Below are 126,522 nucleotides of genomic sequence, written 5' to 3'. Positions count from 1 at the left end.
AGAATAATCTTTGCTGATGGGGTTGTTCTTCCTCCCCTAAATATCAGCTCTGGGTGGGGAAATGGGCCACCCACAAGAGCTGAAGGGTGAGTAGACAAGGAATTAATAATGGAGTGGTGGCAATAGACAGCACTGTTACATTGAAGAAAAGAAATAGCAAAGTATGCAAACACATAGCAATATTGTAAAAAAGCTCACTCAGTTGTGTCAGACTCTTTGTGACCCCATGGACTGTAGCCCTCCAGGTTCCTCTGTCCATGGAATTCTCCAGGCAAGAATACTGGAGTGGGTTGCCATTTCCTCCTCCAGGGGATCTTCCCAATCCAGGGATCAAACCTGCAGCTCCTGCTTTGGCAGGTGAATTCTTTACCTCTGCACCACCTGCGAAGTCCCAGCAACATAAAGGATAATAGCAAATTTAGGAGATCATGAGTAGCACGTTATGGTGGCAGCTGCAAGTGTGAGTGTATGTGTGTGTGTGTGTGTGAGAGAGAGAGAGAGAGAAAGAGAACAGTGATGGAAAACGAGATTGAAAAGTCAGTTTTGGGCTAACTAGTGATAGGTCTTAAATGATTTCCTTCAGACTTTATGCTTCATCTTGTTGAAAGCGAGACATCATCAAAGTGTTAAATAGAAAAGACATGTGATAAATTGTGCCTTTTAGGATGGTTCTGAATGCAGTTTGGGATATTTTTATGGGGGATTAAAGCAGGAGGTTGAATGACCATTTGAGAAATGACTGTGGTCAGTGAGGTAAGAAGTGATGAGACACTAAATTAGGATGATAGCAATTGAACTAGAGAGGCAGGTTATACATTGAAAGGAATGATAAGCAATAAAACTGGAAGAATTTGGAGATCCTTCCTTATGTAGGAAGGATAAAAAAGAAGAGCCAAGGGTCAAGGGTATCTCCAGTTTTAGTATGGGTACCTAAGGGGCTAGTGGCTACTAGCCATTATGTGGAACACAGGGAGGGGATATAATGCAATTTGAGTGTGGTACAATATGTATTCTATATATACTGAGAGTGTGATGCTTGCAGAATATCTGGGGTAGGGGGAGGAGATGTAAATCTAGGCATAGAGTCCAGAAAAGATTTTGAAGTTAGAGACTGGTAGGAGTTAGTTGAAACCAAGAGAGCTGATGAAATAATTGTAGCTTTTGACCCAGCTGTTAGCTGTCATTTGGGTCATATGGGAACCCTTGAATACTAGAAAGAACACTTTTTGCCAGAAGGTAGAAACAACCCCCAAGATCCCAGAACCACAACCATCCAAATTCTCCAGCCATCTACTTGGCAGAAACTGAACAACTGCCTCCATGGAGAAAACATATTTTGTCTCGTAAATCCAATTTTCTTTGCCTGAAATAGTTTAGATACAAAAACTATATGATACCTGACATATGGTTGGTTTAGGAATTTTTGTTTTCCACAGTGATTTGATCAGATTTGCATATAATCCACTTGATCACTTTACCACCATCCATTGTAAATTTAGTTAATATTTAACCAAAGTCTAAAGAAGTTTATATAAACAAATTATATGGGCTATGGATATGAACTTGGAAACAGATGCATAGATTCCTTCTGAAGTTTTCTCTTTTAGGGTTCCTTTAGTTCATTCTCTCTCTCCTGGGGAAATCAGCTCAATTTTATAATTCAATGTGAAATTCCTCTATGGTTTGTCTTGCCTGTATGAATGTCAGGGAGTGCAAAAGTGTCAGACTGACCCTTGCAAAGTGGTCTCTGTGGTGTTCATCAAGACCCAATGAGTCATCTTGGTCAGTTTGATTTTTCTGGGTTCTTTTAGATATATTCATTCTTTCATTTCCCAAGGTTTGACACTTCATAAAGCAAGCAGAATTTGACGTGTCTTAAACCTTCGTTTGTCTAATGCATCTAAAATCACCCTTTGTTGGGTGAAAAAGATCAGTGTGCTTTCCCTTTAATTGCAAAATAATACTGGCGGCAGGCGCAGTTGGTGAGATTTCTTTTTTTGTGAATAATAGCCTTTAAAATCGCGAAAGTAATACATAATTAAGGTGTTCAAACTATAGAAAACATTAAGGTTAAAAAAAATGAGGGGCTGCCCATGAGCATGGAAGCTTGAGCATCATTTTATCCATGTACTGCTGCTGCTGCTAAGTCGCTTCAGTCGTGTCCGACTCTATGCGACCCCATAGACGGCAGCCCACCACGTTGTACTAGCTACCAGTAAAGGCATGGATAACATTTATAAAGAGTTTGCTCATGGTTTTCTCCCTTACATTTATGTAATAAAATATCTAAGTGATTGTTCCTTATTAGCATTTATGGATCTACTCCATTCTCTTTAAAACCTACATAGTAGTATGTAGTGTGAAAGTAAAAGTGTCACTCCCTCAGTCATGTCCAACTCTTTGAACTCTACAGTCGCTAGATAGTTGGCATTTATGTGTTTATTTCTATAGAGGCATAGTTGCGTGTATATGTGTGTGCTCAGTTTTGTCCGACTCTGCAACCCCATGGATTGTAGCCCACCAGATTCCTCCGCCCATAGAGATTCCCAGGCATGAATACTGCAGCAGGTTGCCATTCCCTTCTCCAGGTGATCTTCCCTACCCGGAGATCAAACTCACGTCTCCTGCATTGGCAGACAGATTCTTTACCACCAGTGCCACTTGGGAAGCCCATTATGTAGTATATATGTTCCCTAATTTAATAATAACCCTATTAACGGGCACTCTGCTGCTGTTATAGAAAATCCTACTCTGAACAGACTTGTGTATATATTTTTGCACACATTTATCTGCAGGATACATTCTTAGAAGTTGACTTTGCTGGTCAAATGATAAATGTATTTTTAATTCTGACTGATACTGCCAAATTGTCTTCCAAAGGTGTTGTACCAATTTGTGTCCTCACCAGCAATGAAAAAGATGCCTCTTCCCTTAATCCCTTCTAATAGAGCATTCAATAAATTTTTTTTTGTAATCTTCACCAAACTGTTCATTGAAAAACAGTATCTTGTAGTTTAGTCTGCATTTGAAAAATGGTATTTCACTGTGGCTTGATTTGCATTCTCTTTTTAAAAAAATTTTATGTATTTATTTTTTGGCTCTGCTGACTCTCCATTGCTACTCAGATTTTTCTCTAGTTGTGGGGAGCAGGGCCTACTTTTGAGCTGTAATGAGCGGGCTTCTCGTTGCAGTGACTTCTCTTATTGCAAAGCACAGGCTTTAGGACGTGAGATTCAGTAGCTGTGGCATGTGGGCTTAGCAGTTGCAGCTCGCAGGTTCTAGAGCACAGACTCAAGAGTTGTGGTGCGTGGGCATTGTTGCTCCATGGCCTGTGGGATCTTCTTGGACCAGGGATCCAACTTGCATCTGCTGCATTGGCAGGCAGATTCTTTACCACTGAGCCACCTGGGAAGCCTGATTTGCATTTTCTTAATAATATCTTCTGCGGTGAACCATATACTTAACATCTTTTGTTCATTTTTCCAAAGGTTTTTTTTTTTTTTTTGCTTTTGCTTATTTGTGAGAGCTGTTTGCTCATTAAGAAAACTAATGCTTTGTTATATTTGTTGCAAAAATATTTACCCAGTTTTTTGTTCAACCTTTAAACTCACTACAGTATATTTATGATATAAAATGTTTAATTTTGCAAGTTGAAATATATGTATCATCTATGGTTGCTTAGTTTTATATCTTGCTTTGAAAACATCCTCACCATTACAATTATAAAAACATAGTTGTTTTTTATTTTTAATGTTTAATTCTTTTATCCATCTGGAAATGTTTTAGATATAAGGACTGAGGTAGGAATCCAATTTAATATTATTCAAACCTTAAACCTCTTATAATAGTCTATCACTATTTATGATTTATCTTTTATCAAAGTCTTTATGTATTTCAGTTTATTTCTTGACCTTGTTCTGTTTCATTTTTCTTCTTGACAGAATCAGGTTATCTTGCTTACTTTAATAAGTCTAATGAAAGCACACTCTCTAATTTTTTTCCCCCGTTTAGTATTTTCCAGCTATTATTTCATGCTCGTTTAATCATAATATCTTTAGAATCAATTTGTGTAGTTATTAGAATTAAAATCTTGATTTATTCTGGAGATTATATTAAATTTATAGGTCAATTTAGGAGAAATTGATACTTCCTAAAATATCAAGACTTCTTACCATTCCCCAATAGAATATATATTTCTATTTGTTAAATTATTTGTTGAGGGTCCTCAAAGTCATTTTAAAATTTTCTTCACATGAATCTGGTACATTTCTTATTCAGTTTATTCCTATGTAGTTAATGATTCTTGTTCATATTATAATGGAAATCTCTTCTTCAAATTTATGTTCTATGTGATGTTTGTATATAAAAAAGCTATTGATTATTGTATAATTTCAGATTATTTGTAATAGTTTCTTAGATTTTTTTGTGCTTTTCTTGGCTATTCAGGACACAATCATCTATAAGTAAATGGTCAATTTGGCTCTTCCATTCTGATTTCTCTACCTGTCATTTCTCTTCTCTGAGTGCACTGACACCCTTCTCCATAAAAGAAGGTATTAGTGATGTATTGATGATACCTTTTGCCATTTAGAAGTTTAAATCTTTACATAGGAAAATCTGTCATTCTTTTCTCTCATAGCTTCTGGGGTTTCTAACTTGCCTTGGAAGGTATTTCCCACTCCCCCAATGCTAAAGATACATTCCATATTTTCTTCTAATATTTTAGAGTTTTCACTTTTACACTTAGATCTTCAGTCCATCTGGAATTTATTTCTATATATTGCATGAGATAAAAAATTAACTTTATTTTTTCCAGATGGTTTGCAGAATTTCCCAACATCATTTATAAAATTGGTCAATCTTTCCTCTCTAGTTTGAAATGCCACTTTCATCACATTCTAAATAAGTCAGTTTTCTTTTTAAGCCAGAGCTTAAAAACTAAATGAAATGAATTACAGTAGAGAACAAAGATAGGAAATGGAGGCAAAAAAACAGACATTGATAGAGTTCTACACAAACTATTTAATGTATACAATACAATACAAATGTCATTCATAGCAAAATAGTATAAATATAAATAAGTCAGAGCAAATATTCTTATAAAATATTCCAGTAAGAAAGATTCAGAGGATGGACACCCATGAAATATAAGTGTGCAAGAGTTATTTAAACATTGTTTACAGTTACTCCCATCATATGAATAATTTAAAGCCTCAAAACTATAAACATCCTCAAGCTGCCTAGTTTAACTTCAAATCAGATGTTACTGAGAGAGGATCAGAATGTATATTAAGTAAAAAAACAAAGCCTAAAATTAGAGAAAAAGAAAGTAATGGTCTCTTCTGTTTTTAGATTTCTAGATGGTATGGCTTTTCATTGACATATCTAAAGCTCTAGATGTATGTCAGTGTGTATGTCATACATATATGTAGAATGAAGGTGGAACAGTGGTTCTGTGCCATCCTTTCTTTTAACAGAAGAGTTAGTTAAGAGTCATTGAGATCAACTGCTGAAGATAACAAGAATCAGTGTGAACTCTGAAACCTTGGTGGAAATCCCAAAATATGTGCACTAAAATGCATGTCTTCCCAAGGCTATGAAATAACAAGTTAACAATTACTATTAGGATACTGAATCCTTGGCCACATCCTTTTAGTCTTCAAAAGCCTGAAGTGCTCCTACCCTTCACTTTGTTAGTGGAACTACAACAGAGCTAACTGATGCATTTGTGTAACAATCTTCACTTTGGAAGATTAGAAAGAATATTATTGGCCAACAAAAATTTCCATTTCCTCATGTTATCTGTTCCAGCTTAAATAAAAATTAACAGAGTAGTCAAAAGAGAAAGACAGTTCTCTAATCTTGCAGTGGCAAGTCATGTCCTCTAGGAAGTAAAGAAAGTCCAGAAGATGATCGTGAGGCATGTTTCTACACAGCGTCACTGTGTTTTCTCAGAAATGAAATGGTAGGTTTTTAGGAAGGACATTCAATTGAGTTCATCAAGCAAGTAAATAGCAACAACAGTAATAATAACAACAGCACCAACAACCACAAATAAGCCACTTTGTTCAGTGGTGAGGATACGGATGTTTTGTGTCTGTGAGGGGTTGGTAGAGAGGTATGGCCTGTATTGCATTAGAGGAATGATATAAGTCAGTTATGTTGTACAGATAAAGCAGAAGCCAGTCCCAGAATGTCAGCCTCTGGGAAGTAACTGCTGTCCAGGGCACTTTACAGCAAATACTATAAATGTTTTTAATAGTATGAAAAACATCCATAATACTATAAATGGATGTTTTCAAACATTACAATATTTAGCAAACTACAATAAAAACATGCAATTAACTAAGTTAAGTTTTAAGTTTTCATCAAGGGTCCTAGGCATACAACCTGGACTTAGGTTTTATTTTTCAATAAACTAAATGAATATAGATTTTCTTGACTATGAAAAAAGGTCCAAGAGAGTGGCCATTCTGGCAGTCAGGTTAACAGATGTTTCCCTTAATAGGTTTTCCTGGAAAATCTTGCAGAGCATCTGTCTCTTTTGCCACCACTACTTATTGAGACAGCTTCCCAGGTGGCGCTAGTGGTAAAGAACTTGCCTGCCAAAGCAGGAGACAGGAGGTATGGATTCAATCCCTGGGTCAGGAAGATCCCCTGGAAAAGGAAATGGCAACCCACTCCAGTATTCTTGCCTGTAGAATCCCACGGATAGTGGAGCCTGGTGGGCTACAGTTTGTAGGGTTGCACAAAGTTGGATATGACTGAAGTGACTTAGCATGCACGTACTTGCTAAGATTGTCTTGGGTGCTCTTTGCTTTCCTGGCAGTGGGATAAAGCTAGACTTGACTTTCTTCTCCCCAGGCCTTTGGAGGACTGTTAATTACAAAATACTTAAATACTAAAAACTCATTCACTGAGCCAAGCCAAGTCTCAGATTCAAAATCATTTTAAAAATATCTGCACAACAACCACACTTCTTCATACTTGATCTATTTTTAGAGGCCCAATATTTGTTTTGCTGGAACATAAGACAGTCAACATAAAAAAAAAAAAAAAAAAAACAGATCCTGCTAAGTGTCTTTATAAATAGAAGTTATTAGTTTGTGTTCAATTACTAAGCATTTTAAATAACATGCCCTTAAAAGTTGTCAAGTTCTTTATATAAATACAATTTCCTGATGTTAACTTTTCATAAAATTATTATGGAAAATTATAAATGTACTCTATTATTTTCATGTGTAATTTTGCAGTCATATTGTTAAAATTAAAAACATGAGGAAGAAAAGAAACAGAAACATTATCAAGCACCGAAGAAACTGTTAACTGAAAAATATTAATTTTTCTGTATAAAAAGTTTGTCTATGCAACTCTTAAACAGGTTGAACAGATATCATGTCACACAGATTTATAGATAGAATTTGTCCCAATTGGGTGTCCCTAGGTCATATCCAATTTAAAGTCACACCCTGCCTTATCTTTAATGTCCCTTTCAATTCCTGAGCATAATAACAAGGTGGAATTATGCTTTGAACCCTAAAGGAATAGTTTTCAAGTTGTTTGTCTTATATAATTATTGCTATAAAGCCAGGTAAGTTTTCACACTGTATCTTTAAAAGCAAAAATCATTTTAAAAGGTTCTGAATCGCCTCCAACTGGAACGTAGGGAGGCATATGAAAGGAAAATACAGCTATTTCAGTACTGGGGAAATGCAGTCATAATGCAGGGAAGAAAAGCGAATTTCCTGATTTCCACACTGCTGTGGCATTATCTGACCCCCGTCACTCATCAAGGGCTGTCGGTGGTGAGGAGGGCTAATGCAAGCCTCCATCACCACCATCTTCCCAAGACCAAAGGCCGGCTCCAGCAGTGGCAGTTCAGAGGCGCTCCCAGGACTGCAAGCGGACACCAGCGACTGTGGTAACATTTAAAGGGCCTGAAATACCTTTATTCACTGCTTCAGTGCTTTCTTGCATCAACCCACATAATTCGAGTTGGCAATACAGAAAATGGTAAAGTGGAGTTAAGGGAAATCCTGACGAAGACTGCAAATCGTGTTCAGAGTGGAAATTGTGACTCTGTCAGCATTACCAGTATTTCCTGCCCCACAACCAGTAGATCTGTAACCAAAATGGCTTGCTGTGAATTTTGCAGCACCCAAGCCAAAGCAATAACATTTCCATAAGAGCATATGCACCGTGACAGAAGACCACAGCAGCCCAGAAAAATGATTTTCCTGGTAAGGTCCATGCAGCGATGAATAGGGCTCTTGATGCTATGGTAGCTGGGCAGAGATTTTCACTGTTTCCAGCCCACAGTGAGGTAATTTTAAAGGCACTTTTCCCTTCATTTGTTCTACATTCACTGAATGTACGTTTTTTGATGTCAGAGGGACACTGCAGAAAAGATCAGATGAGATACTCTGACAATAGAGCCAAAGTTCAAAGATGCTCTATTTTCAGGTAACAGCCGCGACGGTTTGTCTGCATTAAATCTCTTGAGGGCATGTCACTCTAACCCTGTCCACAGCTTTTCAAATAGTTCAAAACAAACAAATCTCTTAGTCGTTGAACAACTCTAACATCTGATACCATCACACAAAAGTTGTAGCGATAGCTACTAATCAAAGTTCTTTTCATTCCGTTGAAAAAAGAAAATTCCTCAGCTTTGGTTTAAGATCACTTTTTATGTTGTTCTTTTGAAAATTATTATATGCCAAGGCTAAAATAAAAAAAGAGAAGATTCTGTCTGAAAGATGAACCAGAAAGTCAAGCTGTCTAGCTGCACGCTGCTGTCGGCGACTAACTACGCTACGGGGTGGGAGTCGTCGGAGGCGACCCGCAAGGCCTGCAACGGAATAGCCAAGGCCTCCATGGAACTGCCTGGCCAGGCCCCAGGTGAGACCCCGCTCGCCCCAGGTACATCCGGGCATCCGTGCTCTCCTTTCCGGCGTTCTGGCCGACTTCGCAAGGAAGCGCGTACGTCCAAGGCCAACACCACCAGGCGGTAGAACTGCAGCACCACCACCAGGAAATTCTTGGCAGCAAAGAACACCAGCATCTGGTTGATCACTTCGAAATAGGTCATGAGTATGAGCCGCACAACAAGGAAGGGACCATCTTGTATGAAGATGCTGATTCCGATGTTCCACAGGTCGGCGCTGTATTGGCAGAAGAATCGGCTGGAGAACCCCCTCGTTGTCATGGACACGGGGCACACGACATTCTGTACTGAAAACACACGACAGGCCAATTAACGCAGGCCTCTGAAATGCATGAGAGAATGGAGTGGGTAAAGGCCATCAAACACTGGGGCGACGCTAGTCCACGATTGGGAGTGAGCCTGTAATTTCATTCTGCTGGGCAGGGGCATAGAAACAGCTGAAACCACCCTGCCATTGGACATCCTTCATCATTTTATATTCAAAATGGATCATCTGGTTTAAGTCCAATCAAACACGTGAAAGTAAACCAGCCTCTAATTTCTATGCATGTAAAAAAAAATTCAGCTCACCTTCAAGTCCTCACACTGGGGAAGCACCATTAACTAGCTAGATAGGGAAGAACAGAAGACAGCGCCCTGTCTGTCTTTCAAGTCTGCAGCATAGGGAGGCAGCAGGGTGGCAGGGTGCTCTGGGCCTCGAGTCAGGGAGTCTGGCTGCCTCTTCTGCTTCCTTACTTTCTAACAGCAAGATGCTGGTCAAGTTACTTAGGCTGCCTGGGCCTCAGTTTCCTCCTTTGAAAACTGCACAACAGTGATACCTTTGAGGAGAGGGGCCCCTATTCCCTGACTCTTTTGGTTTCCATTAGACTAACACCCTGGCAACTCTCCTTTCTCCCTGTCTGTCTTTCCCTTAAGATAATGTATGAGTTACCTGGCTGCTAAATTTGGGAGATGAACCAGGGTATACATGGCCAAGATCCTTCTGCATCCTTTCTTTAGTACCTACCTATTTACTGGCTGACTCACTCGGGCCTCTATGTAAATTGTCTTGTGAAAATTCAAGTGCTTCTTCAAATTCAAACTTAAGTCATGTTAAACACATTTCTCTAATGGTGGTGGGGAAAAAGCCCAAATAACTGCCATTGTTATTTTATTTTGTCTAATTCCTTATGGTTTTGTTTCACAGTTTACAAGAAAGACTGGATATAATTACTGATTTTCCAGTTGAACAAAAGGAGGTCCAATCAACAATGCAACCTTTTTTGTTTTAATTTTTTTAATGTAAATTTAATCCAGGGTCAAGGGCAGAAAATAATCCTTTTATAATAATACAGCCTTCCACGTGGAGTTTTCAAACAAAGAATGCCTTCGTCTATTGGAGCCTGCAAATATTATGAAGCTGCTTTGATATGGGTGCACATAATGTACTGTTTGTTGGAAAATACAATAGTGATTTAGCCAGAAGTAACATTTGGTCTTTGTTTTTCAGACAGCTGCATAACATTATCACCCATGAAAGTTTACAAAATTTCTTTCTTAAATAAAAATTTTCTAAGTGAGGCTATAAACCACAAGATATGGGAGGGTGAGGACGAGCAGAGGGAATGACAAAAGAAAAACCAAGATAAGATCAATAATAGCCTTTCCTAAGATGTTAGGGTCAGGAAGTGTCTCCTAGAGGATCTCCTAAGAGTATCATTCAACATCTAAACTGATGGTGCCTAATATTCTGGCAGAGGACACCAGCTGATCAATGGGTATAGAGCACGTGTGTGTGTGTGTGTGTGTGTGTGTGTCTGTGTGTATTTATTTGCATACATTTGTTTGCAGTTATTAACTCGTAATTAGGTTCTGAGCATTTCCAGAAAGCCACAGCCATGCTTTCCATCTATTCTGTTGACAGTTTTGTTTTGCAAAAGTGGATGCTAAGGTCTAAAATAACTCTGAAACCTCTGTGCCTATAGGAGTGGACCAAAAAAGGATGCAGAAAAATTAAATATCCTTGTACAAAGATTCATTCTACCCCTGAGGTCATCAGGTAGGGTACCATAAGAGAGGAATCAGACTTGAGGAAAATATAACTATTCAATCCAAGAACTTATTCAGAGTGAAGTGGCATCCAGGAGAATTGCCACATCAAAATTCTAGGGCTCCTAGAATTTATAGGCTCACTCCAGGTCAATGCAGTCCAATAAAACCATCTGTATTAATAAAAAAACACACATTCTATATCTGTGCTGACAACACAGCCATGTATGACCACTGAGCAGGCTAGTGTGACTGAGGAACTGAACTTTTAATTTGATTTAATTTTAATAACTTTAAATAGCCACATGTGGCTAGTGGGTACTGTACTGGATAACGTAGCACTAGATCATCAGTATGACATGCCTGAGAAACAGTTTGCTTCTGGCAAAGTCTTAGGGGGGTTATGTCTTTATTAAAATAAGTCCAGTGGGAGTATAAGACCCATTACTGAGGAAAAAATCCAGTTTTCCATGTGGCCCTGAAACTGCTCTTATTCCTTTTGAAGTTCTAATACAAACATCTGACCAAAGAATGAAAACGACCCCTTAAAAATATCATATGCCAGTAACTATGCTAATAAGCACAATTGTTACAAACTACATCTTATTTTTGTCACCACAAGAACACTCAACCCTCACTACAACAATCATCAACCCTATTTCATGGATGAAAAATGGACGCTCCTAACTAATTTGCAGAAGTGACGGAACCACCGTATGAAATGGACATAAGTCTGTGCTCTTATCTTCTCAACTATCTCAGGCTCACCAGGTACCCGGAGGGAACGTTCTGGCTGCCCTCCTGAGTTTCAACCCACTTTTCCTCTAAACTGAGCTGGAACTAACACTGAGATATCAAAGTGATAAAAAAAAAATGATAGTCCTCTCAAATGACTCCTTAGCTTCACTACAGTTTCATAATCAAGAGCTGTTATTTTCTGTTTCTCTGAGCAAACATCAGATACTTACCTGCCAGGTCAAGTGGAAATTGTAGCATGCTCCAGGTCCATATAACAAGGATGGAATAGACCAGGGCAGGACTATTCCTGGAATGTAGACAAGATTTTAAATTAGCGATGAAAAATATGATCACATGCAGAAAAATATTTCCTCTTTTTTCTCCTTGGTTATCACCAAGATATTTGTGAAAAATCCATGCATGATTAAAATGAAATAATGAAAAAGAAGTTTTAAAAAATATGAAACTTAAAACCCAACTTCCACATGTGCCAACATCTATGTGAATCATGGCAAAACCTCTCGGTCCCATATTGCTGTATTTCGTTTTACAGAATCACAGAAGCATTACAGGACAAAAGTTAGATATTAACCTGAAAGTTCAGTGGGCTTATTTCAAGAAATTTCAAGGAGAGAAAGTGAAAATTGTCCCAGGTTCCCAAAACTCTAACTTAAAAATCCCTCTCAAAAGGGCTGGATAAGGCTCAACAATTAAGAGCTTAGCACGTAAAAGAAACTCCATCCTCAGCTGGAGAAAAAGTGGGAAGATAAATCCAATAATCAAAGATTTACAGTGGACACTAGGATGTAAATCATTTCAGTCACAATTGAACATGTTTCAGTTGTGAATCAAGGAATATGACTGTTTCATTCACTGTTGGATTCCCAGTGCCTACAACAGTGCCTGGAAAATAACAGTCACTCAGCAAATATTTATGGAAGGAATTGTTGCATGTACAAAAGGATCCATACCTGGAAAATGTACAGATGTCATAGACCTAGGAGAATGGTCTCAAAGACTAAAGTCAGAAAGAAAAGTTACAAAAACATAAAGGATATGAAAGAAGAATCAAAGTCACTCTTTTACAGCAAAAACCCAAAGGAAGTTATCAATTTGAGGTTAGTGGTGTAATAATAGATTTTGTTGCCAACTTCTCTGTCAAGAGGGATTTCCAGAATGGAGAGGGATAGAAAAACATCAGGGAAGAGTAATTGAAACCAAACTCAATGAGGTGATTGTAAGGGATGTTTTTAAATGCTCCAAGTATTGAAGTTCTGAAAAACTAGATCTCAAAACTCTGAGAGAATTTGTAAATGAGATTTCTAAGCCATCATTATCTGTCCTGGCAGTTAATGGTGCAGACAAGGTTGGTGACAAAAAAATGAGGTCTTAACTTTCAAAAGGAAGCAAAAGTATATCTTGAACTATAAAGGCACATTTACTATTCATCCCTGGTTAGATTATAAAACTGGTTATTTGAAAGATTTCTGAGAGCCTGTATTGAAGAGAACAGTAATTACAAGGAATCACCACAGCTTTCCTGAGAACAAAAGCACTCATGTAAGATTATTTTTCTCTCTCTCTCTCTCCTTTTCTTTAAAAATTGAGTTGGGATTACTAAGCAGGTAATGTTATATAAATTAATAATAGACATTTGGATTTAAACAAGGCTCATGAAAAAGCCTCCCATGGTGTTTTTATTAGCAAGATGAAGAAATGTTCTGGGTGTGAGTACAGTTACGTGGATTCCTAACTGCGTAAATGACTCCCCAAAGGAAGCTCTCTACTGGGTCGCTGCAGGCTCTGCTTTTGATTCTGTTCCACTTCATATTTCATCCCTGAGTTGGTTGCTGATGCTGATGGAAGGCTTCTCCTATGCACATATGACATTGGAGGTTGGATTGGAAACCAATACCCCAGAAGACACAACCAGGATCCCCAAAGATCTTGACAGGATGTAACTGGATGACCTTCAATAGAAGAGAAGAGGTGGCACTTCATAGCAGCCATTCAAAAGGCTCAAGGATTTTCCCTTCCTATTATCTAATTATGAGTCCACAGTGTGACATAATTTTTTATTTTCCAAAATTAAATGCAATCATAGATCACTTCCCAAAAAGTATAAGTCAAGAATTTTAAATGAAAATGCCTGGGGAATATGGTCTATAATTTTCCCTTTGCAGTGTCAATGTCTATATTTAGCAGAACTTCAATAAGTGCCTGGATTTTTAAAAAATCTTACCTGCAGTTTCTGAGCTCATACTATGTGCCAGGGAGTTTTCTAAGTATTTAACTCTGCAGTCACACTTAATCCTCATACCAGCTCAACAAATGGGTACACTTATGATCTCATACTATGTGCCAGGGAGTTTTCTAAGTATTTAACTCTGCAGTCACACTTAATCCTCATACCAGCTCAACAAATGGGTACACTTATGATCCCTATTTGGCCAGTGATTTCAGCATCCACTCTTTTAACCTTTATGTGATAGTATTTCCACGAAGAAAATGGAAAGTTTTAGCCCTGCTCTGTTCTATAGTATTCAGAGTATATCTGAAATATTATGTGCTGCCTTCATGTTTTAGGAGGAACATTTAAAACGTCTTTGACCCAAAGGAGAGAGTCTAGGATGGTGAGAGAGCTCAGAGCCATGTTAGACATGGCATAGTTCATGAAACTAAAAACCGGACACTATTCCTTAAAAACTGAAAGGGTTATCATCTGGAAAATGAATTAAACTTATTTCTTGTGACTTCAGAGAACCAATTCAGGTTCAAAGGTTTAGCTGCACCTATAAGAATCCAAATTTCATCACAATAGAGGAAAGTACTTTCTTATAACATTAACTCAAAATAGAATGAGTTGCCCCTGGGGTTAGTATATTCTCTATTAGTGAAAATGTTCAAAGAAAGTCTGGACAAAAACTTATTGAGAACATTTTGGAGAGGATTTTGCAAGAGATGTAAAATAGATTTCTCCATAGATGGTCACTTTTGAAGTTTCTTCTCATCTCAGACTTCAATAATTCTACCAAAAACCTCATGTGCAATTTTGTCTGCAAGGCAGCAGAAAGAAATGGCAAGGCATGAACTCTGGTGCTGGGTTGCCAGAATTCAAACATCAGCTCTAACCCTCACCAGAAAGGCAGGACGTGGGCCTCCAATCCCAGACTAATCATTTACCAGCCACATGAATATGGACAAATAATTTAACACCTATGTGCCTTAGTTTGGTGGTTTAGTTGCTAAGTCAAGTCGTGTCTGACTATTTGCAACCCCATAGACTGTAACTTGCCAGGCTACTCTGTCCTTGGGATTCTCCAGGCTGGAATATTGGAGTGGGTTGCCATTTCCTTCTCCAAGGGATCTCCTGCTTTAGTTCACCCACTTTCAATGACAATAATAATAGCTACTGGATTTTATTTGATAGTTGTATTACATGTTGTCTGAATATGTTAAACATATAAAAAAAGCTCTCAGAACAGAACATGATACAGACTAAGCACGGTTGAGTGCTACAAGTTTTATATATATATATATATATGTATATATATATATATATACACACACACATATATATGTATATATATATATTACTAGGTAACCTTGAGACTGTCACAACTTCTCTTGACTACCACTGCTAAGCTTATAAAATCCTGATATTGATAGTCTCTATTTAATGGTGTTGTTGTAAAGACTAAATAACTTATCACAACCAAAACCCTTAAAGCAGTGCTTGGAACACTGCAAGAGATAAATATTATCCACCACCCTTGGAAGGAAAGTTATGACCAACCTAGATAGCATATTAAAAAGTAGAGATATTACTTTGCCAACAATGGTCCATCTGATCAAGGCTATGGTTTTTCCAGTGGTCATGTATGGATGTGAGAGTTGGACTGTGAAGAAAGCTGAGTGCCAAAAAATTGATGCTTTTGAACTATGGTGTTGGAGAAGACTCTTGAGAGTCCCTTTGACTGCAAGGCGATCCAACCAGTCCATCCTGAAGGAGATCCAACCAGTCCATCCTGAAGGAGATCAGCCCTCGGTATTCATTGGAACGACTGATGCTGAAGCTGAAACTCCAGTACTTTGGCCACCTCATGCGAAGAGCTGACTCATTGGAAAAGACCCTGATGCTGGGAGGGATTGGGGGCAGGAGGAGAAGGGGATGACAGAGGATGAGATGGCTGGATGTCATCACTGACTCGATGGACATGAGTTTGAGTAAACTCCGGGAGTTGGTGATGGACAGGGAGGCCTGGCGTGCTGCAATTCATGGGGTCGCAAAGAGTCGGACACGACTGAGCGACTGAACTGAACTGAACTATTAGTAATAGTAATAGCATTTTTATTTGGGGAACATACTTCTTAAACACTTTCTTTGTGTTTTAATTTCATTATTATACAAAATAGGGATAAATAATAAACTGACTTTGACCCTAAATAAGATTCTAACTCTATGATACTGAATATACATCTTTTGCAAGTATTCTCTGAGAACATGCAATATGGGAGAATGTGGGTACTGACAAACATATTAGTAAAGCTTTCAAACGTAAATATTGAAAAGATGACCAGAAAATCTTTGGAGCAAATTTGCAGTATGAATTCAGGCAGTAAAAGTTACTCAGGAAGGTTAAACGCTTAAATATAATTAAATAACTAAGCTTAAATGGCAAACACTCCAAATTTATGAAGGAATTTTGGAATGAATTTATCCAACATTGTCTCTATTGTGTAATTGTCTCCCCCACTTGTCTTGCCCCATTTTCTCATGTGTAATCTATCTTCATAAATGTCAGCTGAGAAGCATGTGAGCAGACAATGGACTCTATTCATAGAGAGACAAAAGATCTTTTGAAGTATAATTATAGATGTGAGTATTACTTCCCTACTTGGAAAACTTGGTAAGATAAAAGACTGACATTTGGTAGATCAGTGCACTAAAACTATTGAGTGAAAAGCTAAAAATAATGTCATACACTGCTAGTTTTTTTAATTTTTAAGTTTATTGATTTACAATGTTGTGTTCATTGCTGCTGGACAGTAAAATGACTCAGCTATACATATATATATATATATATATATGTTCTTTTTTATATTCCTTTCCATATGGTTTATCCCAGGACATTGAATGTAGTTCCCCGTGCTATACAGTAGGACCAGTTGTCTCTCCATTCTATATGTAATAGTTTGCATCTACTGACCCCAGACTCCAACTTCCATCACTTCTCCACCCCACTTCTTGGCAATGATGTTTGTTCTCTATGTTCGTGAGTCTGTTTCTGCTTTGTAGGTAGGTTCATTTGTGTCATACTTTAGATTCCACATATAAGTGGTGTCATATGATACGTCTTTTCTGACTTACTTCATTTAGTATAATAATCTCTAGTTGCATCCATGTTGCTGAAAATGACATTATTTCATTCATCTTTAATGATTGAGTAATATCCAATGTATACATGTACCACATCTTTTTTATTCATTCAACTGTCAATAGATATTTTGGTCATTTCCCTGTCTTGGCTATTGTAAATAATGCGGCTATGAAAGTAGGAGTGCATTGTATCTTTTGAATTATAATTTTGTCTGGATGCATGCCCAGGACTGAGATTGCTGGATCATGCTGTGCTGTGCTGTGCTCAGTCACTCAGTCATGTCTGATTCTTTGTGATCCCGTGGACTGTTGCCACAAGGCTCCTCTGTCCATGGAGATTCTCCAGGCAGGAATACTGGAGTGGGTTGCCATGCCTTCCTCCAGGTTGCTGGATCATAGGGTAATCCTGTTTTTAATTTTCCGAGGATCCTCCATACTGTTTTCCATAGTGGCTGCACCAATTTACATTCCCACCACAGTGTAGGAGGGTTTCCTTTTCTCCATACCCTCTCCAGCATTTGTTATTTTAGACTTTTTAATGATGGCCATTCTGACCACTGTGAGATGATACTTCTTTGTAGCTTTGATTTGCATTCTCCAATAATTAGCGATGCTGAGCATCTTTTCATGTGCCTATTGGCCATCTGTATGTCTTCTTTGGAGAAATGTTTATTTAGGTCTTCTGCTCATTTTTTTTTTAAATCTTTTTTTGTTGTTGTTGTTGAGTTGTGTGAGCCGTTTGTATACTTCGGAAATTAAACCCAACTGGTCACATTGTTTGCAGATCTTTTCTCCCATTCCATAGGTTGTCATTTCATTTTGTTTATGGCTTCCTTTGCTATAAAAAAGCTTGTAAGCTTGATTAGCTCCCATTTGTTTATTTTTGTCTTTATTTCTATTGCCTTGGGAGACTGACCTAAGAAAACATTGGTATGATTTATGTTGCAGAGCATTTTGCCAATGTTCTCTTCTAGGAGTTTTATCGTGTCTTGTCTTATAGTTGTCTTTATATATATATATTTTTTGAGTTCATTTATTATGCACGTGTAAGGGTGTGTTTTCATGCATTGCTAATTTGCTTAACTATGTCTTTTTGGAAGTGTAAATTCTTCCATAAATAACAGATAATCAGTGGATAGACTTGCTCTAGTCTTTTAAAAAGCATCCAACAAGCTCTTCAGAGGAGGGGAAAAATTAAGGGGAGAGAGAGAGAAGGAACGAAAGGAAATGAAGTATTAATCTAACCTGGAAGAAATGTTTCACCAAGCAAAAAGAGCTAAATTAAAAGAACACACAGTGTGAACATAGAAAAACTCTCCTTTGTTTGGTCAAATATTCATAATGAAGTTGCAATAAGGCTACAGGAACATTTTACCAAATGTGTTTTTTCTTTTCAACAAATGATCTATGTTCAAAAAAATACTGCACAGAGTGATCTCCAAAGGTGTAAATAACCACTTAACTGGTGCTGGCAAGTATATGGAAATTCAGACTTGTTAAAATGTTGGAGGGTGACTGTAGCAGAATGAAATGGTCAGCAAACCCTATCCCCGGCAAACATATATAACAATGGAAAAATTATCAAAAACAACCACTTCAGATCTCCGGAAATAAACCAAAGGCAAATAATAAATTGAGCAATTTATTCATGAAAAGCTGGTAGAACTTTAGTTAAGAAGAGTGAGCATCTAAGACACTCTTGCCCATGGGATATTCCCTTATCCCTCCAGCTTTGTATGTAAAGGAAAAATTGTATCAGACAATTAAATAAGAAATGAAGACTTAACTGAAGGCCATTACAGTAAGGGAGAGAGACTGAGTTCACCCCCATTGAAACAGAAGGCAGAAAAGTTTTTAAACAGAGGGGTAAACTAGTGGAAAAGTATTAGAGGACATTAAAGAGGGAAATTGGTCAATGTGATTAGGCCATCTGTATTTGCTTATTGGCACTGATCTAAGTTAGGTTCCTATCATCCCAAAGAGTCTAGGAGACAGAAGTGCTATCTTTCTTGATGATCAAATTTCAAAGGGATAGCTCTTACATCATTAAGAAAGATATTCCTGGGTCATATTATGAAACTGGAAAGAGGCTGAGAAAAGACTTGCATCTCAAAAGGATGGAGGAAGAATTTGCAGACCCAAGTTTTCTAAAATAAATGCTTTAAGGAAAGGAAAATCAGTGGCCTATATTCAGGAATAAACCTTTTTAAAGTTTAGTCAAGATGAGGGAAATGTTAAGACTGTCTTGGTCAAATGGAGTAGTGGTTTTTACAACAGGGAGAGCTTGGCAATGAAAACCAGAAGCTCCTTGTAATCAGAGTATACTGACTTGATTTGGAGTGGAGTGTGAAATCCCATGGTAAAAGGTGTGGTCAGTGAAGGTAATAAATTTGGTTGGAAATGAATGGAGAAGTCCAAAACTTTGCTACTTTACTTTACTTAGGTTGCAATCCCACTTGGGGTGAGTGGTTGACTAACTTCAATTTAATGGAGAAATTCCAAAAACAAGAGAGCCAGAGAAGGGCTAGGTAACATCTCCATGTATGCCAGACATATGCAGAGATGATCCAAGAAGGGTCAGTAAAGATTTGAAACTAGATAAATATGAAAACTTTGATGTGCTTTCCAGTTCATACAAAGATCCATTTGTTCATGGAAGGTGGAAATAAAAAAGGCTCAAGATGTTTGATCACAATCGCTGCTCAAATCATTGACTGTGCAGTAATAGGTGTGACTTTAATAGCCATGCTAAAGACAAAAGCAAGAAATAAAAAGAAACAAAACAAGATCAAGCAGAGACATCAGTGCCTATAATCCAAGGGAAGATAGAATCCTCAGAATAAATTCAAGCAGTTTACTGAGACAACAAAAACAAGAAGATGCCTGAGGCATATGGGGAAGCCTGAGGATAATATATTGTAGCACAATATAAAATGTCTAGTTTTTAGCCAAAAAAGTAAGAGACCTGCAAAGAAACAGGAATGTGTGACTCAGCTCAGGAGAAAACAACAACAATCAATCAATCAATCACTAGAAACTAACTCTAATGGGGTCCAGATGTTGGGTTTAGCAGATAAAGACATCAGAGCAACTATAATAAATATCCTCAAACAATGAAAGAAAACTATGTTCCATAAACTAAAGAAATATATGATGACAATGATTCAGCAAATAAATAACTGAACTATGAAATATAAACTAAAAAGAGACTTAAATAGAAATTCTGGAGTTGAAGATATGGGAACTGAATGAAAATTTCACTAGGTGAACTCTGCAATTTGACTCTACATATATATTGGAGATGGTAGACAAATCAGTGATCCGAAAGATGAATCAGTGAAAACTATCCAGTCTAAAGACAAGAGAGTAAAACAGATAGATAGGAGAAAATGAATAGAGTCTCGGAGACCTACAGAATGCAATTAAGCATATCTATTTGTGATAGAAGTCCCAGAAAGAAGAAGAGACAATGGAGGAGAAAACGTGAAGAAAGTATGGCTGAAAATTCCTCTGTTTGAGGAAAAATTTACATATCCTAGATCAAAAGATCACAATAAACTCTGGAAAATTTTGAAAGAGATGGAAATACCATACCACCTGACCTGCCTCTTGAGAAACCTGTATGCAGGTCAGGAAGCAATAGTTAGAACTGGACATGGGACAACAGACTGGTTCCAAATAGGAAAAGGAGTACGTCAAGGCTGTATATTATCACCCTGCTTATTTAACTTATATTCAGAGAACATCATGAGAAATGCTGGGCTGAATGAAGCACAAGTTGGAATCAAGATTGCCAGGAGAAATATCAATAACCTCAGATATGCAGATGATATCACCCTTATGGCAGAAAGTGAAGAACTAAAGAGCACCTTGATGAAAGTGAAAGAGGAGAGTGAAAAAGTTGGCTTAAAGCTCAACATTCAGAAAACTAAGATCATGGCATTTGGTCCCGTCACTTCATGGCAAATAGATGGGGAAAGAGTGGAAACAGTGGCTGACTTTATTTTGGGGGGCTCCGAAATCACTGTGGATGGTGATTGCAGCCATGAAATTAAAAGAAGCTTACTCCTTGGAAGGAAAGTTATGACCAACCTAGACAGCATATTAAAAAGTAGAGACATTAGTAAGGCCCGTCTAGTCAAGGCTATGGTTTCTCCAGTAATCATGTATGGATGTGAGAGTTGGACTATAAAGAAAGTTGAGCACTGAAGTATTGGAAGCTGAACTCCAATACTTTGGCCACCTGATGTGAAGAGCTGACTCAGTTGAAAAAACCCTGATGCTGGGCAAGACTGAGGGCAGGAGGAGAAGGGGACAACAGAGGATGAGATGGTTGAATGTCATCACCGACTCAATGGACATGAGTTTGAGTAAACTCCGGGAGTTGGTGACGGACAGGGAGGCCTGGTGTGCTGCAGTTCATGGGGTTGCAAAGAGTTGGACACGACTGAGCGACTGAACTGAACTGAACTGAGATCAACAGAGTCGTAGGAAGATTAAAGACAAAGATATCCAAACCTAGACACATCACAGTCAAACTTTCAAAACTCAAAGTGAAAAAGCAAACTCTTGAAAACAGCAAAAAAAAAAAAAAAAAGACCAGGTGCAGGGTAACAACAAAACAATGACTAACGTCTCATTAGAAATAATGAAGGTCACTAGAAAGTGGAATGATACATATAAAATGCTAAAGTAAAAACTATTGGCCAAGAATTCTGTATACAACGAAACTATTTTCAAACATGAAGAAAAAATACATACATTTCTGCCAAAGACAAGAAGAATTTGTTGCTAACAGATTTGCCTTAGACGAAACAATAAAGGATGTCTTTCAGGTTGAAAGAAAATGACACTGAAAGTAATTCAACTCCACAAGAAGGAATGAAGAACATCTTCAAATATGTGGATAAATATAAGTGAATTATATATATATAATCATATCTTAATTTCTTTAAAAATTAATCTATATAATAGTAATGATAAAACTGTACTGTTTGGTTTGTAACATATAAAGATGTGACTTATATATAACAATAATAGTAAAAAAGAAGGGGAAGAAATGGAACTATTAGAATGTGAAGATTTAAATATATACATTGTCTTCCCTACTTACATCAATACAAAAATCAATAGAGGAACTAAAATTGTTCATTGAATATATTTTTAAAGCAGTAAATAACATAAGAATAAAATGGAAATGAGACGTAGAGAAAAATGAATTGCGAAATGGCAGATATAAATACAACCACATCAGTAATTACACTAAATATTAATGGATTAAACACCTTGTAAAAGCTTAGAAGGTGTCCCCCCAAATTCGTATCTACCTAGACTTCAGAATCTTACTTGGAGGTAGGGATTTTGCAGATGTAATCAAAATAAGATGAGGTCATAATAGATTAGCATGGTTCCTAATCCAATGACTGGTTTCCCTAGAAAAAAGAGGAAAAATTGGAGACACAGACAGACACAGTGGAAAGAATGCCATGTGAAGACAGAGGCCAGAATACAAGTTTCTGTTAGATTAAGCCACCCAGTTTGTGGTATTTTGTTATGGCAGCCCTGGGAAATTAATATACACTCCAATTAAAAGACAAAGATTGTCTAACTGAGAGGAAAATGCAAGCTCCAAGTGGTATATAAAGAACACAGTTTAGATACATAAACATACAGAGTTTGAAAAAAAATTCCATGTCAGTAGTCATAAAATAGAGTGCCTAGATTCATGAGAGACAAAATAGACTTTCAGACAAGAAATATTACTAGAGAAAAAGAGTGACATGTCATTATGAAAAACAATTACTACATCAGGAAGAACTTTTAAAAAATTGCACATCTTAAAACAGGACCTCAAAATACATGAAGCAAAAACTGACAATACTGAAAAAAGAAACAGACAATTTAACAATTAGAGTTGAAGATTTCAGTGCCTCACTCAATAATTAATAGAACAACTAGGCAGAAAATCAGTAAGGATATAGGAGACCTGAAGAACTGTATCAGCCAATTTGACATTATTTAAATTTATAAAACACTCAACCAAGCAACATGTTCTTTTCAAGCACATATGGAATATTCTCCAGGATAGGTTGTATGTTAGGCCACAAGATAAGTCTCAGTATCTTAAAAGACTTAATTTTGTATATTCTCAGACTACAGCAGAATTAAAATTAAAAAAAGCAGGAAGAAATTTAGGCAGTCCCCATACAGAAATCAAATAGCTTTGCTTCTAAACAATTCAGAGGAGAGCTCTGAATTGTTGAGCTCTCAAAGGAGAACTCACAGGAGAAATTGGAAAATAATTTAAATTGTATTAAACAAAAAAAGATAACATATCAAAGCTTATGAGACACAGATAAACTGGTGCTTAGAGGGAAATTTATAACTTTGAATACCATACTAGAAAGGAGGAAAGAGTTCAAATCAACAAGCTTCCATCTTAAGAAACTAGAAAAGAGAAGTGCAAATTAAATCCAAAGCAAGCAGAAGAAAGGAAAAATTAAACATCAGAACACAAACCAGTGAAATAGAAAACAGAATAATAATAGGAAAAAAATCAGTGAAATCAAAAATTAGTTATTTTAAAAGACTGAGGAAACTGAGAAGTCTAAGAAAAAATAGAGAAGACACAAACAACCAACTCAGAATGAAAAGGGCAGGACCATAATAAGTGACTCTACAGGAATTGACACAAGTAGAAAGGAATAACAGTATGTTCAGCTTCATATGAAAAATAAACTTATATAAAATGGAAGAAATCCTAAAATGTAAAATATAATAAAACTTGACCCAAGAGGAAACAGAATAACAGAGGAGGCTTATAAGAAATAATGATATTGAATTGGTAATAAATACCTTCCCACAGAGAAAAACATAGGCTTAGACAGCTTCTTAAGTGAATTCTATAAAATATTTAAAGAAGAAATAACACCAATCTTATACAGAGTCTTTCAGAAAATAAAGAAGGAGTGATCCTTGAGATATTCATTGAGGGAGTATTACCCTGATACCAAAGCCAGGAAAAATGCCATTTGAAAATATTACTAAAAGACAGTGTGTTTTATGAATGTAGATGTAAAATGATTAACAAAGTGTTAGCAAACTAAACGGAGAAGGCAATGGCACCCCACTCCAGTACTCTTGCCTGGAAAATCCCATGGACGGAGGAGCCTGGTAGGCTGCAGTCCATGGGGTCACTAAGAGTCAGACACGACTGAGTGACTTCACTTTCACTTTTCACTTTCATGCGTTGGAGAAGGAAATGGCAACCCACTCCAGTGTTCTTGCCTGGATTATCCCAGGGACGGGGGAGCCTGGTGGGCTGCCGTCTATGGGGTCGCACAGAGTTGGACATGAGTGAAGCAACTTATGAGCAGTAGCAGCAGCAGCAAACCAAATTCAACAGCTACAGAAAGGATTCTACACCATAACCAACCGTGATATTTATCGTAGGAAGCCAAGGTTGATTTACCATCTGAAAATTAGTTAATGCAATATACTATATTAATAGACTAAAGAACAGCCACCACATAACGATCATAAGAAAAACAGGAACATATTTGACAAAATTAAATGTCCATAGAAAGAAAGGAGAGAGAAAGAAAACGAGAGAGAGAGAGAACAGAAGAAATAAAGAACTCTCAGTAACCTAGATAGGGATTTCCTCTAACTGATCAAGGGCATCTAATAAAAATATCTGTGCAAAACCTACAGCTGGCAACATCCTTAAGTGAAAACCAGAATGCTTATCCTTTGAGATTTAAAAGTTCATTCCTATTTATTTATTTATTTTGGCCATGCCTCATGGCATGTGGAATCTTAGTTCCCCAACCAGGGATCAAACCTGCACCCCCTGCAGTGGAACCATGGTCTTAAGAACTGGACCACCAGGGAAGTCCCCACTCATACTTCTGTTCAACGCTGTATGAGAAATTTTAGCTGCAGCAATAATGCAAGAAAAAGAAATAAAAGGCATATAAATTAGTAACAATCAAAACTATCTTTGCTTTCAAATGATATTCTCTTATATGTAAAAAGCCCTAAGGAATCTACAAGACTAATAAGCATGATTGATGGGTACAAGATTACTACACAGAAGTCAACTGTATTTCTATGTAGTGGTAATAAAAATGTGAAAATGATATTAAGAAATTAAGAAAAAAATTCTATCTGAAAGAAAAAATACTTAGGAATAAATTTAGGCAAAGTGGTGTAAGACCTATATATGTTGAAAATTATGAAACATTGCTAAAAGAAATCAAGGAAAATCTGAATAAATGATGACATAGTTAACATTCATGGGTTGGAAGACTTAATATTATAAAGATGCCACTTCTTCATAAACAGATAGTAGTCATGGTGTTAGTTGCTTTGTCATGTCCAACTCTGTGATGCCTTAGACCGTAGCTTACCAGGTTCCTCTGTTCATGGAATTCTCCAGGCAAGAATACTGGAGTAGGTAGCCATTCTATTCTCCAGGGGATCTTCCCAATCCAGGGATTGAATCTGGGTCTTTTGTATTGCAGGCAGATTCTTTACTGTTGGAGCTACCAGTGAAGCCTGAGGCTTAGATTTAATACAATCCTTATTAAAACTCCAGCAGGATTTTTTTTTTTTTTAGAATTTGACAAGCTAATAATAAAACTTATAGGAAATTGCAAAGCACCTAGAAAAATCAGAACAATTTTTTGAAAGAAGAATGTTAGAGAACTTAAGAGTATCTAGTTTCAGAACTGATCATAAAATGTCAGTAATCACAGTAATGTGGTACTGGCATAAGGACAGACACACAGAGCAGATAGACATACAATAGAAAGTCCTGGAAAACTTACATATGTGGTCAATTGATTTTTGACAAAGAGTGCCAAGTCATTTTAATAGGGAAAGGATAATGTTTTCAACAAATGGTGCTGAGACAGTTGGTCCCAGCTGGGACAAAAATTAGAGCTGGGACAATGCCAAAACATAAAATGAAACAAGACAAACTATGAACTTAGACTCTTACCTCAAGATACACAAAAATTAAGTAAAAATATTAGAGAAAAATATTTCTAATTTTTGGTGAGGAAAATATTCCTTAGAATCTATGATTCCCAAAGCCCTACATAGAAGAAAAAATTGATAAATAGGATTTTATCAAAATTAAAAAAAAATTGTTCTTCAAATGACAGCATTAAAAAATAAAAAATTATATACTGGGAAAAATATTTACAATTATGTATCTAATAACAGACTTGTAACCAGAATATATAGACAACTCAATAAAAATTTAATCCAGTGAAACATGGGCAAAAATTTGAACAGATGCTTCACCAAGGAAGATATATGAAAAGCTAATCAGCACATGAAAGATACTCCACTTCATTAATCATTTAGAAAATGCAAATTAAAACCACAATACAATACTACTATGAGCCCACTAGAATCGTTATAATCATAAACACTGAAAAAAATGTGTTGGTGAAGATGTTGAGAAAATGGAACTCTCACACCTTGCTGGTGGGAGTGTTTTTACATAGGTATAGCCACTTTGGGGGGCATCCCTGGTGGCTCAGTGGAAAAGAATCCATCTGCCAATGCGGGAGATGCGAGTTCAATCCCTGGGATTGGGAAGATCCCCTGGAGAAGGAAATGGCAACCCATTCCAGTTTTCTTGCCTGGGAAATCCCATGGACAGAGGAGACTGGTGGGCTAGTTCCAGGGGATTGCAAAGAGTTGGACACAACTTAGCAACTAAACAAAACAATAACAAATAGCCATTTTGCAAAACAGTTTGGCAGTTTCTTAAAAAGTTAAACGTGTACTTAACATAAAACTGAGTCATTCTATTCCTAGGTATCTATACAAGAGAAATGAAAACATGCATTCAAAGGCTTGTAACTGACTGTTCATAGCAATATCATTTTCAATAGCAAGAAAACTGACTACAGAATGGATAAATAAAATGTGGTATACAGAACAGACTTTTGAACTTTGTGGGAGAAGGTGAGGGTGGGATATTTCAAAAGAACAGCATGTATACTATCTATGGTGAAACAGATCACCAGCCCAGGTGGGATGCATGAGACAAGTGCTCGGGCCTGGTGCACTGGGAAGACCCAGAGGAATCGGGTGGAGAGGGAGGTGGGAGGGGGGATCAGGATGGGGAATACGTGTAAATCTATGGCTGATTCATATCAATGTATGACAAAACCCACTGAAATGTTGTGAAGTAATTAGCCTCCAACTAATAAAAAAAAAAGAAAAAAAAATGTGGTATATGCATAGGATACTAGTCAGCTATTAGAACAGAGCCTGACAACCCATACATGCAACAATGGGAATGAACCACTGAAACATTATTCTATGTGGAAAAGCCAGACACAAAGACCATACACTTTATGATCCCATTTACATGAAATTTCTAGAAAAGGAATTTCTATAGCGATATAAAGCATATCAGTGGTTGCCTAGAGTTGACAGTGGGAGTGAGAACTGACTGCAAACAGACACAAGGAGTATGGATTCTGGTGATAGTTACACAAGTCTATAAATTTCAAATTATCACTAAACTATAGAATTACAATAGATGCATTTTGTGTTGTATAAAGTGAAGTTCTTATAAAAAACTTGTAATATCTCATGAGTCCATGCAAATTCATAAGAATCAGAAAGATGAACTTTGTGTAGGTATGTGGAAGGAAACTGATTTAGGTTAAAAAAAAAAAACAAAAAAAACCTGGATTTGAGGTATTACCCAGGATGCAGGAAAGAGAGGTAGACATCACTGTGATGTAGACATCATTGCAGGTTTTCTCCTAAACCTGTCAGCTCAAATTACAGACTAAAATAAAAAAGAAAAGAAAATGTTGTAATAATAAGTGATGCTAAGTAGGTTATAATGAAGTAACCCTCTTTTCTATATTACATGGAAACATCCTTTACACGTATATTAAATTTATGCTTTGTGATTGTCTTTTTGAGGCCAAAGGGGAAAGCTATGCTGCAGTGAGAGAGTTTAAGTCTTTCCTCTGAAAACATGGAAACCTGCAGTGTTTATTCCTACAGTATGGGACCTGAGATGAAGTCAGAACTTTGGAGATGGGCCTTAGGTGGGAATAAAAACTCTCAGTTCTTTCTGGCCCTTGATTTTGCAGGCTTTGGGTTGTGATGGAGATATGCAGGAGTGCAGTGGAAACCAGAGAAGGTCTCTGACACAATGCAATTACATTAAAAATAAAATGATTTCAAAAAAAAATAAATAAATAAAAATAAAAATAAAATGATTTCAAGGGTGAAACAGATCACCAGCCCAGGTGGGATGCATGAGACAAGTGCTCAGGGCTGGTGCTCTGGGAAGACCCAGAGGGATCGGGTGGAGAGGGAGGTGGGAGGGGGGATCGGGATGGGGAATACATGTAAATCCATGGCTGATTCATGTCAATGTATGGCAAAAACCACTACAATATTGTAAAGTAATTAGCCTCCAACTAATAAAAATAAATGGGAAAAAAAATTAAAAAAAAAATAAAATGATTTCATTTGAGATCATGAAACCCAAAAAGAAACTGAAAAACAATAACCTGAGCAGAGGTGAGTCAGTTGTATTCTCAGGACAGGTGTAAGTTTAGAATGAGTAAAAAGATTTATAAAACACTCAGATGAATGTGCAGGTGGGAGAAGAAAATGCTGAATTGAAATTACCTGGCTGAGGAGAGTATTGTGCATCCTTTGGTTCATCACTTGCTCCGTATTAGCTCCCCAGTCTCCAGCAGCACACTTTTGGCCCACACTACATAATCAGTCAAGGGTTGGTGAATGAATGATCTCTCATGACTTTCAGAGTGTTTTTTTAACTGCCTTGGACAATTGACATTTTAGTCATTAACTTATTTAATATTCAACATCTATTGGCAAACTGACCTATAAAATGCCTCTTGCTGTCACTTGTGGATGGGCCTAAAACATTGAGCATTAAGACAGTCCCACATCTTTATGAGGGGCTCATCTCATAAAGATGTGAGAAACATCAGATGAGTCCCTCAAAACTTATTCCTCTCTGAACCCTCCCAACCACTTCTACCTCATATCCCTTGCATCTCACTAGATATTTGGCATTTATGTGTTTATTTCTATATAGGTATAGCTGTGTGTGTGTGTGTGTGTGTGTGCTCAGTCGTGTTTGACCCTCTGCAACCTCATGAACTGTAGCCTGCCAGGTTCCTCTGTCCATGGGATTTTCCAGGCAGGAATACTGGAGTGGGTTGCCCCTTCCTCCTGTGGGTATCTTTCCAACCCAGAGATCGAACCTGTGTCTCTTGCATCTCCTGCATTGGCAGGTGGATTCTTTACCACTGTGCCACCTGGGAAGCCCCATAGGTATAGTCAGTTGTGTGGTGCCTGTAGTTACTTGTTGTTTTTATATTCTTGGTCATGATTTTTTTCTAATGTTTTTCTTGTAACCTCACTGTATTATAAATATTCTAATGTGTCTGAAGATATGTTACACAATGTAAAGCACTGGCCACATGTAAGGTATTAAAGCTGCAAAGCTAAAATCAACATTTGGGGGACTTCTCTCGTGGTCCTCGCTCACAATGCAGGGGGCCTGGTTCAATCACCAGTCAGGGAACTAGATCCCATACGCTGCAACTAACACCCTGCACAGCAAATTAAGTAAATATTCTTTAAAAAATAAAATCGTCATTTTGAGGACAATGGATCAACTTAGACTAGATTCTTTTTAAAATTCTATATCTACTTAAGATATGAGAAAACAGTATAAATGGAACAGGAAATGATCATATAAAGGTAACCTATGATAATGATACACTTTGTACTATAACTGGGATATTAAGTTTACTCAGTAGGTTAGTGTATTTCGTTCAGCTTTATGTTTCATTATTTGAGAAACAGCATAAAGTAAACGGTAGCATTAAAAGCCAGCCTCATTGCAATTTATTTTTATAGCATAGTGCATAACAACCTGAGCTGAAAGTACATTCAGGCACTGAGACTTAAATCCCTAAAGGTAAGAAAGTAGTTCCATAAACAGATGTGATCATGGATTCTGGGTTTATTTGCTTGTGGCAAAAATAAAAGTACCAACTCAATAAGTTTTAATTTATAGGCATCTACACCAGATAGCCTTTGGGCACTTCGAACAAAACTGATTAAAATAAAATTTAGGAAAATAAAACCTAATCTGCCCCATTCTCCATTCACACCAGGGAATATAAATTCCTCAGTCAGCTAGGGGAGAGAGTCCTCTATGCCTCCTCTCTGTACTTTCCTGGAATGGTAGCTCTGCTCTGCAAGAGACACTGAAGATTGCCTGCATTCCTGGACACTTGAGAATGTGAAAGAGGAGCCAGGGACGGTTTTCAGGTAACCATGGCTTCACCTAACCTGGGGTCATGCAAACAGGCAGAGCTTCTCTGTTCTTACCCATGGAAAATATTATCTGCCTTTTTTCTGTAGCAGCAACGTCCTTTACATATTCAGTCAGACATGACTGAGTGACACACACACAACTTTCTCTACATATTCATACACAACTTCTGTACATATACATAGCACATATATACGGTACATACATACACACACACACATATATGTATATGCATGTGTGCAGGCTGGATCCCTTCAGTCATGTGCAACTCTTTACAACCCGATGGACTATAGCCCGCCAGGCTCCTCTGTCCATGGGATTCTCCAGGCAAGAAGACTGGAGTGGGTTGCTGTGTCCTTCTCCAGGGGATCTTCCCCATCAAATGATCGAACGGGCATCTGTTACGTCTCCTGCATTGGCAGGCGGGTTCTTTACCACTAGAGCCATATAGGAAACCCAGATATGTGTATACATGTGTGTGTGTGTGTGTGTGTGTGTGCACGTTGGGGTACTGGTACCTAATATATACCTGAAAAGCAACAAATTCTATGATTCTACCACTGGACATATGATATACTGAAAAAGCTTTATTAATGCAAAATATAAATAATAGAACAAAAAAGCAGGTGTGTGGACCTGACCTTGAAAAGGTCTTTTCATTGCAGGGCCTACTTACCTCACATTTTCTTCTTCCAGGGTCTCACTTGTGAATTCCAATATGTCAGCAGCTGTCCCCACAAACATAAGGAGAAGTTGAGAGAGTTGATCCCGAGTGATCCCACTTCCAATGGGGAGAAGCCATCTTCCAATTATTAGCATTAGAAGGAATGTCTGATGGAGTCCCAAAGTCCAGACTTTCTCACATACTGTAGATAAGTTATTTACAAAAACTTTGGCCTGTTAAACAGAAATGTTATGCAGACAGAGGGATTATGAACTAGAACCTTAGAGAGGCCTTTTTCACCATGGTTTTCAATGAAAAGTCAGCTTTTGTGGAAGAGCATTTCCAGAAAATGATTCTTCATTTACTAAAGAAAGTAAAAGTCTTTTTAGCTGAACAATCTTTTAAAAAAGTAAAAACGCTAATGTCTCTTTAAAATGGGGCAGCCTTATAACTGAAAGTAATTTAAATGTTTTACTTACTAGTGAGGTTGTACTTATGATATTTTAAAGGCTAATTTTGCAACTTTTCACAGACAATTTCTTGTATTATTTCATCAGTCTCTGTAATAAGTATAATATATAGAAACATTTTTTAAATTCCATATTAAAATTTTTTAATTCCTATATTTTTCTTTATAGATTTCAAATTTGAATTTACTGGTAATGTTTTCATCATGGTACAGATCTTCTCCTTTGATTTTTATTACTTTAAAACACTATCAAAGGGGAAAATATATGATGTTTATTACCTAAAAGAAAGAGAATAATTATAAGGTTATTTTTATTCTGAACATTTAATATATTATTAAAAATCTATAAGCAAGCAACCAAATTTCTTCTGCACTTATTCTTGGACTCTGGAGAAAATTTCCATCCCATTCATGTATTCCAAATACTATCTCTTGCCCACTTAACATCTAGTGTGCAATATCTTATTGGCGTTATAGGCTATGATCTTCTAAAGACTACAGGGGTGTAGATCTCCAGTGGATGGACAGTGATTCCAACTGACTTATACAAGTGACTTAACTATATTTCTACAAATTTATTTACCCCTCATGATCATGTGTTGAGGTCAAATGTAAAGGTGATGGGAGAGAAAAATATGTCAGTGTGCTAACCTGATTGAAGCCATGCAAGAAGATCAATACTCTTTCATTTGCACATTTCACTATATGTCTTCTATGACTCTTCCCATTGCTGTTGTTTAGTCACTAAGTCATGTCTGATGCTCTTGCGACTCCATAGGCTGTAGTCCTCCAGCCTCCTTGGTCCATGGGATTTTCCAGGCAAGAATACTGTAGTGGGTTACCATTTTTTCCTCCAGGGCATCTTCCCCACCCAGAGATCAAATCCATGGCTCCTGGATTGGCAGGAGGACTCTTTACCACTGAGCCACCAGGGAAATACTCATGAGTCCTTCCAAACATCTTATTTAATTCTTACAGGATGCGTGTTGTAGTAGTTGCTGTTTAGTTGCTAAATCATGTCTGACTCTTTCACAACCCCATGGAATGTAGACCACCAGGTTCATCTGTCCATGGAATTTCCTAAGCAAGAATATTGGAGTGGGTTGCCATTTCCTTCTCCAGGGGATGTTCCTGACCCAGGGATTGAAACCATGTCTCCTGCTTGGCACCCCTCTTTACTACTGAGCCACCTAGGACATAGGAATGTATGTTAGCAGGGTAAATATTAATGTTTTCAATTACCAGATGATAAACTGAGAGACAGTGAGATTGATTTGTTCAAAGTGACATGGATAAGCTGTGATTGAAGGTTGAATTAGAACCCAAAGCTAGCTCTGTTAAGCTCAATAGAATCAATAGCCTATCTTACTATTGAAAATATGGTTCAGTGAAAGGAGCCTTGGTCGTGAGTTTCTCATAGACCATAGTTAGTTTGCCAAATATCAAACACGGGAAGAACAAAGAAGAGCTTCTATTTCGGCTGAAAACCTTCCCTAAAGTTAATATAAGAATCTAAAAATATAAAGGGCAGAGGAGATCAAGAAGGCAGAGGAGTAAGTGGACAGTACATCTCTCTCCATGGCTACATCAGGAATACACCTTCAGACACAGAAGTGCATGCAGAACACCAGCTGAGAGTGGACAGGAGTACCTGACCAGAGGAAAAGAATATTAGAACCACGCAAAACTCTGTAGGATGAAGGAACTAGGGGGAGAAATAGGAGTGTTAATAGGACTGGACCTGCCCTCGGCGGGTGGGGGAACTGAAGCAGGGGTCATCCAATCCCCACATTGGGGCAATCATCTGAGTCAGAGGAGAAACATTTAAGGCTGAGAGTGAAACAGCTGATCTGTGGCAGCCTAAATGGAAAGAGAATCAGAGAGTCCTTGCTGCAGCCATACATACCCCAGGAATGTATACATACCAGACAGGAATGCTGGTCCCCTCAAATGCACAGCAGTTGGGAGCTGGAGTTTAGGGATTGTGGAGCAATCCCAGGGCAATGGCTGCTGTTGACTGAGAAAGACAGAGTGAGGGGATGTGAGGTAGGAGATCATGGTGGGAAATGCCGGTAGAGGAAAGCCAGGCAGCCATGTAAGCAAGGCGATGCTGCTGAGTCATGCATAGTGGGTGGAGCCATCACCATAGCCTCTTTCTCCCCACAAGCCAGCATCCGCAGCTGCTCAATAGAGAGGCTGGCCCATTCTAAAGCCTAGTGCACTGAACTACAGAGTAGGACACTAGGCAAGAGAGCCTTCTAAGTACCTCAATGAGTGGAGCTACAGAGAAAGACTGGCCAAAGAGGCCTTCTGATCGCCAGCTACAAGAAGCTCGAAAAAAGACTGATAGGGCCATAACTCCTGTGGTGGAGGCAGTTCATGTTCCTGCACACTTGGAGCTGCCAGGATCCCCACAAGACAAGCAGTGGTGCCACCTTCACACTCATCTCTCATTGGGGCAGAGCTTCCACAGGCAAAACAAAGTCTTGTGTCTATGCACGCAGGTTCACTTTGGTAGTGTCTGACTCTTTGCAACCCTGTAGACTGTGGCCTGCCAGGCTTCTCTGTCAGGGCGAGGGGGGGTGGTCTCCAGGCAAGAATACTGGAGCCTATTGGCCAATACTGGTTGCCATACCTTTCTAGAGCACTATATTTCCTGCTGCCCTAGCAGCCAAAATCCCTGAGTACCTGGTGCTGCCAGAACCCCTCTAACCCAAGCAGCTGCACCACCTCCACACCTAGCCCTCAAAGGGGCAAACACGAGTCCCCCAGGGCAGGCTCAGGAGCAAACCTCAGAGGATGACCCACATGTAGAGGTGGAAATAAAACCACAATCAAAACCCAGGGGCAGTGTGGCTAAGGAAGAAAACCCAAAACCTTCCCACCGGCTGTACAAGTTGCAGATTAAATCCACACGATCAACTAGGCAGACGGTGTGCCTGTGGAATATATAAAAGGTCGTTGAGAGCTCCCACAAAAGAAAACGCACTAGTTCTGATAGCTGTGAACATTGGAGGCAAGAACACACAGGAGTAGGACCAGGGCGGAATCTGAGCTGCCCCCACAGTAGGTCCAGAGATCAGCAAGCACGGTGCTGGAAGGCATTCTAGGGAGGTAAGGTGGACTGTGTCTCCCAGGGAGGGAAAGGACTCTGACAGGAGTGACTCAAGAAAAACATTATTCTTATTTTTTGACTTGTTCTGTAGATGCGTTTAGATCTTTTCCCTTTTCCCCCTCTGTTGTAGTTGCCAATTTTACTGGCACTATGAAATCCAATTAAGCTTTTGAGCTTTTTTTTTTCCCTCAGTCACATTTTTTATTGTTGATATAAACCTCTGCCTAACACTGGGCTTTTGCAGATCTGTGGAGTTTTCCTTTTTCATTTTTCTTTTCCTTTTTTAATTTTAATTTTTAGTTTTTTAAACTTATTATTTTTTCTACATTTATTCTTTTGTTGGCTTTTCCTACTGTTCTTTTCCCCTTGCAGTTAATCTTTAACAAATATAAATCTTCCTTGTCTACCTCTGTCTAACTTTGCATATCTATTCTTTCATTCTTTTCTTTCTCTCCTTTCCTCTCAACATATTTGTTAGTTTTATTTTCATTGCTTTATTCCGCAGTCGACACCTTGCTTTAGCTTTGTTTTCCAGTTTGTGCTTTAGTTAGTTTTGTTCTGGTAGATATAATTTTTGGTTTCCTTAGTTTTCCAGGTCAATCTATTATACTTTATTTTTTGCTGGACTGTTTTGATTTTGCTTATGGGTATATATGTATATGTGTATATTGTATATGTGTCATATATTTTATTGTTGTTATAAACCTCTGCCTCTACATGGGGCTTTTGCAGTTCTGAGGAGTTTCCTTTTTTCCCCTCTATTTTCTCTCTTCCATTCTCTTTTCTTCCTTTTCTCTTTTTTATAATTGTAAATTTTAATTTTTAAAAAAGTATATTTTTTCTATATATTCATTTGCCTTTCTTACTGTTCTCTTCCCCTTGCAGTTAATCTTTAATTTATATAAATCTTCTCCATCTATGTCTATTTAAATTTACATATCTATTCTTTCATTTTTTTTTTTCATTCTTTTCCTCTCAACATATTTGTTAGTTTTGCTTCCATTGCTTTATTCCCCACTTGGCACCTTGCTTTAGTTTTGCTTTCCAGTTTGTGCTTTAGTTAGTTTTGTTCTTAACTGGTAAATATAATTTTTTATTTCCTTTGTTTGCTGGGTCAATCTACTGTATTTTATTTTTATTGGACTGCTTTGACTTTTCTCATGGGTGTATTTGTATATTCCATTATTTTAATTATTATTTGCCTGATTTTGTAATTACCATTTGTCTGGGGTTCATCTCTGGTTTCTCATTTTTGGATATTTGTTTTAATCTTACTTAATGCCATTACAAACCACTTGTGGAATCTTCGTTCCTGACCAGAGATCAAACTCTGAGCCTTTGGAGTGGGAGCACTGATTCCAAGACCCTAGACTACCAGAGAACTAACCCTAGGGAGTATCAAATAGTGAGAACTCACACAAATGAAACCACTTAAATACAAGACCCAGAATCACCCAACCACCAGTAGCACCCTGTGCAGAATGCCTCATCTAAACAACAAAAAAAAACAAAAATACAAACCCAATAATCAGCAGGCAGGAGTACCACCTCACTCAGCCTTGCCCATCAGAGGAAAGTCAAACATAAACTCAACACAAATCTCACCCTATATGAAGCTTACACAAACCACTGGACCAACCTTAGGAGAGCAGAAACCAAAAGGAAGATAGAATCCAAGTTTCTTCAAGGAAAGAATTCAACTTTCCTTGAAGCCTGGGAAAAGGAGACCTCAAACAATAAGTTTAAAAAAAAAATTATGAAAAGGCAGAGAAATACTACATAAATGAAGGAAAAAACTAGAAACACAAAGTCCTAATAAATGAAGAGGAAACAGGCAAACTACCTTAAAAAGAATTCGGAATACTGATAATAAAGATGATCAAAAACCTTAAAACAAAATGGAGAAAATGGAAGAATCCATTAACAAAGACCTAGAAGAATTAAAGAAAAAATATACAGAGGCAAACTACACAATTACTTAAATTAAAAATACTCTAGAAGGAATCAATAGCAGAATATCTGAAGCAGAAGAATGAACCAGTGAGCTGGAATATAAAATGATGGAAATAACTTCTGAAGAGCAGAATAAAGTAAAAGGAATGAAAAGAACTGAGGATAGTCTCAGAGACCTCTGGGACAATACCAAACACACCAACATTCAAATTATAGGGGTCCCAGAAGAAGAGAAAAAGAAAGGGTATGAGAAAATTTTTGAAGAGATTATAACTGAAAATTTACCCAACATGGAAAAGGAAATAGCCAAGAGGCACAAAGAGTCCCATACAGGATAAACCCAAGGAGAAGCATGCCAAGACACATACTAATCAAACTAACAAAGACTAAACACAAAGAGAGAATGTTAAAAGCAGCAAGGGAGAAGCAACCAGTAACATACAAGGGAAAGCCCATATGCTTAACGGCTGATCTTTCAGCAGAAATTTAAACTGGAGCCCATTATACAGAGTGAAGTAAGCCAGAAAGAAAAACACCAATACAGTATACTAACATATATATATATATATATATATGGAATTTAGAAAGATGGTAAAATAACCCTATATGCAAGACAGAAAAAGAGTCATAGATGTATAGAACAGATTTTTGGACTCTGTGGGAGAAGGCAAGGGGGGATGATCTGAGAGAATAGCATTGAAACATGTATATTATCAATTGTGAAACAGATCGCCAGTCCAGGTTTGATGCATGAGACAAGTGCTCAGGGCTGGGGTACTAGGATGACCCAGAGGGATGGGATGGGGAGGGAGGTGGGGGGGGGGATGTTCAGGATGGGGAACACATGTAAATCCATGGCTGATTTATATCAATGTATGGCAAAAACCACTACAATATTGTAAAGTAATTAGCCTCCAACTAATATAAATAAATAAATTTTAAAAATTAAAAATTAAAAAAAAAATTCTGCAGGTCAGAAGGGAATGGCAGGATATATTTAAAGCACTGAAAGGGAAAAATCTACAACCAAGCTTACTGTACCCAGCAAGGATCTCATTCAAAATTGATGGAGAAATAAAAAGCTTTTCAGACAAGCAAAAGTTAAGAGAATTCAGTACCAGGAAACTAGCTTTACAACAAATGTTAGATGGAATTATATAGTCAAGAAATACAAGAGAAGAAAACAGATCTACAAAATCAACCCCAAAGAATTAAGAAAATGGCAACAGGAACATGTATAACAATAATTACTTTAAATGTAAATGGGTTAAATGCTCCAAGCAAAAGACACAGACTGGCTGAATGGATACAAATCAAGACCCACATATATTCTGTCTACAAGTGTCAGGAAGCATTTAACAAGAGGCTTCCTGTGTGCTGTTTTGGATCTGTCAGGAACCCTCTGGCCCTTATTGATTCCTGAATATTCAGGAATTAAGAGGAGAGGCACGCCTTTCCCAGGGCTGAGGAATCCAGGCATTTCTCATTACAGTGATAAGTACCCTTTTCCTTTTTATAAGCCAAATGGTAAAAGGTGATTGTTTGCAACTCTCTCTTTGATAGGGATCATCTTATGTTTTGTAAGTCTGGAATTTTAATCTTTGTCTTTGCTGAGAATAACCACCTTGTAAGACAGTATATATGCCCACGCCATGTTGATTAAAACACCTTTGCTCCATCAGAGCTTTGGTCCCCATGTCTTTCTTTCTTTCTGTTCCTTCTTTCTGTCTTTCTCTCTCTCTCTCTCTATTTCTGGCTAATTCCTTGGAGCGTGGAGGCCCACTGAGCTCACTTTCTTGCCCAGGCTTCTAAGACCCTCTCGAGAAGGCACACTGTGCCTTCACCCACTCGAGAGGGCGCCTGGTGCCTACGTGCAGCAGCGCGAGCCCTAAGAACAGGGCTCTATTGGCTTTCCATGTAAACCAGGGGATGTCAGCCTCTTTCTCTCTCTCTTACTCTCTGGGCCACCAGGTTCCGGTCCATTAAAGGACCAACAAGTGCTATCAGCCTCTTTCTCTCTCTTACTTTCTTATCATCAACTCCGGACGACCAGGTTCCGGTCCATTAAAGGACCAACATACAAGAAACCCACATCAGACCTAAGGACACATATAGACTGAAAGTGAGAGGATGGAAAAATATATTCCATGCAAATGGGAAGCAAAGGAAAGCTGGAGTAGTGATCCTCATATCAGACAAAATAGACCTTAGAATAAAGATTACAAGCTACAAGGAAGGACACTACAGAGTGATCAAAGGATCAATCCAAGAGGAAGACAGAACAATTGTAAATATCTATGCACCCAACATAGGAGCACCTTAATACATAAGACAAACACTAACAGACATTAAAGAAAAAATTGACAGTAACACAATAATAGTAGGAGATTTTAACATCCCACTCACACCAATGGACAGATCATCAACACAGAAAATGAATAAGGAAACACAAGTCGTAAATGATACATTAGATGAGATGAGTCTCATTGATATCTTCAAGACAGTCCATCAAAATGCAGAATGCCTTCTCAAGTGCACATGGAACATTCTCCAGGATAGACCACATCTTGAGTCACAAATCAAACCTCAGTTATTTAAAAAAATTGAAATTGTATCAAGCATCTTCTCCAACCACAGTGCTATGAAGCTAGATATCAGTTACAAGAAAAAAGCTGTAAGAAACACAAACACATGGAGATTAAACAACACATTAATAAATAATGAACAGGTTACAGAAGAAATCAAAAGGCAAATAAAAAAATTTCTAGAAACAAATTACAATAAAACATCACAACTCAAAACCTATGGGATGCAGCAAAATCAGTTCTAAGAGGGAAGTTTATAGCAATAAAATCCTACCTCAAGAAACAAGAAAAACATTGAATAGACAACCTAACTTTACATCTAAAACAACTGGAAAAAGAAGAAGAACAACAACAAAAGAACACAAAACCCAAAATTAGTAGAAGGAAAGAAATGATAAACATCTGAGCAGAAATAAATGAAAAATAAAGAAAGAAACAATAACAAAGGTTAATTAAACTTAAAGATGGTTCTTTGAGAAGATAAAATTGACAAATCTTTAGCCAGACTCATCAAGAAGAAAAGAGAGAAGAATCAAATCAACAAAATTAGAAATGAAAAAGGAGAGGTTACAACAGATAATGCAGAAATACAAAGGATTATAAGAGACTATTATGAACAACTACATGGCAATAAGATGGATAACCTGGAAGAAATGGACAGAGTATTAGAAAAGTTCAATCTTCCAAGACTGAACCAGGAAGAAAGAGAAATTATGAACAACCCAATTGCAAGTACTGAAATGGAAGCTTTGATAAAAAATCTGCCAAAAAAACAAAAGCCCGGGACCAGATGGCTTCACAGGAGAATTCTATCAAATATTTAGAGAAGAGCTAATGCCTATCCTTGAGGAAAGAACACTTCCAAACTCATTCTACGAGGCCACCATCACCCTGATACCAAAACCAGATAAAGATAACACACAAAAAAAGAAAACTATAGGCCAATATCACTGATGAATGTAGATGCAAAAATCCTTAACAAAATTTTAGCAAACAGAATTCAGCAACACATCAGAAAGCTCATACACTATGATCAAATGGGTTTATTCCAGGGATGCAAGAATTCTTCAATATACAGAAGTCAATCAATGTGATACACCATATTAACAAATTGAAAGATAAAAATCATATGATCATCTCAGTAGATGCAGAAAAAGCCTCTGACAAAATTCAGCACCCACTTATGATTAAAATGCTTCAAAAAATGGGCATAGAAGGAGCCTACCTCAACATAGTAAAGGCCATATATGATAAGCCTACAGCAAACATTATTCTCAATGGTGAAAAACTGAAAGCATTCCCCCTAAGATCAGGAACAAGACAAGGGTGTCCACTTCTGCCACTATTATTCAACATAGTTCTGGGAAGTCCTAGCTACAGCAACCAGAGAAGAAAAAGAAATAAAAGGAATACAGATCACAAAGAAGAAGTAAAGCTCTCACTGTTTGCAGATGACATGATACTGTACATGGAAAGCCCTAAAGACAATAGCAGAAAATTACTAGAGCTAATCAGTGAATTTAGTAAAGTTGGGTGATACAAAATTAATACACAGAAATCACTTGCATTTCTGTATACTAACTGAAAAATCAGAAAGAGAAATTAAGGAATCAATTCCATTCACCACTGCACCAAAAAGAATAAAATATCTAGGAATAAACTTACCTAAGGAGGCAAAAGAACTGTACACAGAAAATTATAAGACACTAATGAAAGTCAAAGATGACGTAAACAGATGGAGAGATATTTCATGTTCCTGAGTAGGAAGAATCAATATTGTGAAAATGACTATACTACCAAATGCAATCTACAGATTCAATGTGATCCTTATCAAATTACCCATGGCGTTTTTCACAGAACTAAAACAAAAAATTTCACAGTTCATATGGAAACATAAAAGACCCCAAATAGCCAAAGCAGTCTTGAGAAAGAAGAATGGAGCTGGATGAATCAACCTTCCTGACTTCAGGTTATACTACAAAGCTACAGTCATCAAGACAATACAGTCCTGGCACAAAAACAGAAATATAGACCAATGAGAGAAGATAGAAAGCCCAGAAATAAACCCATGTACTTATGGGTACCTTATTTTTGACAAAGGAGGCAAGAATATACAATGGGGCAAAGACAGCCTCTTCAATAAATGGTGCTGGGAAAATTGGACAGCTGCCTGTAAAACAATGAAATTAGTACACTTCCTAACACCATACAGAAAGATAAACTCAAAATGGATTAAAGACCTAAATGCAAGACCAGAAACTATAAAACTCTTAGAGGAAAACACAGGAAGAACACTCGATGACATAAATCAAAGCAAGATCCTCTATGACCCACCTCCTAGAGTAACAGAAATAAAAACTAAAGTAGACAAGTGGGACCTGATTAAACTTGAAAGCTTTTGCACAGCAAAGGAAACTATAAGCAATGTGAAAAGACAACCTTTGGAATGGGAATAAATAATAGCAAATGAAACAACTGACAAAGGATTAATTTCCAAAATATACAAGAAGCCCATACAACTCAATACCAGAAAAACAAACAACCCAAGCAAAAAGTGGGAAAAAGACCTAAGCAGACATTTCTCCAAAGAAGACATACAGATGGCTAACAAACACATGAAAAGATGCTCAACATCCCTCATTATTAGAGAAATGCAAATCAAAACCACAATGAAATATCACCTCACACCAGTCAGAATGGCCATCATCAAAAAGTCTACAAACAATAAATGCTGGAGAGGATGTGGAGAAAAGGGAATGCTCCTGTATTGTTGGTGGGAATGTAAACTGATACAGCCACTATGGAAGACGGTATGGAGATTCCTTAGAAAACTAGGAATAAAGCCACCATATGACCCAGCAATCTCACTCCTAGGCATATACCCTGAGGAAGGCAAAATTGAAAAAGACACATGTTCATTGCAGCACTGTTTACAGTAGCTAGAACATGGAGGCAACCAAGATGTCCATGGACAGATAAAGAAGTTGTGGTACATATACACAATGGAATATTATTCAGCCATAAAAGGAACACATTTGAGTCAGTTGTAATGAGGTGGATGAACCTAGAACCTATTATACAGAGTGAAGTGAGTCAGAAGGAGAAAGATAAATATTGTATTCTAATGCATATATATAGAATCTAGAAAAATGATACTGAAGAGTTTATTTACAGTACAGCAATGGAGAAACAGACATAGAGAACAGACTTATGGACATGGGGAGAGGGGAGCAAAGGGTGAGATGTATGGAAAGAGTAACATGGAAACTTACATTACCATATGTAAAATAGATAGCCAATAGGAATTTGCTGTATGGCTCAGGAAACTCAAACAGGGGCTCTGTATCAACCTAGAGGGGTGGGATGGGGAGGAAGATGGGAGGGAATTTCAAAAGGGAGGGGATATATGTAGTCCTCTGGCTAATTCATGTTGAGCTTTGACAGAAAACAACAAAATTCTGTAAAACAGTTATCCTTCATTAAAAAATAAATTAATTTTAAAAATATATATAGGGCAGATCCCAATCTTTTCATTATATCATTCTTACACAATTGTGTTTATCTCTCTTTGTACATAGGTCATCTGATCTAAGTGTTAAAGCTTCCTTAATACTGCAAGTTAAATATATTTATTAATTCATATAAGATATATATGCCCATTAGGCTTGTTAAATATGTTCAATAATATTACAAAATACAATTATCTTGTGACTTTCTGAGCCAAACAATTGGTGAATTTCCCTAGGGAAAAATGAGCTGAAAGGTATAGAAAGTGGTATTCTCACCAAGTGAAAAGGTGATTTGTTAGATCCCTTAACATACAATGAGAAAGCTCTCACCGTCTCAATGAGATCATCTGCTCTGTTGGTTCGTTCAGCTGACAACAGAGTTTGATTGAAGTCTTCTTTTCTGCTGGTATTCTGTGACAATCCTCCAGATTGGCTACTGCAATACTAAGAAGTATTTTTAAAAAGCAATGTGTCAGAAAATATCACAGTAGGCAGCGTTTAAGGTGGTTTCAGTGTATCTAAGAGATTATGAGCAAAGATGTGTAGTTTCTGTAGTATGCATAAACATTTTCAAAAATCAGAATATAGCCTTGAGATAGAAACCACTTTTCAGTTAATATGAGAAAAGAATCAACTATACACATCTCATTTTCCCACAAGTCTATGAGGCTGTAGATGCTCTAAGTTCATTGTGGAGAGCTGTAGAATTTGTGAATTGATCTCGGTGGTCCCTTTCTTAAATTCTGGAACAATTTATAAAACAAACCAACAACCACTGAAAGCATGTATGATCCTGGTCAAAGCATTCATTCTATGATTTTATTACTTGTTCAGAGCCTCTTTATCTAAAATACCATTTTGCTAATGTAGGTAATTCAGTTTCTTTCAGTCATGCCTGTTAAGCACTGTAACAACCCCCCAAAAATGATAATAATAAATTAACATATCCACCCATAAATATAGACATTTTACATCATTCTAGAAGCCAATTTAGATTTATAGGAAAGTTAACAATAGACCTAAAATAAATGGCATTTCCCCCTCCTTATTCTTTCATTTTGCATGTAAATTTCTTTATGTGAACTATGTGTGATTTTTAACCCAACCAGACACTGGGACTCTGAGGTAGAGAAAGAAAAGAGAAAAGTACATAAGAGAGGAAAGGTGTGGTAACGAAAATGTAAGTGTAGCCAATGATTATTTCACAAACTCATTAAAAAAACAGACTGATTTTAAAAAAATCTGCAGAGCTAACATACATTTAAAGTGCACACACACACACACACACACACACACACACACACACAACCACCACTGCACATCCACGATCACACACTTGGATTTAGAGAGAATTTTTTTTAAATGCTATCACTGAGAAGTATATTTTTCTTAATTAATTCTGGATACTTCATTGATCATTCTATGAGCTACTTGGAAAAGTAGAAAGGAAAGTCTGTCAAGAAGCTGTTTTTTTCCCTTCCATCAAAACAACTGGTGTTGTGGATGGGGAAAAAAAAAACAAAAAACTAGTGTTATGGGTGAAATGACAAGAATAATTAAGAAAAATGGCCATGTGCCATATCTCTAAGAGCAAAAATGTAGTTGTTTGCACACTTTTTTTTTTATATGGCTAAGGCTCCAAGAAAAGATAATGAAGATAACAAATTAAATTTTTGAACCAAGCAACAAATCCTCATTGCAGGAGTTCTGTGACTCTAAGAACCTAATGTTCAATAGGAAATGTATTTGAACACTTCTTTGCAGGCATGAAAGCAGATTGTATATTAAAAGTGGTGACCTTGATATGTTTTTCACATTTTTATCACTAAAAATCCATAGACATCTTGTTATTTTTAAAAAATAGTCATCTGTACTGCAGCATAAAATAGCATGATAGCAAATGGTTTTGTAGTTCATATTATGGCATAAAGACCCGAGTCCCTGTTCATTCTTAGAATTCTGTTTGTTATAAATTGATACAACTTTATTTTAAGTGGCAGTTGTATTGGATTGCACAGAACAAACTCCTAAGACCTAACCTGACTTATACTGGTTTTGTGGTAATATTGTTTATAATCAGCATTATATAAGTGAGTTACATGGATGATCTGGGTGCCAAAAAGTCACTTTTTCATGGGCTATGTCTGAAAATCTTTAAAAGCTGCAAAAATATTCCTTTGGTTCAAACCAGACTGTGACATCTTCAAGACTAGCATATTTCCATTGCATTAATTGTGCCAATTCATAAATAGACTTGACTAAGATTTAAGGTCATAATTGTTGTCACAAACATTTTCTTTCCATTCATGTAGATCCAGTCAGATTCAGAAGTGAAGGTACAGAATTGATCATCTAAGAGAAATGTTGTCATGAAATAGGTCAGGATGTTTTTCAAATGCCAAGTCATAGGTTAGAATGTTTAGGGTGTAGAGTAAATGGAAAATGTGAAAGCAAATTAAATTATCCTTTTCCATCATGAAACATTCAGATGATTTTGATGCAAATGCCTGTAAAACACAAAACACATAATTGAAAAAGGCAGTGTGATTTAATGAACTAGGGGTTCAGAACCAGGTTCTAAACCCCAGAACTGCTGTTGATTAGCTGTGTGGCCTTGGGAAAATTACTTAACCTTGCTGAGTTTCAGGTTCCTATTCTCTAAAATAGAAATCTACATACCATGTCTAACTTAAGGAGTTGCTGGGTATACGAACGAGAAAACGAGAGAAGTATCTGAAAATGGTTTGAAATAAAGAACTATATGAAAATGCATGATATGATTATTATCATAACCAAGATTTCCTACATGAATAGACTAAGAATTTCTGTACCTTCCTTTATTCTGACATTTTTAATTTCTTTAAATGCAATTCCAATACTTTTTTGTCTCTCTCTCACTTTTTTCTACTTTCAACTCTGCCCACCCTGCCCAATTCACAATCTGGGCATTCATTTTCATTCTCAGTGTCAAAATGAGTCAGATTCATTACTACTAAAGGTCCAATTTCTTTTGTAGTATGAAAATTAGAGAGGTACTGCCCGGGGCTCAAACATCTTTTTTTTTTTTTTTTATTAAAAAGAGAGTTTTTGTTTGCATGCTATTTGTTGTAATGGGATTTGACCTGTATATCAATTAACTGTGCAAAGCATTTATACTATAAAAGCATTTGGGGAAATGAATTGTTATTGTGGATGATAACCATGTCATAGAATTGGTGATTCAAGTCACCAGAGCTTATTCCCGTACCCTTGAAAGTAGTAAGTAGTAAGGAAATTGAAACAGTCTGGTAGCTCAGAGGGTAAAGCATCTGCCTACAGTGCAGGAGACCTGGGTTCAATCCCTGGTTTAGGAAGATCTCCTGGAGAAGGAAATGGCAACCCACTCCAGTATTCTTGCCTGGAAAATCTCATGGATGGAGAAGCCTGGTAGGCTACAGCTCATGGGGTCGCAAAGAGTCGAACACGACTTGAGTGACTTCACTTTCACTTTTCCTGATATCCTTATCATATATATTTTAAAAGCTTGAACCAACCAATCTACTGTGACAAAAATTCTTTTGCTACAAACATAGAGATAGCCTTTGACATTAATACTCTTTAGACAGGAGATTTAGGCAGACAGATGTCTTCTTCATGCCTACATTATTGGTACATGCTTTGGAATTCTGCAAAACTAGTCCACAGAACTAAACTCCCCTCTGTTTGCCTAAAATTTTGAGCAGGCATTTTCCAGATAAGGTTTGAATATCTGAAACATGTATCAGAGGCTTAACTTTGCTACAAAGTGACTTACTGTAGCAAAGAAATCTGTGAGAGTCTCACAGATTTTACCAGTAAAGATACTACGTTATTTCATCATAACTACAGTTCATCTGTAAAACATAATCCTGTAACCTGAGCCCTGAAGATGTGAAGTCCAGGCTGCAGTCTAATGGACTGGACTAACTGCCCCCGTCCAGTGTCGTCCAGCCTAGATCCTGCGACCTAGGTTTGCCCATATAAGAAGTAACTCACTGAAAAGTCAGCACCTCTCTTTAGACTGGGATGGGGAGAGGCGTGGGAGGGAGGTTCAGGCAGGAGGGGATATAAGTATACTTACAGTTTATTCATGTTGTTGTACAACATAAACCAGCACAACATTGTAAAGCAATTATCCTTCAATTAAAGAAATTTAAAAAATTAAATCAGTAGCTCTGTTTATAGATTAGGGACTCTTTTGGAAGCCACTGTTTCTTTTCTAGGTCTGTGTGGTCTTAATATATATAGCCTACCCTTTCTGATCATGGGTTCCCTGGTTCCTCTCCTTTACACTTATTTTGGGGCACTTGAATGAAATTCATGTTTTACTAAGACAGCTCTTAGGACCTCAGAAGTGAATCTCCTATAACCTGCAAAGCCTATGGGCTTAAAACAGACTATTTCAAATAGCCCTTCCAAGTCTGACAGTATTCGATGGCAGAGTACAGATGATGGGGTTTTGGTTTTGTTTTTGTTGTCCCTCTGCATGTGTGCTAAGTTGCTTCAGTCATGTTTGACCCTTTGTGACCCTATGAACCATTGCCCACCTGGCTCCTCTGTCCACGGGATTCTCCAGGCAAGAACACTGCGGTGGATTGTCATGCCTTCCTCCAGGGGTCTTCCCAACCCAGGGATCAAACCTATGTCTCCTACAGCTGCTGCATTGCAGACGGATTCTTTACCCCTGAGCCAAAGAGGAAAATGTCATTTTATAGGATGCTAGGTGATGGAGCCTTGCCCATTCTTTTTTTAAAATTTTTATTGGGGTATAGTTGCTTTACAATACTGTATTAGTGTCTCCTGTACAGCAAAGTGAACCAGCTATATGTGTGCATACACAGATAGCTCTTTTGAATTTCTTTCCCATTTAGGTTGCCATGGAGCACTGAGAAGGGTTCCCGAGTTATACAGTAAGCTCTCACTAGTTATCCATTAGTTATCTACTTTGTACATAGTATCAATAGTGTGTATACATCAATCTCAATTTCCCAATTCATCTCACCCACCCTCTGTTCCCTTGGTCTCCATATGTTTGTTCTCTATGTCTGTGTCTCTATTTCTGCTTTGTAAATAAGATCATCTATACCAATGTTTTTTTTCAAATTCCACATATATGCATTAATATATGTTATTTTTTTCTCTCTTTCTGATTTACTTCACTCTAAGAAACTGTCATTGGGCTTCCCAGGTGACGCAGTGGTAAAGAATCCACCTGTCAGTGCAGGAGAAGCAAGAGACATGGATTCAATCCCTGGGTCCAGAAGATTCCCTGGAGTTGGAAATGGCAACTCACTCCAGTGTTCTTGCCTGAAAACTTCCACAGACAGAGGAGCCTGGCAGGCTAGGATCCATGGGGTCACAGAGTCCGACACGACTGAGCGACTAAGAACAACAGTCTGTCATACAGAGCCCTGCCCATTCTTAGTTCAGTAACTCACTGAAACTGCAAGGGATAAAACCAAAATTGTATACTCCCATGTAAACTGTAGCATATTGGAGGGGAAGTGTTAGGAACAAGATCTCTAACCCAGATTATTAATGAATACTCTTAAATCTTAAATGAAAGCAACACTTTTATTAGTTTAGACAGATCATGGATTCATTTCCTTTTTGCTGAGGGCTCTTATTTATTCAATTCTTGATAACCCCAGTTCCTTAGAAAAGTACATTTCTGACAGAAATTGGATTATAATAGGAATGTAGTTTATTGCTGAGTATTCAACTTTCCAAAAGTACATACCTGGGTTTCATGGTGCATTTCAAGAAGCCATAATGATGGAACAATGCTTATCAGATATAAAAATATGGCTGGTGAAAACCTGTGAATGAGGGAAAAAAATAGTTCAGCTTTTAAATTTTTTTTTAAAAGAAAGAACACAAGTGCACATACCCTGACCACACTGAGTTAAACCTTTTAATCTCAAGTATTTATTTCAAAGGGGAAAAATGCATTATGTGATTCCTGCCATATGGATTATAGAGAAACAAAGCAACTGTAAAAGGCACTAGCAGCTGTCATTCTCACTGAATTTCTAATCCAATTAATAGATGTTAATTTTAATACAGTTTAATGGGACACTGCCAATTAGTCTCAGGCACAAAACTGGATATTTTGAGTTTAATATGAAAGCAACAGTAAATCTTGATTTCTGAACACTGTAATTTCTGGAAGGTTGCCTACATTTTTCAACATTAACCTGAAATTCTGAGAGCTCAAATAATAACATTCTGCTAGAAGACAAAAATCAGATGATAAGGAATAGGGCTAAACAAAATCAACTGGCTTTGTGTGTTTCTGCTAAACCTAGGAGAAACAAAAATACAGGCACACCTCATTTTATTGTGCTTTGCTTTATTGAGTTTCATAGATACTGTGTTTTTCTTTACAAATTGAAGGTTGGTGGCAACCTTGCGTGAAGCAAGTTTGCCAGGATCATTTCTCCAACAGCATTTGCTCAATTTGTGTCTTTGTGTCACATATTTCAAATTTTCTGACTATTATTGTGATCTGTGATCAGTAATCTTGGATGTTACTTCTAAGATTCACTGAAGACTCAGATATAGCTAGCAATTTTTAACAATAAAGCATTGTTTAATTAAGCTTTGTTCATTGTTTTTTTTAATAGTATCAAACTTTGAAAAAGCCTAAGTTTATTTTTTTTAATTTAATTTAATTTTTTTTTATTATATTGTAGTGGTTTTTGCCATACATTGACATGAATCAGCCATGGATTTACATGTATTCCCCATCCCGATCCCCTCTCCCACCTCCCTCTCCATCCCATCCCTCTGGGTCTTCCCAGTGCACCAGCCCTGAGCACTTGTCTCATGCATCCAACCTGGGCTGGTGATCTGTGGTGGGAATGCAAACTAGTACAGCCACTATGGAGAACAGTGTGGAGATTCCTTAAAAAACTGGAAATAGAACTGTTCATTGTTTTTTAAGACACAATGCACACTTAATAGACTATGGCCTATTGTAAGTATACTTTTAAATACACTGGGAAACCAGAAAATTCATGTAATTCTCTGTATTTCAGTGGTATGGAAATAAACTTCCAATATCTCCAAGGTATGCATATACAAACAAACCACAGATGAAGGGTTTGGTATTTCTTTGAGGGCTATCTATAGTAATTATTTTCAGACTCAAATTCAGAGGGCAGTCCTTAGAGAGGACTGTCATTTGTACTTGGACACATCAAATTTAAATGTTAGTTTTGCCACTGACCTCTCAGTTTGCTTCCTAATCGACAAAATGGGAACAGTCATGTATTAGTCAGCTCAGGCCATAGACTGGGTGGATTAAACAACAGAAATTTATTTTCTCACAATTTTGGAGATTGGAAGTTCAAAATCAGGCTTCCAGAATGGTTGGGGTTTAGTAAGGGCTCTCTTCCTGGTTTTTAGACAGCCATCTCCCACTGTGAACTCACATGGCCTTTCCTGAGTGCATACACTTCACAAGAAGAGAAAGAGATTTCTCTCTTCTCTTCTTATGAAGCCACCAGTCTTAGTGAATTAGGACCCCATACTTATGACCTCAATTAACTCTACTGACTTCCTAAAAGCTCTGTCTCTATATATAGTTACTCTGGGACTTACGGTTTCAACGTATGAATTTTGAGGCAACACAGTTCAGTCCACAGCAGTCACATTTATCTCACAGGGATTTTTATTATATAGTTGACCTTTGAACAACATGGAGATTAGGACTCTCTGTGTAGTTGAAAATCCACATATAACTCTTGAGGTCGACCCTCTATATCCACAGTTTCACATAAACAGATTCAACCAACCATGGGTCATGGGGTACTGTAGTATGTATTTATTGAAAATAAGATGCATGTAAGGACTTGCACAGTTCCAACCCATGTTGGAACTTTCTATAAAGCAGTGTCTGGCAGAGCTGTACATTCTGTAACAAGTAGCTGTTACATAATTATGGTATGTCATGCAATGAAAACATGTCCTTCAAAATTTGAACTAAGATAAAAATTACATACTTTACAAATTTACTTCTTCCAATTGCATTTGATTTTAGATTAGATTCTTGCTTTATAAATCATCTTAAAGTCAAAACTGTAAGTCAGTTTAATTTTATTAAAATACTTTTAGTACATTCATGCGATGGTTTAAGATGACCTGAAAAACAGAAATGTTAATTGCTCAAAAACAGAATTTGAGATGAAATTCTACTAAAATCATATGGTTATAATCCGGGGGAGGAGAAAGGGAGTGAACAAACTTAAATGGAGGAAAACATTTAGAATGGACTGTTTAAATGCTGTTAACCTTTTCACTAATATCTCCTTTCAACTTCTGGGAAGAGAAAGAGAAAGGGCAAGTGAAAGCAACTCTTTAAAAAAAATCAGTATTTAAATAGACATTACCCTACCATCAATTTCCTGCAGAAATTAATTTGAAACAAAGGGTTATGGGTCATGATATTATTAGAATCTGACTTAGACAAAGGTTGGGCTGCAGAAAGATATCCAAGGCCCCCATGTCAAACACGCTTTTAGAAAGAAAAGGAACACTTAATTCTTTGACCTCCCATATCAACGGAAACATCAGGAGAGAATATTTCCTTTGTGAAATTGGGAAAGGATATGAATTCTGGTTGGAGGGACAGTTGGAATATGTAAATCTTCGTTTGCATATGTCAAATGTTGGCTGGACTGCAATTTTGTTGACTCCCTCAGGATTAATTTTGGGTTAACTCGCTTGGCAATACTGTTAAAATAATAATCTAGGGAAACTATATACTGAACATATCATAGTTCTTGGAAGAGTTCAAGAATAAAATAAACAATAATCCTTAACATCTTCTGTGCATGAAATTTATTTCTACAGTTGGAAAAAAGACTATCCTGTTTCAACATGTTTCCTCTAATTAGGAATCTAGTTATGTATTTTTTAAAAACATTCAAAATCCAGGATTTTCTCTGTTGCCTATTACAAAGACTATACATTCCCTAATCAGATACATATTCAAAGCCTCCTCCATTCCTCAGCTTATCTCCACTTCCCTTTTCTCTACCACATCCTATCAAGCTGATAGGATGTTTCCGTAGTTTCAACTTGCTGTGTATTTAAAATGAAACAAAACAAAATGTTTTGGAAAGTTCCCCTTGTTCCATTCCCTTTTCATCAGACCTATTTGACATCTGTGAAAGAGAGTGGGAAGAGGGAATCACATTAACTGCCTGAGAATTAATCATATTCAAGTCAACAGCATGAGTCCATTGTCTTCCTCCTCCTCCACCCCCTGTTCCAGAAACTCTTAACCCTATACCTAAGAGGATTTGCTGGAATTTCCAAAGGCTTCCAGGTAGAATTACCAAGGAAATGCTTAGTCCACAAAATGATCAATAGCAAATCAGAATTAGGAACTTCCTCCCTTCGCTCCTCTCTCTCTCTCCAGTAGCAGGCTATGGTCGTCGTTCAACTGATTTTTTTTTTTTTTTTAAATTATAGAGAAAATAAAAGTCTGTTATTTAGGAAAGTACTGAAAGGTATAGATACATTGCATTTTTTACATGAAGAGTACATTTCAGCTCTATGTTTTATTGGACCATGGGCCCCTATTAAGAGCAACGGGCTCTATTGTCCCTTCAGGTTGGTCCATCTGAGAAGAGAGGTTCTGATGTGAATTTTAGAGCAAATGTCCTTTCAAATTATGACTACTTGTTTCAGAAAGCCCTGCTCTTATATCTCTATCAGTACCCTTCCTATATTTTGAAATACAGGAATTCAGTGCAGTAATTAACTTTAACTTGTATTTCTCTTGTGACCCAGCACGTTCTCCACTGTTTTCTTGTTGTGCATATTTATAATATGACTTTGATATATCATATTTATAACATGATCCTGAGTCTCTTTATGTCCCTTCCCTCTTCCATCTCCTTCATCTTTTCCTCTCCTTAGTAGTCTCAAGTGTCTTTTTAAATCTCTGTTGTTGTTGTTCAGTTGCTAAGTTATGTCTGATTCTTTGCGAAGCCATATGCAGCACGCCATACTTCCCTATCCCTCACTATCTCCCAGAGTTTGCCCAAGTTCAAGTCCATTGAATCAGTGATGCTTTCCAACCATCTCATCCTCTGCTGCCCTCCTTTCCTGATCTTTCCCAGCATCAGGGTCTTTTCTAATGACTCAGCTCTTAACATCAGGTGGCCAAAGTATTGAAGCTTCAGCTTCAGCATCAGTACTTCCAATAAATATTCAGGGTTGATTTTCTTTAGGATTGACTGGTTTGACCTCCCTGCAATCCAAGGGACTCTCAAGAGTCTTCTCCAGCACCACAGTTCAAAAGCATCAATTTTTCACACTCAGACTTCTTTATGTTCTGACTGTCACATCAGTACATGACTACTGGGAAGACAATAGCTTTAACTATACGCACACTTTGTTAGCAAAGTGATGTCTTTGCTTTTTAATATGCTGTCTAGGCTTGTCACAGCTTTCCATCTAAGAAACAAGTATCTTATAATTTCATGGCTGCAGTCACCCTCCACAGTGATTTTAGAGCCCAAAGGAGAGAAAATAGGTCACTGCTTCATCTTTTTCCCCTTCTATTTGCCATGAAGTGATGGGACCGGATGCCATGATCTTAGTTTTTTCAATGTTGAATTTTAAGCCAGCTTTTTTCACTCTTTTCTTTCACCTTCATCAAGAGGCTCTTTAGTTCCTCTTTGATTTCTGCCATTAGAGTGGTGTCATCTGCATATCTGAGGTTGTTGATATTCTCCCGGCAATCTTGAATCCAGCTTATAACTCATCCAGCTCAGCATTTTGCATGATATACTCTGCATATACGTTAAATAAACAGAATGACAATATACAGCCTTGTTGTACTCCTTTCCCAATTTTAAACCAGTCATTTTTTTCCATGTAAAGTTCTAACTGTTGCTTCTTGACTCGCCTACAGGTTTCTCAGGAGACAGATATTCCCATCTCTTTAAGAATTAGTGCTTATTTATGAATGCCTAAAGTTAATACTTATTAAGCAAATGCTTAAATGTTTGAATGACTAAATTTATAAATAAAGGGAAGACTGAGAAAGTGAAACAAGTGAAGGCTGCTGGCATCTACAAGGACCTCCTATTCATATTTCAGCAGGCCTGGTAGCAAGTACGGTTTCTTAGTTGTGTCTCTTGAGGAACTGTTACACTGCAGTAGAAATTTCAGGAACTTGAGAGACCCAAATTTGAATCTTGCCTCTCCCATTCATTCATCTTTGGAAATTCATTACCTTTTCTGAGACTCAAGATCCTTGTCTATGAAATAGGTTATAAACCTCATAGGGTGGTTATGACGAGTAGAGGAGACAGTGTTATGGGCTTGACATTGTACTAAAAGAAGAGGAAAAAGCTAAGTGGGTTTCTAATGCAAACCTTCACATATGTACTTCTCCCCCTTGAAATACCGCTCTCCCTCACTTTTCACCTTATCATCTCCTTTTCAAAGCTTATCAGCTCTATAGGACTGCATAGGAAAACTTTCCTTGTCCTTCCAAGCTTCAATTGGGTCTCCTCATTATGCTTACCATAGAGCAGTCTTCATTCTTGTTCCATGAGTGTTAAAAGAGTTTCAACATTTATATGTGTGCATACGGCTGTGTGCCTGTGTGTGTCTTTGTGGTCACTTGTCTCCCAGCAATTCTGAGTGATATAAGCACAAGAACTGTACCTGACTCTGTCTGTCTGCGTACCATGCCCTCAGCTCCTTCCACAGTGCCTGGCGCATGATGGGCCATCCCAAGTATTAATAGTGGTCTCATAAGGTCCTAGTTGATTTACAATTCTGACTTTCTTGACACTCTGTTGCTGGTTTGACTGGAATCTCCTTTTGAAATATCATAAGTCGATTCTTATCAAAAGTTTTCCTGAAGGAAACATTATTCTGTGCCTGGATGAATTTGATATTTTTTCTACCATGCAGGATTTAATATTTCAAGGTGACATTTAGCCATTACTTATTATTTTGAAGGTTTATCATATTCCTGATAGTGCATTGTCAGTGCAGTTCATTTCTGAAACCAAGAAGAATGTGAATCCTAAAAATTAAAAACTAAGCCTGATCCCACCTTTTTCTGTATAATGAACCAAACTGCATACCCTTTCTTAGGGGCTTCAGATCATTTTACTCTAGTTTTCATGTCTTAATTGTATTGAAAGTAAGTAGATCCCAACCATAAGCCCTAATATCAGAGAGGGGTCTAGCCATCTCAGAAATAAGTGAAATCAGGTTTCTTGATGATTATTTATAAAAAATAAGTTACACCAATCATAGACTGACAAAAACTGATAAATATATGAATAAATGATTAAGATACATCCAAGTTGGATATTTTTATAAAATTGATATTACCCTATTATTAATGAGCTATCTACCCTTGGAAACTCAGATTTATTACAATTCTAATTACCATTACCCTATCACAATACAGAATATGCCCAACATTAATACTTTCATGCCAAATTGCTTTCCTTTTGGTCAGCTATTTTTTCTAAATTTACCTTCCTAAAGATAATTTTTCTCCACAGAAATGTTTGTTGTTTGTTTGTTTCACAGCCCTCAGCCAGTATGCCAGTTCTCCCTAAATATATGGCAAGAGCACCACCCTTATTTTCCGTTATTTGTTATGTACTTACTTGTTGACTAATAGGTTTGTAGGTCTTGTTACATGCTAGACACTACTCTGAGCTCTTACAGAACTATACTCATTGCTTTATTTTCAGTTCATGTCTTCCAAAAATAAAATATTACTTACCATACAAAGTTGTCATTGCAACATGACATAATGTTTTTCACAAAATGATTGTGTCATGACACTTAGCAATTTAGCTCTGCAGTGGATTATATTTACTTCAACTCACCATTAGTCTAGAAGTAAGATTCCATTTTCCTCTTCCCCAAAATGATACTTATTATTGTTTTCTTATGGAAAAAGTAACATTTGTTCATTTTAGAAATGTATAACAACAGAAATAAGCAAATAGAAGAAAATTAACCATAATATCACCCACTACCTTGCATAGCTTTTCTCTCTGCATACAATGAGGATTCTAATCTTGTAATTATATGCATAAATCTGAAGATAGATACTATTTAAATGAAGCAAAAACAATGTTCCAAAATCACTCTGAGGTGAACTGCGATTTATTTTGTATTTCACTTTTCAGTATTTCCTACTCTACAAAGGCAGAGTGGAATTGTAAGGATACACTAGACCCAAGTTTCAAAATCTCATGTTAAACCACCTCGAGGGTCCTCAAAATTTCTGGAGCACTTTATAATAATAGGTTTATTTTCATGGAAATTAAGAAACTAGGTCAAGATATCCTTTCATGCACCCCTAAATCCTATCTAACAACTTAAGGACTGTCCTCCTTACATGTAGACTTGTTTCTTGAAGTGGGCTTTAACATCCAGGGTTTGCATCTGGGCTGCTCAGGAGGTGTCTCTGTTAGCACAGGGGGAGAGGGCAACTGATAGGATGGCCTCTAGCTACCATCTATCTCTCTGCCACCCCTCAGAATGCACGCAGTGCCCCTGCAGAACACACAACCCCTGAATGCCTAGGAAGCCACTTATCTGTCACCTCCCTCCTAAAGCCCTTTGCCTTTGTCTGCCCATGAGGGAGGAAGGAGTTGGGGGGGAGGAAGAAAGGCCACAACCAAATGGCCATAAGCTGGTGAGAATGCCCCACAAATGAAGAAGTGAATATGGAATGTGCATGTTTCATCAGGTACCAAGATCACATGATGGGTTTGTTTTGTCCATGATCTTTAGTGGGGAGGTGGCTCAAATGGCCAAGAATCTGCTTGGAATGCAGGAGATGCGGGTTCAATCCCCAGGTCGGGAAGATCCCCTTGGAGAAGGGAATGACCACCCCCCGCTCCAATTTTCTTGCCTGGAGAATCCCATGGACAGAGGAGACTGGTGGACTACAGTCCATAGGGTTGCAAAGAGTCAGACCCAACTGAGCAACAGAACAACAGACTAATAATGAGAACAAGAAAGACAGGGAGGATTTCAAATCGGTCAGGAATACCTCTTGTAATGGGATTTTCAAAGCCTTTGAAAAATGCCCATATTAGCTTTTATAAAAAGGAGAATACTTGTGAAGGTGAATACTAGCACTCTTAATTAGAGCTTTCATGGTTTGCTGTTGCTGACTTTTGTTTTTTAATTTTTCTTTTAAAAAAAAAGTTTGTTTGGCTGTGCTGAGTCTTTGTCGTGACACATGAGGTCTTCCATCCCTGTGTCCCGTGGCACATGGGATCTTTAGCTGTGCCAATGGGAACTCTTAGTTGAGCCATGTGGGATCTAGTTCTTCACCCAGGGATCAAACTCAGGCTCCCTGCATTGGAAGTGAGGAGGCTTAGCCACTGGACCACCAGGGAAGACCATGAATGCTTTCTTTCATAAAGCAATATTCTCAAACTATAATATCAACCACCATCAAAATTAATATTATATACTTCACTTAAAAATTTCCAAGAGGATATCTAAGGCAAGAATAAACTCTATTAAAATTGAAGTTGCTTCCAAAGCTCAGCGAAATGCCTCACAATGACTAAATGAGCTGTAGGGACAGCATATGTGTTGATTTTAGGATCTACATTACTATTTTTTCTCAAAAAAAATTCTGAGGCAGAGAACATCATGACCTCTTCCTAAATGAACTGGTTCCAGATGAAACCCTAACTATCGCCACCATGCTGTTCCCTCACCCTGAAAAGCCCTTCTCTCTTTTCTTCTCTTCACTCTTGTAAAACCACCAGCCACTTCAAAGGCTAGGACCTAAAGCACATACCTGAGAAATTTTCCTTGTCTAACAAGCTTACTGCACAGGCTGTATCTTTATCTTGCAGCCTTTCTGCTCTTTTGGACTTAATTTGTCGAAAATTATTTGGTACTCAGAGTATTGTTTTGTCTTGTCCTCATATAACTGCATATGTTTTATGTTCCTTCAAGAACACCATCATAGTGCCTAGTATAATAAATGAATGTTTAATGAACAAGTGAACTTAAGTGCTAATGACTACAGGAATTTTAATGGTCTCTCAGGGGATTCAATGGATTATAGATGTTATTTATGTAGAACTTTAATTCACTTCACTCTATAAAAGACAGTGGTATTTATTTCTGTTCTGTGGTAGAGTTTGGTTGTTTACTTTAGGACCCATGAAGACAGTCTAGAATTTTTCCCCTTTTCTATCTTCTTTTGCATCTGCTTTGACTTTAGAGGGATGTCTGCTTGTGCAAGAGTGTCTCTCAGCTAGTGTCTAGTCTAAAATCATCTTCTTTTTTAAAAAATCCTTATGCATTTATTTGGCTATATGGGTCTTACTTGCAGCATGCAGGATCTTTTTTTTTTTTTTTCCTCTCTTTTTAAGTTGCAGCATGTGGGATCTTTAGTTAGAGCATGCAAACTCTTCTTAGGAATCTAGTTCCCTGACCAGTGATTAAACATAGGCACCCTGCATTGGGAGCACAGAAGAGTGTTAGCCATTGGACCACCAGGAAAGTCCCTTAAATTTTCTACATTCTCTTCTAAGCAAAACCATTCTAGTGTTCATTTAGCAAATCACCTGGGATTTACCTACCCAATTTTGAAACAGAGAAAATACTTTGACCCTTTCTGTACCAAAGAGAATCCTTGACCCCAAAAATGTCTGTAGTTGTACTTTCCACAGCAAAACCCAGTTTGGTTGCTGAATGTAGAGTAGAGTAGAGCTGAATGTAGAGTAGATTTGGTTGCTGAATGTAGAGTAGAATGATGGAGTTCAGTCCCGCATGGGAGTACTTCTCTGAGTTTGGCTTCCTCATTTGCAAGCAGGAACTAGCACCAGGGCTTTTGTGAGGAGTGAATGAGGGAATCCATTCAATGCAAAAGTCTGGCTCAAGAAAAATGAGGGTTCACAGATGCTAGGATTGTTTTTGTGATTTATTATTGCTAGTTGTGACCTTTGATAAGTGATCCAGCCTTGCTATGCAGCAGCATCCTCATCTTAAAATTATAATAAAGATGAAAATGAATTCATCAGGTCATTGTGAGGATTACATGAGATAATGGATATAAAGCAGGCTTGGAGCATCATCAGTACTCAATATCTCAGTAACTGTTACCATCTGCATGATCACCATCACCATCACTTTTGTCATCATCCTCCTCCCCATTATTAACAGACTGTCAGAAAATGGCACAGCCAATTTATTAAGAAGCTTTTCCTAATAATAAAATAGGTATGTGGAACAGGAAACTCAATCAGGGAAATAAGAAAGCAAAGGACCCCTACCAGACCCAACTAAGTCCTCATAGAGAGGACTTCTTTTTTTCCAAAGGTTATTCATTTTTCTTCTAATAAGCATATAACATTAAGTCAGTCTTACACCAGCTACCTCTTGGACAGCCCAAAGATAAAATATAACCCCCTTCCCTGAACAACTATGGGTGGTAAGTTTATATTCAGAGAAAATAAAATCAGCTCCACCTTGGCATTTTATATTAATAGTTGTGAATTATTAATAACCATTAGTGTGACTTTGAAAGAAAGTTCATTTTTTCAAAAACTGCATGTCAAAAACCCATTTTTAAAAAAACACTGTTTTTCTTTAACAAAATGATTTATATACCCCAGGTGTGATATAATGACATCAGTATTTTAGAGGAACTTCTGAAGTAGGGAGGGACATGCACATGGGGAAAATAAACCTGGAGGTAAAGGTGAATCTTCCTTTGACGGAAAAGTGAAGCTATTCTGATGTGTCCTGATGCTGTATGGATAATAACACCACTGCTATGAGAAGCAGAAATACATGAAATTTAAAATTAGATAGATATTAGATATATACGTGTGTGTTAGTCACTCAGTCAGGTCTGACTCTTTGCAAGCCCATGGACTGTACCCTGCCAAGCTCCTCTGTTCATGAAATTTTCCCAGTAAAAATAGTGTAGTCAGTTGCCATTTCCTTCTCCAGCGATCTTCTTCATCCAGGGATTGAACAGGGGTCTCCTGCACTGCAGGCAGATTCTTTACTGTTTGAGCCACCAGGGAAGCCTTTAGATATATATTAGACATATATACTGACTCATGGGAGCTGCCCATGCTAATGTGCACTTTGTTTTTCTCCCAAACAAGTACAAGAAATTATAAACTATTATAACCTTAACTTTCAGTTCTGAATATATCATAGTGAACATAGTATGTGGAGAAAAACATGGGTATCATTCAGTGGTTCAGCTTCCTAGGAGTCCCATTCTAAATGTAGACATAATTATTGTTTTGATCCCAAGTCCCATGTCCCCAGTTTCCCCCTAAGTCAGTCTCTCCTATCGGGAAGTTTCCATAAGCCTCTTATCGTTCTCCATCAGAGGGCAGACAGACTGAAAACCACAATCACAGGAAACTAACCAATCTGATCACATGGACCACAACCTTGTCTAATTCAATGAAACTATGAGCCATGCTGTGTAGGGCCACCCAAGATGGACGGGTCATGGTGGAGAGTTCTGACAAAACGTGGTCCACTGGAGAAGGGAATGGCAAACCGCTTCAGTATTCTTGCTTGAGAACTCCATGAACAGCATGAAAAGGAAAAAAGATAGGACACTGAAAGATGAACTCCCCAGGTCGGTAGGTGCCCAGTATGCTACTGGAGGTCAGTGGAGAAATAACTCCAGAAAGACTGAAGAGATGGAGCCAAAGCAAAAACAACACCCAGTTGTGGATATGACTGGTGATGGAAGTAAAGTCTGATGCTGTAAAGAGCAATATAGCATAGGAACCTGGAATGTTAGGTCCATGAATCAAGGCAAATTGGAAGTGATCAAACAGGAGATGACAAGACTGATCGTCAACATTTTAGGAATCAGCAAACTAAAATGGACTGGAATTGGTGAATTTAACTCAGATGACCATTATATCTACTAGTGGGCAAAAATCCCTTAGAAGAAATGGAGTAGCCATCATAGAAACAACAGAGTCTGAAATGCAGTACTTGGAGGCAATCTCAAAAATGATAGAATGATCTCTGTCCATTTCCAAGGCAAACTATTCACTATCACAGTAATCCAAGTCTATGTCCCAACAAGTAATGCTGAAGAAGCTGAAGTCAAATGGTTCTATGAAAACCTATAAGACCTGGAATTAACACCCAAAAAAGATGTCCTTTTCATTATAGGGGACTGGAATGCAAAAGTAGGAAGTCAAGAAATACCTGGAGTAACAGGCAAATTTGGGCTTGGAGTGCACAATGAAACAGGGCAAAGGCTAATAAGAGTTTTGCCAAGAGAACGCAGTGGTCATAGCAAACACCATCTTCCAACAACACAAGAGAAAACCATACACATGTACATCACCAGATGGTCAATATCGAAATCAGATTGATTATATTCTTTGCAGCCAAAGATGGAGAAGCTCTATACAGTCAGCAAAAACAACATTGGGAGCTGACTGTGGCTCAGATCATGAACTCCTTATTGCAAATTCAGACTTAAATTGAAGAAAGTAAGGAAAACCATTAGACCATTTAGGTATTATGTAAAACAAAACCCTTACGATTATAAAGTGGAAGTGACAAATAGATTCAATGGAATAGACCTAATAAACAGAGTGCCTGAAGAACTATGTACGGAAGTTCGTGACATTGTACAGGAGGCAGGGATCAAGACCATCCCCAAGACACGAAATGCAAAGAGACAAAATGGTTGTGTGAGGGGGTCTTACAAATAGCTGTGAAAAGGAGAGAAGCGAAAAGCAAAGGAGAAAAGGAAAGATATACCCATTTGAATGCAGAGTTCCTAAGAATAGCAAGGAGAGATAAGAAAGCCTTCCTCAGTGATCAGTGCAAAGAAATAGAGAAAAACAATAGAATGGGAAAGACTAGAGATCTCTTCAAGAAAATTAGAGATACCAAGGGAACATTTCATGCAAAGATGGGCACAGTAAAGGACAGAAATGGTATGGACCTAACAGAAGCAGAAAATTTTAAGAAGAGGTGGCAAGAATACACAGAAGAACTATACCAAAAAGATCTTCATGACCCAGATAATCATGATGATGTGATCACTCACCTAGAGTCAGACACCCTGAAATACAAAGTCAAGTGGGCCTTAGGAAGCATCACTACGAACAAAGCTGGTGGAGGTGATGGAATTCCAGTTGAGCTATTTAAAAACTTAAAAGATGATGCTGTGAAAGTGCTGCACTCAATATGCCAACAAATTTGGAATACTCAGCAGAGGCCACAGGACTGGAAAAATTTCAGTTTTCATTCCAATCCCAAAGAAAGGCAATGCCAAAGAATGCTCAAACTACCACACAATTGCACTCATCTCACACGCTAGCAAAGTAATGCTCAAAATTCTTCAAGCCAGTCTTCAACTGTACATGAACCATGAACTTCCAGATGTTCAAGCTGAATTTAGAAAAGGTAGAAGAACCAGAGATTAAATTGCCAACTTTCATTGGATTATTGAAAAAGCAAGAGAGTTCCAGAAAAACATCTACTTCTGCTTATTGACTATGCCAAAGCCTTTGACTGTGTGGATCACTATATAAACTGTGGAAAATTCTTCAAGAGGTGGGAATACAAGATCACTTGACCTGCCTCTTAAGGAACCTGTACACTCAGGAAGCAACAGTTAGAACTGGACATGGAACAACAGACTGGTTCCAAATAGGGAAAGGAGTATGTCAAGGCTGTATATTGTCACCCTGCTTGTTTAACTTATATGCAGAATAAATCATGAGAAGTGCTGGGCTGGAGGAAGCACAGCTGGAATCAAGATTTCCGAGAGAAATATCAATAACCTCAGATATGCAGACGACACCACCCTGATGGCACAAAGTGAAGAAGAACTAAAGAGCCTCTTGATGAAAGTGAAAGAGGAGAGTGAAAAAGTTGGCTTAAAGCTCAACATTCAGAAAACTAAGATCATGGCATCACTTCATGGGAAATAGATGGGGAAACAGTGGAAACAGTGTCAGACTTTATTTTTGGGGGCTCCAAAATCACTGCAGATCATGACTGCAGCCATGAAATTAAAAGACACTTGCTCCTTGGAATAAAAGTTATGACAAACCTAGATAGCATATTAAAAAGCAGAGACATTACTTTGCCAACAAAGGTCCATCTAGTCAAAATTCTAGTTTTCCAGTAGTCATGTATGGATGTGAGAGTTGGACTATAAAGAAAGCCGGGCACTGAAGAATTGATGCTTTTAAACTGTGGTGCTGGAGAAGACTCTTGAGAATCCCTGGACAGGAAGGAGATCCAACCAGTCCATCCTAATGGAAATCAGTCCTGAATATTCATTGGAAGGACTGATGCTGAAGCTGAAACTCCAATACTTTGGCCACCTGATGGGAAGAGCTGACTCATTTGAGAAGACCCTGATGCTGGGAATGATTGAAGGTGGGAGGAGAAGGGGATGACAGAGGATGAGATGGTTGGATGACATTACCAACTCAGTGGACATGAGTTTGAGTAAACTCCAGGAGTTGGTGATGGACACAGAGGCCTGGGGTGCTGCAGTCCATGTGGTCGCAAAGAGTAGGACATGATTGAGCGACTGAACTGAACTGAACTGAACTGAACAAGTCCCTTGTGAAACAAAATAATAAAATATGACTTTTTCTTGAAAGTGAAGCATAGTGTTAACTCAAGATAGCATAAGAGTCTTCTTCCTAAACCATGACTCAGATCCTTGAAAACAAAGTCATTTGCTGGTAGCTTTCAGTACATGCCTATAAAAAGGATGCAATTTTAAGTCACTTTTGCATTGGAAAAGACCCTGATGCTGGGAAAGGTTGAGACCAGGAGGAGAAGAGGGTGACAGAGGATGAGTTGGTTGGATGGCATCACCGACTCAATGGACGTGAGTTTTAACAAACTCCGGGAGATGGTGAAGGACAGGGAAGCCTGGCATTCTGCAGTCCATGGGGTTGCAAAGATCAGGACTTTGCAACTGACAGGACTGAGCTGTTTGAGCTGATCAACAACAGCAAGGCTCAGGATAGAAAATGCCTACACACAAGCACATATAAACACAAAGATAACGAGTATTGTAAAACTCTATATACACTGCAGGCAGTGCTGATAAATCCAGTGCACAGTGGAAACTTAGTATTATTAACTAAAAAAGTTAAGGAGAGCTATCAGGCAGTCCGTATGAATTCCCTATTTGGGCAGCAAATATAAGGAAAGAAACAGTTTATCTGCTGGGAGAATTTCTAGTGCCCATGTTGGCCACATGGAAATCATAGGGTCTCTTTACACCTGCATTTCATCCTCTCTCATACCCTGTAAGATGGGGGGAAGAGTACTTGTATTCCCCAACTTTCTCTGTGGCATTTTTGTAAGCACTCTTGGTAGAGGGAGATACATACTATCAAATACTACAGAATAATATCTGACAGAGCTCTTCTCTGCTACTCAGAACTTGTTCATGATCAGACTTCATATGGTATCTGTCAAATCTAGGTTTTTCATTTCTCCCTTTGAACCCTCTAAATATTGTACAGTTGAGTAATCAAAACATTTCATTGAGGTGTTTTTTTTAACAGAATTGGATTGAATTTGCAATGAAATTAGGACAGAATCTCTTTTGATTCCTAAATTATCTTTCCTGTGTTTAGTTGGAGGCCACCCAGACATTTTCTAACATATGATGTTTCAAATGAGATACGGTAACAGTTACACACTAGTTGTATAAAATAGATAAACTATAAGGACCTATTATATAGCACAGGGAACTATATTCAATATCTTGTAATAACCTATACTGGGAAAGAATCTGTAAAGACTATATATATACATATATATGGTCTTTCTATATATATATATATAGTCTTTCTGTAGTGATTCAGTTATACATATATATATAACTGAATCATGTGTTGTACACCTAAAATATTATAAATCAACTATGCTTCAATTTTTTAAAAAATGAGATATGGTAAAATATAAAAGTTAGAAGGGATTTTTCACTTGGATGAAGGGGACATGGTGAGAAGAGACAGTGAGGAGTAGAAGAGAAAGTCAGTATTTCTCTGTCTTCTAGGAGGGTGTCAGAAGTGACCCAGGACATGCTTAGCTCTTCCTTCTCGCAGTCCTTTTTTTGCCTCCTTGGCTCTTCCCATGCCTGACTCCTCTCTCTAATAGATTCAGCTCCCAGATCGCCTCCCAGCAAGACAACTCACTTTCCACTCAGTAGAAGCTTCCCCAAGTCCTCCATCCATCTATCAGTTCAATTCAGTTCAGTTCAGTTCAGTCGCTCAGTTGTGTCCAATTCTTTGTGACCCCATGAACCACAGCACACCAGGCCTCCCTGTCCATCACCAACTCCCGGAGTTCACCCAAACCCATGTCCATTGTGTCAGTGATGCCACCCAACCATCTCATCCTCTGTCGTCCCCCTCTCCTCCTGCTCTCAATCTTTCCCAGCATCAGGGTCTTTTCAAATGAGTCAGCTCTCTGCATCAGGAACCCATCCCATTTAGCCCTTCACTGTTCTGATCCCTCACTTGTTTACTTGCTTATTGTTATTTATCAGCACATCTTTTTTTTTTTCTTCCCATTTCACTAGGTGTAATTGACACACAGCACTGTATGAGTTTAAGGTATACAGCATAGTTATTTGACTTATATACATCATGATATAATGACCACAATAAGTTTAGTGAACATCCATCATCTCATATAGATATAAAATAAAAGCAATAGGAAAAAAATATTTTTCCTTATGATGAGGACTCTTTAAGATTTACTCTCAACCACTTTCACCTGGGGCTTCCTAGGTAGTGTTAGTGGCTAAGAATCTGCTGGCCAATGCAGGAGCCGTAAGAGACACGAGTTCAAGTTCAATCCCTGAGTCAGGAAGATCCCCTGCAGGAGGGGAGGCCATGGCAACCCACTCCAGTATTCTTGCCTGGAGAAGCCCATGGACAGGGGGGCTTGACAGGCTACAATTCATAGGGGCACACAGAGTCAGACACAAGTGAAATAATTATCACACATGCACAGTAGCACGCATGCACTTTCATATGTAACATAGAGCAGTATTAATTATTTCAGTCATGTACATCACATCGCCCATACTTATTTGTCTCATAACTGAAAGTTTGTACCTTTTGACCATCTTCATCCAATTCCCCCTCAGAACACTTATTATTTACTTCTTTATTTTCTGAGTCGCCTGACTAAAATATGAGTTCTTTTAAGGCAAGATTTTACCTGTTTTATTCACCTCCACTTTTTTGGCACTAAAAAAAGTATCTATCTAACACATTTGAGATGTACCAGGTAATTTTGCTGAATGAAGAATGATAAGACTCTGTGCTTCCTCCAGAGAAAAGTGCTCTCTTTCCCCACCCTCACTTCCTTCAGGATGTTCATCACCTACCCAACCTTGCCACTTCTCTCTCTTACCCATTTTTCCTGCTCCAGCTCAAATGCTGTAAAGTCCCCACCCCCCCACACCGGAACCCCCACACCGCCTCCTTCCCCCACGCCAACCCTCACTCCTGCTGTCACTCCTCCTCATATCCTATCTCTGCTAGATTGTTAGTGTGTTAATATCCTTGCTCTTCCAATCGCCAACTCAGTGATCTCAAGTAAAATGATTTAACAGCTCTGTGTCTCAGCTTCCTCATCTCAAAATAGGAGAAAACAGAAACAGAAAATAACTATAGCCGCTGTCAAGATCAAGTGGGAAATTCTGTAAAACACTTGAAAGAGCCTGAACAGCACTAAATGCTAACTATTCATAATTATTCTTATCCCCACATATTTGAACACGTCATTGAACTGCTACCTTTTATTTTAAAACCTCAAATGTGTTTGCCTTGTTTCTTCACATAGTATCTACCGTGTCATGTCCACTTATGAAGCAGGTCAGCAAAAGTGGTTATGTGATTCAACTTAATAAAGGGAAAGAAAAATAATGAAGTAACCAAATCAGTAAGATATTTTGTTCACTTGAAGATATGTACCTTATATTCTTGAAATGTTGATGAAGAAAGCTCAGCGCTTAAAATTCTGTACTTTCAGCAATAAATTAAACTTAGATTTTTACATATTCTCAAATACTGTCTGCTTGAAAGTGAACAGGCTTCAAATTTGTCAAAGTCTTGGTCACTTTTTTTCTCTCCTGAGGAATGTCTTATCAGTATTAGCTGGAAAGGAACTGGAAATCTTGTCTTCTGTTTGACTCTACCTAAATGATAATTCATGGGGCTTCTCAGGTCGCACTCGTGGTAAAGAACCCACCTGCCAACGCAGGAGATATGAGAGATGCAGTTCAATCCCTGGGTCAGGAAGATCCCCTGGAGGAGGGCATGGCAGGTCACTCCAGTATTCTTGCCTGGAGAATCCCATGGACAGAGGAGCCTGGCAGGCTACTGTCCATAGGGTTGCAAAGAGTCAGACACCACTAAAGCTACTTAGCACACAGGCATGCAAATGGTAATTCACAGACCCTTTTGATTGTGGCCCAGACAATAGAAAATAAAATCAAGAAAAGGCAGTAATCAAACTTAGAGAATGACTTATGGTTGTGGGGAGTTGGGAGAAGAATGAGGGGAAGGAATCGTTAGGGAGTTTGGGATGAACATGCACACACTGCTCTATTTAAAATGGATAACCAACAGAGGGAACTCTGCTCATTGTCATGTGGCAGTCTGGATGAGAGGGGAGTTTGGGGGAAAATGGATGCATGCATTTGTAAGGCTGAGTCCCTTTGCTGTCCACCTCAAGCTGTCACAACACTGTTAACTGGTTATACTACAATATAAAATGAAAAGCTTTTAAAAAATAAAGCAGTGATATTAATTTTTATATTAAATGAATGTAAGTGAATAGCAGATGAAATTAATAAATACGAGGGGAAAAGAACCAAATTCCACCAGCGCACATTTCTTGGACTTCATGAGGAATGTGTCATTGGCTTCCCTTCTTTATCCTATATGATTCCAACAAATTAAGCTTTTCCAACTGGCAAGTTCTTAATGCTGATGTAATGCTGCCTGTCCCTGGACAGCTGAGCTCAGCAGCTCTAGTTCCATTTTTCCTTTCCAAAGAATAGCTAAAGAAACATTCTTTGGATAAGTGTAATATGTTTGTTACATTACAAGAAATTTTGTTCACATTTTCCTCTATAGCTCTGTTTATTGCCCCATTATTTCTATAGATTTGATTTATTTGGGGCCAGGTGCAAATTTTAATGAAAAGAAAAAAGTTCAAACCAGCCCAGAGCAGTCTAAAGGAGGCTCTAACGTTCCAGAAAAGACATTTTCATTTCATGTATGCACAGAGTTTAGTCCACCGTTCAGACCTCGATTGATGGATTGATTTTTAATATGAGAGGGTTTTCCCTCTTCCTCCTCCTCCTTTCTCTTCTTTTTTACTCCTCTCATTCTCTCCCTCCTCCTCCCTGCCAGCCTCCCTCCCCTCTACCTCCTCTCTCCCTCCCTCTTCTTGACTAAAAAATAGATAATGTATTCAATTGACACAAAGGGTAATTCTTTGACAAGTTTGTTTTCTTAAAGAAATAGGCAATAATATACACAACTCTGTAACTTTATCCTGACGATGTATCAAGGATGTTCCTCAAAGTGAATACTAAAACCTACCACATTATTTTCAATACCAGGAAAATATTCTATAGTATGGGTAGTGTACAATTTTTCAACCAATCTCTAGATGAATGGTCAGGTCGCTTTTAGCTTTATTTTCCACTATCAAGATGAAATTTAATATTTTTGAATGTATGTCTTTATATACAGGTACTTTTGGTTCTATAGGGTGGAATAAAAAATGTAAGACAAATGGATTAAACAATAACATATATTTATACATATATTTAACATATATTTATACATATGTACATATGTATAACATATATTTAACATATATTTATATAGATCTCTATAGTAACATTTTCATAGAGGTATAGATACTGCCATAACTTTATCTTTTAAAATATCATTTTAGCATTCCATTTTCTGATTTTTTTCCTCAAATTCATGAGACACATTGTGTGAGCTTTGTCCATCATGCAAATGATCATATTTATAGACTCAGTTGTAGTTGGTAGCATCAGTAGAACAAAGTTTTACTAATCACATTTCTATTTAGATCATTTTACAAAGATTCCTTTGTTTCTGAAATTTTATAATAAACCAAGTCTATCAGGTTGTGTTTTTTTTTTTTTTGCTTATTCTCAAATATGGTCTAGATATTGAGTCAGCAATTTTTTTTTTATTAGTGCTACATACAAGGTAGCTCAGATGGTAAAGAATCTTCCTGTAATGCAGGAGACCGGGGTTCAGTCCTTGAGTTGGGAAGATCCCCTGGAGAAGGAAATTACAACCCACTCCAGTATTCTTGCCTGGAGAATCCCATGGCCAGAGGAGCCTGGTGGGCTCTAGTCCATGGGGTTGCAAAGAGTCAGACACAACTGAGTGACTAACACTTTGACTTTACACACTTTTACTATATATAAAATATACATCGTGGGACTATTCTGAAATAAAGGTGAGAATTGTTTTCTACTTTTTGGCTCTGAATCAATGGTTTATTGGCTAGCCTCTCAAATAAAGTTTTTTAACTTGAAAATGTGTCCACTTGACATAGAATAATTTTTAATAAGAAAAATTCTAGGATCTCAAAAAGACCATCTCTTTTGTATTCACTGATCATCAACATGTATCATTTCATCTAATTCATAAGAACCTATAAGATACATATTTATAGATAAGGAAACAGACTGGAAAAGGTTAAGTAACTTGTTCAATGCCGCACAGCAAGTAGGAAAACCCAGATTTTACTCCATTATCTGTCTGATTTTGAGTCCATACTCTGTACGCAAACATGCCCCTAGTTTCCTGTTTAACTTGACACATTGACCATCACCTGTTTTGGTCCCAACCTTTTTTCTTTTCTTGGTTTTAAGTTACATGTCCATCTTAGCAGCCAGTGGTCAATGGTGATGAGGGTGCCATCGGCTAGAGTATTTCTACATAACTGGCATGTAATTTTGACTTAATGTGTACTGAGCCCTCTTGTCCACTCTTGGAGAAGGTGGAGGATGTTTCAGGGCCAGTTAAGCTCATCCTTCTTCTGGGGTTGACATTTTTTCCAGAGCCCTGATGATGGCTGCTGGCAGGACTACTTTCCATGGAACATATATCAGCCTCAGTCTTCATCCTCCCGTTACTGAAGATCTTTTTTACCCTAGCATGTTAAAGCTACTCAGTAAACACTAAATCAGTCTCATGTGACATGCTTGCTAGATGAACACTTTTCTCCCTTTTGTTTCTTTAACCCTAAGGCTTATCTGGGGAACTAATACCATTTATCTCTGAGACTTCCAAAAGACACGGTGGAAGGTACCTCAGATCTCTCCTATTTAATAAGCTGTCAATGAGGGGAGGGTTAGTGACCTGCTTCCAGTCCTTATTATATTAAATTAAGGTTCTACTTGAATAATTTCTTCACTAATAATTCTAGAAATTTTTCGACAGTGGAAAATTTAAGGAAGAGTCATATCATTTTAAGAGAGAACACATTCTCTCCCTTGGATTGTCGTGAAATACACAGCCTTTTGTAAAATCGTCAAAAGGGTTTTCTTTCTTTTTTTTTATACTTAATATGCCATCATGTATATAATTATTGAATTGGGTAATAGTATTTTTCTCTTTCTCATAGCAGTAGGTATTTTTTTTTTTAATATGGACATACATGAAAACACAGACTCATTGTTTTAAAAAAATTAACACAGGAAGAGGACTAACTCAGATAAGTTTGGGATGAAAATCTCCTGGGAGTGGAGCGATAGAGATAGACGGTCTTGTAAATGGCAGGAAATCTTTCTCTCAATTCTTTGATTGCCATCCAAGTCTTTGGGGAGGAAATAAAGCATCAGGCAGAATCTGTAGTTTGGCACGTTGAGGTTAAGGTTGAACCACTGCCTGCTAGTCCCTTCCCCAGCATCGCAACCCCTCTTTGACAAGATGGACTGACTATTAACCAAGGCTGTGAAGCAAGCCCGAAGGACCCCTGAAGCTGGTGCCAAGCCAGGGCGCCTTGGGCTGGTACAAGCAAAGCGGCTAAAACCACAGAGGTGCTGCGAGTGGCTTCTCGCCCCGGGACGCTGCCCGATGCGCACAGGCTCTCACACAAGTCTGCCCAGAGAAGGGCATTCCCATAACTGCACGCACCCAGGCTAAACTGTGCACACTCACACCCCAAATTCAGAACGCAGAGGGCCTGACACCCTTGATGCACTTTCCGCAGAGCAAGCAAGAGCTTCCCTTCTTTTCCCGTCTTCCAAGTTGCCAGCCCTGGGACTGGGTGGCACGTGGGTGCGACTCGAGCCTTCCCCGTGTTGCCCTGGGACCCTGGGGGCACTCCGACGTGCCCAAGAGACGCCCAAGCAACCCGCGCTGCTTCGACGCTCCCAGAGAGGACAAAGGGGGTCCGCATCCCGGTAAAGAGTCGGCAGCCTGCAAGGAGATGGGTCCCTGGGCCGGCCGAGAGTGCCCCAGGGGAGCGTCCCAGGAACTCGGAGCGCCCTCCCTCTCCCGGGGTGCGCTCACCATTTGTAGCCTCTGCCGCGCTTGAATTTGAGGGTCAGCGCCGTTTCCAGAAACAGCAAGAGATTGAGCAGCGCCAGCAGCCAGTACCACGGCTCCTTCTTCACCGCGGTCACTCGCCAGACTCCAACCAGCGAGTGCAGCACGAAGAGGAGCCGGGTGGCCAGGGCGTTGAGCAGGACCAGTCCCTCCATGCCGCCGGAGCGCGCGCGCTGCCCGCGCCCCGCAGACCCGGCCCGGAGCCGGGGGCGGAACGTGACAGCTCCGAGACCTGCGGCGGCTGCAGTCCTCTCGCCCTCCCAGAACAGGAGAGAGCCGAGCGCCCCTCCCCCAAACTTCCTGAGAACTCTCCAGAGAGGAGATGCTAGCCCCAGCTTTCCAGGCTTTCCGGGGAGTGTGAGGCTGCCCTGCTCCGGCTCCCAGGCGTTGTTCTCCTGCTTTTGTCCATCTCCCCTCCCAATCCCTGGGGGTCCTCTTTCCATCCCGGCCTTGACCCCTCACCCCTCAGGCTTCCGTGGGGTCACCGAGAACTTCCCGCATTGGAAAGAGGAGGGAGGTGCGCTGCAAGGCGTGGGGTTGCACACCAGAAAAGGGGAGGGGGCGCGCTGCGGGGTGTCCCTTACTTTTCCACGGAAGTACTTTCATTCACTCACATGTTGTATAGGAACCAACCGGGTCTCCTGATGACTCTAAGATGGGATGCAGGAGAGCCAGGGAAGCAGGCAGGTTTAGATATACGGATCCAGCCCAATTTGAAGAATTAAAACTTCCCTGGACTAGAGGAAATGAGGCGGGCTAGGTTTTTTCGCAGAGCTCTCAGTACCTCACTTAGCAAGATAGGTAGCTGGGGTTAGCTCTACTCTTAGGACAGGTATTATTAAAGCAAAGGGATACTCTTTATTATGTCTCCCCAACCCTCACCCACTACCCTGACTATTTTTTTCCCTAAAGGAAATAGAGTGGCAAAACAGGAAGGCAGGGGCACAGTGCAGAGAAGATAAAAAGATAAAGCCAGGCTTAGATTGGAAGGAGAAATTCATGGACTGGGGAACTGTACCCTTGACATCAATGACTAATGAGGTAAACTGCCTTTCCAGCACCCAAGGCAAAGAGGAAACTGAAGTCAGGGTTTTCCAAAATACCTCCATGATTTTTGTTTCCTTGTTTGGTCTCCTACCACCTGTACCACTGTTTACTTAACATTTTTCGTTAAACGAACTCAAATTTTTACTGAAATAATGTTTAAAGGAAACTTTCTATCACTTGTAAATGGAAAATCAGTGTAGTAGGCTACAGATGGTAAGTAATTGCAAAAAAAATAAATCAGATAGAATGAAGCTAACTTACTGAGATCTTGCTAGAGATTAACTATTACCTTCCAAGGCTCTGTGCCTCAGCTTTCCTCTTTCTGGGAAAATAAAGACATGCTAGTTCTGGGAAAGACTGAGGGCAGGAGGAGAAGGGGATGACAGAGGATGAGATGGCTGGATGGCATCACCAACTCCATGGACATGAGTTTGAGTAAACTCCGGGTGTTGGTGATGGACAGGGAGGTCTGGTGTGCTGCGATCCATGAGGTCGCGAAGAGTCGGACACGACTGAGCGACTGAGCGACTGAACTGAACTGAGTCTTGTTACTACCAAGCAGAAATACTCTCTTGCCAACATTAGTAAAATTAAAAAGTATAATTCAAAGAGAATACATCTTGGTTAGGTTTATTCAACTGAAAGTCACCCCATAACTTTCTTAAAATTAGGTTGAAATTTCTGAAGTATGTGATTACCGTCTTCAGTAGGTGAAAAAAAGATCCAACTGCCTAAAAGAAGTTCACTTCTTTCTGGTAATGTGGTTAGGGAGATTTCTTTTTTTCCTGTGGGTCTGCACTCTCCCAAATCTTACAGGAAACCCAGTAGTGATATCCTGGAGCTGTTTATTATGTGCCCTTCAGTGTAGGCTGATGGCACTGTGTCCAGCGACTGTAGAGGGCTGGCGCATGAGGACACATAGACCACACAGTGAGGGGTGGCACGGTATGGACACGAGCCCCAGCCCTGAGGCAGCTCGCTGTCTTGGACCTGGCTCAGCCACTTAATTGCACTGTAACATTTGTACCTCAATTTCCTCATCTGTAAATGGGGTATGAAGGCTCCTCAACTCCTCAACAATCTCTTGACTCATGGGGCCATTGTGGGTATAAAATGAGTTAATACAGGGGTCCCCAGACTCTAGGATCTAATGCCAGTTGAGCTGATGTAATAATAATAGAAATAAAGTGCACAACAAATGTAATGCACTTGAATCATCCTGAAACCACCTTCCCTCTCACCTGGTCTGTGGAAAAATTTTCTCCCATGAAACCGGTCCCTGGTGCTAAAAAGTTTGGGGACCACTGAATTAATTCATGTAAAGCACCTGGCAGGCCGTAAGAGCCTGGTCAACCTTGGGACTTACTGCCTGGATCAGGGTAGTTAGTCCAGGGGAACTGCTCTTTGAAGATCTGTGACAAGTAATAATAAACGTGGAGAGAAAAATGTGACATTCCTAAGACCTGTCAAAATCCTCTAGTCCAACACCACCAGGAACACTCTGTTGCTGAACAAATTGGTTTTATTACTATTTTAGGGAGGGAGTACACACTCCATGGAGAACTGTAGGGCATCTCACTAAGAAGTTGTTAGAGAGGTTGGAAAAGACTTACTAGAAAAGACTGGTCTTATGTTAGGTGATTTTAAAGAGGGCTGAAAAAGGCATGGCTTTACTCTAAATTGGATACTATCAGGAAGATGGATTAATAATTCTAAGGTTGGGTGTCTTAATAAAGCTAATTTAGATCGGTGGGGAATGTGTGGTCTTTTTTTGTGGTTTGAAAAATGTTAATGTTTTGTCTGTGTTCAGTCACGATTGCAGAGTGATCCACTTTTTGTCTCGATCCATCAGTCTCACAGAGACCTTGCTTGATATTCTGTGAAATGTTTTTGTTCACCCGGAGGACATCAAGGCCTGACTACAGTGCCAGGCCAGTTGCCTGCTTTAGGAAGTTGCTTTTCTCTTCCTCAGTCCTCCTAGGTGATGCCATCTAACCATCTCATCTTCTGCCGTCCCCTTCTCCTCCTGCTTTCAATCTTTCTCAGTATCAGGGTCTTTTCCAATAAGTCAGTTCTTTGTGTCAGGTGGCCAAAGTATTGGAGTTTCAGCTTCAACATCAGTCCTTCCAGTGAACACCCAGGACTGATCTCCTTTAGGATGGACTGGTTGGATCTCCTTGCAGTCCAAGGGACTCTCAAGAGTCTCCTCCAACACCATAGTTCAAAAGCATCAATTTCTTTGACACTCAGCTTTGTTTATAGTCCAACTCTTACATCCATACATGACTACCAGAAAAACCATAGCTTTGACTAGATGGACCTTTGTTGGCAAAGTAATGTCTCTGCTTTTTAATATGCTATCTAGGTTGGTCATAACTTTTCTTCCAAGGAGCAAGTGTCTTCTAATTTCATGGCTGCAGTCACCATCTGCAGTGATTTTGGAGCCCCCCAAAATAAAATCTGTCACTGTTTCCATTGTTTCCCCATCTATTTGCCATGAAATGATGGGACTGGATGCTCTGATTTTAGTTTTTTGAATGTTGAGTTTTAAGCCAATTTTTTTCACTCTCCTCTTTCACCTTCATCAAGAGGCTCTTTAGCTCCTCTTCACTTTCTGCCATAAGGGTGGTGTCATCTGCATATCTGAGATTATTGATATTTCTCCCAGCAATCTTGATTCCAGTTTGTGCTTCATCCAGCCCAGCATTTCACATGAGGTACTCTGCATATAAGTTAAATAAGCAGGGTGACAATATACAGCCTTGACATAATCCTTTCCCAATTTGGAACCAGTTTAATTCTTTTTTATCCTTAAGAAAGCATCCTTCTTGCTTCATTCTGAGCAGGGCAGTTTGAACAGGAGATGAAGGAGGCATGGCAGGCATATGACTGACACACCTAGTACCATCTAGCCCCGGGGTTGACCCATATAAACCCTACACCTACAGTGTAGTTGTCCCTGCCTGATACTATCCAAATATCATGCAATTATGGACACACTTATGGCCTCTCAATAGCGATGCCTACCAAAGTCATGTCTACATCCAGAGCCACCAAAGTTGCAGGCTGGTCTCAAAAGTCACAACCTCCTTTTAGTATTCATTTCTCCCTTAGCCCCATTTTGATCCTATTCAGACATCACTTTAATGCACACACTCAGTAGCAGTGATGTCAAAGTAAGGAGGTTTCCCCTGAGCCTCTGAGAGCTGGTGTTTAACATATCTCATTCAGGCCTTGGTAGAACTGTCTTTACATCATCTGCCAGCCCTGGTTAATGCAAAGATCCATATCCATTCCAAGGATGCTCTGATTCTCTCTACACCCTTACTGGGCATCTCCCTCAGCCCACCCCCATCTTTCTTTAAAGAACATTTCTCAGATTTTAGCTGGAGATCATTGATGACCCTAGGTAAGGAGTAGAGATGGTCCCCAATATAGAAGGTCTGAATATAGTTACTGAATAAATACCTCAAGCATAACTCCTCTTTGCACTTGCTGATATGACTTAAGCTTCTTAGGTGTTCTCATAGAAAGAACTGTGCTCACCTTGTTCTCTTTTCTTTTTCTTTTTTTTCTTTTTCTTTTCTGTTTTCTTTTGCTCTGGTATCTCCATTGACCCACTCCAAATGTATTCTATCCTGAAACTCCTCAAAATGTCCAGTCCATAATGCTTTCTAGCAGTGTTTTTAATTGCATCCTTTCTGGCTTTAAAAATATTTTCTATTATTTCAGAAGTGAAGTCCTAGCTCTTACTTCACAAACTTTAACTAGGAAACTCACAGATTTATTTGCTTTTCTGAAACGTATGGATTAAATAGGAACTTTGCAGCTATTGTACATTATGTATAATAGTAGAGGAGACACAGAGCTTTACTAAGTTAGTAATAACCATAATAATTACTCTTCTTAAAAAAAGTAAAAGTCACTGGTAATTGTCAATCTTCAGACACTTTAAAAGCTAGCAAGAAAGAAGAATCTGAAGTGTAGGAGAAGGGTCTGGAGTGAGGCTACCTTCAAGTTGCCTTCGTCAGGCCTTGGCACCATCTCTTAAGTGATTGTTGGCAAGTTATCTAATCTCCTTGAGCCTTGTTTTTTCATCTATAAAATAAGAATAATGTCAATACTTCATCTGTTAAGAGGGTTAAATTGATTGATATTTCTAAAGTGCTAAGAAAAACGTCCCTAATATATCAGGCACTCAGTAAATATTTCTTGAGTATATCAATTAAAATATGAATGAGGGCTGAATAAACAATACCCCAAAACAGAAATATATTATTCCCCATCTGGTATCATAGCTGAGTCATCTCCTAAGGCCAGCTGCTTGTAAATGATGGGGTAAATACTAAAGTAGTCAGTGTCATTGGTATGAGCTCAATGCTTCATTCTATCACATGAAAGGAGATCAGATCCGTGGAAACATGGCATGATTGATGATGAGTAAGTCTAAAAATGCTGGTGGTTTTACTACCCTGAATTGTGTGAGACTCATCCTTTAGGATAGCTAAACAATAAAGATTTTGGCTTGGGAGTCATGCAGCTTGGGTTTGAGTCACTATTCCTGTCAGGGGCTGAATTATGTCCTCCCAATATCCATGTTAAAGTCCCAATCCGTAATTGTTCAGTTGCTCAGTTGTGTCTGTCTCTTTGCAACCCCATGGACTGCAGCATGCTAGGGTTCTCTGTTCTTCACTATCTCCCGGAGTTTGCTCAAACTCATGCCCATTGAGTCTGTGATGTCATGCAGCCATCTCATCTTCTGTCGTCCCCTTCTTCTCCTGCCTTCAAAATTCCCAGCATCAGGGTCTTTACTAATGAGTGAGCTCTTCACATCAGGTGGCCAAAGTATTGGAGTTTCAGCTTCAGCATCAATCCTTCCAATGAATATTCAGGGTAGATTTCCTTTAGGATGGACTGGTTGGATCTCCTTGCAGTCCACAGGACTCTCAAGAGTCTCCTCCAACACCACAGTTCAAAAGCATCAATTCTTCAGCGCTCAGCCTTCCTTATGGTCCAACTCTCACATCCATACAATCCCTTATACTGTAACTCAGAATATACCTGGATTTCAGGACAAGGTTTTTAAAGAGATGATTAAATTAAAATGTAGTCATTCACGTGGGTGCTAATTCAGTTTGACTGGTGTCCTTATAAAAAGAGGAAATTTAGGTGCACAGAGACAGCTGGGATGCATATGCACAGAGGAAAGGCCCATGTGAGGATTCAGTGAGAAGGTGGCCATCTGCAAGCCAAGGAGAGAGACCTCAGACAGAAACAAACCTGCCAACACCTTGATCTTGGGCCCTCTGTGAACTAGGACTGTGAGAAAGTAAGTATCTGTTCTTGAAGCCACTCATTCTATGGTATTTTATTATGGCAGCCCTAGCAAACTAAATGCTTCAAGAATATGACCTGGGTAAATTTGGGTGTTTCTTTATCTCTCTAAGCCTCAGTGTTCTCATTTGCAAAATGAGGATATTAAGTAGCACTTGAACCATAGATGTTGAGGATAAAGTGAGATTATCATTTAGTAGAGATCCTGCCTTACCTTATAAAAAGTTAGTCATTCGGTTGTGTCTCTCTCTTTGCGACGCCATGGACTGAAGCCCAGCAGTCTCTTCTATCCATGAAATTCTCCAGGCAGGGCTACTGGAGTGAGGAATCCCTTCTCCAGGGAATCTTCCTGACCCAGAGATCAAACCCAGGTCTCCTGCCTTGCAGGCAGATTCTGTACCCTGTAAGTCACCAGGGAATATTAGCTATTATTATTATCACTATCGTTATAATATCGATGATTATTATTGGTGTTATTAATGTCCCCAGAGGGACAGTTATCAGGCTCCCTTCCTATCTGATTGAAAAATGAGCAACATTGTTACACATCCAAAATGTTATATCTCTTTGTAAATCACAAGCCTGTTTTGCAGGTGAGGAAACAACTTCCTTTTAAGGATTTTTGAGGTCTGATAAAAAGGCTTGACTCTTTAAGAAAATCACATATGACTATCAAACACAAAATAATCAGTTTGAAAAAAGAAAGTTCATTCCAAATGTGAGTTTAAATTATGATTGGTTCATGTAGGTTTTTTTTTTTTAATGTGTTTATTTTTGCCTGCAGGGTCTTATGGCTTCTCACCAGCCTTTCTCTAGTTGCAGCGAGTGGGGGGCTTCTCTATAGCTGTGGTGCACAGACTTGTCACTGTGGCAGCTTCTCTTGTTGTGGAGTATGGGCTCTAGGGTGCCTGGGCTTCATATACTTGTGCTACGTGGGCTTAGTTGCCCTGCAGCAGGTGGAATCTTCCTGGACCAGGGATCAAATCCATGTCCCCTGCACTGGCAGGCAGATTCTGTACCACTAGACCACCAGGGAAGGACCATGTAGTTTGTGGTTGCTTGATTGGTTGATTGGACCTGTTGATCCATTTTGAATTTGTTCAGATAAGCCTAGGATTATAGCTGTAGCCATAAAGATAATGTGTATCATTTAATCATGAGAATTCTTAACCACAGGAGCACTGAAAAGAACATATACTTGAAAGCATTCTAAAACATTGCTTCTTATAAATGCTTCTTTTGAGTGTGATTTAGAAGAAGTGGTTGAGGGTTAGGGAGAGATTGATTGAGTGCAATTACAATGCCTTAGTTCTAGCCCCCACCTCACGGTCTTCCTTTGTGAAGTGGAGCTGAGGATGCCAGGCTTGTATACACCATGAGCCTTAAAAGAGTCACATGACATGATGAATATAAAATTGCTGCATTAAAGGACTCTGAGATCAAGGTTAACTTTACAGTTATAAGTCAAGTTGGTATACATTCCCTTGACATGATGTGATGAGAATAGCACTTCTCTGTGGTCTTCCTCCCCCAAACCTATAACCCCCATCTATCCATAAAAAAATTATCAGACAAACCTAAATTGAGGGACACTCTGCAGGATACCCTCCCAGTACTTCTCAAAACCATCACAGTCATGAAAAACAAGCAAAGACTAAGAGACTCTCACAGCCCAGAGGAAATTAAGGAGACATGGTGACTCAATGTGGTATCCTGGACGGGATCCTAGAACAGAAAAAGGAGATTAGTGGGAAACTAGTGAAGTCCTAATGAGGGCTAAAGTTTGGTTCATAGTAATGTAATATATTAACAAAAGGGAAACTGGATGGGAGGTATACAGGAATTCTGAACTATTGTTGGAAACTATGTAAATCTATAATTATTATAAAATTTTAAAGTATTTTTTAAAAAGGAAATTGATATACTAATATAAGATTTTATTTATTTCATTGTATTTGAAAGCAGCTTATAAATTCAAAAACTCACTTTAGAAATTTCAGGTAAGGGAATTATTATGTGATAATTTGAAAATATTTTTAGGATAGCAGAGTTAACTATTTTTCTCTATTGCTCATGCATTGAGTCTCTGGTTTGTTATCATTGTCATCAAAAAATCATCTCATTACTGAAGAGTCCACTGAGTTTACCAAGTCCTAACTCCTCATTTTGCAAACAAGGCCCAGAATGGTTGGGTGACTTATTTAAAGTTTATAATAGTATTGATAATAGAAAACAAAAGATACTTTTATTGCACAAAAAATTATGAATAAATATATAAAGAAATACATGCACACATATGTCATATACTGCATTATCTAGAAAATATTTGTTTTTGATAGAAATGAGATGTGAAAGCATAAGATAGTCTCTATAGTGGGTCTATTAGTCTTTTTTTTTTTTCTTTTTGAGTGTTGTTTTATTTTGTTTTGTCTAGACTTAAGGAAACACATCCGGTTTGGTTTAGGAAGTAAAATGATAACAAAAAGCAATAAATGAAACTGTGTCACTCTTATGTGAAAGGCCTGCACTAGAATGAGGATTTAAAAGTGAGCAGTATCAGGTCTCTGACCTTGAGGCCCTCCCAGCCTGGTCCAGGCAGCAAACACCTAAGCAGTTTATACTAGTATGTCTTAAGCAAAGGGTTAGATGGCTATGCGAAGAAAGCTTTGAGGAGTCAGAGCTAGTTGGCCTCTGACCCAACTAGGGGCCCAGCCTGATGGTGCCCTCCTAGAATGAATGACCACCTGAAATGTTTTAAAAGAGGAGTGAGGAATTGGCCAAATGGAGAGGAAGGAGGAAGGGACTCCATGCAGGAGAAGAAACTTTGTGTCCTCTGAGGTTGCAAGGAAGGAAGGAAGCATGTGGATTTAGATAAGGCAGAGGCTGAAAGGAGACAGGAAGTTGACAGAGATCAGGTCCAAGGACTTCAGCCTTCACAGTGAAGTATGGTGTGAGCCCAAGTGCTGACAGTGGGGAGTGGGTGCTGGCTGGAGACCTGGGTGAACGTGGTAAAACCTTGGGTGCATATCTGAGGGCAAGAGAGTAGACTGTAAGCAGAGGCAACAAAGGGTGCACAAACAATTCTGAGCGAGTATTAGCACCAGTGTAGAGGAACATGAAGTTTCCTCTGCAGCCTTCAATGGTCCAGCTGTAGAGAGAGCATAGAGCAAGTGGGGTGTAGTATTCATCTTGGGCTCAGTTTTCCCCAACAGGGTGAACAGAGTGTGGGAGCCTAAGAGAACCAAGGATGGCGAATATTTGCTGTTCAGACCTCAGTTGTAAATGTCATGGCGGGGCAGAAAGGGAAACTGGGGAGGTCAGCTGACTGGAAGAAAACAAAGGCAGCACGAAAGCTGATGTTCCTGTAAGGATAAGGGAAAGTCAAAGTGTCTCATTTTTTTAAAATTAATTTTTATTGGCATATAGTTGCTTTACAATGTTGTGTTAATTTTCACTATACAGCAAAGTGAATCAGCTATAAACTTAGTCGCTCACCTTGTCTGACTCTTTGCAATTCCATGGACATAGCCTGCCAGGCTTCTCTGACTGTGAAATTCTCCAGGTAAGAATACTGGAGGGGGTAGCCATTCCCTTCTCTGGAGGATCTTCCCAACCCGGGGATCAAACTCCGGTCTTGAGTGGAGGGGGTCTGTTCGGCCAGGTGACCCAGCTGCTGTCCTTCTCGTGTCTCACTGAGTGACTGCTCACAAGGCACTGCAGCTCCTGGGCCATGGTGCCTTCCCGGGGAAGATGAACGAACCGCCATAGCTGATGGCAGGCCCCTCCCCTCTCAAAGGTTGGAGAAGTCTCTGCTTCAGTTTCCCCATCTGGACAGCAGAGGGTTCTGCCTGTCCCCCACTGATATCATTACGGGACCCCAGCTGGGATCCCCTATTCAGTGCTGACCACCCCTCAAGCGCGCGCGCGCGCACACACACACACACACACACACACACACACACACGGCAGCTGCTCCTCCAACCACACCCCTCCTCCTGCTCCCCCATCCACAGCCTTTGACCCTGGCCAGCCTCCCCCTAAGCAGATCACCAGATGGGCTCCTGAGACCCTCCCCCTGGCAAAAGGCTGCCTGTGTGCAGCTCATTCCACTAGGGGTGGAGAGCAGGAGAGTGTGCACTCGACCTTGGACTGGCAAACAGAGGCCTGGGTTGGGGGGTCAGTGTGCCTCAGTTTCCTTCCCAACAACACTGAATTTTTATAATATCTAAAAATTGAGGGGGCTTCCCTGGTGGCTCAGCTGGTAAAGAATCTGCCTGCAATGCAGGAAATGTGGGTTTGATCCCTGAGTCAATAAGATCCCCTGGAGAAGGAAATGGCAACCCACTCCAGTACTCTTGCTTGGAGAATCCCTTGGACAGAGGTGCCTGGCAGGTTACAGTCCATGGAGTTGCAGAGCAGACACGACTGAGCTACTGATATACACACATTGCATTGAAGGCAGATTGTTTACTGTCTGAGACACCAGGGAAGCCCCCTGGTGAGTCAGCTGTGTGTGTGTGTGTGTGTGTGTGTGTGTGTGTGTGTGTGTATCCCTTCTTTTTTGGATTTCCTTCTCATTTAGGTCACCACAGAGTAGAGTTCCCTGTGCTATATAACGGTGGTGGTGGTTTAGTCACTAAGTCAAGTCTGACTCTTTTGACCCCATGGACTGTAGCCTGCCAAGCTCCTCTGTCCATGGGATTTTTCAGGCAAGAATACAGGAGTGGGTTGCCATTTCCTTCTCTAGGGGATCTTCCCAACCCAAGAATCGAACCTCGGTCTCCTACATTGCAGGTGGAATCCTGCACTGCAGACGGACTCTTGCAGTGCAGGCGGATCTTTACCAACTGAGCTATAAGAGAAGCCCATGCTATAGAGTAGGTTCTCATTAGTTACCTCTTTTGTACGTAGTATCAATAGTGTATATATGTCCATCCCAATCTCCCAATTCATCCCACCCCTTCCCCTGCTTGGTATCCATAGATTTATTCTCTACATCTGTCCTCTATTTCTGTTTGCAAATAAGACCACCTTAACCATTTTTCTAGATTTCACATGTATGTATTAATATACGGTATTTGTTTTTCTCTTTTTGACTTATTTCACTCTGTTTGACACCCTCTAGGTCCATCCATGTCTCTTAAAACTAAATATGTTAGAAAAGAAAACTAATCCATGTGTCTAGCTTCTGAGTAAATAAAAGGAAGTGTATGGAGGTTTAAGAGAAGCAGAAGATGTTAAACCCAGGTGCCATTGCCTTCAACACTTATAAGGAGGGTGAAGCTCCGTGGGGTGTCAAGAGAATGCATCTGGGGTGTTGGGATTGTTGGGGATACAGAATTGAAGAATAGTAAGGTGGCACTAGCAGTGAAGAACCCATGTGCCAATGCAGGAAAAGAAAGAGATGTGGGTTTGATCCCTGGGTCCGGAAGATCCCCTGGAGGAGGGTGTGGCAACCCACTCCAGTATTCTCGCCTGGAGATCCCATGGACAGAGGAGCCTAGTGAGCTACAGTCCATGGGGTCACACAGAGTCAGACATGACTAAAGTGACTTAACACATAAGGGATGAAAACACAGCAAGGAGAGGAGATGGAGTGCTAGGAGATGGAGTGGTAACACCTTTTGCTCGAGGACCAAGGGTTAGAGAAAATGGGAAGAATGATCAGAATAGATACTCCTAATATAACTGGGAAAGAAACAGCTCATGGTGAAGGGCTTAGGTACCAAGTGACCACAAATATGTAATGACAGGCAAGTGCATTCATCTAAGCCGTTCTTCCCTCATTGAAGAGTTCTGCTATAACAGACTATTGTGGCACTGAAGAGAATAATGCACCCGGACCATAGTAAGTGGTACCTAATAAAGAAGAGCCAACTTTGGCACTATGGGTGAGAATCCTGGGTGGTCTGGCAAGTCTATACAAGACCTACATACAGAGGGTGGTGATGCCCAGGCACCAAGCAGGTAGAGCAGCAGTTGGGGGTCTATTATGACCAATAGCTTAGATTTGAAAACATGCACATGTGCATGCTAAGTCGCTCAGTCATGTCTGACTCTTTGTGACCCTGTGGAATGTAGCCCACCAGGCTCCTCTGTCCATGGGATTCTCCAGGCAAGAATACCAGAATGGGCTGCCTTGCCCTCCTCCAGGTTGAAAACCCACAGTAAGAGTTTAATATTGAAGCCTACTTTGAAATACCAAAAAAAAAAAAAATGTGGAAATTGATATCCAAAATCATTACTGCAGATATGTGTTTTTAAAATCAGTTCTCTTTTTGGACCTGATAGCATCCCAGAAGGCTTATTTGTTTGTAAATGAAGAGGAGGCATACCCATGGCAGAACATAAGTAGAGGTAAAGAGTGTTGAATTGAATAAGGAACACAAACAAAGAGACAAAGGAAAATCTTTATGGAGGCAACACTGTCAAGAATTTGAACTCAACCAAATTCTGAATTCTGTGCCTCTGGATCAGGTTCTGTATGTTCATGAGGAAGGGCCATTCATGAGATCCAGAGGGTCTTTTGCACTCATTATTTCTAACAAGTTGGTTACGTTTATAAAATAGAATCATAACTACATCTGGAACTTTTACACAGAAATTAAGGTTGACGTATATGCCAGAATGATTTATATTCCCTGATAAGATGGTAAAGTAAAGATTTATTTTACTTTGCACTCTCACAGCTTGGATTATTATTCATACTTTATTTTGCAAATTGGTGGTAACCCAACTGCAGCCAAATCAAGAGTTCACATGCCAAGTTTTAGTCTGAAAAAGTTTTGCATCCAATATAGACTTGGCCACAAAAATGAGGAGATCGAATAATAGAAGAGAAAAGAAAGTGTTTTATGTACTCGGGAGGTCAAAAACAGATGTGAATAAGGTTCTCACAGAGTATGGCTAGCTAACATCTGGTAATCCCTAATGCCTTTCACTGTCCATTTGTAAGTTTCCCCCAATGTTTAATATCAACAGCTATTCAGGAACGTAGTGACTTGCACAAAAAATAAAATAAAATTTATAGATACGAAAGACAAAGCCAGAAAATTACCCTGTTCTTGGCATTCATCCTTCCTGGGCAAGCACTTCGTATTTTCTTTCTGTCGATGCTATGTTTAAAAACTATATGATTGGTTAGATTTCTATGGGGCTGAATGTGTGTTGTCTTGTTTCTTTTGTATGACTCAGTGAAAAAGAAACATAATACCTTATGCTGACTTTAATCAGAGAACCCTGGATTTTTTTTCTGTGTAACCTGAAGAAAAAATGAGAAAATAGTCCCTGAAGGACAAGTTATGCCTATAGCGGGGGAGGAAGGAGAGAAAGGATTGTTGAGGAAGGTGGATAAATTAGCCCATCTTGTTTTCTTGGTACAGTCTCTCTGATTTCTTGTTCCCTTCCAAACAACTCCCTTCTACAAAGACTGCTCCCACAAACTTCAGAATTGGTCAAGTAATTTACAGAGGAGGGCAGACATGTCTATTTCCAGCCACAAAGGTTACAAAGGCTGAGGGACACAACTTTAAATTTGATGGCTGCTAAATGCAGCAAGGAAGGTTGGACATATGTTCCTCACTTATCCACAGATCTATTTTGTATTATATAATTAGAAGAAGTCTAGACATTCCTTTGCAGATTAGTCAGGCCCACAGAACTGATTAATTAATAACTGATTCAGAGATGACAACAAGGTATCAACTTGTATGCCTACTCAGGTCCTATGGCAGCAGCTGCCAGGAATACAAAGCATTAGAAGAATGCTAAAGCTCTTCCCAAGCTCAGTGGGAAAGTGCATTCCTGGTAGACTTTGGATTTTGGCCAGGGCAGTGGGCAGGAAGGGTAGCAGCCCAAGAGCCACTTAGTAGCCATCCTTGCTTTAACCTATGGTATTTGTCATGATAAGATCTGTTTCCTAAGGTTTGGGAATTTTTAATTCAAATTAAAGCCACAGTAACAAATGCAAGGAGATCCAACCAGTCCATCCTAAAGGAGATCAGTCCTGGGTGTTCATTGGAAGGACTGATGTTGAAGCTGAAACTCCAATACTTTGGCCACCTGATGCAAAGAGCTGACCCATTGGAAAAGACCCTGATGCTGGGAAAGATTGAGGGCAGGAGGAGAAGGGGATGACAGAGGATGAGAACGTTGGATGGCATCATTGCTTTGATGGACATGGGTTTGTGTGGACTCCGGGAGTTGGTGATGGACAGGGAGGCCTGGCGTGCTGCAGTCCATGGGGTCGCAAAGAGTCAGACATGGCTGAGTGACTGAACTGAACTGAACAAATGCACATGCTTGTCATGCAGTAATAGGGATACATCAGATCCTTTGATGACCCTCTGTACCTCTGGAAGAGCTTTTTTAAGTCATCTCGTGAGATTCTAAAGTGATCTTATAATACAGAAAGTGGATGTGTTTTTATCCCCCTTTCTAAATGAGGAACTAGATTTCAGAGCAGATCATCCTAAGTCATGCTGCCAGTAAGTCAGAGAATTTAGGAAGTACTTTATAGTCATTTGATTATTTTGTAATCACTCAAATTTCTGACTCAAATTAGGAGTTCTAGAACTGTGAGAATTCTGACTAGGATATTCTGTTTCCTAAATTTTGCAGCAACAAGAACTAAACATGAAATGTTTACAATAAATGTGTATACACATGATTAAGTGACAACTTGTGGGAGACAGCTGGCCTTTGAAATGCATGACTATTAGTCTGACTTGTCCAGGAAAAAAGAATGTGTTTATGTATGTAATTGTTTATTATAAAGACTGAGTCATGTGCTTATTGAGGTTGGATGTCCAAAATCTGCAAAGCCTGTGTCACAGTTGGAGTCTGAAGAATGGCAGCTTCTCATAGAACCAGAAAGAACAGATGTCTCCTTTTGAAGGCAGGAGAGAGAATTCTCACTTGTTTGTAGAAATCTCAGAGTTTTGTTCTATACAGGCCTTCAACTGATTAGTTGAGGCTTGTCCACATTACAGAGGGCAATCTGCTGTGCTCAATCTGCCAATTTAAATGTTAACCCAATCCCCAACACCCTCACAGAAAAATCCAGAATAACGTTTGACCAAATATCTAAATACCTCATGGCCCAGTCAAGTTGACACATAAAATTAATCATCACAAGTTCACCCCTTGTCAACTTGTCATCTATATACTCCTTAAGCCATATTTAGTCTCCAGATAAAGAAAATGACAGGTTATCCTTATACCTAACATGATACAACCATCCTGTGTACAACCAAAACACTCTAAGCTTTCTTCCAGAAGAGGATGAAAAACCCTTGAGCAACATTTACTCTTCTCGTTTATATGTCATAGCTTAAGTACTATGAGGGTAGAATGTTATAGACTGAACTGTGTTGCCTCAAAATTCATATACGGAAGCCCTAAAGTCAAATGTAACCATGTTTGCAAATAAGGAGGTATTTAGGAGGTAATTAGGGTAAAACAAGGTCATAAGGGTAGGGCCCTAACTGTATAGAACAGGTGTCCTTACAAGAAGAGGAAGAGACGCCAGAGGTCTCTCTCTCTCTCTCACGCTGTGCATGCACAGGGGAAGGCCCATGTGAGGATATAGTGAGAGGGTGTCCATCCACAAACCAGAAAGAGAGGTGTCACTAGAAACCAATCCTGCAGACACCTTTGTCTTAGATTTGCAGCCTTTAAAACTATGAGAAAATAAGTGGCTGTTGTTTAAGCCACCCAGCATGTGATGTGTAGTCCTGAACTGACTAAGACCATAACCTTACCTGAGAACATTTATTGCTATCACAGAAGAGGGACTTTAAAGTGTATCAGCTCAAATGATACAAATGAACTTGTTAACAAAACATAAACAGATTCACAGACTTAAGAGAACACATTTATGGTTACCAAGGCGGAAGGGTGAGAGGGAAGGATAGTTAGGGAGTTTGGGATTGACATGTACACACTTCTATATTTAAAATGTATAACCTACAAGGAACTGCTGTATAGCTCAGGGAACTCAATATTATTCGGCAGCTTGGATGGGAGGGAAGTTTGGGGGAGAATGGATACAGGTATGTGTATGGTTGAGCTTCTGCTGTCCACTTGAAACTATCACAACATTGTTAATTGGCTATACTCCAATGTAAAATAAAAAGTTTAAGAAAAAAATAAAGTATATAAGTCCAGTAATTATCTGCATGTGCTAATTCATTCTGTTAAACTACTAGGCCGGGCATAGACCCAAAATACCCTTCCTGGTATTTTAAGGGCCGTATTATAAATTATAAACTGCTGAATCTTCTCATGTTGTTTCAAAGGCAGCATGGCAAAGTTGCTAAGAGTAGGAGGATGACTGGGAAAGAGAGGAGTCGTCAGTCAGTTTTATGGAAAGCTTACCATATGCTGAGCCTTTGTGACACAGTGGGGAAAAGATGCAGGTGGTATTCTGGAGAGTGACCTGGGTTCTAAGGTGGGGGCAGTGTATTTTTCCCTCTGGATATTTAGGGTTGTAAAAAATTTGACCAAAAAATGACCCCAAAAATTTATTTTCAAAAGTTTATTTGGGAGGAGGAATTCAGATGGCAGAGGAATAGGATGGGGAGACCACTTTCTCCCCTACAAATTCATCGAAAGAACATTTGAACGCTGAGCAAACTCCACAAAACAAGTTCTGATCACTAGCAGAGGACATCACGCTGCCCAGAAAAGCAGCCTATTGTCTTTGAAAGGAGGTAGGACAAAATATAAAAGATAAAAAGAGAGACAATAGAGTTAGGGATGGAGATCCATCCCGGGAAGGGAGTCGTAATAGAGTAAGTTTCCAAACACCAGGAAACCTTCTCACTGGCGGGCCTGGGGGAAGTTTTCAAATATTGGAGGGCAACCTAACAGGGAGGAAAAATAAATAAAACCCACAGATTACATGCCTAAAAGCAACTCCCAGCAGAAAAGTACCCCAGATGTTTGCATCCACCACCAGCAAGTGGGGCCTAAACGGAGAGGAGCGGGCGGCATTGCTTAGGGTAAGGACCGGGCCTGAATGCCCTGAGGGCAATCGGAGGGAGCTAACATGAGATAACAACTTAAACTGTGGGATAGCAAGAGAGAGAGAGAGAAAATTAACCGGCGAAAAGCGCTAACTGAACACACTGCCAGCCCCTTCGCAGAACAAAGGAAGGACTGAGCAATTCCAGAGAGGAGCTAGCTGGCTGCAGACTGGCCCATCCCCTGCCGGAGGCAGGAGGTGGGGGAGGGGAGAGGGAAAGGGGCAAACTCGGCCCCAGAGACGGCATCCCCTACCAAACTGCAAACAGGCTTCCAGCTTCTAACCAAAGACTTACTGAGATTCTGGATGGTTGACATCTACCGGGAGGGTCGCAGCTAGAGACCAGCTCCCCAGAACAGACACAAGGCGCACCCAACAGGTGTGCGCGGAAACTGAGGCTGGCACCGCGGAGGGGATAAGGCGCACCGCACCCAGGGAGAGTGTGCCCGTCAAGCTCCTGGCTGCCTGAGCTGCTCGGCAGGGAAGGCACAAACCACAGGCCCAACGAGTCTGGGCCTTTGTGGAGTACCCGAAAACTGGAACTGCACGCAACGCAGGCCCCGCCCCCTATAGGGCAGCCTGGAGCCTGAGCAGTGTGGACGGGGAAAGCACACGCGCCGCGAGCGGGGGCAAACCCAGTGTGGCCGGAACACTGCGAGTGCTCCCCACACAGGCCGGTGAGATTTGTCTGCAGTGCCCCTCCCTCCCCACAGCATGGCTGAACAAAGGAACCTAAACAAGAGACCATCTCCGCCCGCCTGTGTCAGGGCGGAAATAAGACACTGAAGAGACCTGCAAACAGAAGCCAAACAAAAAAAGGGAACCGCTTCAGAGGTGACAGGTGCAACAGATTAAAATACCTGTAGGTAACACCGATTACACCGGAAGGGGCCGATGGATATCTAGAAGTGTAAGCTGGAACAAGGAGCTATCTGAAACTGAACCGAACCCACACTGTCTGCAACAGCTCCAGAGAAATTCCTAGATATATTTTTACTATATTTTTTTAATTAAAAAATTTTTTTCTTTTATTAAATTATTTTTTCTCTTTTATTTTCTTTTAAAATTCCCTATTACTCCTCTATTACTCCTTAATTTTCATTTTATTTTATTTTATTTTAAAGTCCTCTATTAAAAAAAAATAAAATAAAATAAAAAAATAAAAAAATAAAGTCCTCTATTACTCCTCTATTACTCGTTAATTTTCATTTTCATTTTCATATATTTTTACTATTTTTTAATTAAAAATTTTTTTTAATTTTTAAATTTTCTTTTAAAGTCCTCCATTACTCCTCTATTACTCCTTAATTTTCATTTTCATTTCACTATAACCTTGCAAAAAAAAAAAAAAGGCCCTATTTTTAAAGCAAACTTCATATATATTTCTTAAATTTTTTTTGTTTTTGTTTTTGTTTTTAATATTGTATTTCTAAGAGTCTAACCTCTACTCTACATTTTTCATCTTTGTTTTTCAGTATTTGATATCAATTTTGGACATTTAAGAATCCAATATTGAGTACCCATTTTTACTCAGGAGTGTGATGATTACTCTCTCCCCCTTATAACTCTCCTTTTTCTCCCCCAGATCACCTCTATTTCCTCCCTCCGTCTTCTCTTGCTCAATCCAATTCTGTGAATCTCTGGGTGTTCTGGGCTACAGAGAACATTTGGGGAACAGAGTGCTGCATAGATCTGTCTCTCTCCTCTTGAGTCCCCCTTTATCTCCTCCTGCTCATCTCTATCTCCCTCCACCCTCTCCTCTTTTTCATGTAACTCTGTGAACCTCTCTGGGTGTCCCTTACTGTGGAGAATCTTTTCGCCATTAACCTAGAAGTTTTGTTATCAGTGCTGTATAGTTGGAGAAGTCTTGAGGCTACTGGAAGAATAAGATTGAAATCCAGAGGCAGGAGACTTAAGCCCAAAACCAGAGAACACCAGAACACTCTGGACTACAGGGAACATTAAGTAATAAGAGATCATCCAAAAGCCTCCATACCTACACTGAAACCAACCACCACCAAAGAGCCAATAAGTTCCAGAACAAGACATACCATGCAAATTCTCCAGCAACACAGGAACATAGCCCTGAGTGTCAACATACAGGCTGCCCAAAGTCACACCAAACACATAGACCCATCTCAAAACTCACTACTGGACACTCCATTGCACTCCAGAGAGAAGAAATCCAGTTCCACGTGCCAGAACACCAATACAGTCTTCCCTAACCAGGAAAACTTGATAAGCCAATTGTCCAACCCCACCCACTGGGAGAAACCTCCACAATAAAAAGGAACCACAGGCCACCAGAATACAGAAAGGCCAATCCAAACACAGCAATCTAAACAAGATGAAAAGGCAGAGAAATACCCAGCAGGTAAAGGAACATGAAAAATGCCCACCAAGCCAAACAAAAGAGGAGGAGATAGGGAATCTACCTGAAAAAGAATTTAGAATAATGATAATAAAAATGATCCAAAATCTTGAAAACAAAATAGAGTTACAGATAAATAGCCTGGAGACAAGGATTGAGAAGATGCAAGAAATGTTTACCAAGGACCTAGAATAAATAAAAAAGAGTCAATTAAAAATGAATAATGCAATAAATGAGATCAAAAACACTGTGGAGGGAACCAACAGTAGAATAATGGAGGCAGAAGATAGGATAAGGAGGTAGAAGATAAAATGGTGGAAATAAACGAAGCAGAGAGGAAAAAAGAAAAAAGAATCAAAAGAAATGAGGACAACCCCAGGGGCCTCTGGGAAAATGTGAAATGCCCCAACATTCGAATCATAGGAGTCCCAGAAGAAGAAAACAAAAAGAAAGGCCATGAGAAAATACTCAAGGAGATAATAGCTGAAAACTTCCCTAAAATGGGGAAGGAAATAGTGACACAAGTCCAAGAAACCCAGAGATTCCCAAACAGGATAAACCCAAGGCAAAATACCCCAAGACACATATTAATCAAATTAACAAAGATCAAACACAAAGAACAAATATTAAAAGCAGCAAGAGAGAAACAACGAATAACACACAAGGGGATTCCCGTAAGGATAATAGCTGATCTATCAATAGAAACTCTTCAGACCAGAAGGGAATGGCAGGATATACTTAAAGTAATGAAAGAGAATAAACTACAACCAAGATTACTGTACCCAGCAAGGATCTCATTCAGATATGAAGGAGAATTCAAAAGCTTTACAGACAAGCAAAAGCTGAGAGAATTCAGCATTACCACACCAGCTCTTCAACAAATGCTAAAGGATCTTCTCTAGACAGGAAACACAGAAAGGTTGTATGAACGCAAACCCAAAACAACAAAGTAAATGGCAACGGGACCATACCTATCAATAATTACCTTAAATGTAAATGGGTTGAATGCCCCAACCAAAAGACAAAGACTGGCTGAATGGATACAAAAGCAAGACCCCTATATATGCTGTCTACAAGAGACCCACCTCAAAACAAGGGACACATACAGACTGAAAGTGAAGGGCTGGGGAAAAATACTTCATGCAAATGGAGACCAAAAGAAAGCAGGAGTCACAATACTCATATCAGATAAAATAGACTTAAAAATAAAGGCTATGAAGAGAGACAAAGAAGGACACTACATAATGATCAAAGGATCAATCCAAGAAGAAGATGTAACAATTATAAATATATATGCACCCAACATAGGAGCACCGCAATATGTAAGGCAAATGCTAATGAGTATGAAAGGGGAAATTAACAATAACACAATAATAGTGGGAGACTTTAATACCCCAGTCACACCTATGGATAGATCAACTAAACAGAAAATTAACAAGGAAACACAAACTTTAAATGAGACAATGGACCAGCTAGACCTAATTGATATCTATAGGACATTTCACCCCAAAACAATCAATTTCACCTTTTTATCAAGTGCACACGGAACCTTCTCCAGAATAGATCACATCCTGGGCCATAAATCTAGCCTTGGTAAATTAAAAAAAAAATGAAATAATTCCAGTCATCTTTTCTGACCACAATGCAGTAAGATTAGATCTCAATTACAGGGGAAAAAAAATATTAAAAATTCAAACATATGGAGGTTAAATAACACGCTTCTGAATAACCAACAAATCACAGAAGAAATAAAAAATGAAATCAAAATATGCATAGAAATGAATGAAAATGAAAACACAACAACCCCAAACCTATGGGACCCTGTAAAAGCAGTGCTAAGGGGAAGGTTCATAGCATTACAGGCTTACCTCAAGAAACAAGAAAAAAGTAAAATAAATAACCTAACTCTACACCTAAAGCAACTAGAGAAGGAAGAAATGAAGAACTCCAGGGTTAGTAGAAGGAAAGAAATCTTAAAAATTAGGGCAGAAATGAATGCAAAAGAAACCAAAGAGACCATAGCAAAAATCAACAAAGCTAAAAGCTGGTTTTTTGAAAAGATAGACAAAATTGACAAACCATTAACAAGACTCATTAAGAAACAAAGGGAGAAGAACCAAATCAACAAAATTAGAAATGAAAATGGAGAGATCACAACAGACACCACTGAAATACAAAGGATCATAAGAGACTACTACCAGCAGCTCTATGCCAATAAAATGGAGGACTTGGAAAAATGGACAAATTCTTAGAAAAGTATAACTTGCCAAAACTGAACCAGGAAGAAATAGAAGATCTTAACAGACCCACCACAAGCACGGAAATCGAAACTGTAATCAGAAATCTTCCAGGAAACAAAAGCCCAGGACCAGATGGCTTCACAGCTGAATTCTACCAAAAATTTAGAGAAGAGCTAACACCTGTCTTACTCAAACTCTTCCAGAAAATTGCAGAAGGCAAACTTCCAAACTCATTCTATGAAGCCACCATCACCCTAATTCCAAAACCAGACAAAGATGCCACAAAAAAAAAAAAAAAAAAAAAGAAAACTACAGGCCAATATCACGGATGAACATAGATGCAAAAATCCTTAACAAAATTCTAGCAAACAGAATCCAACAACATATAAAAACATCATGACCAAGTGGGCTTTATCCCAGGAATGCAAGGATTCTTTTATATCCGCAAATCCATCAATATAATACACCACATTAACAAATTGAAAGATAAAAACCATATGATTATCTCAATAGATGCAGAGAAAGCCTCTGACAAAATTCAACAACCATTTATGATAAAAACTCTCCAGAAAGCAGGCATAGAAGGAACATACCTCAACATAATAAAAGCTATATATGACAAACCCACAGCAAGCATCACCCTCAATGGTGAAAAATTGAAAGCATTTCCCCTGAAATCAGGAACAAGACAAGGGTGCCCACTCTCACCACTACTATTCAACATAGTGTTGGAAGTTTTGGCCACAGCAATCAGAGCAGAAAAAGAAATAAAAGGAATCCAGATAGGAAAAGAAGAAGTAAAACTCTCACTGTTTGCAGACGACATGATCCTCTACATAGAAAATCCTAAAGACTCTACCAGAAAATTACTAGAGCTAATCAATGAATATAGTAAAGTTGCAGGATATAAAATTAACACACAGAAATCCCTTGCATTCCTATACATTAACAATGAGAAAACAGAAAGAGAAATTAAGGAAACAATACCATTCACCATTGCAACAAAAAGAATAAAATACTTACGAGTATATCTACCTAAAGAAACGAAAGACCTATATGTAGAAAACTATAAAACACTGATGAAAGAAATCAAAGAGGACACAAATGGATGGAGAAATATACCATGTTCATGGATGGGAAGAATCAATATTGTGAAAATGACTATACTACTGAAAGCAATCTATAGATTCAATGCAATCCCTATCAAGCTACCAACAGTATTCTTCACAGAACTAGAACAAATAATTTCACAATTTGTATGGAAATACAAAAAACCTCGAATAGCCAAAGCAATCTTGAGAAAGGAGAATGGAACTGGAGGAATCAACCTGCCTGACTTCAGGCTCTACTACAAAGCCACAGTCATCAGAACAGTATGGTCCTGGCACAAAGACAGAAATATAGATCAATGGAACAGAATAGAAAGCCCAGAGATAAATCCACGTACCTATGGACACCTTATCTTTGACAAAGGAGGCAAGAATATACAATGGAAAAAAGACAACCTCTTTAACAAGTGGTGCTGGGAAAACCGGTCAACCACTTGTAAAAGAATGAAACTAGAACACTTTCTAACACCATACACAAAAATAAACTCAAAATGCATTAAAGATCCAAATGTAACACCAGAAACTATAAAACTCCTAGAGGAGAACATAGGCAAAACATTCTCCGACATAAATCACAGCAAGATCCTCTATGACCCACCTCTCAGAATATTGGAAATAAAAGCAAAACTAAACAAATGGGACCTAATGAAACTTAAAAGCTTCTGAGCAACAAAGGAAACTATAAGCAAGGTGAAAAGACAGCCCTCAGATTGGGAAAAAATAATAGCAAATGAAGAAACAGACAAAGGATTAATCTCAAAAATATACAAGCAACTCCTGAAGCTCAATTCCAGAAAAATAAATGACCCAATCAAAAAATGGGCCAAAGATCTAAACAGACATTTCTCCAAAGAAGACATACAGGTGGCTAACAAACACATGAAAAGATGCTCAACATCACTCATTATCAGAGACATGCAAATCAAAACCTCAATGAGGTACAATTACACGCCAGTCAGAATGGCTGCTATCCAAAAGTCTACAAGCAATAAATGCTGGAGAGGGTGTGGACAAAAGGGAACCCTCTTACACTGTTGGTGGGAATGCAAACTAGTACAGCCGCTATGGAGAACAGTGTGGAGATTCCTTAAAAAACTGGAAATAGAACTGCCATATGACCCAGCAATCCCACTTCTGGGCATACACACCGAGGAAACCAGATCTGAAAGAGACACGTGTACCCCAATGTTCATCGCAGCACTGTTTATAATAGCCAGGACATGGAAGCAACCTAGATGCCCATCAGCAGATGAATGGATAAGAAAGCTGTGGTACATATACACAATGGAATATTACTCAGCCATTAAAGAGAATACATTTGAATCAGTTCTAATGAGATAGATAAAACTGGAGCCCATTATACAAAGTGAAGTAAGCCAGAAAGATATAAAGACCAATACAGTGTACTAACACATATATATGGAATTTAGAAAGATGGTAATGATAACCCTATATGCAAGACAGAAAAAGAGAAACAGATGTACAGAACAGACTTTTGGACTCTATGGGAGAAGGCGAGGGTGGGATGATCTGAGAGAACAGCATTGAAACATGTATATTATCAAGTGTGAAACAGATCGCCAGTCCAGGTTGGACGCATGAGACAAGTGCTCAGGGCTGGTGCACTGGAATGACCCAGAGGGATGGGATGGGGAGGGAGGTGGGAGGGGGGTTCAGGATGGGGAACACATGTAAATCCATGGCTGATTCATGTCAATGTATGGCAAAAACCACTACAATATTGTAAAGTAATTAGCCTCTAACTAATAAATATAATTGGGAAAAATAAATAAGTACATAAAAAGTTTATTTGAAGGTTGTAGAAGAAACCCAACTATTTGTATAGGCTTACCTGGAAGTTACTCTTCCATGACTGGGGAGAGTGTACACTTTTCCTCTTATCATCTTTGCCTGTTGGCTAGGCTACTGATACTGTGACCTGGTTATACTGATGTCTTAACATCGTGCTACCTCTGGATTATAGAAGACTTGATTTAGCTCTAAGAAGTTTGCAGTCAATGCATGCCAAGATGAAAAACTAAACTTAAATATAATGTGTGCTCTGTGTGTGTGTGTGTGTGTGTGTGTGTGTTTAATCACATAACTTTTAGGGTCCCAATTTGTTGCAAGGCCCCTATTTTTTAAATTAAATTTATTTATTTTTAATTAAAGGATAATTGCTTTATAGTATTCTGTTGGTTTCTGCCAAACATCAACATGAATCAGCCATAGGTATACCTATGTCCTTTCCCTCTTAAAACTTCCTCCCACCTCTCTTCCATCCCACCTGTCTAGATTGTTAGAGTTTCCCGAGTCATATGGCAAATTTCTGCTGGCTATTTCATATATGGTGATGTATGTTTCCATGTTACTTTTTCCATACATCCCAAGCTCTCCTTCCTCCCCCTGCCCCGTGTCTCTAGGTTTGTTTTCTATATCTGTGTCTTCATTGCTGCTCTGCAGATAAGTCCATCAGTATCATCTTTCTAGATTCCATATATATGTGTTAGTGTACAATATTTGCTTTTCTCTTTCTGACTTACTTCACTCTGTATAATGGGCTCTAGGTTCATCCACCTCATTAGAACTGACTCAAATGCATCCCTTTTTATGAAGATTCCTATGTTTGTAAGGAGTTGGTTTTCATTCTTTGTGGAAAACTGTTTTTTGACAAAGTTGAAGAGAGCTCCTGAAAAGACAATTTCAGTGTTGATAAAACACGTTTATGCTGTAAATTCTAAAGAAAAGCCAAGCAGAGTGTGGTCTCCAGCAGCACACACCATTTCAGTCTCTCACTGTACTGCATTCACAGATTTTGGAGATGACCTATGAATCTGTAAATAAAAGCAGTACAATTTTTCTCTCAAACAATTTCTAAATTCTCCAATAGGCACAATGATAGATTCACTTAATAGATTGGTACGGACTTTCCTTGGGGGAAACTAAAGGGCTTTATTTATTTATTTTTACCTCTCTGAGTCAAAAGTTGATAATGCAGAAATATTGCACAAATACCATGACTACAGCATCTTTTCTTTTTATTGAACAGCAGTTGTGGTTTAAAAAGCAACTGTCTTCAGAAAGTTGTAAGGACTTCACAGCAATGACTGAAGCTATGTGGACTCTCCAAATTACCTAATGGAATAGGTAAGCTTTATGCCTTTAAAATGGGCTATATGTACTTTTTTTTTGAAGCCTTCAGAGCTTTCTGGTTCATAAGGTTTTGTTTTGAGCATGAAATTGACTACAATTCTTACTGTTGCATTTTTTTAAGTCCCCAGTGTAGGAAAAAATGGAATTTTTAATTTTTTTTGTTGTGGTAAAAGTTCCATAATATAAAGCTTACTATTTTAACCATATTTAACTGCACAGGCCAGTGGCACTAAGTACATTCACACTGATGTAAAAAAAATGGAATTTTTTAACAAGCCCATGATTCAAAGATTATACCAATGTTGTCTTTGTTTCCCATAGAACCTTAAGAAAAATCACTTCTCAGCACAGGTTCTGCTAAGTCACTAACTTCTATCAAATGTATGCTTCTAACAACAACAAATTCCCCAAGATGTGATGGTACAATGCATGATGAATGATGAAAGGAAACAGTAGGAAGTAGGTTAATAGACAGTGGCACTTTTTACAAGAAACTCAAGAAACTTCAAAAATAGCCTCTTTATGAATCAGTCCAATTCAATTTTGAGTCAAGGGCATTCAAGACATTTTTCACCATTTTCTGAAACTATTAAGAGCAGAAAATTTAGTCACAGATGAAAATATTCTTAATCAAATAAGCTAACAATTGATTACAAGGAATGAAAACCCTGTTGTGGCTGACCACAGAAACCTATCAAGGAATATTGAGGGCAGAGGAATATCAAGCCTTAGACTTGCTAGCTAAGAAGATAGATGACCTCAAACTGCCTCTATACCCTACTGCCTCTCCTCCTCACACCCCGGCCCCACTCTATATGGAACTACTGAAATTTGCTCTCCTAACCTGAGAGAGAAAGAAGCTGTTTATTCTTCCCTTTCCACCATCACCCCAACTGTGAACATTTCAGACTTATAGACCTAGCCATGCCCCAGGTGTCTGTAGGACCCATAAGTCTCCAAGAACTTGAATTTCGTGTGGAGCAGGGAACTGGCCTGATGCAGGGTTGGGGTGGTAAATGTAAAACAGGAGACAAAGTGTAGAAGGGCCCCTGAGAAAAATCACTTACCAAGCTGGATGAAGGATTCTGGCTCTGTGAGTCAGTCTGAGGTGAGCAGCCTAATAGGGGAGGAAGGAAAGGTCCTGTGTGCTGAGTGAGGCTGTTCTATAACTCCTCCAGCCCTGAGTCACCTGTATGCTTTGGGTGAGAGTTACAACCAACTATCACTAGGGAACCAGGCCACCATGCATGTCCCCTGTGAGCACTGGGATGAGAAAGGAAAGGTGTTTTCCTACCATCCTAAAGAAGAGAACCAAAGAGTCCCAAGCAAGTAACACCAATGCTGCACATGCAGCCCTGGCACCTCTGGAGATGATCCTCTGTCTCAAGGGCACTGATCTTCAAACAGGACGGAGGTAGTATTAGTCATGCATGCCAACCATCCGCCCTCACAGACTTGAGAAAAGACTCTTTTGGTGACTTTGTTGTAAGCTGGACAGACCAGGTAACATTTGAGTTACATATGACTTAAACCACATTCGGTCAAGACTTAGTCATGATTACAAAGCAAACCAAAGCTAGTGTTAAGCATGTAATTTAGACGTTCACTGCTAGCTTGATGGACCACCTGCTCTCTTTATCCTTTCTGTGTTCGTTTTGTTTGGGTTGCTTAATTTTCAATCAAGAAAGGGAAAAGGTGAGTGTATTTAATTTTTTATTAATTATTTTAATGTCTTTGCTCACTCTCAGTTCAGTTCAGTTTAGTCACTCATTCATGTCCAACTCTTTGTGACCCCATGGACTGCAGCACGCCAGGCCTCGCTGTCCATCACCAACTCCTGGAGTCTACCTAGACTCTTGTCCATTGAATAGATGATGCCATACAACCATCTCATCCTCTACTGTTGTTTTTGTTTTTGTTTAAGTTTTATTTATGTATTTTAGGCTGTGCTGGATTGTCACTGCTACACAGTTTTTTCTCTAGTTGCAGTAAGTGGGGGATACTCTATAGTTGCGTTACATGGGCATCTCATTGAGGTGGCTTCTCTTGTTGCACAGCTCACACAGGCTTCAGTAATTGCAGCTCCTGAGCTCTAGACCATAGGCTCAGTAGTTGTGGCACATGGGCTTAGCTGCTCCACGGCATGTGGGATCTTCCCAGGTCAGAGATTGAACCTGTGTCCCCTGCATTGGCAGGCAGATTCTTTATCAGTGAGCCACCAGGGAAGCCCAAGTCTGTTTAATTTTTAATTCTACACCTTTTCATAGCAAAAGGGAGTCTTCATTTTAAATTCTGCACTCCTAGTCAAATACTGTTCCTATGAATTATAACTTGCCTTGAGGTCTGAACCCACAGTAGCATAAAGGCAATAGTTGAATTCTGAGAGTAGAACATAAGGAGAAGGAGTTGAGGGTTGAGGACTCAGCCTTTGGGGATTCTCACTGTTAAGCATTGGAGGGACCCTAGGTGAAGCAAGAGTTCAAAGTCAGTTGCCCCATGTAAAGATCAACCAGCCCAGATACCTATAGTAACTAGTACAGACATTGAGTCTTATGGTCACTTTAAATATAGGACAAAGTTGACTTATACATACATATAGTATAGTGTTAGCCACTCAGTCATGTCTGACTCTTTGTGACTCCATGGACTGTAGCCTGCCAGGTTCCTCTATCCATGAACTTCTCCAGGCAAGAATATTGGAGTGGGTAGCCATTCCATTCTCCAGGAGATCTTCCTGACCCAGGGATGGAACCCGAGTCTCCTGCATAACAGGCAGATTCTTTATCATCTGAGCCACCAGGGAAACCCATACTTGTATAAATATATATGAATGAGGAACTTCTCTATATATTTATATGGATAAAAGATCTGTACCTCCAAATAGATAGAGGTATATATTTCATAGATGTATATATCTGAAGCAACAGCAGGAGATAGGAAAAAAGAAAAATAGAATGTATTTCTTCTGACTCCTTCCTGTCTAATCTTTTATCTTCCAGTTACTGCCTTGGAATTACTGCTTCAATCAGATGGACCCTGTTCCATGGCTCAAAGCTTTCTCTGATCTCTCTACCCTTGTCCCTACATGTAGGACAGCTTCCCAAAACCGATCCCTGGCTGATTCAGCATCCTATTGGCTCCACTAATTCTACCCACACCTCTGTAAACTATTTCTCATTAAACATGTCTCCTTAAACAAAAGTTAATCTTTGAGAATGCCAGATAACCCATAATGAAACCTGGATTGTGACAGGAGCTGAGTTCATGTTGATCTTCCTATTAGCATCCAAGTGAAGATAGAGATAGGCAAGTAAAAGTGAGTCTGGAAACACTTTAAGGCTGGAAAAGTCTGGGCTAGAGAAAACAGCATTTAGTCTTCAGCCTTTAGATGCAGAAGGGAATGTTCTGCATAGTTATGACCTTTTGCTTTCCAGGAAAGCAAGCATCTCCCCTTTCTAACCTGCCCACAATCTTGAATTACCATCTTGGATTCAAGGCAGTCCCGGACCGCCCCATCCTCACAATGAGAAACTTGACATCTAGGGTTAAAACCTGAGCTTGTTACTCTCCTTCTTCTAAGTGTCTGTCAAGACCAGGCTCCCCATGCCTCCCATCACTGCTTACAAACAGAAGCCTAAACTTCCCAGGCATCTACTTTTATCAGAACTCTCATCTCTTCACTGCTTTGTACCTCCCAGTAATAGAAACTAATTCTTCTGTCCCTCTCAAAAATCTCTTCCTTTAAGCAATTTTAGATTCTTAATCACATATGATTTAGTCTATGACATAATGGACCATTCAAAAAAATGTCCTAACATTTGTCCAAGAAGTGCACAAAATAAATTCACTTAAGCTATTTGTTCATAGTCACAGTGGACACAATGCACTTCATCACTGAGCAAACTCCAAGATAAACATTTGGCCATAGAGACAATGAGCCAAATTATACAGTTTTGTTGGTGTTGGTTTTTTTTTTTTTTTTTTGCTATTTTGGGTTTGCACTGACATACATGGCCATAGACAGTTAATTGGATCTATAAATACTCCCAGTTAAGTTTAATTAGTTCTTGGTGCAGAATCTTAGGTTATGTTAGCTGTGGTGATAATTTGGGATAATTTTTTTTTAATTCCACAGAAGTTAGTTTTGCAAGATTGACCTATAATATGCTCTGAGATAAAAGGTAAAAAGAAATTGGATAAAGGAGTGAGAAATAAGACTATGAAAGGATTAGTTACTCTGTAAAAAAGCCAATATGATTGTAGAAGTATTAAAATCCCTGTAGGAGATTTACAGAGGAAGTCTGCCCTGGATTAGAATTTGATATCAAATAACTTAACTAAAGTCATACAATTTCTGTGCCATTTGTAGTTGAGTTAATAGCATATGTTCCTAGAGGATTACAGCCAATGATTAAGGAAATTAGGTTTTGTTTGAATTTAATTTAGTTATATAAAACTGCTACTATAATTTACAGCTTTGATATTTAATATTTAATAACCCAGATCTTAGAAGAATACTAGATATAGCCATGTCATTATGCCTTGAAATATTATTCCCATAAGTCATTTATATTTGCTGGCTGATAAGGATTGTTCATCAAGTAGATGGACTCAACATGAGACCACTGATAAGGCCAATGCAGTTTTACAGTTTGCTCAGTCCTTGTACTTTTCCACTCCATTTCCCACACCTGTAACTTACTGAATCATAATTTATCTGGCCAGTCAATTGTCATAATAAAGAAACATAACAGCCTTTCCTTCAGAAGCCACCTGCGGGAATGAGTCAGCTCTGCCTTTCTCTTACATTTTATGTATCTGTGACTTTTAGTCATTAAAAATCACAGGGATGTCTTTGGAAATACTAGACCCTAAGTATTTTTCTTTCACTGCTTTGCTGCACTTTCCCCCATCCATCTCCTTGACTTTTTCTTCCCTTTTTCCTTCATTTTTTCTGAAGCTCTTTACTAATGATTCCAATTTCTTTGCTGCATATACCTGTAGCTTTCTATTGGAATTTAACTTTTCTTTTTCTCCAATTTACAAAAATGAGTCTTAAATTTCTAATCCTGAGGCTAGTTTTTATTTCCTAACATTCCCATTATTTTCTCCCTGTGTGTTAGTTGCTCAGTCGTGTCCCACTCTTTGTGACCCCATGGACTGTAGCCCACCAGGCTCCTCTGCCCATGGACTCCTCCAGGCAAGAATACTGGAGTGGGTTGCTATTTCCTTCTCCATATTTTCTCCTTAGATAATAATATTTGTATTATATAAACTATCTTTTTCCTTTAGTCCTTGTGTAACCTCTTTATCTCTTGTATTCACATGCTTTCAATGTCCTTACAACTACTGAGACCCCTGCCAATCACTACTCTGCTTAGTTTTGTTCCTCTCCCTTGCTTTTACTTTCTGGGTTGTGCTTCCTTCAAAGACAAGTCAGATCAGCCTTTCTGAAAATTTACAAGCTACAGTCTCTAGGCCAGAATACTGGAGTGGGTAGCCTTTCCCTTCTCCAGGGGATCTTCTGAACCCAGGGACTGAACCCAGGTCTCCCACATTATAGGAGGATTCTTTACCAGCTCACACACACACACACACACACCCTTTAGGTAGGAACCAAATTGTAGAAATTAATAAAAATGAAATATTTGAAGTAGGCTAATGCATAAGCATGCAAGCTGAAACAACAGGAGTTTGTTAGAAGGGAATGAAAAATGCATTAATATAGTCTAAGAAACAAGTTTCTTTTGTGCTTTCCTGCCAGACCTCTTAAAATTCCAACTTCGTGAATACCTTTAATAGTAATAATAAAAATATATGAAAGCATAATGATTAAGCATGTGGTTTTCTGAAGCCAGATTGGCAGAGGGATAATCTTGACTTCACCATTTATAGCTCTGTGACTTTGGACAATCACTTAATCTTTCTATGCCTCAGTTTTCAAATATATAAAATGAGGACACCAGTAGTACTATGTTGACAAAGTTTTTGTGTTAATACATGTGAAATGCTTAGAATTATGCCCTGTTTATAGTAAACTCTCACTAACTATTAGAGTGGCTTACTATTATTTTTGTTATTGCTACTGTAAAATAAAGGACCAGTTAGTAGAAAACAGCAGAGCAGAGTGAACATTAAGAAACAAACAAGCCTCACTGCAGAAATTGTAGTCATTTACTTAATCTGTATCTTTTTTTTTTTTGCTTCATTTCTGGAGTTAAAAATTTTAGGTATTTTTTATAGTCACCTCCAAATAACACATATCAAAATCACCAGTAGAGTATAATAATCACTCTTCTTAGCTCAAAAGTAACCCCTGCCAGGAGGTGAAGGAACCTCTGCATCAAGTATATTTGAGATGGGAAGTCTTTTTTTTTCCTACCCCAAGATAGTGAGCTACTTCAAATCCTGCAGGGCTTCCCTGGTGGCTCAGAGGTTAAAGTGTTTGCCTCCAATGCAGGATACCCGGGTTCGATCCCTGGGTCGGGAAGATCCCCTGGAGAAGGAAATGGTAACCCACTCCAGTATTCTTGCCTAGAGAATCCCATGGACGGAGGAGCCTGGTGGGCTACAGTCCATGGGGTTGCAAAGAGTCAGACACGACTGAGCGACTTCACTTTACTTTCAAATCCTGCAAAGTTTGAAGCTCTGGTGACTTAAAAATTCCAGCTTAAGAACTAGAGAAATAGTATGTTTGTACTAAAGTAAAAAACATAAAGCACCAACCAGAACTAGATCAAAAGATCCCACAACTCAAATTAATCTTGCCTAATTGATTGAAGAGAATTCACTGAGTGCTGGGTGTACAGAAGTACTTACCTCCACCCAGAAAGGAAGTTAAGAACAAGAGGGTAACTGGAATAGCAGTTCTGATCCTTCATATCTGGTACAAAGGAAAGAAAGGTGAGAGTTCATGATGTTCCAACTAACCAGGTGGAAACTGGAGGCCCCCCAGACAGTGTCAGCTCAGTCATGAAGTAAACCAAATCATTCAGTGAAAAAAAGAAAATTCACATTAATCAAGAAACTTTCTCTAGCTATGTTTTTGTTTATTTGAGAGATGGACCCCATAGAATACTGGGCAAGGGTAATAATCTTGGTAGTGACTAATAGCAGGTAAAGCATCTTCAGCTATAGGGGAAGACAGACAGAATGTTTCAGACATAAAAATATAGCAGCAGAGGCTATAAGAAATGCAGTTTTAAGTTATCAAGGGAAGAGAGAAAGAGGGCGGCTAATGATGGGCATTCCTAGGAACAAGATTCCTGGTAATAAGAAACAGAACCACAGTCAAATTCAGGTCTATTACAAAATTATATTTAATTACATAAGACTTTTTAAATAGCCTTACAGAGTTCTGGGGCTTCCCCAACGGCTCAGTAGGTAAAGAACCCATATGAAATGCAGGAGACACGAGTTTGATCCCTGGGTGGGAAGATTCCCCTGGAGGAGGAAATGGCAACCCACTTCAGAATTCTTCCCTGGAGAATCCCATGGAAAGAGGAACCTGGCAGGATACAGACCATGGGGTTGCAAAGAGTTGGACATGACTGAGCACATGGCACATTTATAAAGTTTTAGAAATTGCCATTTTTTGACTCAGGAAATCTGACAGTGAGTTACATCTATACCATTTATTAAACTCCATGATGTGAGCAGTCATTAAGCTTGCTGAGCCTCATTCTTTCTACAAGGATAACAGATGCAATAGTATCTACACAGTGCCATCTTAAAGGGTTTTAAGAGTAGTCAAGTAAAATTATACTTTGAAACATAAAGCACTATTGGAATGTAAATTGTTAATATCACTCAGCTTTTGACTGATTTTTAATTGGTGAGGATATTACTGTTTTATCATGTTATTATGACTAGTTCTAACTGTTAAAGGGAAATGACTGTTCAATTTTTGAAAACATATATATGGGTGTATATATATATAAATTCCACTCTCATTCTAGCTATATCTCCTGGTCCATCAGAATTAAATTTAATCTACTATCCAGTGGTATTTCTTCAATAATGATAGCTATCATAACACTCTCTTAGTTTTCTATTCTGTATATTACAGAGAAAAGTTCAAGGGTTGGTTGGTTCAGTTGTTTAATGGTATGGACCTGACAGAAGCAGAGATATTAAGAGAGGTGGCAAGAACACACAGAAGAACTGTACAAAAAAGATCTTCATGACCCAGATAATCACGATGGTGTGATCACTCACCTAGAGCCAGACATCCTGGAATGAGAAGTCAAGTGGGCCTTAGGAAGCATCACTATGAACAAAGCTAGTGGATGTGATGGAATTCCAGTTGAGCTATTTCAAATCCTGAAAGATGATGCTCTGAAAGTGCTGCACTCAATATGCCAGCAAATTTAGAAAACTCAGCAGTGGCCACAGGACTGGGAAAGGTCAGTTTTCATTCCAATCCCAAAGAAAGGCAATGCAATGCAATGCAAAAGAATGCTCAAAGTACCGCACAGTTGCACTTATCTCACACGCTAGTAAAGTAATGCTCAAAATTCTCCAAGCCAGGCTTCAGCAATATGTGAACCGTGAACTTCCAGATGTTCAAGCTGGATTTAGAAAAGGCAGAGGAACCAGAGATCAAATTGCCAGCATCTGCTGGATCATGGAAAAAGCAAGAGGGTTCCAGAAAAACATCTATTTCTGCTTTATTGACTATGCCAAAGCCTTTGACTGTGTGGATCACAATAAATTGTGGAAAATTCCAAAAGAGATGGGAGGTACCTGACCTGCCTCTTGAGAAACCTGTATGCAGGTCAGGAAGCAACAGTTAGAACTGGACATGGAACAACAGAGTTTCCAAATAGGAAAAGGAGTACATCAAGGCTGTATATTGTCACCCTGCTTATTTAACTTATATGAAGAGTAAATCATGAGAAGTGCTGGGCTGGAAGAAGCACAAGCTGGAATCAAGATTGCCAGGAGAAATATCAATAACGTCAGATATGCAGATGACACCACCCTTATGGCAGAAAGTGAAGAAGAGCTAAAGAGCCCTGTGATGAAAGTGAAAAAGTTGGCTTAAAGCTCAACATTCAAAAAGCTAAGATCATGGCAACCTGTCCCATCACTTCATGGCAAATAGATGGGGAAACAGTGGGTACAGTGTCAGACTTTATTTTTTGGGGCTCCAAAATCACTGCAGATGGTGATTGCATCCATGAAATTAAAAGATGCTTACTCCTTGGAAGGAAAGTTATGACCAACCTAGACAGTATATTAAAAAGCAGAGACATTACTTTACCAACAAAAGTCCATCTAGTCAAGGCTATGGTTTTTCCAGTGGTCATGTATGGATGTGAGAGTTGGACTATAAATAAAGCTGAGCACCGAAGAATTGATGCTTTTTAACTGTGGTGTTGGAGAAGACTCTTGAGAGTCTCTTGGACTTCAAGGAGATCCAACCAGTCCATCCTAAAGGAGATCAGTCCTGGGTGTTCATTGGAAGGACTGATGCTGAAGCTGAAGCTCCAATATTTTCGACACCTGATGTGAGGAGCTGACTCATTGGAAAACACCCTGATGTTGGGCAAGAGTGAAGGCAGGAGGAGAAGGGGGTGACAGAGGATGAGATGGTTGGATGGCATCACTGACTCAATGCCATGAGTTTGAGCAAACTCTGGGAGATAGTGAAAGACAGGGGAGCCTGGATTGCCATAGTTCATAGAGTCACAAGGAATCAGATGCTAAGCCCTATTTAGCACCATCTTTTAAAGCCCCTGACCATCCCATTTGCCCACCTGAGATGATCAGCTGGTTGCCAGCAAACTGACGGTTTTCCACCTTAGGTTTCTTGAACCTCCTCTCTTCCCAAAGATACAATGCCAGGTGAGGTTGCAGAGGAGTAATATATATCCTTCCCCCTAAGCTTCTGTCAATAGGGAACAGAATTCAGTGGAGCTAGGGGGTTAAGTCTCTATGCACTCTGGTGGGTCATTTCTGAAATGCATTCTACACAGTGTCTCAGAGGGCTCCAACAGAGTCCAAGTTGTCCACAGCAGAAACCCACTTATTAACTCACGTTTTGCTGACTTGTCTCCCTTTCTGGTCTTACTTTTCTTACCCCACAAATTTGCTTTCCCTGACTTTGGGATCACCTTCTAAAGAAATCACATGTGCCTAAGACCTTTTCTAAGGTGTGTTTTCAAGGAATCCCAATGAAGATGAGTTGGGCATTCTGTTACTTGCAGCTGAAAGCTTTCTGGCGCAAATATGCTGGAGCAGTGCCCTCCAACAGAACTCCTTTTGATGATGCAAATGTTCCATAGCTGTGCAGTCCAATCGCCACTAGGCACATGTGGCTGATGCACCCAAAGAATTTAATGTTACATCTTATTTCATTTAAACGGCCACATGTTGCTTGTGCTGTAGGAGCAGTTCAGAGAGGGCCACGTGAGTGAAAGAATTGCATCTCTGTTGTTTTATTTTGTTTTAATATTTATTCAGTTGGCTGTGCTGGGTCTTGGCTGTGGCACTTGGAATCTTCAATCTTTGTTGCTGCCTGCAGGATCTTCAGTTGAAGCACAATGTGGGATCTAGTTCCCTGACTAGGGATTGAACCTGGGCCCCCAGCTTTGGGTGCACGGAGTCTTAGACACTGAACCATCAGGGAAATCCCTCCCTGTTGTATTAAACATCAGAATTATATTTCGTATCTATATATTTTGCACAATGAAGATTTATACTAGACTAGGCTTTGTGAAGGACATAAAGATGAATAAACAGTGTCTGCCTTCTAGAACTCAATCTAGGCAGGAAAATACATGTAAAATATAACTATATATATGTAAATATACATAAATAAAGCAGGATACATGTCACAAGAGTCACATAAACAAAGCGCAATGGAAAATAAAGGGATTCACAATTAATTTCTGCTGTGAAAATCCAATAATGTGTCACTGAGGTAGCATTTGAGCTGAATCTTGAACATGAATACAGTTAGGTTGAGAGTACACAGAGCTTTGAATCTCATATTAACACACTTAGAGTTTATTGTTCTATAAATGACAGAATCATCAAAGTGTCTGAGCTTGGATGACAAGGATGGTGTTGTTGGTGACATAATTGGTTACAGATTGCACTTCACAGGAAATAGATGGGGAAACAATGGAAACAGTGACAGATTTTATTTTGGGGGGCTCCAAAATCACTGCAGATGGTGACTGCAGCCATGAAATTAAAAGATGCTTGTTCCTTGGAAGAAAAGTTAAGACCAACCTAGACAGCATGTTAAAAAGCAGAGACATTACTTTGCCAACAAAGGCCCATCTAGTCAAAGCTATGGTTTTTCCAGTAGTCATGTATGGATGTGAGAGTTGGACTATAAAGAAAGCTGAGTGCTGAGGAATTGATGATTTTGAACTTTAGTATTGAAGACTCTTGAGAGTCCCTGGGACTGCAAGGAGATCCAACCAGTCCATCCTAAAGGAAATCAGTCCTGGGTGTTCATTGGAAGGACTGAGGTTGAAGCTGAAACTCCAATACTTTGGCCACCTGACTCACTTGAAAAGACCCTGATGCTGGGAAAGATTGAAGGCGGGAGGAGAAGGGGAAGACAGGATGAGATGGTTGGATGGCATCACCAACTCAATGGACATGAGTTTGAGTAAACTCTGGGAGTTGGTGATGGACAGAAAAGCCTGCTGTCCTGCAGTCTCTGGGGTCACAAATTTGGACACAACTGAGTGACTGAACTGAACTGAACCAATTATAGACATAGAAATTAAGTAGAAGTTTATAACATTAGTCCATGTAACAAATGATATTAATGTGAACTTTGTCCATATCACTGAGAGTAAGAAGAGGAGGCAGGTTCAAACATAATGCTCAGGTAGACATGGTAAGTCCCCACCACAAACTGAAAGTAGGTCATGAGAGAGAATAGTTAGAGATGACCCCTATGTTTTATAAGGGAGAACTAGGTTTGAGGGAGAAAGATAATGAATATATTGGGATGAAAGAGATGTTCAGCAGATACTTACACAGGCAAATTCTGGGTATTTGTCATCAGCTATACCAAAAGAAGCAGACTTTGAGCAGGAAAAAGCAAGACAAGAAGCTCTTTGTAGCCCAAAGAGGATGCAAAGAGTTTGGAAAAACTAGGCAAATCAAAGGAAATAGTTTTTTTAATGACCACCTTAAGTCCTTTAAGCTAAAATTGAGTAAAAGATGGTTATTTATTCCTATTAAGTTCACTTATTGATTCTGGCACATTATTCCAGTCTACTGAGTTTATTTTTTCACTAGCAGTCATTGCATAGAAACATTGCTCAGTTTTTCCAATTGTCTTCTTTTGTATATTTAGCCTCAAAAAGTTATTTAAGGCATAAGACTATTGAATGAAACAGAAAGCTAACCATTTTCCTGAGAAATAAAGCAATATTGTAAAAATTGTGTAGTGGACACTGTGGCATACCACCCGTGTCCGCATTCAGGATCAGCACTTATTTCCAGAGGTTGAATGTTGACTACTCAGAACTCATAGCTGAGTCCTTCCCTAAGAATGGCCTTGGCCTTGCCTGGTAGACCTCCCTCAGCTGTGTCTGTTGACTTGTTGAGGTAACCCCTTTCTTTCAATTCTGGTCAGTAGAAGAATCATCCTAGCTCTGTAGCCTCTGATGGGATCAATTCTTGCCTCTGTTGCAACTACATCATAGGTGGACTTCTCTTCGGCCTTCACTCTCTCATAGCTTTATTCTTACAGACATTCTAAAGCCACCTACAAACAAATCTCATCTTAATATCTATATCCCCAAGGAACCCTACCTAAGATGAATTTCAAATCAAAATCTTAGTGTGTATTTTTTGACTTGACAGAACCATTTTAGACATCATTTAGAGTATCAGGATCCTTTATACATTTGAAAAAGAAGATTAATGAGGATAACTCTTTTTAAGTTATGTTATTAATTTAATCAGCATCACACTGGTATAACAATAAAGAGGGAAATGAATAGAGGAGAATAGATATCTCAGATTCTACTCCATACAAGAATTTATTATATTATAAAGGCCAGTGACATCACAAAGTTATGATGGAGATTAATGACATAACAAATCAAAGAGGAAGGGAAAAATTACTCAATAAATGGTGCTGGGACAACAGGATCAGAAAAATAAATGAATTCTTTTATCATGCATTAAACTAAATCCAAGATGGATTAAAAATGTTCAACTTTGCTAATAATCAAGGAATCAAATTTAAACATCAATGAGATACTATCTTTTGCTTGGCATATTGGTAGGGAGTTTATTGATGAGGGCATGGGGATAAAAGAGTACCTTCATAATACTGGTGGAAATTTAAATTGTTATAGCTTTTGAAGAACAATCTGATATTTACTGTAAAAATTTTAATTGTGTATCTTTTATTTAATTTATTAAACTTTTTAATTGAATAGTATAAAATATTAAGAGTAGCATATGTGTGTATGATAAACTTCAGAGATCTTAAAGTTTGTACAAATTTATGTGTTTTTCCACATGTAAAAATAAATATATACAATTATATAACCACCACCCAAATCAAGATATGAGATGTTTTCAGCACTTCAGAAGTTTACCTGGTATTCTTTCCTGAATAATTATTTCCCTTCCAATAAACGACTAGGACAGAGCATGCTCTCTTATGGAGCTTATGGCTTACTGGCAGAGGTGAATATGAAGTAAAAATGCACACAAATGAGTATTAATACTTGGTTTCAATATTATATGAAAAAAACAAAAGTGTGAAAAGAGAAATACTATTTAGATTGTGGAAATTTATGGAAGAAAAATCAGAAAAAGTGATATTTAACATGAAGAATGAGTAGGAGTTAGCCAGGCAAAGAGAGTAGGAAGGCAAGGGCATCCCAAGGAGGGAAAACAGTATGTGACTTGAGTCAAAAAACAGCTTCAGAGACCTGAAAAATAAAAACAGTGTTGCTAAGCAGAAAAACATCTTTTTGGGTGTTAGTTCTAAAAGGTCTTGTAGGTCTTCATAGAACCGTTCAACTTCAGCTTCTTCAGCGTTATTGGTTGGGACATAGGCTTGGATTACTGTGATATTGAACGGTTTGTCTTGGAGTACGGAATGAAACAGGACAAAGGCTAGTAAGTTTGCCAAGACAATGCACTGGTCATAGCAAACACCCTCTTCCAACAACACAAAAGACTCTACACATGGACATCACCAGATGGTCAACACCGAAATCAGATTCATTATATTCTTTGCAGCCAAAGACGAAGAAGCTCTATACACTCAGCAAAAACAAGGCCGAGAGCTGACTGTGGCTTAGATCATGAACCCCTTGTTGCCAAATTCAGACTTAAATTGAAGAAAGTAGGGAAAACCACTAGACCATTCAGGTATGACCTAAATCAAATCCCTTATGATTATACAGTGAGAAATAGATTTAAGGGACTAGATCTGATAGACAGAGTGCCTGATGAACTATGGACTGAAGTTCGTGACATTGTACAGAAGACAGGGATTGAGACCATCCCCATGGAAAAGAAATGCAAAAAAGCAAAATGGCTGTCTGAGGAGGCTTTACAAATAGCTGTGAAAAGAAGAGAAGGGAAAAGCAAATGAGAAAAGGAAAGATACCCATTTGAATGCAGAGTTCCAAAGAATAGCAAGAAAGATAAGAAAGCCTTCTTCAGCAATCAATGCAAAGAAATAGAGGAAAACAACAGAATGGAAAAGACTAGAGATCTCTTCAAGAAAATTAGAGATGCTTGATAAAGGACAGAAATGGTATGGACCTAACAGAAGCAGAAGATATTAAGAAGAAGTGGCAAGAATACATAGAAGAACTGTACAAAAAAGATCTTCATGACCCAGATAATCACAATGGTGTGATCACTCACCTAGAGCCAGACATCCTGGAATGTGAAGTCAAGTGGGCCTTAGGAAGCATCACTATGAACAAAGCTAGTGGATGTGATGGAATTCCAGTTGAGCTATTTCAAATCCTGAAAGATGATGCTCTGAAAGTGCTGCACTCAATATGCCAGCAAATTTAGAAAGCTCAGCTGTGGCCACAGGGCTGGAAAAGGTCAGTTTTCATTCCAATCCCAAAGAAAGTAAATGCCAAAGAATGCTCAAACTACCACACAATTGCACTCATCTCACACACTAGTAAGGTAATGCTCAAAATTCTCCAAGCCAGGCTTCAGCAATACTTGAAGTGTGAACTTCCAGATGTTCAAGCTGGATTTAGAAAAGGCAGAGGAACCAGAGATCAAATTGCTGGAAAAAGCAAGAGAGTTCCAGAAAAACATCTATTTCTGCTTTATTGACTATTCCAAAGCCTTTGACTGTGTGGATCACAATAAATTGTGGGAAATTCTGAAAGAGATGGGAGTACCAGACCACCTGATCTGCCTCTTGAGGAACGTATATGCAGGTCAGTAAGCAACAGTTAGAATTAGACATGGAAAAACAGACTGGCTCCAAATAGGAAAAGGAGAAGGTCAAAGCTGTATATTGTCACCCTGCTTATTTAACTTATATGCAGAGTACATCATGAGAAACGCTGGGCTGGAAGAAGCACAAGCTGGAATCAAGATTGCCAGGAGAAATATCAATAATGTCAGATATGCAGATGACACCACCCTTATGACAGAAAGTGAAGAGGAACTAAAAAGCCTCTTGATGAAAGTGAAAGAGGAGAGTGAAAAAGTTGGCTTAAAGCTCAACATTCAGAAAACTAAGATCATGGCATCTGGTCCCATCACTTCAAGGGAAATAGATGGAGAAACAGTGGAAACAGTGTCATACTTTATTTTGGGGGGCTCCAAAATCACTGCAGATGGTGATTGCATCCATGAAATTAAAAGATGCTTACTCCTTGGAAGGAAAGTTATGACCAACCCAGATATCATATTAAAAAGCAGAGACATTACTCTGCCAACAAAGGTCCGTCTAGTCTAGGCTATGGCTTTTCTGGTGGTCATGTATGGATGTGAGAGTTGGACTGTGAAGAAAGCAGAGCACTGAAGAATTAATGCTTTTGAACTGTGGTGTTGGAGAAGACTCTTGAGAGTCCCTTGGACTGCAAGGAGATCCAACCAATCCATCCTAAAGGAGATCAGTCCTGGGTATTCATTGGAAGGACTGATGCTGAAGCTGAAACTCCAGTACTTTGGCCACCTCATGCAAAGAGTTGACTCACTGGAAAAGACCCTGGTGCTGGAAGGGATTGGGGGCAGGAGGAGAAGGGGACGACAGAGGATGAGATGGCTGGATGGCATCACCGACTCGATGGACATGAGTTTGAGTAAACTCCAGGAGTTGGTGATGGACAGGGAGGCCCGATGTGCTGCAATTCATGGGGTCACAAAGAGTTGGATACGACTGAGTGACTGAACTGAACTGAAGCAGAAAAGAGGCAATTCTGGAGACTGGTGAAACAGGCAGGAGCCAATCCCAGCAGGGCATTTTAAGCTGGTTAAACATGTATATTTTAACCTTATTGTAATAGAAAATCAATAGATGGCTTTAAAGGAAAGTACATTTTTAAATGATAACTGTGGGCCACTCTGACCTTAATGGATTGTTGGGAAGATAGAGTGGAAGTTGGGAGATGACTTATAAGGCTATTACAAGAGAGGATGGTGACTTGGACCAGAAAGCAAAACAAAAAGAAATGGAGAATTTAAAATATATTTGGAAAGTTGCATCTACTGAGCTCAGCAGCTGATAGGATTAGAAGGATGAAGGCAAAGGATATTGTAAATTTATGTAAAAGAAAAGCTTTGAAGGATAAATGTCAGACTGCTGGCAGTTATCTGTGCTTTGAGTTTGGATGAGGAGGGAGAAAGATTTCAATTTTTTAAAAGTTAATTAATTTTTTTAATTGAAAGATAATTGCTTTACAGAATTTTGGTGTTTTCTGTCAAACCTCAACATGAATCAGCCATAGGGATTCATATATCCCCTCCCTTTTGAAACTCCCTCCCAAATCCTCCCCATCCCACCCTTCTAGGTTGATACAGGGCCCTTGAGTTTCCTGAGCCATACAGCAAATTCCCGTTGGCTATCTATTTTACATATGGTAATGTAAGTTATCATGTTACTCTTTCCATACATTTCACCCTCTCATCCCCTGTCCCCATGTCCATAAGTCTATTTTCTATGTCTGTTTCTCCATTGCTGCCCTGTAAATAAATTCTTCAGTACCATTTTTCTAGATTCCATATATATGTGCTAGAATATGGTATTTATCTTTCTCTTTCTGACTCACTTCACTCTGTATAATAGGTTCTAGGTTCATCGATCTCATTAGAATGGACTCAAATGTATTCCTTTTTATGGCTGAGTAATATTCCATTGTGTATATATACAACTTCTTTATCCATTCATCTGTCAATGGACATCTAGGTTACTTTCATGTTATAGCTATAGTACATTGTGCTGCAATGAACAATAGTATACATGTGTCTTTTTTAATTTTGGTTTCCTCGGGGTATATGGCTAGAAGTGGGGTTGCTGGGTCATATGGTGGTTTTATTCCTAGTTTTTAAGGAATCTCCATACCGTCTTCTACAGTGGCTATATCAATTTACAATCCCAACAACAGTGCAAGAGTGTTCCCTCTTATCCACACCCCTTTCAGCATTTATTGTTTGTAGCCTTTTTGATGAGGGGCATTCTGACATGTGTAAGGTGATATCTCATTGTAGGTTTGATTTGCATTTCTCTAATAATGAGCAATGTTGAGCATCTTTTAATTTGTTTGTTAGCCATCTGTATGTATGTCTTCTTTGGAGAAATGTCTGTTTAAGTCTTTTTCCCACTTTCTGATTGGATTGTTTGTTTTTCTGGGATTGAGTTGTATGAACTTCTTGTATATTTTGGAAATTAATCCTTTGTCAGTTGTTTCAGTTGCTATTACTTTCTCTCATTCTGAGGGTTGTCTTTTCACATTGCTTGTAGTTTCCTTTGCTGTGTAAAAGCTTTTAAGTTTAATCAGGTCCCACCTGTTTACTTTTGCTTTTATTTCCATTACTCTAGGAGGTGGGTCATAGAGAATTTTGCTTTGATTTATGTCATCGAGTGTTCTACCTATGTTTTCCTCTAAGAGTTTTATAGTTTCTGGTCGTACATTTAGGTTTTTAATCCATTTTGAGTTTATCTTTGTGTATGGTATTAGGAACTGTTCTAATTTCATTCTTCTACATGTAGCTATCCAGTTTTCCCAGCACCATTTATTGAAGAGGCTGTCTTTGCCCCATTGTATATTCTTGCATCGGGGTTTATTTCTGGGCTTTCAATCTTGTCCCACTGGTCTATATGTCTGTTTTTGTGCCAATGTCATACTGTCTTAATGACTGTAGCTTTGTAGTATGACCTGAAGTCAGGAAGGTTGATTCCTCAAGCTCCATTCTTCTTTCTCAAGACTGCTTTGGCTATTCAGGATCTTTTGTGTTTCCATATGAACTGTTAAATTTTTTGTTCTAATTCTGTGAAAAATGCCATTTGTAATTTAATAGTTCAGTTCAGTTCAGTCACTCAGTCGTGTCCGACTCTTTGCAACCCCATGAATTGCAGCACACCAGACCTCCCTATCCATCACCAACTCCCAGAGTCTACCCAAACCCATGTCCATCGAGTTGGTGATGCCAGCTAGCCATCTCATCCTCTGTCGTCCCCTTCTCCACCTATCCCCAATCCTTCCCAGTATTGGGGTCTTTTCCAATGAGTCAACTCTTCGCATCAGATGACCAAAGTATTGGAGTTTCAGCTTTAGCATCAGTCCTTCCAATGAACACCCAGGACTAATCTCCTTTAGGATGGACTGGTTGGATATTCTTGCACTCCAAGGGACTCTCAAGAGTCTTCTCCAACACCACAGTTCAAAAGCATCAATTCTTCAGTGCTCAGCTTCCTCACTGTCCAACTCTCGCATCCATACATGACTACTGGAAAAACCATAGACTTGACTAGACAGACCTTTGTTGGCAATTTGATAGGGATTGCATTAAATCTGTAGGTTGCATTTGGTAGTATAGTCATTTTCACAATATTGATTCTTCCTACCCAAGAACATGGAGTATCTCTCCATCTGTTTATGTCATCTTTGATATCTTTCATTAGTGTCTTATAATTCTCTGTGTATAGTTCTTTTGTCTCCTTAGATAAGCTTATTCCTAGATATTTAATTCATTTTGTTTCAATGGTGAATGGGATTGATACCCTAATTTCTCTTTCTGATTTTTCATTGTTAGCATATAGGAATGCAAGTGATTTCTGTGTATTGATTTTGTGTCCTAAAACTTTGCTAAATTCACTGATTAGCTCTAGTAATTTTCTGGTACTATCTTTAGGGTTTTCTATGTACAGTACCATGTCATTTACAAACAGTGAGAGCTTTACTTCTTTTCCCATCTGGATTCTTTTATTTCTTTTTCTTCTCTGATTGTTGTAGCTAGGACTTCCACAACTATGTTGAATAATAGTGGCGGAAGTGGACAGACTTGTCTTATTCCTAATCTTAGGGGGAATGCTTTCAGTTTTTCACCATTGAGAATAAAGTTTGCCGTAGGCTTATCATATATGGCCTTTACTATGTTGAGGTAGATTACTTCTATGCCAATGTTTTTAAGAGTTTTAATCGTAAATAGGTGCTGAATTTTGTCAGAGGCTTTTTCTGCATCTATTAAGAAGATCATATGGTTTTTATCTTTCAGTATGTTAATATAGTGTATCACATTGATTGATTTCTGTATATTGAAGAATCCTTTCATCCCTGGAATAAACCCAACTTGATCATGGTGTATGAGCTTTTTGATGTGTTGCTGAATTCTGTTTGCTAAACTTTTGTTGAGGATTTTTGCATCTACGTTCATCAGTGATACTGACCTGTAGTTTCCTTTTTGTGTGTTGTCTTTGTCTGGTTTTGGTGGCCAAAACCAAAACCAGGTGATGGTGGCCTCATAGAGTGTGTTTGGAATTGTTCCTTCCTCCGAAATTTTTTGAAAGAGTTTTAGAAGTATAGGCATTAGCTCTTCTCTAAATGATTGATAGAATTCTCCTGTGACGACATCTGGTCCTGGGCTTTTGTTTTTTGGGAGATTTTTTTTGTCACAGCTTCCAGTTCACAATAGTCTCTTATAATCCTTTGTATTTCTGCATTGTCTGTTGTAACCTCTCCTTTTTCATTTCTAATTTTGATTCTTCTCTCTTTTTTTCTTAATGAGTCTGGCTAAAGGTTTATCGATTTTGCTTATCTTTTCAAAGAACCAGGTTTTAGTTTTGTTCATCTTTACTATTGTTCCTTTCACTTCTTTTTCATTTATTTCTGCTCAGATCTTTATGATTTATTTCCTTGTACTAAGTTTGGAGTTATCCCCTTCCTGTAAATTAGTTTGTCTATTCAATGTTTTTCTTGTTTCTTGTGGTAGGATTGTATTGCTATAAACTTCCCTTTTAGAACTACTTTTGCTGTATCCCATAGATTTTGAGTTGTCATGTTTTCATTGTCATTTGTTTCTAGAAATCTTTTGATTTCTTCAGTTAGCTGTTGGTTATTTAGAAACATGTTGTTTAATCTCCATGTGTTTGTGTTTCTTACAGATTTTTTCTTGTCATTGATATCTAGTCTCATAGCATTGTGGTCAGAGAAGATGCTTGATACAATTTCAGTTTTCTTAAATTTGCTGAGGTTTGATTTGTGACCCAAGATGGGGTCTATCCTGGAGAATGTTCCATATACACTTCAGAAGAAGGTGTATTCTTCTGCATTTGGGTGGAATGTCCTGAAGATGTCAATGAGATCCATCTCATCTAATGTATCATGTAAGACTTGTGTTTCCTTATTAATTTTTCTGTTTTGATGATCTGTCCATTTGTGTGAGTGGGGTGTTTAAGTCTCCTACTATTATTGTGTTACTGTCAGTTTCCGCTTTTACATCTGCTAGTGTTTGTCTTATGTATTGAGGTGCTCCTATGTTGGGTGCACAGATATTTACAATTGTTATGTCTTCCTCTTGGATTGATTCCTTGGTCATTATGTAGTGTCCTTCCTTATATCTTGTAAACTTTTTTATTTTAAGGTCTATTTTTTCTATTATAAAGATTGTTATTCTAGCTTTATTTTGCTTCCCATTTGCATGGAATATATTTTTCCATCCTCTCACTTTCAGTCTATATGTGTCTTAAGGTCTGAAGTTGGTTTCTTGTAGACAGCATATATATGGGTCTTGTTTTTTTATCCATTCAGCCAGTCTGTGTCTTTTGGCTAGAGCATTTAATCCATTTACATTTAAAGGAATTATTAATATATATGTTCCTATTGTCACTTTCTAATTGTTTGGGGTTGGCTTTGTAGATCTTTTTTCTTTTCTTGTATTTCTTGACTATGTCAGTCCCTTTAACATTTGTTGTAAAGCTAGTTTGGTGGTACTGAGTTCTGTTAACTTTTGTTTGTCTTCAAAGTTTTTTTTTTCTCTATCAATTTTGAATGAGATCCTTGCCAGGTACAGTAATCTTGGTTGTAGATTGTTCCCTTTCAGTACTTTAAATATATCCTGCCATTCCCTTCTGGCCTGCAGAGTTTCTACTGAAAGATCAGCTGTTAAGTATATGGGGTTTCCCTTGTATGCTACTTATTGCTTCTCCCTCACTGCTTTTAATATTCTTTCTTTGTGTTTAGTCTTTGTTAGTTTGATTAGTTTGTGTCTTGGCTTTTTTCTCCTTGGGTTTATCCTGTTACTGGACTCTTTGTACCTCTTGGACTTGATTGGCTATTTCCTTTTCTGTGCTGGGGAAATTTTCAACTATAATCTCTTCAAAAATTTTCTCATACCCTTTGTTTTTTTCTTCTTCTTCTGGGACCCCTATAATTCGAATGTTGGTGCATTTGATATGGTCCCAGAGGTCTTTAAGACTGTCCTCAGCTATTTTCATTCTTTTTACTTTACTCTGCTCTTCAGAATTTATTTCCACCATTTTATCTTCCAGCTCACTGATTCGTTCTTCTGCTTCAGATAGTCTGCTATTGATTCCTTCTAGAGTATTTTTAATTTCAATAATTTTGTTGTTTGTCTCTGTATACTTATTCTTTAATTCTTCTAGGTCTTTGCTAATTGATTCTTTCATTTTCTCCATTTTTTTTTCAAGGATTTTTATCATCTTTACTATCATTATTCTGAATTCTTTTTCAGGTAGTTTCCCTATTTCCTCTTCATTTATTTGGACTTCTGTGTTTCTAGTTTGTTCCTTTCTTCATGCAGTATTTTCTTTTTCTTTCATTTTTTTTTTCATTTTATTAAATTATTTTGCTTGAGGTCTCCTTTTCCCAGGCTTGAAAAAAGTTTAATTCTTTCCTTGAAGAAGGTTGGATTCTATCTTCCTTTTGGTTTCTGCCCTCCTAAGGTTGATCCGGGGCTTCCCTGGTGGCTCAGAGGATAAAGCGTCTGCCTGCAATGTGGGAGACCCGGGTTCGATCCCTGGGTTGGGAAGATCCCAGGAGAAGGAAATAGCAACCCACTTCAGTATTCTTGCCTGGAGAATCCCATGGACAGAGGAGCCTGGTGGGTTACAGTCCATGGGGTCCCAAAGAGTTGGACATGACTGAGCGACTTCACACACACAAAGTTGGTCCAGTGGTTTGTGTGAGCTTCATATAGGTGAGATTTGTGCTGAGTTTTTGTTTGTTTGTTTGTTTTTCCTCTGATGGGCAAGGCTGAGTGAGGTGATAATCCTATCTGCTGATGATTGGGTTTGTATTTTTGTTTATTGTTTAGATGAGGCATCCTGCACAGGGTGCTACTGGAGGTTGGGTGATGCCAGGTCTTGTATTCAAGTGGTTTCTTTTTTGTGAGTTCTCACTATTTGATACTCCTTATTGTTAGTTCTCGGGCAGTCTAGGTTCTTGGAGTCAATGCTCCCACTCCAAAGGCTCAGAGTTTGATCTCTGGTCAGGAAAGAAGATTCCATAAAGTGGTTTGTTATGGCATTAAGGGAGAGAAAAACACATATTCAAAAGTTAGAAACCAAAGATGAACTCGAGACAAATGGCAGTTACAAAATCAGGCAAATAATAATTAAAATAATGGAATGTCAGTTTAGTTCAGTCACTCAGTTGTGTCCAACTCTTTGTGACCCCATGAACTGCAGCACGCCAGACTTCCCTGTCCATCACCAACTCCTGGAACTTGCTCAAACTCATGTCCATCGAGTTGGTGATGCCATCAAACCATCTCATCCTCTGTCATCCCCATGTCCTCCCACCTTCAATCTTTTCCAGCATCAGGGTCTTTTCAAATGAGACAACAAATATATTGAAAGGAAAGGAAAGAAAGAAAGAATAGATATGCAAAGTTAAATAGAGGCAGATGAAGAAGGTTTATATACATTAAAGATTAATTGCAAGGGGAATAGAACAATAGAAGAGGCAAATGAAGGAATAAATGTAAAAAGAAAAGTAGGTTTAAAAAATTAAAATTATAAAAGAGAGAAAAGAGAAATAATGGAAGAAGAAACAAAAAAAGTGGAAAAAAAGGAAAACTCCACAGAACTGCAAAAGCCCAATGTATAGGCAGAGGTTTATAACAACAAGAGAAAGTGTGACTGAATATACACACATACATATACACCCATAAGCAAAATCAAAACAGTCCAACAAAATTAAGTACAGCAGATTGACCTGGCAAACAAAGGAAACCAAAATTTATATCTATCAGAACAAAACTAATTAAAGCACAAACTGGAAAACAAAACTAAAGCGAGATGCCAATTGGGGAATAAAGCAATGAAAATAAAACTAAGAAATATGTTGAGAGCAAAGGAGAGAAAGAAAAGAATGAAAGAATAGATATGCAAAGTTAAATAGAGGTAGATAAAAAATATTTATATACATTAAAGATTAACTGCAAGGGGAAAAGAACAGTAGAAAAAGCAAACAAAGGAATAAATGCAGAAGAAATAATAATAGGTTTAAAAAATTAAAATTAAAAAAAGAGAAAAGAAAAAAAAACAACAGGAAAACTCCATAGAGCTGCAAATGCCCAATGTAGAGGCAGAGATTTATGACAACAATAAAAAATGGGACTGAGGAAAAAGAAAAAAAAAAGCTCAAAATCTTAATTGAATTTCATAGTGCCAATAAAATCAACAACTACAATGGGGGCAGGGGGAAATAAAAAGTAAAAAAAAAAAATCCAAAACAATCTATAAAACAAGTCAAAAATTAAGAATAGTAAATATTTCTCTTGAGTCACTGCTGTCAGAGTCGTTTCCTGTGCTGGGAATCACAGTTCCCCTTACCTCCCTAGGATGCTCTCCAACACTGTGCTTATCTCTGGACCTGCTGTGGGGGCTGCTCAGATTCTAATCTGGTCCTACTCCTGTGGGTCTTTGCAGATTTTCACTTTTTATTTGGTAAACTCCAAACTAAAATGGTAGTGGTGGTGCTGGTACTGGTGATGATAGTAGTAGTAGTATTTTAGAGTTATTTAAATGACCTTGCATTATTACCTGTGATTCATTACATTGTTTAATGGAAATAAAAGAAACTATAAAGAAAATAGCCATTAACTTGACTTCATAAAATAATTTTTATCCTATAAATGAAAGAAAACATAATCTAAATTAAAATGTGAAAATACCCTGGAAGCAATGTTATAAGTATGAAAGTGGGTTGAGATAATTTTTACATAAAACATCAAATAAATTATCCAGGTTTGTATGAGGGTTTCCATACTGACCAGCAATTCACAAAAGGAAAATTAGAAATATTTTTCCTAGTTTTATTGTGATATAATTGACATATAATGTGTTGAGTTGATACATTTATGTATTGAAAATGATTATTACCGTAAGATTAGGTAACACCTGCAGCATGTCACATAAATACCATTTTTTTGTGTGTGATAAGGGCGTTTAAGATATATTCTCTTAGCAAGTATATTATACAGTATTATTAACTATAGTCACTATGCTGTACATTAGATCCTCAGAACTCATTTATCTTATAATAGGATATTTGTACCCTTTCACCAACAGCTTCCCTTTTCCTCCACCCTCTAGCCCCTGGTAACTACCCTTTTAGTCTCTATTTCTATGAGCTTTGGTTTTTTTTTTTAAATCCACATATATGTGATATCATACAGTCTTTTTCTTTGAATTTTTCCACTTAGCATGATGCCCTCATTGTCTATTAATGTTGTGGCAAATGTGAGCATGTTCTTTGAATAATATTCCTTTGTGTATATATATATATATGTGTGTGTGTGTGTGTGTGTGTGTTTATATGTATATATTTGACACTGTTTGATCCCTGAGTTGGGAAGATCCCCTGGAGAAGGAAATGGTAACCCATTCCAGTATTTTTGCCTGGGAAATCCCATGGACAGAGGAACCTGGTGAACTATAGTCCAAGAAATCACAAAAGAATTGGACACAACTTAGCGACTAAACAACAACAATAATAATATATATGTACAACTTCTTTATCAATTTGCCTATCAATCTAGGCTGATAGACACTTAGGTCATTTTTGTATCTTGGCTATTGTGAATAATAGCGAAGTATGCAACGAACACAGGGGTATAGATAATATTTTTTATATACTGTTCTAATTTCCTTTGAATATATACTCAGAATTTGGATTTCTGAATCATACAGTAGTTCTTTTTAAAAATTTTGAGGGACTTCCATATTGTTTTAGAGTAGCTGCACCAATATACGTTCCTACCAATGATACAAAAGGGTTTTCTTTTTCCCACATCCTAGGCCATGGTTGTTATTTCCACTCTATTATAGCTATGAAGAGATATCCCATTGTGGTTTTAATTTTAATTTCTCAGATAACTAGTGATGTTGAATATCTTCATGTACCTGTTTCATGAACAATCTCATGTACCATGGACCCTGATGGTTAGTGAAACTGACCACATTTTCATGTATCTGCCATTTGTATGTCTTCTATTCAATTCCCTCTCTGCCTGTTTTTATTCATATTGTTTTTTAGGGAGGAGGGTTGTTTGTTTTTTGTTTTACTGTTGATTTGTATGAGTTCTGTGTGTATTTTGGATATTAACCAAACCAAGAGTAAGGAGTCAGTGGTGAGGTGGAGAAATCAGTGAGATGGGTCATTTCAAAGCATCCATTGCTGTAAGTTAAATTGTTATGAGTCTGGCAGTTAGGCGGTATAGTATGTAGCTGTTATAGTTTTCTTTTTCTTTGACTTGAACTTTTACCTCAGGGACTCTAATGAAATGAGCACAAATATGTAGAGATTTTATGTATTCCATAGCCATTATTCATAATACAACATAGAAGCACTGTAACATACAGCAGTAGTAAATGGTATATCCATGACTATCATATAGTCATTTCAATTTATATGGAGAAATGCTCAAGCTATAATTTTATTTTACTTTATTTTTTTTTATGATTATTGTTCTTTTTTTATTTTTCTTTTTTTTTAATTAAAAAAAAATTTTTTTTTCAATTATTTTTATTAGTTGGAGGCTAATTACTTCACAACATTGCAGTGGGTTTTGTCATACATTGACATGAATCAGCCATGGAGTTACATGTATTCCCCATCCCGATCCCCCCTCCCACCTCCCCCCCAACCTGATTCCCCTGGGTCCTCCCAGTGCACCTGGCCCGAGCTATAATTTTAAAAGAAAGCATGTTTTTATATTTTATATATTTTTTTTAATTTTTTATTTTTTTTATTAGTTGGAGGCTAATTACTTCACAACATTTCAGTGGGTTTTGTCATACATTGATATGAATCAGCCATAGATTTACACGTATGCTTGATACCTTACTCGTCTATGACCCTTGCCTTGTAACCTTAGTCCCGCCAGTATCAGCAATCAGATTTGATCTCAATGTAGCATTTCCACTTCAACCTTGAATAATCTTTGGCAGGCTCATTTACATCCCTGTCTACTTATCTTGTTTCTCAGATCTCCAGCCACTCCATTTAGGATGGATGGAAATCACTGTTTTAAGGAAACCTGTAATAAAATTGAGGTACATTTGAATGCTGTAGTCAAATTGACTTTATATATGTAATGAGGAACACATTCCAGAGGAAATAAATTATAAAGTTGGAATTGTAAGACAATCTTAAAATCTATGAAAAATAGAAAGAGAGATGCTATAATGGTCAATGAAGATAGAAGAGAAAAACAGTCTGCAAGAAGCTTAGCAAAAAATAGAGCTGAAAATTTGTACTTGTCAGTATATATAATACTCTGTCCTGTGTCTAACAGGCACTCAAAATCTGTCTGTCAATGACAACATTTAAGGTAGTTTTGTCTTCAAAAGCAGAGCATTTGAAGACCCTTACCTACTAACTTACTTGTGGAGAATTACCTAGTATGGAACAGTTTACATTCAAAATGGGTATACTCTATTCCTAAAACACCTAGTCTTGAGAGCAGCAGCCTGAAAAAACAGACTGAAATGTGAAATGGGATTGGGGGAGAATAATACAAGACAGTCACTTCTACTTCTTCAAATTCTTCACTTTTTACAGTAAAACTCTGTATCATTTTTTGACATTTTTTGTAATTGATATGCATTAATTTTATTAAAAATAAATTCATAAAAGCATATTACTACATCCTCCATGGTCTTTTATTATGTAGCATATGAGAGGACCCCAGTGGCTCAGTGGTAAAGAACCTGCTGCCAATGCAGAAGACTCAAGAGACTTGGGTTTCATCCCTGAGTCGGAAGTATCCACTGGAATAGGAAACGGCAACTGGCTCCGGTATTTTTGCCAGGAAAATTCTGTGGACAGAGGATCCTGGCAAGCTATAGTCCATGGGGTCGCAAAGAGTCGGACATGACTGAGCACACCAGCACAAGAGGTATATATGTACCTAGTTTATCTGTATGTTAATCATCGGCAAACCCAGGATGAGGAGTAACTGCCTGAAGCAAATCCAAGAGAAGAATGCTGTTCGTGGTGGAGATAGCAATTATAGCAGCAGTAATAGTAGTAGAAATAATAGTTTCTATTTGTTGAACCTTAGTATTGAACCTTACATATGTGTGTAAGTAGTTGAAGTTTGTGTAAGTTGTTGAACCTTAGTAGTTGAACTTTACATATGTGTGTTACAGCCCTTGTGAGTTCTAAATGACCTTCATTATCACCTTTGTTCAATGAAACAGCAGTGTGAAATCATTCTCATTTAACTAAAGGGAAAAATGAGGCTCAATATTTTTGCCTAACAAATGGTATACAGCTAACAAATGATAGAACTAATATAAAATTCTGTCATTTGATTCCTAGACCTTTGCTAGTTTCACTGTTTTTCTAGGCATTTTATATTCAACCATCCCAAATCAATATAAACAAGAAGTTGGCACAAATATTTAGGCCAGTTGCTAAGTCGTTTCAGTCATGTCCGACTCTGTGCGACCCCTTAGGCAGCAGCCCACCAGGCTCTGTGGCATATTATAATTTCAAGTGTTGTATTTCTCAGTATGAAAAATATAATCAAATAATTTTTCGTTATTTAATCAATTTATCCTAATCATTGAGCCTAGTAATAGCAGCGATGACTCACAGGATCATCTGATTTTATTTATTTCATTGTCAATGACCTTTTTCACAGAGAAAGTAAAACTAGGCAGGTATAAAAATAAAGTTCAATGTGTCCTTGGGACACATTATAATCCTGAAGTAGTTCTGAGTAGGAAATGAAATGATTTACTGTAGCGGCTAAAAATGAAAATTACTTGCAAGGTCATCTGGATTTCAGAAATTAATCTAAAGAATCCTAAGCTTAATATAAACTCTATGTGAGTTATCAACTTATAGTCTTTTGTGCTAACAAATG

General features: G+C 38.6%; 1 protein-coding gene across 1 annotated transcript; it reads right to left on the bottom strand.

The window, feature by feature from the left end:
* Positions 1–5,002: 5,002 nt before the first annotated feature.
* TMEM26 (transmembrane protein 26) lies at positions 5,003–71,779 on the bottom strand. The gene is made up of 6 exons (XM_043476879.1): positions 71,386–71,779; positions 48,513–48,591; positions 43,085–43,198; positions 31,136–31,356; positions 11,941–12,017; positions 5,003–9,231 (listed from the first exon to the last, which is right to left on the bottom strand). Exons 1-6 carry the CDS (start codon positions 71,574–71,576, stop codon positions 8,807–8,809), a joined length of 1,107 nt encoding a protein of 368 aa, XP_043332814.1. The 5' UTR covers positions 71,577–71,779; the 3' UTR covers positions 5,003–8,806.
* Between the last annotated feature and the right edge of the window lie 54,743 nt (positions 71,780–126,522).

This window comes from Cervus canadensis, chromosome 8, assembly GCF_019320065.1.
Source record: "Cervus canadensis isolate Bull #8, Minnesota chromosome 8, ASM1932006v1, whole genome shotgun sequence".
Taxonomy (NCBI): Eukaryota; Metazoa; Chordata; class Mammalia; order Artiodactyla; family Cervidae; genus Cervus; species Cervus canadensis.
This window is presented reverse-complemented; position numbering and strand designations above follow the sequence as displayed.

Coding starts and splice junctions, on each gene's coding strand:
- TMEM26 (XM_043476879.1), bottom strand. CDS start 71,576: ATGGAGGGACTGGTCCTGCTCAACGCCCTGGCCACCCGGCTCCTCTTC. Junction 31,357..43,084: donor CAGATGATCTCATTGAGACG/GTGAGAGCTTTC, acceptor TCTGTTTAACAG/GCCAAAGTTTTTGTAAATAA. Junction 12,018..31,135: donor CTGGAAGAAGAAAATGTGAG/GTAAGTAGGCCC, acceptor TCTACATTCCAG/GAATAGTCCTGCCCTGGTCT.